Raw genomic sequence first — 143826 nt, forward strand, 5'->3', positions numbered from 1 at the left:
TACTTCCCCCATCCCACTGAGAGGACCTCTCTCCCCGCAGCTCCAGCAAACGTCAGGTCAAGTAAAGCAGCCCACATTGCCGGAGACCCAACACGCTTGTTAATAACTGAAGTTAGGGGCGGGGCTGCTGTTATGGACAGAATTGTGAGCACAGAACAAGGAGACCAGCCTATAAAATTGAATGCCCTTGACAAAAGTTTCCTCGGTCCTCAGTTTCTTTCACCTGTGAAAAGGAGGGTTTGGGGTTAGCATCAGGAATGAACAGTGAGTAAAACTGTCTGGAGCACTGTGTTTAGGATGGCAAGGTGGGAAAGGATCGGTGATCCATCAGCAATGTCTGCCTCGACACAGGATTAGAGTAGAGCTGCACGGGCTGTGTATGTCTAAGGTCTGGGGTCCATTGCCTAGTCTTCTCCACTCCAGTGCTCCATGCGTTGGGGGCCACACGACAAGAAGCAGTGTTTGAGACTCGTACTGGAGCTGGGGATGGCTTGAGACTGACATCAAGAAAGCCCCGGCCGATCATGACATGTGAAGGTCTGCCTCCGGGTATTTCTCGAGTTTCTTCCCCCAGGGAGCCTTCATCATGTTAAGCTCCCTGAAGGGTTTCCATCAGCAGAGCTGGTCTCCTGTAAAGGAACTTCGGTGTCCAATGGCTTGAGTTGTCACTTCCAGTATGGTGTGTTCCACTGGGGGTCTCCAGGTCAGTCGCGGGGTACATTCCAATGCACAAATATAGTAAGTGCTTCCTGGGAAACATTTCTACAATGGGGATCCCCTCACAGTGTACTGTGCTATCATCAAATGGTGGTCTCCAAAAAGACCACCACCCTTTATAAATAAGATGGTGTGTTCTAATGGAGAACATGCATGTTCACAGCATGGCGTATTCCAATGGTAGTGTCTTTGGACCACCCAGAAGCTGCTCCCGTTGAGGAGAGAAGTCCACCTAGGAGCATCCCAGAGGTTCTCAGCAGGGCTTGGGTAAGGGACAAAGACAGCGGCTGTCCACTGAGCGTGGGGTGGACCTAGGTTCTTGGCTCAGTAGCCCCCCAGTCTCTGGCCACATCCTACAGGTAGGTCTCCTTCTGCCCGGCTAGTAGATCCTCCTTGGTTGAGTTGGGCCTACAGTCCTGGCCCACAGCCCCATCCAGATACAGATGCTGCTTGGGCTGCGGCAGGCTAGGATCAGGGGCGATGAGTTGTCGCAGGCGCTGTAGGGGAAAAGAGACAGTGAGGGGGGTGCTGTGGGCAAGAGAGGCCAAGCTATCTCTTCCTATCGGTAGCGTCAGAGCCCAGCAGGAGACAGCTCCATCCAACATGAACGGATGGATACAATTTTAAGGCTGAGGCAGCCACGTAGTCATTAAGAGGGTTCCAGTCCTAGCTCTACTCCCAACACCTGTGTGATCCTAGGCCACTCATTTCACACCTGAGTTCTCTCACCTGCAAGACCAGGATAAGACCACCCACTCTCAAAGAGTTGTTCCATCCCGTTAGTTACGCTGAGAACAGTGCCTGCATGGGACAGTGAGTACTCAGTCACCGTGTCCGTCTTTTGTTACTGCTCTTACTTTGATTGCCATTAGTATCTATTCAGTAATGACCAGTCTGCTTCCTTTTTCTTAGCAGTGCTACAATGTTGCCATTGTTCAGGTGAGTCCGGAGTAGACGCAGCCGGCGAGTCCTTTCAACATTCACTCTCAACTCCCTCCTCCCACACGACCAGCGGTCACCACAGAGGCGGAGAAGACTACATTTTTGTCAGTGTGACAGAAGCAGAATTCTGCCAGGGGCTCTTGAGCAAGCTTTCAGGACAATGGGTCAATAAGGCTTCCCTCTGTCCAACACCTCTCAGTAAAGACCCTCTCCCTAGCCACCTACCTTCTTAAAAGAGCCCTGGGTCTTCAGGACGGTGACGATGACGAAGAGCGGGACACAGACCATGGATGAGAGAGCCAAGAACCAACCGATGGAGTATCCCCAGAGAGGGTACACGTAGATGTTGTTGTATTTCAGAGGCGTGTACTTGCTCAGGGAGAATAGGAAGGTGGCCTGGAGCGAGGAAGATGCAGAGGTGGGTGAGAGCAAGATCCACAACTCCTTCTCCTCAGCTACTGGCATGGTCAGTGGCAGAGACAAGCACTTCCATAAGGTGGAATGACAAAAGCTATTGAAAATCAGGGGTGAACACATCCTCACTTTGAGGGCTGGGACAGGAGGAAGCCAGGGGAGTGGGCAGACAGGAAGGATGGAAGAATTATGCAGAAGGGATCAGGTGCTGGGAGAAAAGAAGCAGGCAGAACTAGGTTAGATGGTCATGGCAGGCAGGCAGGCAGGCAGATGGGTGTGATGGCCCCAGAGGGCCAGGGCAGGAGGAGAAACCCAAAGAGGGAATGGGCCAGCTCCTAAAAGTTAGAGCCCCAGGAGGCAGCCTTCCTTTCCCAGCCTCCCGGTGGGCACCTACCAGGCAAAGCCCGGGAGTCAGGAAGAGCCAGGAGATCTTCACCAGGGGCCATGGCCGGTAGCCAATCATGTCCTCAATGTTGTCATAGAAACGGTCTGCGCCTGAGGAGGCATGGGAGTGGGGAGGCGTGTGGAAGCAGGAGGGTGAGGGAACTTCCTGGGTCTGGGGAAAGACTCAAGGGGCTCTGGATTCTTCCTCAATACCCTTACTTCAAAACTAGGACAGAGAAATGGGTCCTGGGTCTCCCGCCTCAGGGAAGGGAGTGGGTGGGAGAGGGGCCACGTGTCCCTCCAGGTGCATCCTCCTGTCTCCCTAAGGATAGGACATCCCAACTACAGAGATGATTGAAATAAAAAAATGGGGGTCCAGAACCACATAACTGCTCGCCTGTCTGCACGGCAGAGGTGGGTTCCATCTCTGATCAAGACCCAGAAGCAGCGGGCTCCCACGGCTCCCGCATGCCACACTGACCTCACACGGGGCTAGAAACAGGGACGGGGACAAAGATCCAGACTTTGCCAGAACCACCTCTGAGTTTCCATTAACATGTGGTGAAAAGATGGTGTGGTTTGTGCTCGTGAAAAGCATTGGCCAGTTTTCCCCCCTAACCCCCTACCATCATATCGTGACCCCAGTTCTACCTTACAAATCCAGCTAGACCAGAGCATATATATTGGTACAAATAAGAGCCCTTGGCATGAGGGGAAGGGGGAAGGTGGGGGGAGAAGGGGTCGAAAGGGATCGCAATGATTGATGTATAACCCCCACCCCCACCCTGAGGGAGACAAACAACAGAAACATGGGTGAAGAAAAAGACAGTGGACGGTGTAAGACATGAAAATAATAATATACCAGGAGGGTGGAGGGAAGGTGAGGAAGAAAGGGGGAGCTGATTACAAGAATCTACATCTACTCTTCTCCCTGGGGGATGGACAACAGAAAAGTGGGTGAAGTGAGACCTCAGACAGTGCAAGGCATGACAAAATAATATTAATTTGTAAATTCTCAAGGGTTTGTGAGGGAGGGGTGGGGAGGGAGGGGAAAAATGAGGAGCTGATACCAAGGGCTCAAGTAGAACGAAAATGTTTTGAGAATGATGATGGCAACCTATGTACAAATGTGCTGGACACAATGGATGTATGTGTGGATTGTGATAAGAGTTGCATGAGCCCCTAATAAAATGATTTTTTAAAAATAAAATAAAGCATAGTGATTAATCACAAAAAGAGAAAGAATATCATAATAATAATTATAATTTATAAAGGCGTCACAAGGAGGGGAGAGTGGAGGAGGGAGGGGAAAAAGAGGAGCTGATACCAAGGGCTCAAGTAGAAAGAAAATGTTTAGAAACTGATGATGGCAACATGTACAAATGAGCTTGATACAATTGATGTCTGGACTATGATAAGAGATGTAAGAGGCCCTGATATAATGATTTATACAAAAAGAAAGAAAGAAAACATTGGCTGGACTGGCTGTTTAATGTCCTTAGGCCACCAGGTGCTCTGGTTTCAAGCAGAGCCAGCCTTCTCAAAGGGAAGACCCACTGATTGGTCGCAGCACTGGAAGACCACTCGCAACCCCATCAAACACCTCCCCACGTCACACTGGTGCAGGAGATCCCAACACTAGAGACTCAACTCCTTTCTTCTCAATTCAACCTCAGTTAAAGTCTAGGGATTGCTGGATGGGTACGCCATCCTCTGGCTGAGCGGACACGGCCTCGTGAATGAGCTAAGACGCCCTGGGGTGCAGCGGGTGTCAAGCTGGGCTGTGACCTGATAGGTCAGCAGCTTAAAACCACTGGCCACTCGGAAGGAGAAGGATGAGGCTTTCCACTCCCATAAAGAGTTAACAGTCTCAGAAGCCCCCAGAGGCAGTTGTACCCCTTCCTGCAGGGTTGCTGTGAGCCAGGATCGCCTCTGACTCCGGAGCAGGTCCTCTCAGAACAGCTTTGGAAAGTCTCGGGATAGCAGAGAAGGCCTGAGGCGTGAAGGACGGAGTCCTCCCCAAGACAGGGAAAGGGTGGAGCCCTCCCCAAGGCAGGGACAGGGTGGAGCCCTCCCCAAGCAGAAGACTGGAGTAGCAAAAAATATCACCCTTCCTGCTCACTGCTTCCCCTGAGCCCGGAGATGTGGCTGATCCAGTCACAGGTACTGATCCGGTCACAGGTATGATGGCAGTATCAGCAGTGATCAGTCGTTCAGCACTGAAAGGGCTTCCCCACTGGCTATTGATCTGACGCTGGTGGAAGTGTTGATTTGCTCTCTCTGAGAAAGGGGTGCCTGGCATCCATGGAATGGACAAGTACCTCAAAATTGCAGGCATGAGCTTCCTGTCTATGGAGGTATTCAAGCAAAGTCTGAGTGATGACCTCATCTTTGGAAAGAGAATGTGCAGAGGATCACACTCAGAGGCCCCAAAGTTCCCTTCTGACTAAACGTTGTCCCACCAGGGAAGGGCCTCTTGCCTCTTATCACTGTGTCACGCAAGGAAATCAGGCTCGATTCCGGCTCACAGGAACCCATGAGGACAGAGTGGAACTGCCTCTGTGGGGTCCGAGACTATAACTCTGTATGGGAGTAAAAAGCCTCATCTTTCTCTTGTGGAGCAGCTGGTGGTTTTGAACTGCTGACCTTGAGGTTAGCAGTCCAACACAGACTCTGCTAAGCCACAAGGGCTCTTGCCCTCTGCCTGCTACGGAATGAGGAATGCCAGGATTCCCAAAACAGATAAAATTCCCGGTGACAAAAAAAACCCACAAACAAAACACCAATACAATGCCAGAGGGCCTGTGCTGGGCTCTGAGGAGGTTCCGCTGCCCCTCCCCCCACATCCTCTTCCTCCAACTCACCATACACCCAGCTGATGCAGATAACTTCAAACACAGACAGGAAGAGCAGGCAGATGCCGCTGCAAGCGTAATGATCAAACAGCTGGAAGATGTACATCCCGCCCTGTGGACACAGGAGGGTAGCTGAGGCCTTGGCCCATGGGGGACAGAGGGCACACGCTCCCAGCACTCCCAGCGGGGCGCTGTCCTGCCCAGTCATGGGTGAGTGAGAGAGTGTTGACGTCGGTCGACAGTCACTTTTAAACATGGAAGCCCGCAAGAGCTGCATCTCGACGGGGCCTCCTTGTCCTCCTGCGTCTCTCCAGGTTTCCACCTTCGACCGTGCACCACCTTACCACTTCTCCAAGGCTTATTTCAGTTTTATTTTCCTTCTCTGGCAGGTTTCTGCCTTACACAGGTGCTACTTTGATACAGGTATATATGGAGTTGCCAATGCCCTGCCTGCCCCCACCCTCAGATCCCTCCAACACCTGGGGGTGGAGGTGGGCACAGATTCTCCCCTCTACCAGCAGGCCCCTCCCTCTAAGCATGCTCCTTTGAGGTTGGGTGTCCCTGCCCTGGCTTGCAGCTTGTGTTCTCCAGAAAAGGCTCTCTCTTTCCTGTGGGCTTGGGGAGATTGGAGGCAGACACGATGTAATGTCAGCAGAAGGAAAGCCTGCCCGTGAACAAAGTTCCCGGAGGGAAGGGCATTCCTGACAACGCCGGGGCAACGGGCTCCAGTCCTGCCTAAAACCAGGATGTCTGTCGGCTTCCTGTCAGTTACCTGGCCCCCTACATTGCCCAACTGCCCTGTTTACTATGGCTGATGCTTTTCGAAGTAGATCCCGTCGGCTTGCACTGGGTTCCTGTCTCTTTCAGTCCAGAGACCTAAGGAACGCAGGTGTATTCACTGGGCGCTCCCTGCGGCCTTGCTGTCGAAGCAGCAGGCAGGTGTCAATGTTCCCACTGCACAGCTGAGTGAACTGTGGCTCTGAGAGGGTCAGGGTGGGGTCCCCCATGACTCCCCCGCCCTGGAGGCCGCCCAGCAGCTCACCTCGGTGACCAGGAGGAGCCCCACCAGGTAGCACACTGCAGCGATGGCGAGGAGGAGCAGTTCGCGCCGCCCACTCTTGCGGAGCTGCCTGGGGAACATGTCCGTGAGGGCTGTCACCAGGCACTCCACGCAGACGAACTGTGGGTGGGAAGGCCGTGGGGCCGTGGCGAGGGAGGTCAGACCCTCATCCTTGGCTGGGCCTTCCACCTCCCCCGCTGCCCCCCCCCTGCACCGGCTGAACCTCAGGAATGTGGGGAGAGGAGCAGAGAGCAGAGACCCCCAAGCTGGGAGGGGGAGAGGGCCGCTCACATTTGGCTGTACAGAGAGGGCAGAAGAGACCCTGGTCTGTCACCCCAATGGCACAGTGGCGCTGGAGCCGAGCAGCAGGAGGTGTGGAAGGAGGTTTGGGGTCGCCTTTAGGAGGTTGTGGGGTGGGGGCCCAGAGCAAAAGTTGCAGGAGCAAATTGGGTGGCTCCCTCGCAGAAGAATCCCAAGGCGTAGGCTCACCCAACCAGCCCCAGGGAACACCCTGGACATTGGTGGAAAGGGCCTTGGCATTGACCAGCCGAGGAAGGGTAACTGAAGAGGAGGTGTGGCAGGAAAGGCAGACGCTGGCAAACAGGTTACCAGACAAGGGCAGGTGGGGCAGAGGGACGTACCTGGCTGTCCAGCCCCAAGAATATGAGCATGATGAAGAAAAGACAGGACCAGAGCTGGGACAAGGGCATCATGGTCACAGCTTTGGGGAATGCGATGAAGGCCAGGCCAGGACCTGCCGGGCACACAACACAATCAGGTGCGTTCAGGGCACACCTGTCCTCAGGTAAGAAAGAGCCTGTTCCTCAAGCACCAAGTCAGCTGGTGAGTGAGAGCGAGACAGAGAGTGACTATGTGAGAGTCAGTGTGCATGAGAGAGTGCGTGAATGAGGGAGTGAGACCATCAGAGAGTGTATGAGAGAGAGAGAGAGAGAGAGCAGGTGTAAGAGGTTGCAATGATTTCACCCACTATCCTGCTCTTCCAGGCTCTAGGAAACACACCAATAGTTCATCTCTCCACTTCCCACCCCGCCCCCGACTCTGCTCTCCCTCCTTCTCACTCCCTCCCAAGTCCATGGAGCCCCTGCTAGAAGATCCCATCACCCAGTGGCTGGGATGCTGGCCTTTCTAGAGGGAAGGCTCTCTGGTCGCCCAGGTCTCCGGCACCTACCTGACTCGGCCACCTCTGAAATGGGCACCCCCTGTTCCTGCGACATGAAGCCCAGGATGGAGAAGACGGCAAACCCGGCCACGAAGCTGGTGGCACTGTTAAGGAAGCAGAGGGCGATGCAGTCCCTGGGGGGCGGGAACAGAGGGGGTACAAGCAGACAAATGGAGAGACAGCAAAGAAGAGAGAAATCAATCGTGGGGGTGGGTGAAGAGAGGCAAGAGAAGATGAAGGGTCAAAGGATATGGACAGACATGAACAGAGCGGGGAGGGATGGGAAGACAACGATGAGACAGGGTCCAGAATCAAGAGTGAAGGGAGTAGAGTGGGGAGAAAAGGAGGGAGAAGAACCCAGATGTCAGTTTGTCACAACTCGTGACCCCTCGTCATAAGAAACATCACCTGGGCCTAGGGACTGGGTGTTAGTTCCTTGTGGGGTACCCATCCCCTTAAAACATAGCATGGCCAGGATCCCCCCACCCCACCCCGCCATGCCAACCACCCGATTCTTACCTGTAGCAGTTGTTGTGGTACTTGTTGTAGCTGCCCAGGGCTGTCAGGCACCCCTGGCTGATGGCGAAGGAGAAGAAGATCTGAGTGCCAGCGTCCATCCACACCTGTGAGACACCCCGCCCCCCGAGAATGGTCAAGGGCAGGTAGGAGAGTGCCCAGTGGGGCCTGGTACCTCCCGGCCAGCTCCACCTTGACTCGCCCTCCTCTGGCTAGGTCATTCTCCTCACGGCCGCATGGATGTCTGCTCCTGTAGACAGTTCACTAGTCACCATGAGTTGAATGGGGTGGATGCCGGCTCACGGCGGCCCCACGTGTGCCCGAGTGGAGCTGCCCTCCACAGTGTTTACTATGGCTGATGCTTTTTGAAGTAGGTTCCCGAGCTTTCTTAAACAGAGCACTTCAGGGTGGACTCAAACCTTAACTTTTCCATTAGCAGTCAAGTGCTTTGACCACTGGGACCATCCAAGAGGCCTGGTAGACACGTTGTTGCTGCGTGTGAGTAAGTCATTAGAACTTGTAGCAACCCCATAGGATGAGAGTCCATCTGCCCCAGAGGGTTTCCCATGCTACACCCTCGACAGGAGTAGATGCTCAGGGCTTCCACACACACATGGCCCCTGGTGAGTGCAAACAACCAACCCTTTGGTTAGTACCTGAGCATTTAACCAGGACTTCTTATAAGCACCACCACTTGTCGGCGAGTTTGTCGTGCTGAGGTGCTGTCACGGTGCCTTGGGTGTTGCTGTGGTGCTAGAAGCTAGGTCACTAGCTAGGACCCTGCCAGCAGGGTCGCCCAAAGTAAACAGGTTTTAGCAGCGCTTACCAAGAAGGAACAGACTGTCCACTTTGGGATTAATTAGCCACTGAAAACCTTCTGGGCAGCATCAAATCATTGTTAGACATTGAAAACCTGGAAGCAGAATGTTGTCAGAGACAGCGCCAACAGATGAGCCCCTTTGGGTTGGAAGACGCTCAAAATCTGACTCAAGAGCTGCCTTCTTAAAGACGTGTTGATCATAATGGAGCAATGGAGTAAAACCTGTGGGGATAAAGTCTTCGAGGCCTTCACATGCTGATGGGGCATGACTCATAATGAGAAGAAGCAGCTGTAACTGTATTAATAAGCAGAACTTGGAATGTACAAACACAACTGTAAATATCTGCTCATAACTAGAATTTGGAATTTGCTGTGTCTGGAGTGACAGATGCAACAGGAATGACATTGCATTCATCCAAAATGACATGTCAAGGTCTACTCTGAAGTCCAGTGTTGTCTGTGATATAACATCTATCCACCCACAACAGCTGTTCTCAACTACTAGGTCGAAACCCCTTTGAGGGGGGGGTGTCCAAGAACCCTTTTAATGGGGGTCGGCCGATTCATAACAGTAGCAAGATTACAGTGATGAAGTAGCAACAAAAACAATTTTATGGCTGGGGGGGTCACCACAACATGAGGAACTGTATTAAAGGGTTGCGGCATGAGGAAAGTTGAGAACCACTGCCCTACAAGGAAATCCAGTCAATAAAACTAGTATTCAAATATGTACCAATCACCAAAGCTTGCGATGAAGAAATAAAGGCGATCTACCAACCACTTCAGTCCAATTCATCAAACCTGCAATCAGGATGCATTGATCATTATTGGAGATTAGAATGCAAATGTAGGAAACAAAGAGGAAGCATCAGTAGTTGGAAAAAGATGGTCTTGGTTATATAAGTGAAGATGGAGATCTCATGATAGAATTTTGCAAGACCAATGGCTTCTTCATAGCAAATACCCTTTCCAACAACGCATGGACTTCTACAGATGGAATACACAGAAATCAATTAGACTACATCTATGGGAAGAGACAATGGAGAAGCTCAATATCAGCAGCTAAAACCAGGCCAGGGGCTGACTGTGGACCAGACCATCAATTGCCCGTAAGTATAAGTTCAGGGGAAGCTGAAGAAAATTAGAACAAGTTCACAAGAATCAAAATACAACCTTGAATCTATCCTACCTGAGTTTTGAGACCATCTCAAGAGCAGATTGGCTGCATTGAACCCTACTGACAGAAGACTGAGACACTGTAGGATGACATCAAGAACATCATGCATGAAAAAAAGCAAAAGGTCACTGAAAAGACAAGAAGGAGAAGGTCAAAGGGATTATCAGAAGAGACTCTGAAACTGGATCTTAATTTTAGAGGAGCTAAAGCCAACGGAAGAAAGGATGAAGTCAAATAGCTGGAGCGGAATTTCATATGGACAGCTCGAGAAGAGAGAAGACCAAGTCCAGAATTGCTATGAAAATGGGCAAGGACCTAGAGGTCGAAAACCAGTTCGGAAGACCAGGCTCACCCTATCTGTGTGGTTTTATTCCACCACTCTGGGTTCTAATATCCATTTCAGTGGCTGCACAGAACTCTGACAAAATTCATGATTAAAGGGTTTATTCAAGAAGTTAACAGATTATAAAGTCAGTGAAAATGCTCAGGGTAGAGTTGTTTATCAGGACATGTTACACAGTTCTTTCAGGTCTGCTAATAAATGCACAAGGAGCATACACATCCTGCTGTAAGCCTCAACGCAAAGGCATTCAGCAGAAGCTCTGGGGGTCAGCAAACCCCCGAGTTAAGTAAGCCAGTCTCCTGCACAAAAACTCTTGGCTTTACTTGCTCCATGGTTTGGGCTCTCCAGCTCCTGGTTCTGTTGCTGCTCCTTTCATCCTATAGCTGGCTTCTGGATCCAGAAGGTTCACTGCACAGGGACCTTGGGTCTAGAGGACTTGCTCCCCTCCTGGCTCTTACTGGTAATGAGGTTCCTCCTCTTGCTCTGAGAGAACTCATTGTATCCACAGCAGAATGACATCCCAGGGAAGCCTGTTCACAAGTACTCGCAGGTGAAGCCTACCAGCATCTTCCTGCACCTTCTTACCGGACCCATGCAAGAAAAGGTCACTTGGGAGTTAGAGGTTTTGACTAGAAGAGCCCCATTAAATAATTCACTACGCTTGCACTATCTTAAACGGAAAGAACTCAAGAAAAAAATCAAGCCTTGGTTTTGAATATTGAAATAATCTGTGGGCAAACATTAAACAGTGCAGGGACCATCCAAAGAAGACTGAAGGAATGCACAGTCACTGTCCCCAAAAGGAGTGGTCGATGTCAACCATCAGGAGGAGCATGTGATCGAGAAGGAATGGCGCTGAAGGAAGAAATCCAAGCGGAACTGAAAGCATTAGCCAAAAGCAAGGCTTCAGGAACTGACAGAATACCAACTGAAATGTTTCTGCAAGCTGGTGAAGCACTGGAAGCCCTCACTCGTCTATGCCATGGATTTTGGAAGACAGCTCCTGTGCCAACTGACTGGAAGAGATCCACATTTGTACCGATTCCAGAGAAAGGTGACCCAAGAGAATGCGCAAACTAACAACAATGTCATTGATATCACATACAAGTAACATTTTGCTTGAGTATCACCCAACCACAGGTGCGTCAGTACATTGCCAGGGAGGGAGCTGCCTGAGACTCAGGCTGGATTCAGAAGAGGATGTGGAACCAGGGATACCATGGTAGATGTCAGCTGGATCTTGGCTGAAAGCAGAGAATACCAGAGAGATATTTACTGGAGATTTATTAACTATGCAAAGGCATTCGACTCTGTGGATCATAGCAAATTATGAATCGTCTTGAGAAGAATGGGAAATGCAGAACACTTCATTGTGGCCCTGTGCAACCTGTACACAGACAAAGGAGTACTGCGTGGTTTAAGATCAGAAAGGTAAAGCGCATCAGAGTCGCATCCTCTCGTCATACTTAACCAATCTGTAGGCTCAGCAATCATCAGAGAAGCTGGATTAGATGATGAATGTGGTATCAGGTTTGGAGGAAGGTTCATTAACAACCTTCGATATGCAGATGACCCCACCTTGCTTGCTGAAAATAACGAAGACTTGAAGCACTTAACCGATGAAGATCAAGAATGGTAGCCTTCAATATAGATTACAACTCAATGTGAGAAAGACCAAAATCCTCACAACTGGACCTTAGGTAACATGATAAACAGAGAAAAGATTGAAGTTGTCAAGGATTTGGTCTTGCTTAGATCCATCATCGGTGCTCATGGAAGCAGCAGTCAAGAGAGCAAAGGATACATTGTATTGGGTAAATCTGGTGCCCAAGGTCACTTTAAAGAGTTGAAAAGCAAGGATGTTACGTCAAGGACTAAGGAATGCCTGACCCAAGCCATGGGATCGTCAATTGCCTCATGCACATATGAAAGTTGGACACTGAAGAAGGAGGACCAAAGACTTGATGTATTTCGATGCTGGTGCTGGTAAAGAACATTGAACGTACCATGGACCACCAAGAAACAAACAAACAAGCAAACCAATCTGTCTTGGAAGAAGTATAGCCAGAATACGCCTTAGAGGCAAGGAGGTGACGCTTAGCCTCACATACTTTGGACATGTTATCAAGAGACACAGTCCCTGCAGAACAGTGGTTCTCAACCTTCCTAATGCTGCGCCCCCAACAGTTCCTCATGTTGTGGTGACCCCCCCAACCATAAAATTATTTTTGTTGCCACTTCATCACTGTAATTTTGCTACTGTTATGAATCGGACGACCCCTGTGAAAGGGTTGTTTGACCCCCTAAAGGGGTCTCGACCCACAGGTTGAGAACCGCTGCTGCAGAAGGACATCGTGCTGGATAAAGTGGAGGGGCAGTGAAAAGAAGAAGGCCCTGGACAAGGTGGATGGACACAGTGGCTGCAACAATGGACTCAAGTTTAAGAACAATTGTGAGGCTGGCCCAGGCCTGGGCAGCGTTTCCTTCTGTTGTCTGTCAGAACTGACTCGACCGACTCTATCAATAACAACAGCCTCCCGAGCACCCAGGGATGTCTGAAACCTGCCTGCAGGGCAAGCCAAGGCAGTCACCATTTATTGGATTAGCACAGTGTAGTTTAGGCAGCTAATACTGGGACCAAGAGGCAGCTTCATTAAAATAGAGGGGAAAAGCACTTTATACTTTATAAAAATATAAGAAAAAAAGAAGCATGTGATCATCCACATCCTACAAAGGGAATACAGTCAGTCAAAAATGTATGGGGAAATTCCAATCTCTAGGATTCAAATCCTTAAAATTAAAAATATTATTTTGGGCTACCAAACTATCAGAGATGGAAAGAAATATAGTTGAGCCTAGCAATGACCTTGTGGAAGGAAACTCGTCCTCAATCATCAATGACGAAAGCCTACATTTCTCCAAAGTCAGTACATAGCAAGAATTGGAAATTGTAGGCTCTTTGACTCGTTCATTCCAATTCTAACTCCCACCAGGAAATCATCGGAGGTGTGGTCAAAAGACTGACACACAAAGTGCTCATTGCAGCTATATTTACAATTGTGGATAGACACACATTACTTAAATGTCTAAGAACAAGGGCAAGTTCAATGGTGGCACGTCTGCTAAGGCGTGGGTGCTCAGAGGGCAGGGCCTGGGGTATGTTTTGTTCACTGCCCTATAAATGGCCCTAGGATGGTAGCAGGTTCCCAGCTGCTGATGGGTCAAGTCCAACTCAGGGTGCCCCAGGTGTGTCAGAGGGGACCTGTGACTCAGATTTTGTCCATGGCTGCCTTGCTGGAAGTCGACAACTTGGACCTTCTTCCAAGGCACCTCTGGGTGGACTTAACTCACCAACTTCTCGGTTAACAGTCAAGCAGCTCACACCATTCAATGACTCCCAGAACAGTAGCTAGCACCTAATGGGTCCTCAGTCCATTTTTGTGGAAGAATGAATCAATGAATGATAATGCATAAAACAAATATTATTTAAGTATAAAAAGAATTTAACATAGAAAATACTGAGGGTAATATTTAATATTTTCTTAATTTAAATGTCAAGAAAAACGATCAGACTCTGTCTCATTATATGTAATCATCTCAGCAATGTTAAAATATGCATACATTTTTTAAAAGTTGAAAGATAAAGACTTGTTAACAGATTATATGTGTATGGTGAGATTTTTTTGGTCCCTTTAGGAATTTTTCTTCTGTGCTATCTAATTTTTCTACAGTAGGCATCCATTACTTTTAAACCCAAAGAGAAGCAATAAGGGTCTTGCAAAAGGCCAGGTCTGATTTGAGGGGGGAAACAGCCCCCAGCGTAGAACTGACCTGGGGGTCCTTGAGGCGAAACAAATCAGGCTTCAGGTAATAGATGATGCCTTCATAGGCTCCTGGGAGGGTGATGCCCCGGATTAGCAGGATAATCAGCATCAGGTAGGGAAACGTGGCTGTGAAATAAACCACCTGGAAAGGAAGCTGGTCAAGGTCACTCCTGGGGGGAAGGGGGTGGGGTGGGGCACAGGGGTCCACCCGTCACCCTCCCCAGGCAGCACGAGTCATAGCCAGTGCACAACAGTGCAGAGACTCTGAGGGGGTGAGCGTGTGAACCTTTCCACACCTTCTTTTACAATACATTCCAGTGGGTCCCATACTCCCCAAGTGTGAGATAGGAATCAGAAGGGGAGGGGGGAGGAGGAAGGAGGATGAATTTCCAGTCCATAACATTTCAAAGACTATTTTTAAATCCAGAGGCTGATCTCCCTTAATCCTGGCTGGTTTCCCCACACCCACAGTGAGGGTGGGACTCCACCCCCTAGGGTTGACCAGATCTGTACAGTGATCTGGGGGAGGGGTGGTGGTAGTGGAATTTAGAGTGTACTTTTCCAGGCTTAAGCATGGGGCAGCATCAGGGGCCTGGACTCTGGCAAACGCGGGTGTCTTGGCATCCCGAACACTCACAGAGGGTGACCCATTGGGCCCTGATCAAGCTCAGCTCCGTGATTACTATTTTTATTCTAACTACAGGTTTGACCCAGGAGCCCGGGCAGTGTTGTCGTCAAGTAAGCGTTGGACTGCTAGCCACAAGGTTGATGGTTCAGGGTCCCCGGCCACTCTGTGCAGGACAGAGCTGCAGCTATCTGCTTCCACAAAGATTCACAGCCTCCACAACCTATGAGTGAGTCAGGAGCAAACTCAGTGGAAGGGGATCTGAGGGAATTTAACAAGATCCCCAAGGATTCTGGTGAATGTATGTAAGCATCGAAGAATCTGGGGATCTATAAAAACCCACCCGAGGATCTTGTTCAGATGTAGAGTCTGGAGTACAATGGTGAATTCGCAGCAGGGAGGTGGAACCAGAATGACCCAGTTTGAAGCTCTGGCATTGCCATTGTTAGCAATCCACAGACGGGGAAGATGGCTGCAGGAACTGCCTAGGTGCATGACTACTCAGAGAAGCCAGCACCCTACCCCTTTCCGGCTTTCAGAAGCGTAAAGCTATCTGGCTCAGCTTATCTGGGTTGGAAGCAATGCTCAAGTCTGAATTTCCTCTCCACAACAAGCTCCCTGTTGTCCGACCTTGGCCGTGGCAAGAATCCCTTCAATGACAGAGAACTCACCACCTCATTTGGCAAGTCATTTGGTAATTCTCACTAAAAACGGTCTTGATGATGGCTAAATACCAAAAAAATAAGTCTGTTATGAGTGCACAATGCTAGTTGCAGACAATATGCCCGTGATGTACATAGAGCCAGATAGAGAAACACACACAGCAGAGAAGGCAACGCAGCAGAGGTAACAGAAGAGCAGATTTGCTCTGCTACCAGGAAGGCTTGTACAGCAGTCATCTGAGAACTGAGCATGTGCGTGTCTTCTAGCTTCATCATTTGCTCTGTGTATCACTTGTATACGCAGCCAATTAAAACCCACGCCTCCTGCCATCGAGTTGATTCTGACTCCGAGCAGAACCCTAGGTTTCTAAAAGTCAGATAGAAAAGAAAGCACGTCCTTGTATTGAGCTCAACATCGCTCTACTCGCTGTTCTTGTTCCCTTGACTACACCCTCTTTCTGTTCTCCAGCAAGTGTCCCCACGGTCTCTGGGGACCACTGAGAGCTTATGAGGAGCTGGGACACCTCACCTTGCCTGTAGTCTTGACCCCCTTCCAGATACAGAAGTAGCAGATGATCCAGGCGAGCAGGAGACACAGGGCCAGCTCCCAGCGCAGGGCCCCCAGGTCGTGGATGCCCGAGGAGATGCCCAGGACTCGTCTCCTGAGGGGTGGTAAAATTGAATAACCAGTAAGAGGTGAAAGGGGACAACGTGCCTCTGTCGCCAAGGCTTCTGACTCTCATATCTCATACTCCAGGGCTTCCCCCACCCCCCTCCCTACCTCCCAAGAGCCTTAGTGGTGTAATGGATTACGTTAGGTCTGTAGTTCAAATCCACCAGCTGCTTCATGGGAGAAAGATGAGGCTTTCAGCTCCCCAAAAAGATTTACAGCCTTGGAAACCTACCGGGACAGTTCTACCTCGTCCTATAGGATCACTTGAGTCAGAATCCACTCGATGGCAGTGAGTTTTGAGAACTCCGTACCTCCCTGGCTGTGCCATGTTCCACCTATATTTGCCTGCCCCTGGTTGTTAGAAGAGCACCCTGTGGTAATCCACCAGTATTTTTGTCTTTCTAACACATTCAGATTTCAGTGGGCACCATGACGAAGAGACTGTGAAAGTGACTCTCTAAGTGTACATGGCCATTGCCATCCAGTGAACTCCAACTCACATAGATCCTACAGGAGTGGATCCTACAGAGTGGATCACGGCCCCTTAGTGTTTATTGCAAACCTGTGTGGGAATAGGCAGCCTTGTCTTCTCCCGCCAACAGCTGGTGTGTTTGAACTGCAGACCTTGCAGCTACGTAGTTCACCATGCAACCCACTGGGCCCCCAGACATCTCCAGTGAATGCCGAGAGTGTGGGGGTACATGTGGCAAATTGATGCGTAAATAAATGGGCATGAGGTGGAGAGGCTGAGGGTGTTCGTATCTACAGGTATATATGGGTGATGGAAATGTGTGTGTGTGAAGACTGAATGGAGATACGTGTGGGGTGAGGATTCCTGGAAGGGTGTGTACATGTGCGCATGTAAGAGGATGTATGGGAGTGGGTGGGTGGGGGTGGCTATGAGGGTATAGTTGCCTGGGCAATGGGTTCTAGTCAAGTGTAAGGGTCTAGGTAGACTTATATGAGAATACAGGTGAACTTGTGTAGCACAGGTGTGAATATGAAGGTGTAGTTGTGTGGAGGAAGAGAAAGGATAATGTTTGCCCATTTCTGTGGTGTAAATGCTCCCGCCTTGGCTGATTGCAAGCTACCAACCTGATATCACGGAGCAGAGTTGGGAAGAGATGTACACAATCAGCTCTCTTGAGTTGATACCAGCTGTTTCCAGCACAACACCGGGCCTTGGTAGGCAGAAACAGTGGGTGTGGGTGGACGAGTGTGTGTGGGTGGGGGAGATGTAAGGGAAAGAGAAAACATGAAAGAATAAACATAAGTGGATGTGGATGGAGAGACATGTGCGTCTGGGTGGACATGTGTGCATTTGGGGTACGTGTGCAGGTACAGGAAGTAATAGCGAGTATGCCAGCATTCACCCATCCCTCCATGATGTGTGGGGTGGGGGGTAGGGTGTGAGTGGTAGGCAAATGCAGAAAAGTATGCACAAAGAGTCTTCAACTTGCACCCTAACTCCGAGGGCTCAGAAATTCAGACTCCCTCTGCTTGGGGTACCAGGCCCACCACCTACTCCCAGAATTCCATGACAGGCGACGTGAAGTTCTCAGAAGGCGCAGTTCGGGCTCCTGAGTGGTTCAGGAAATTCATGCAGTGTTCTGTGGGAGATAAGGGGAAGCAAGATGTGCATCCACTAGGAACAAGCTCAGCTTACTGCTCCTCAGATCTGGCCTTGCAGTCTGGTGATTTCCACATCCCCTATACCCACATGACTACTTGCACCTTCATATCTCCCTCCCCCTCACCTGCCCACGCCCACCTCTAGCCTCACACTTACCCCCAGGAGCTTCTTTGGGGTCTCTACTTCCCAGAGTCCCCGGACTTGACTGCTAGAGTCGTCCATGAGGCCAGCCTCCCCTGCGGCTTGCACTGCTGTGGGTCACCCTGAATCCAACTGCTCTTCCGACCACCCCTCTACCCTCTGACACAACTCAGTCCTCAGAGGCAATCTGCCCCTAGGCCGCTAGGCCAATGGTCACACATTTGCCTAATTGACAGCTCACGTGGTTGAGGCTTTGTGTCTGCTCCTCCCCCTGCCTGAAATGCTGTTCACCAAGGGAGCGAGCGCCTTCTTTTCCTTCGGCCCCATAGCGCCCCGTCTCTGAGCAGTCCTCTCATTGCTTATCTCCGTCATGTCTCCCACCAACTGTTTTATGAAGGTTACTGCACTCTGGATTTATTTGACCTGTCCCAATGGGTGCCTGTTCTGTCTATTTCTACTATTAGATGATGAGACCAAGGGGTGCAGGGTCCATGTTGCTCTTGCTCGCCCTTGAGTCTTCCACGCCATGATTGGCCAAAGGAGGTGCTCAGTAAACATCTGCCGAATGAGTGAGTGAGTGAGTGAGTGAGTGAGTGAGTGAGTGATGACAATGCCTTGACAATGTGTATCACATCTATAGTCACACTGGGTTTACAACCACCTCCTAGTGGCTGGTCTAAGGCCCCACAGAAGGGTCAGCTAGCAGAGCTGGCCCCAGAGCCTGCACACCTTGTTCTGTGGCAAGTTCTGCCATGGTCAGCTTCTGTACTCTGCTGTTTAGTCATCAACAGCCAGCCCCAACCCCAAGGGGCTGAAAGGATGTGCACAGGCATACTTGGGAGCTATTACAGCTTTGGTTCCAGACCATGAAGCTTTGGGTCTCCCAGGGCATATATAAGTTGTGGCTATACTTATACTATATATAACTTGTAGTCTATTCATTGTGTGGCAGCCTGATGAAATAGTGTGAACTCTGAGAATTACCAATGTGGGACAGAGACACAAATGATCTCATGCGGTTGAAAAATGAAGCTGATAGATTTCCTCAAACCTACTTACAAAAACATGTGTTACCTATACAGAGCTATAAAGTGAGGTATTGTACCTGTATTCCAGGGATTGGTGCAGGTTGTCCAGGGCAGCTCCGAGGTGAAGGAGCTGAACAGGTAGAAAAGAGCCCAGGCAAGGATAATGATGTAGTAGACATTCAAATAGGATTCAATGACCACAGATGCCAGGCCAATGCCTTTGGGGGACAGGGAGGAAGACAAAAAAATCCAGGAGACCAATATGAGCGACTACAACAACAAAAGTCACACAGAAGCTGCCTAGGGGTGCTACCCAAAAAGACCACCAGCGTGGAAGCCATTCACAGCCTTTAATAAGTGAAGCAAAAAAAAAAAATAAGTGAAGCAAGTTATAGACCACTGTTCCATTTACTGTCCCATTGTTGTAATATACACTTGAAAATATAGCTGTGGTTGTTGTTTTTTATTATGATTTTATTGGGGACTTGTAAAACTCTTATCACAATCCATACATCCATCCATTGAGTCAAGCACATTTGTACATTTGTTGCCATCATAATTTTCAAAACATTTTCTTTCTACGTGAGCCCTTGGTATCAGCTTCTCATTTTTCCCCACCCTCCCTCTCTCATGAACCCTTGATAACGTATAAATTATTGATTTTTTCATGTCTTACACTGACCGATGTCTCCCTTCACCCACTTTTCTGTTGTTGTTGTTTTTAATGAGGAAAAACTCTGGAAGGATATATCTTGTATTCACCAGAGAGTTCACAGTGGTTGGAGAAAAAAATGGCACGGAGGTAGCAAAAGGGATAGAAAACCCAATTCCGTATTAGCATCACCCAAGGCAACTTGCTGTGAAACTGAGATCAGCCATCCCTCCCACAGCACTCTACTTTTCAGTCAGGTAAGATAATTCAGTGGAATGACCACATAGAACTTACAGACAACACTCACGCTTATGGGGTTTCTTAAGGATGTTACCAGGTTACAAATGATCAGAAAGCACGGCCTCTTCTTGTCCAGACCTACAGGCAGGCTGCTCTCTTATCTTTAGTCTCTCAGTCACAAAGTGCATTGGCCTCTGCCTGCTCATGCAATGTTACAAAGTTGTTTTAGGGTTGCCAATAAATGCCAGAAAGGCATGCCACTCCACTATTGGCCTCAGCTTGAAGATATTCAGCTCTGGGCATATAGTAGATGCTCAGTAAGCATTTGTAGAATGAATGAGTGAGTGATGGCAACTCCTTGAGGTTGTGTATCACACCCACAGCTCTCTAGTTCCATGGGTCAGCAAACCTAGCTCCCCTGATTACGTGCCTGGAGGTACCCCATTGCACAAGTCATCATCCTACCAAAAGCTTTAACTTGTTCCATGGGCTGGGAAGTCCACCATTAGGTCTCACGCTCTGGCTCTTGGTCCTGCTGCGGCTGTTCTTCTGCTGCCCCTGTGGTGTTCTAGCTGTCTCCACCATCAAGAAGTTTCCGTGTGCAGGTACCTCAGGGTACAAAGTTTATGCTCCACTCCTGGTTCTTCCCTCTTGCTTGTAGTGAGATTCCCACCCCCTGTCCTGCTTCTGAGATGGGTCATGCTATACCCAGCAGGATGGAAATCACAACGCACCTCGTCAATGATGACTAATAACTGAACCCTATCAGTATCTTCTCCCACCTTCTTTTCCCAGACCAATCTGGAAAAGGTTGCTGGGCAAAAGTAACAAAGGCTATCACTAGAAGAGTCGTAGTAAGCAATTCACTGCCCTGCAGGCCACCTTTGGCTCTTCTAACCATTACCTTTCCATATCTGAAGGCTTCGCTACCCCCTTTGACTGTGACCACACCTGTAAATCCTTATTAGTCAGCCACTTCACGCCTTCATCTATGCCAATTTTAGATGTCCAACTTTCAACTTGCCCATCCCGATCAACCCAGTACCCTTAGCAGATAATCATGTTCCAACCAGAACAGAAGACCCTTCAGCCCAAAGAACTTTGAGTATCTGCATCCGTAAGCAAGGTCTAGTTCAGAGCAAGACATCAAAATACAACCATTTATACCTGTACACATGTCAAACATCTTTCTCTCTTTGTTTTGCCAGGTTCCAGTCATCTCAGACCCAGTCATCTAAGCTAGGTCAAATGGATACCAGCTGCAAGCTTGGGGTCCACATGTACCTCCCTGTACTTCAGACCAGCTGGCTTCTTTTCTCTCTGCCCTAGCCCTACTAGACTAGGACAGTGCCCACAGCTCCAGAGTTCACACAACTTTAGACTAGCCAGCTCTCCCGCTCCCTCTCCTCTCTGAACTCCAGCATGTGTGGACATCAGCAGGGGACAATGGACTATGACCAAGCCCAGCCCATGTCTTCATTTCTGCCTCTCCCCTACTTCCACTCAACAAGTATGTTCTACAACAAGAACACCAAGCTTTCTGCTCACTAGCTCCCTTCAACTTTCAGGCCTAAAATGGACTTATCCCCCCCCCCCCTCCCGAATGGGCATAGACTTTTCCTGCATTGACGCATGCAATCGCAAGCACAACTGTCTTGGCTGAAGCTTCTGGGTGCAGTTCAGATTTTCTAGCTCAGGTCCCAACTCTGAACTCAACTGCTGGCTTATCATAAAGCCATTTTATTCAGAGTAAATTCTGACTCCTCTTATTAGCATATTCAGTAAGTATAGGCTGAGGTAGGCTTAAAAGCTCTCTAGAATCACGATGACCACGTTGTTTTCCATCACACCTGTAGACCTTATTTTAAAATACCAGGTAGAAGAAACATTCTATATCAGTTATACAGCCAGATAAACACGGCTCTTAACCGTTTGAAAAATACATTTAATCTCTTCTCCACCCTTGAGCGATCTCTCCATTCAGACGCAAATGGATCTGGGTCTCTGGCAGAGTGAACACAGTAGGCCCTGCCCCCGATCAATCATCCATTGCTTTGCCCGCCTGGCTTTTGCCGGGAGTTCCATAAGTAGCTTTTCCCACTGCAACTGCAGCAGGTCTTTTCTTACACGCCTTTCAGCCATCTCAGGTAACAATCACCAAAGCAACCATCTAAGCCAGTGGGCCACAACCTGTGGGTCGCAACCCCTTTTGGGGTCGAACGATCCTTTCACAGAGGTCGCCCGATTCATAACAGGAGAAAAATGACAGTGATGAAGTAGCAACAAAATAATGTTATGGTTGGAGGGTCACTACAGCATGAGGAGGTGTATGAAAGGGTTGAGGCATTAGGATGGTTGAGAACCGCTGATTCAAGATCTTAGAGTTTTTACTTCCCACATCCCTTTATTCTTCCTCTTTCAAAGTCCAGTGCTTCCAATTAGTCTGATTCTATTGCTGCTACCCCCGCTCCTCTGGTGACAAGCTGTCTCCTGAATCAAGGAGATCCAATGAGCAGGGATCTCAGAATCCAAAGGGCTCGCTCCACTCCTGGCTCGTCCCTCTTGCTCCTGGCTCTACCCTCTTACTGCTAGTGAGCTACTGAATTGCTGCTTGAGATGGCTCATCTTATACCCCAGCCGTATGGCAGTCACAATTAACCGTGATCAAAGGTCACTCACAACTGAAACTTATCGGTGTCTTCCCCCACCTTCTCTTATTCAGACCAATCATGAAAAGATTCTCTAAATGATGGGATTTTCATTTATTTAAAATTTATCAATATATAATGATAGGGATATAGGTCTAGGCACATATATTTATATGCTAAGTATCAAGGTAACCTACGGACATGGGCCTCTACTCAAGCTTTCCCTCAGTGCAAGAACTCTTTGTTCTAAAACCTGGCAATGCTCACCTTCCTGACACAATCGCCGAAAACAAAACGGGTGCATAAGCAAAAGTGATAAAGAAAGCTGATGGTACACAGCTATTAGATGATAGCATCTGGGGTCTTAAAAGCTTGAAGGTAAACAAGCGGCCATCTAGTAGGGAAGCAACAAAGCCCACATGGAAGAAGCACACTAGCCTGTGTGATCACAGGTGTGGACAGGATCAGATATCAGGCATTAGAAGACCCAAAACAAACAACCATTTCAATGCAAACGAGGGGGGTCAGAATGGAGACCCAAAGTCCATCTGTAGACAGTTGGACATCCCTCACAGAAGGGTAACAAGGAAGGGATGAACCAGCCAGGGTGCAGTATAGCACTGAAGAAACACACAGCATTCCTCCAGTTTTTTCATGCCTCCTCCTCCCACTATCATGACCCAGTTCTACCTTACAGATCAGGCTAGACCAAAGCATGCACACTGGTACAGTTAAGAGTCCTTGACGCATGGAATCCAGGACAGATAAACCCCTCAGGAAAACAGTAATGGAATCGTGATACCAGGAGGGTAGGGGGTAGGTAGAGGAAGAAGGTGGGGCAGAGAAACTGACAGCAATGATCAACATATGACTCCCCCCAGCCCCCAACCTCAGGGGGAAAAACAATGGAAACGTGAGTGAAGGGAGACAGCGGATGATGTGGGATATGAAAATAATAATAATTTACAATTTATCAAGGGATCTTGAGGGTGGAAGGGTGCGAGAGGGAGGGGGAAAAGAGGAGCTGATACCAAGGGTTCAAGTAGAAAGAAAATGCTTTGAAAATGACAATGACAACATATGCCCAAATGTGATTGATACAATTGATGTGTGGATTGTTAGAAGAAATGTAAGCGCCCCCAAAGGAATCATAATCATTTAAAAAAGAAGTTCTTGGACTTCTTTTTGCCTGCCTATATTTCTTAGCTTTTCTGGGTTTTTTTCCCCCCTGTTACTAGCATGGATTATTTGTATCATGAAAAGGGGGAGAAAAAAATAAAAGAGTAAGAAGGGATAAATTGGTAGAAATCACTAGCACAACAGCCAAGGAGAAGCCGAGGAGACATGTGCCAACTGATTCAGCATCAAATGCCCTCTCGCTGGCACAAGGAGCAAGAGCGCCCTCCAAGGTGCAAATACACACTTCTATTTTAACTCTTATCACCAAGTCTCGTGGTGAGCCGTGTGCAGGAGTGTAAGGCTCAATCCACCCCACCCCTGGCCCCGCCCCCAGTGTTCCACCAAAGTGGAATCTTCCCGCAGTTACTTTAACAGTGGCCTGGAGCCAGGCGGGTGGTTAGTTAGCCCTGTGGTGTGAAAGGCAGGCGGGCAAGGAGTTGGGGGACACGCTGCCCTTTCCTCTCCCTGTCCTGTTTATTCTCAGTCCCCAGCTCCAGGGAGGGGTGAGAGGTGGGGAGCAGAGTGATTTTCCCTCTCTGTGTCTGATGAAGTCGATACTCAATAACTATTTAACAGGACTGTTGGAAAACAACCCATCTGTCTGAGGCCTTGTCGGAAAATCAATGCTGACTGTAAACGGAACCACCCATTCGCGGGCCAGCCGCCCTCATTGCCTTTCCCGGGAGACTGGCAAAACCACCCTCCTCGCTGGGGGAAAGGCAGGGCTTGCCCTGGGTTTGCACTAGGGCGGGCGCGCTGCGGGGCAGCTCCGGCTGGGGTCTCTGGACCCCAGGGGAGGTGGGTGGGGCTGAATGTGAGATGGGTCTCCTGGGAGTTGGAACTGGTGGAGGGGCAGGATATTTCAAGCCTGCTCACAGACACACACAAACAAGTGCCCACTGTGCCCGCCCGGAATGCGGAATGCGCTGTGCTCACCAAAAAGGGGCGAGGTGGGAGGCCAGGAGCCTGGCAGGAGGGGTGAGAGGTGGGGACAGGGTGTCATCCCTGTAGAGACAGGGATCAGGGAAGAGGGGCAAGCATTTTCAGGGAATATGGCTGGGGAAAGTGGCCTGAAACCCACTTTCACCACCACCACTACCACCCCAGCCCCCTTGCTCATTCAGGTGAGGAGCAGGAAGCCTGTGACTCTGGGGAAGTCTGGGGAAGGAAGCTGTGTGTGCTCCCTGCGATGTGTTTTTCATGTGTGTGGGCTCGCTGGGGGGGGGGGGTCGAAGTGGGATGGGACCTTAGACAAGTGGAGAGCAGGCGGGGAGCAGTGACGGCCGGCCCACCAATGTGGGTGCACACACACTGAGATCTCCAGCTTTGGGGGGTGTTGCAACTTGGGAAGGCAGCATCCCTATTCCAATCTCCCACCCTCTCCCAAACCAGACTGAGTGGGTTCCTTCTATAGGGCTTTTGAGACTGTAAACCTTTACCGGTGCAAACAGCTTCATCTTCTGCCCAAGGAGTAGCTGGTGTGCTTGAATCACCAACCTGCTGGTGGGCAGTCCAGCGCTACTGGGCAGTGTCACCAGGGCTTCTTGCCCAGGGCCCCCAGGGCCCTATCCAACGCCCATTTGCTCATCAGGTCATGCAGCCCCACCAGATCACGCCTATAACCCAGAGACTATAATGCCTGCCCCCAGCAGGGGAGTTGGGCCCTGCTGGGTTCCCCTGCTGGGTGGGTGGTTACGAGTTTGGCTGGAATTCTCAGCAGTTCAAAACCACCACCTGCTCCAAAAGCAAAAGACAGAGCTTTCTACTCCTGTAAATAATTAGTCTTGGAAACTCACAGGAGCAGTCTACCCTGTCCTATAGGGTCACTATGAGGCGGCATCAACTGGCTGCCAGTGAACTTGATTTGGGTTTGAGTGGGACGTTACGCTGCTGCTGGAGTCCAAACAGCAGCAGGGACAGCATATAGTCCAACAGAAGCTTTGTGCTTCTAAGGCACCCAGAACTCTGAGAAGAAACACAAGCTTCACCACACCCAGTCCTTCACTGATGCCCTTACAGAGATCCCATGAGCCAAGAGGTCAGCAGAACCCTACGACTCCAGGCATCAGTAGCAGTCTAGCCTTGCCCTGTTCTTGCCTGCTGGGGAGTAAGCCAGCAGTGCCCCCACCATGCCCACCTCTGTCCAGCAGTTTGACCTCATGTCTGGGGGTACCGCAGAGGGCGTAGTCTCTGGGGCTTCCCAGGGACTGGCATGAGGAGGTGGCCCTCTCTTGACTTCAAGTCTGCAAGGAACCTCTCAGACTAAGGAGACCCCAGGGGTTTCCCACTGGCCCCCAGAAAACTGGCACGACCAGCCACAGGGGTATGTGGGGCAACAAGATTCTCACTGGTGACGGCTGATCGGTAAAGAGAAGCAGGCTCTGCCCCTCATATAGTCAGAGGTGAGCACAGGGACTCTCTGGCTCAGGCAGATCTGGGTTCAGGCCTCATTTTCCTCATCAGTGAAATGATGTTAATCAGATTCTTGGATGATTCTATTGCAGGGGCGGGTACCCAATAAGCACGGCAGGCACAAGCTTATTGGAGTCTGCTGACCAATCTGCAGGCCCTGGTGGCATAGTGGGTTACGCACTGGGCTTCTAGCCTCGAGCTCAGCAGTTTGAAACCACCAGCCAGCCTATGGGAGAAAGGTTGAGGTATGGGACTCTCAAAAAGATTTACAGTCTTAGAAACATGCAGGGACCATTCTACTCAGTTCTGCAGGGTCACTGAGAGTCAGAATCGACTCAGTGGTAATGGCGTTTGGCTGTTGTGTGGGGGTGGTAGTGAAAAAGCTTCATGTGACAGTGTATTGGGGAATCTGCCCTGCCTAGATGAGGACACACATGTAAAAGGCGTAGCGTAAGATGCAGCAGCAGAGTGGGGCTCCCTGGATGTCAATCAGCAGCAGCAGCAGTCGCACTGCAATTAGATTATGGGCTCAGAGGCGCCTCTGAGACCAACCAGCGACTCAAAGCTCAGCGGCAGGGCCCCTCACTTGCAGGACTAATTTGGTGTTTGTCAAAGTGTATTGTTTTTCTTAAGGAATGACCTCCTCTCTGAGATTTATAAACCTGGATCTGATCTGATGATAAGAGTTGATCACCCCGGCGCATGCACACATGTGCACGCCCACGGATGGATGGATGGATGGATGGATGGATGGATGGATGGATGGACGGATGGACGGGTGGATGGATGGGTGGATGGATGGACAGACGGACGGACAGACGGGTGGATGGGTGGATGGATGGATGGATGGATGGATGGGTGGATGGATGATGGATGGATGGATGGATGGATGGATGGATGGACGGATGGACGGACGGACGGGTGGATGGATGGATGGATGGATGGATGGATGGATGGGTGGATGGATGGATGGATGATGGATGGATGGATGGATGGATGGATGGATGTGGCGTGGCTGCAGCGGGAGAGTGAGAGGCAGTGAAAAGGTACAGATAAGGCGACTGCCTCCTGGAGGAGGGGGCAGGGGTGGGGAAGAAGGGGTAGGAGAATGCTCACCTTGGAAGAGGGGACAGATCTTCTGCCAGGCTGTGACGCTCCCCTGGCTGGTGTACTGGCCGAGCGCCACCTCCAAGAAGAATACTGGGATGCCGCAGGAGAAGAAGAAGATGAAGTAGGGAATGAAGAAGGCTCCTGTGGAAGAGGAGAGAGGCAGGGTGAGCTGTGTCCCCACTCTTCCTCAGCCTCTTTCCCTTTCCGCCCTGGGCCACTCTCCCAGAGACCTTTGCTCCAGCGCCCTCATCTGTAACCTCCTTCCTCACACCTCCCAAGGACCTGAGCCAACTTCCTTCCTATCTGTCAGTCAGGGGAGTCCATTTCCGGCACTGAACCCTACGGAGGCTGGGAAGGACCTTTGAAGGCAACTGAATGAAGACTTAGGTGCACATCTTCAGAGATGCCCTGTTCATTTTCTGAGTGTGCTTTACAAAATTATTTTGGGAACCAAAACATGTGTTGTGTATAACGTGATGCATTCATTAAATGCTGTTTGGTACATTTAGAGAGAGAAAAAATCACCTTAGAAAATCATTTTTCCCTCTCATAATTTTTCAGAGGGAGCCCCTGGGAGACTCCAACAGCTCAGCTGCTGACAGAAAAATTGGAGGTTCCAACCTTCCCAGAGGCACCTAGGAAGAAAGTGGGGGCCAGCCACTGAGAGCCCCATGAGCACAGTTCTCCTCTGAGGTAAAACTGACTCAGTGGCAACTGGATTGCCTGGTCCCACATGTCAGGGGTCTCCCCTCCTCTACCAGGCTCTGTTCAGAAGAGGGTCACCAGCAGAGAGGGGTAGTCCCTCTGAAGGGTCTCAGCAACTGGGGTTCTAGATGGCCATGCGATTCAGCAACCACAGACCACGCTCAACAGACATCCAGCAGACTATACACATGGCATTCGAAGACGCCCCTCGGCCTGAGCGCCCATGTCAGTAGGTGACCCTCCAACACGTGCCTTCTCTCAGAAGTTCCCCTGTGGAGCAAATGAATGGTGCTTGTCTATTACACCGTCAAAAGCATTCCCGCGTATCCGGCGTCTCCTGGGCACCAGGCGCTCCCCCAAATGCTTTCTGATGCCAGCAGCACTGGTGGGTGCTATTCTTCTCCCCATTTTACAGAAGAGAAAACTGAGGGCCAACGTACAGATATGAAAAGTGAGAGGCAGATCTGGAAAGTGAGGCACAAACCCAACACTCTGAGCCCAAGTTCGGTGCTCATGAGCACCGCGTTACAATATCCTTCAAGGAACCCACATTTTTAAAAAAAGGAACCCACATTTTTGTAAAAAAGGAATTCACATTATTTTGTAGAGAAAATAGGAGGCTCAAAGAAAAGGAAAGGAGGACATTGGCCTTCCAGGTTTGCTAGACGCACAAATCTATTTTTCTTTATTTTTTTAACTAAACAGAGAGCCTCCTATTATTTTAAAACAACCTTTATGTGTCAGTCTGTCACAGAACTCCTCGTAGCAATAAGTGTATACCTATGTATTTCCATGCTGCCTCGTGCTCCACTGTCTGTGTCTCTCCTCATTCATTTAATTGGTGCCTTATCATTGGCTTCTTGGTGATTTCATTTAAAACGTTGTCACAATGAATCTTGTGGTCTGCATCCTTGTGCATGTGTCTAATTTGGTTCTTAGTATAAATTTCCAGGAGAGACCTGTCTCCCCCAGGACTCTATATATTTTAGGTCTTGGACAGGCATTTCTACACAGCCCTCCCCAATGCTTGTGCCACTTTGCACTCCCCAAAGCAGTGTGAGTAAAAGAAATTTGTGTCTCGGGGGCTCAGCAAGCCAATAACTCACCACCACGTCCCTGAAGTCCTCTTAAACTCCACTTTGTGTCTACAGGCTGGGTCATACCGGAACGCCAGTACGCACAGCCTGAGGAGCCCCACGAACTGGGGTCTGTTTGGGTGACTTGACTGAGGGGTGCATGCAGGAAAAGGAGAGGTGGCGAGGCTCCCCTAGTGGACACTTTGCAGGAAGTCAATGGGGCCCCCTGGCCCCCAGCAGGGATGGGGGACCGTTTTTTCTGCCCAGGACCATTTAACTATAACATCGCTCACAGTTCATATCAGTCAGACATTTACCTAATTCACCCCTAATGTGACGGCTGCGACGGCTTCTCTTGGGTGAGGCATGTGATGTTTGCTGGTATCGAGGATTCTGTGGACCTACTCTAGCCCTCCGCTAGAAGTCCTTCCCACCATCTGGGTGGAGGCCCTTCTCTCTAATGAAGGATGTGCCTTCGGTTCTGTCCTTGCATTGTGGACAGAATATAGGGTGCCTTCAGGAGGCTGGTGGCTGGGCCTGAACAGGCGGGTACCCCCCGAAAGGGCAGTGACACAGCTCTGGCCGAGTTTAGGAGCATCCTCTGTCTAGTCTAGCGCCATCTGCCTGGTTTCTTAATGCAACAATGTCACAAATGTCCCCTGCTCAAAGCGACATATCAGAACCCTGGCTTGGGAGCTACTCTGTCCCACAATTCTTTTTGTGTCTGCCCAGGCTGTGGGTACAGGCAGCCTGGTGATCTCCCACAGAGAGCCTCAAAGAGAGGGTGACTTGGAGACTGTGGTTAGTAGGGGGTCTCCCTCCCTAGGCTATATGTTATTCCTTAATCCCTCTGCCAAGTATATTCCTAAAACCTCAGCTAATCCCGACAAGCAGTGTTGCTCCCGGTTTTATAGCTGCTCTTTGGGGATGCATCATTTCTTAAGGATGATCTAATTTAGTGGTTCTCTTTTTCACAACCAAGACCATGGTTTGGTTTTGTTGATTTTGCCTTTTTTGAAAGATATTTTCTTGTGTCTACAGAGCTGTGTTGAATGACTAGTAAATCCATTGATTTCAATGCATTTGCTAGGGGGAAACATGTTAAAGTGCCAATCGGCGTTGGTATGAGTTGGTATAATTCCATCTTAAGGTAAAACTAACATTTGCTTGGCCGGTAAAACCCAAGTGCCTTGTCATTTTATTATGAGGGTGTTTGAAATCATGAAACTGATGCCTGCACCTCCATATGACTCTCCTAGACACCAGCCACCCCCCACCCCAGAGAGGAACCTTGGGCTGTTAACCGCGAGGTAAGCAGTTCAAGACCACCATCTACTCCGCAGGAGAAAGATGAGGCTTTCTACTTCTGTAAAGAGTTGCAGTCCTGGAAACCCACAGGGGCAGTTCTACCTGCCCTATAGGGTTGCTATGAGTTGTAATTGACTCGATGACAGTGAATGAGAAATCCTTCGAGACCAGCTACCCGATTGGGATGCCCGGCCTGGTTTAGCCCACTCCTTCAATGCTTGTGTTAAAGATGAAGAAGCGAAGTCATTGAGTTGGGGCAGAATGAAGGCCAGGGCATGGAGACAGAGGCAGGTACAGACCCTATACCATCGGTGTGACATTGCCCGGGCTTCCACGGCCACTTCTCAGATGTCCAGGTCCAGCCTGGTGCTCCTCCCACTCTGTCACAGGGTGCTGTCTCCTCTCAGTAGAGACGGCACAGCCATCACCCAAACCATTGGGTAGCACAGATCCTCAGTACTCAGGCCCCTTTCCGGGTGGGACATGGAGAAGGCAGTTTCTGAGGAGCTCTGTGATCCCGGGAAGTCACCGACTCATTTGAGCCTCTGTGTCCTCCTCTGTGGAAGGATAGGTTGGACAAGCTCACCTGTAGCTTGAGCGCTAACAGTCTGCCCATCATGAAATTGTGAACCTGGCACAAGAGCCTTTCTAGTCTGTGCCTCTTCTTCCTGCACCACCCGCCCCAACTGCTGAGCCCACAGCATTGTGTCAGTCCCCCACTCCCAGTCTCCGCCCTACAGCCCTCCCTGCCCTGCCCCAGAAACTCTCCAGGGTCGTCAGGTCCAGCCATTTGAAATAAGAAGTGAGCTTCAGAGCCCATAGCACGATACACAGTAGGTGCTCAGGAAAGCTTGTCAGATGCGATCTAAAGAGAGCCTAGCAGGCTTTTCCTAGACAACAGTTCTCTCTAGACAGGAGCGCCTCTCCTTTGTCTTCTCCCTTTTCTAATGTTGGCAGTACAAATATATAATTGCCACAAGAGTAAAGATACTTTCAGAAGGCAAACACGGCCCTGGCCAGACAAAGGACCGCATACTGTCTGGTTCCAATGTTTTATGAGCTTTGTCATCGGAGGCAAAGCTACCGAGGTAGAAGGTAGCTCGTGGTTGCCAGGAGCTAAAGGAGTGAGTGGAATGGGGACAGGGATGGCTGGGGGGCAGGAAAATGTCCTCAAACAGGTGGTGGGGAAGGTTGTGCAACCCCGAGTGTATACAAAAGAAAACGGAAAATCCTCTTTAAAGCTGCGCCGGGCCCTCCCCGCCATGACCCTGCCAATGTTCACTATGGGTGCCTATAATAAAAGCAGGCCTCTTCAAATGAACTCCTGTGTAGACATGGTCAGCTCGTGGTAGCTAGCACCTCGTCTGGAGCAAAGGCCCAGAAAGCTCTGGCCCCAAGGCCTCTTAGATCTCACCCCCTCGGCCCTCCCTCTCCTGGCACACCCGCCTCCCCCTGCTGCTCAAACATGCCTTTTGCTCCTTCACCCCCCAGTCTTCACCTTGGCCTGTGCTCTTCTCGGCTGGAACACTGGTCTCCCTAAGTAGCCACTCACAAGACTTCCTTGTCCTCACTTCCCGCAGGTCTGTGCGCAGACCGGGCCTTCTTGGTGAGAGCTTTCCAAGCCCCCTGACCCTCAGCTCCGCTCCTTCCCAGCTTTACTTCCAAGCAGCTGTACTCTCCCCACACTGGATGCAAACACACAGACTAGGTGCTGTTTGGGACCCAAGACAGTTCTTGGCACCTAACAAGCCTGCAATGATATCAGTTGGGTGTAAGAAATGATTCTATCCACCACTGACATGGGTGTGGAGCGGTGGTTCTCAACCTATGGGTTGCAACCCCTTTGGGGGTCAAAGGATCCTTTCATAGGGGTCACCTAATACGTCCTGCATATCAGATGTTTACATTATGACTCATAACAGTAGCAAAATGACAGTGATGAAGTAGCAATGAAAATAATTTTCTGGTTGGGGGTCACCACAACATGAGGAACTGTATTAAAGGGCATTAGGAAGGTTGAGAACCACTGGTCTAGAGCAAAAACAATAACAAAAAAACCCCAAAAGCTCACTGCCATCCAGTTGATGCCGACTCATAGCAACCCTATACGACAGGGGGAATGCCCCCCACCCTGGGGAGTTTCTAAGGCTATCACCCTTGATGGGAGTGGAAAGCATGTAGGTGGTTTCGAACTGCTGACCTTGCAATTAGCAGCCCCATGCTAACTGGGCTTCTAGAGCAACAACGGCCCTTATTAAAAATGCAGGCTCCGGGGTTCTGCCCATGAGCTTGTTCGATCCTCAACCTAGCTGGGGGAGACCTCGCCGCCTGACAGAGAGGGGGAGACTGAGGCCGGGGTGGCGCTGGAATGCAAGCTCCACTTGATGCCATTTTGCTGCCCCGTGCAGGCCGGAGGGCCCGGGCACGGCTGTTTCCCCCACCACGCCTACCTCAAAGTGAACTCACCACCTCCGTTTTTGTAGCAGAGATAGGGGAACCTCCAGACATTGCCCAGCCCAATGATCTCCCCGGCCACTGAGAGCACAAACTCCATCTTGTTGGTCCATTGGCCCCGATCCTTCACCTGGTCCTCGCCTTCCCGGTCCAACTTCTCTCCCTCTTCGGGGACCCAGGAGACCACCGGAGGCCCATCCTCGCGGGTTGCCACTTCTCCGTCCATAGCCTTGTAGCGAGGCTGCGGAGCTGCGGGCGGGGCGGGATGGCGAGGGAGGCAAAATCTGGCGGAAGAAGACGAAGCTGTGAAGCTGAGACTTGGGCTCCAGCATCCCTGCTGGCTTCCTACCAATGGGAAGAAGTGCGCTCTCAAAATCGCTTGCATCTGCCGTTAACCTTTGGCCTCGTAGCCCCGGGAGCCAAACCTCCTGAGCAAACCTTAGTCTCCCACGCTGCACATGGGCCGTGGAGTGAGTGACTTACCCAAGGCCATTCAGGAGAGAAGGGGGATTTTAAACCCAGGCTGGGGGCCTTGTAGTTCAAGTCCTGTATTGTCTTTCAACCATTGGCCACTACCCCCACCATCAGCCCAGCTCCTCTGTGCCCTGGCCAGCGGCAACACCCCAGCTTCGGGCCTCTGGCTCAGAAGAGATCAAAGGCTTCTAAGGGTGACCTGGAGTCAAAGGGCAGGTGTGACTGAGGTGACTGCTCCGTTGTCCCCTGCATGGCCAGTGCCAGGGGCATTGATCTCTGGGGTAAACATGGAAGTCAGCTAGCCCTGGGCATCTGATTGGGAGGGAAAGAAGGGGGGCCTCTGAGCAGGGCCAGGTGAGGACTAGGCCTGGTGCCAGGCCAAGCATGGGCCTTGGAGGAAGGCTGGGTTCTCTGCCTCTGCCCTGAGCACAGGTGGCGTCACCAGATGGAGTCTCATCGGGGTGGCAGTCACCTCCCGATCAGAGGGAGGCCTGCCTCACAGGTCACTGCCCTCCCCAAGTCTCAGGCCTCCTAAAGAGGCCCAAACTCCCAGACTGCCAGAGAAAAAATGACATGGGCCAATTTCACTTTTACTCTCTGTCCCTCTCAAAAGCAGAGCCTCATTGTCTGTTTGTTGGTGGCCAAGGGATAAATTCCGGGCCCTGCCCATGTTTGCCTTCCCTCCCCTTGCACACAAACAACACACCCGGAGGCCACCTCTGCCTTTACGTCCAGTGAGCTGGCAGGAGGAGGGGCCCCAGCTGTCCGTAGAAGCCCCTCACCTCCTGGGCACTGTGGGTGCCAGAGTCTACCAAGGACTCCCTGCGCCTCCTCTGAGGTGCTAGAGAAACACAAGGGATTCCTTTTATTAGGGAAGAGTCGGTGTTTGTTTGTTGGGCCTTTTACCCCAGGCAACAGCCCAAGTCCAAGTCAGTTAGAAAAGCTGTGGGCAGGCGTCCTCTGAGGTTATGGAAAATTTTGAAGGTGACTTAGAGGGTACAGGTTATCCCAGGAGTGGCGAAGCTGTGTCCGGGTGAAATTCTAGTCTTGGGATCTGCTCACAGGCTCCTGTGTGAGCTCAGCCCAGAAGGAAGGTGGGGAGGCGGGCTCCCAGTGGGGAGCTAGACCTTGTGCCTCCGAGACAGAAGGACGGGGAAGGAGTGGGCAGGAAGAGAGGGCCAGGCTGGGAGGAAGCAACCATGTCGTATGGGGCTTGAAGACCCAGCGCCGAAGGCTGAAAGAACAGGGGAGCAGGGACTCGGTAGAAAAATGGTGATACCTGAACCCCAAAAGTTGTTGCTGCCATGGAATTGGGGCCAGGGCACCCTGAAAGAATGCCCCCCTCCCCGATCATCATCAAGTAAATAAATGAAGGAAAAAACATAGATGAAAAAACACCAGACAGGAGACCCAAGTTCTAGTACAGACCTAGTCAATAGTCATAAGAAAATTAAGAGTCATATGTGTTTAAAAGACCATACAGGTCTTTACATATATTAATAAATAGCATCCTTTTCTGCCCCGTGTGATAAAAATGAGGAAACGAAGCTCAGAGAGATTAGGGGTCAGCGGTAGTTGGCAGGAGCTCAGGCAAACCAGTTTTGAGTGGTTTGAATCCACTTACCAAGTCAGTGAGCAGTAGAGCGGGGGTCTCTATTGCTGGGTGACCTTAGGCAGAGCACACTTCCTCTCTGGGCTTGAAGTCTTCCTGGAAGAGACAATGACCGCGGCTCAACGCGGGCCTTGGTCATTGTGTGATGCTAAGTCGATGCCCACTCATAGTAACACCCTGTAGGACAGAGCAGAATACCCCGTAAGGTTCCTAAGGCAGTTCCTTATAGGAACACACGACCTGGCTCTCAACCTTCCCGGAGCCACCAACCTTTAACCACGGCACCACCAGGGCTCCTTGACAAGGCATGGGGGGTGAAGGGGTGATTAAAGTGGGGTTTGTGACATGAAAGACAGTTGATTGCCAGGCAGAGGGCAGCTCAGCTCAGGCCAAGCCCCAAACCCAAGGGTCCCCTGGAGAGTGGTTGGTACACTAGACCCTGTCCCCAGCCAAGGCAGCTAATTCAGGGCTAAGGCGTTCTCAGCAGGGGGAGGAGAAGAGAGTCTGTGGGGAAGTGGAGGCAGTGAAGGAGAGAGAGAGGGGGGCTGAGGGAGGGGAGTGGCGGCCCAGGGAAGTCCGTTGCCCCATTCAGAGCCAGGACTGAGGTGGCAGGGGGCTAAGGGAGCAGCGGGGGGGGAGCACAGGGGCTGATGGACTGCCGTAGAGGTGGTCTGTTGCAGAGGGGAAGAAATCTGGCAGGCAAGAGCATGAGTTCTCGGCAAGAGTGAAACACCAGAATGGCAGAATGACCGCCAAGAGCAAGCGCAAGGAGAAAGCTGGTCTGGAGCCATGGCAAGCCAAGGGGAACCAGCCTAGGTTGTAGCGAGAGAAATTAAAGCTAGACTTCAGGAAGAAATGTCCTGGAGGACATTAGACATAAAAGCAAACTGTGTGGAACTCTCCTTTTGAGGTTCTTGAAAAATTGAAACCACTGCCCCCCACCCTCCTAGTACACCCATTCTCCCCCCGTGCAGAGCCCCATGCCCCTAACCCACTTACTAGAAATGGGTGAATAAGTCTTGTCCACAGTCAAGAGATAGCCACTTCTGGAGATCTCTTCCTGCCCATGGGCCTTCTCTGCTCTGACACCTGTTGTGCTAGGCTGGAGCAGGGCCTTGGGGACACAGGGTGACCCTCCAGCACCCACACTGGGCTCTGTGCTGCCCACTGAGGGAACCCCCAGGTGACCAGCAGGTTCCGTTAACTGTTTGGCAGGGGCTGGCCAGGGTTAGCAGGGGAGCAGAAAAACAATTTTTTAAAAATGCTGTTCCTGCCACAGCTGGGGGGTTCTCCCTAGGTCCCCTTTAGCTGCTTAGTCCAGCACAGCCCGGGCCCAGCCCCTGAACCCAGCAGGGACAGGGCACCCAGGCCCCGCTCAGCCCACGCCTACATACCGATTCCCATTCCCGCACACGCGCCCTGGCCGATCCCAGTCACGTCCCCCTGCACACACATACCTGTGTGCACGGCTGCAAAACCGGACGCCAGCCCCAGTCCTTCACATCCCTTGGCTCGCCGGTGACTGCCTGGGCCTCCCTGCAGCTCTGGGCTCAACCCCTGGCAGGAGCTTGTCCAGGCCTCCCTGCCACCTCTAGCAGGACAGTCACCTCCCTCTGTAAGATGCTGCGCTCGGCCCCCTGCATGCACATGCCTGGCTGGGGTTGCGGGAGCCCCTCACCTGGGATCCCACAGGGCAAACTCAGGACCCTCAGGAATGCTCCGAGATTTCTCCTGCCCACTCCCCTCCCCACCCCCTACATCACTGGGCACTGGGTGCTTCCTCCTTCCTCTCAGCCCCTCTCTTACCCATTCCCTGTGGCCAACTCCCCCTCTAGGACTTTTCTGCCACCCAGACTTATCCTGGAGCAACTCCAAGGCTGTGGACGCTGTAGCTGGAGCTGGCCTGACACCCTGCTCCTCACAGTCCAGAATGTTCCTCTGGCCACAGTGCCTCTAGCTCTGCTTCCCACCGCAGCCAGCCACACACGTTTCAACCAAGTCTTTCCTCCTGGATGACAGCCTTCCAGCCTCCCCCTCTGGCTCACCACAGACCCCCACTCTGCTCCCAAGGTCGGCTCAGCTCCATGCATCAGGTCCCAGGAGAGCTCCCGGGGAAGCTGCTTGAAGAATGCCAAGAAGACACTGCCCTTCACCTTCACGTGCTGCCCAACTCCCAGACACAGCACAGCAGTGGTCCTGGGATGGCCAGAGGGAGCCTGGGACTTGTGTGTGCGTGCGTGCGTGCGTGTGTGCCCACGTCAGTCTGTTGGGAAGTGAGAGGGTAGAGAAATGCCACAAGCAACAGGAGGGACCAAAGCCAAAAGTTTGTGGACCAGGATTACAACATCCAACGCAGGAAGTCAAGTCCTCAGTCCCCAGTTGCCCCCACCCCCACCCCGCTCCTACTGTGGCCCCCACCTCCCTCCAGACCAGGGTTCCCCTTCAGTAGGGGTTGAGCTGCTCCCTAGGCAGGGGAGGGGGCTCACAGACTCACATGGCAACCTCTGTCCCCCTCTCCCTTACTCCTGTTTTTCCCCCCTCTCCCATCCTCAGCCTGCCTCCCTCCCAGGACCTTCTCCTTCCGAAACAAGCACAGACGGGGTGTACAAGACACACTACAGCCCCCTTAGCTCTTACCGGGGCAGCAGGAAGGGGCCACCAACTCCCAGGCTGGAATCTGAGGTCCTCAGGGAGGGGTTGCTGGCCTCCCTCCCTAGAGAAGGACGGGAGGAGGGTGAATCATCCTGGAGTTTTCCACCAAGTACCTGCCCTCTGTGGCTTCCAGGCAAGACTGTAAGCCTTCTCCATGGGATTTTCCTTTGGCGGGCACCCTGAACCTGTCTCAGGAGGTGCCATCTAGGAAGGGCACGTGGGTTGCAGTCAGACAGACTCATGTTTGAATTCCTCTTCTGTCGTTGATATGGTGAGATAAGGTAGGCAGGGGTGTTAGCTAAGGGTGCCTACTTGGCAGGGTTGCTGTGAGGGGAAAGACCATGTGGTGACTTGCTGGGGACAGTGCAGGGACAAAAGGAGGAGGGAGGTGAAGGGTTTGCGGTGGGTCCTTGGGGAGCAGGGATTGGGGGGGAGGCTCTGATCACCTCTCAGCAGTACAAAGGCACATGGCTCCTTACACATAGCTCACTGGGGCAGATGGAGGCGAAGGGATTTGTCTCAAGTTCGTCTAGCTAGTAAGTGATGGGGCTGGCATATGAACTTGGGCCTTCTGGCCCCACATTTCTCAGGAGACTGTTTCCCAGCTCTCCAATGCCCAGGGGGTAGGGGGGAGATCTCAGGTGCCCAGGGGGCAGGGGGAAGATCTCAGGCATTTCGTTTCCAGTGGTGAGCTGGTGGTAAGTAAGTGGATGTGCCCTGTGCGAGAAAGAATCTCCACAACAGGGCCCCTCACTCCCCTGGGCTTGCCCCACGGTGTCAGGCGCAGGCTCGTCCTCCGGCCAGTCCCGAAGACCATGAAGAGATGAAGATGCCTCTTCTGGTGGTGCGGAAGAAGGGAATGTGGCAAGAGGAAAGGAAAATTCCCCTTTACATGTGTTTCCCCTTTGGGGTTTCAGACTTCCCCTGCAGGGCTGGGGTGTGGAGTGACTCCCAGTCTGTAGTTTTCCACCTAGCAGCCCCACTCCACACATCTAGGGTCCCTCTCAGCATCTCCTGGGAGGTCCCCAGCAAGAGAAATCCAGAACGAGGCTCTCTGAACCTTTGTCTCTGCGACCCCCCTCCCAAGGCTGTCAGAGTAGGATATGGCCCTGGCCAGGATTCGCAGCTGCTACCCTGCCCTGTCTTTGCATGTGGGGTCCACCAGGTATAGACCCCAGAGGGGATGTCCAAGCCCAAACACCTGAGCTGTAGCTATTCCAGGACAACAGGCAGCCTCTCCAGGAAGGAGAGCCAAAAGCAAGGACCAGGAAGGCATTCTGAAGGCATTTACATAGTGCTGACAAAGTGTCTGGCTCAGTGCTAGGACCTAGGGGTGCAGCGGTGACCACCACGCAGGCCCCACCCTCAGGGCCAGCAGGAACTGTCTCCTCGGCTTCACTTTGTAGGAGAGTTCCAGTGGCCATTGAGTCTGTGGTAGTTACATCATCTGATGTCAACTTGAGACTATGAAGAGTGTGTTAGTCTGGGTACCTTAGAGAAACAAATCCACAGAAACTAAGATGTATAAGAGAATTTTATATAAAGGGTAAGCGTACCTTTATATAAAGGGTAAGAAAACATCCCAACCCAGCGCTGCCCAAGCCCACAAGTCCAACATTAACCTAAATGTTCGACACCAATCCACAAAGTCCTCTTCCATCTTACAAAACACACACAGTGATACCGACTGCAGGAGGAAAGCTGAGTCATTGAACATGTAAGCATCTCAGCGCTGACAGGGGTTTCCACATGGCTGCTCCAGCACCCAGGGCTGCATCGGGGTAGGTCCATGCGCGTCTCCTCAGAGATATCTTGCAGGAAGTGAGCCTTGCCAGCTGAAGCAGGGAACTGGCGAAGGCAGCTGCATTCTGGTCCGACCACCAGAAAGCAAGAGACCCGAGAACTTGAAAGGCTAGGCTCCCTGAGCCATGTAGCCCTCCGGCCTTCAATTAACCCCACCTGTGTTTGTGGGCCAGGTTGGCACCATAAACATTAACGATCTCAAAGAGTGAAGGGGTGGAGTCTAGACTGTCAATCAGGCTGCAGCTTGATGACCTCATCTGGAGGCTCTAAGGAGATAAATAGCTTACTGGATGTGAGTCTCTCTCTCTCCCCCTCCCCCTCTCCTCCTCCCCCTCCCCCTCCCCATCCTTCTCCTTCTCCTTCTCCTTCCCCTTCCCCTTCCCCTTCCTGCTGACAAACCACATGGAACTACACTGATGGAGCCCGAGGCCTGCAGCTGCGGGAGCCATGGGGAGACTTATGCTGGTGCTGAGAGGCTTCCACTGCCACTGCATCACGAGACTTTCCACCCACTGGTCTGTGATCTTTCTGCACTCGGCATCATTGCATGTGTTGCGTGAGTCTGAAGAGGAATTTATAGACTGGTATTGGACATATGGGCTGATATCAGACTTATGGACTTGATCTGGACAGGGCTGGGGTGTTTTCTTAATGTACAATTACTCTTTGATATAAAACTCTCTCTTAAACACATATGAGTGTCTCCCTGGATTTGTTTCTCTACTAACACAAGTTGATTCCCACTAACAGCGGTTCCATGCATGTCAGCTTAGACCTGTGCTCCATGGGGTGTCTAGTGGCTTCTTTTCCAGAGCTAGATCTCCAGGCCTTTCTTCGGAGGCACCTCTGAGTGAACTCAATCTCCAACCTTCCAGTTAGCAACCAAGTGCTTCTGGACCACCGTTCGTATCCCCCAGAGGCTCCTTTAGGAGAACAGCTGTCTTGTTTGACCTGGCCCAGGAAGTGACCCAGGTGGGATTGGATTGCCCCCAAAAGAGCTGCCCAAACCCTCCCTGTCCTTATCCAACTGTCTGTGGCCTCAATCTCACCAGAGATCCCTTCTTTACTAAAGCCTGGCGACCAGAGGCACACACCTGCTCCCCATCTTTGTGAGATAGATACATAGATGATAGATAGATAGATAGATAGATAGATAGATAGATAGATAGATAGATAGATAGATAGATAACCAAATAAATAAAGAACCCCTGTATTCTATGGAAAACCTAACTGGAGCTGGGCAGTTTCTGTAGGAACGGTCCAGAATCTGGAGGCCATGTGGCTCAGTGGATCCATTATCTTCTGCACAGGGAATCTCTGAGCCCCTGCCGCTGTTCTCTTTACTGCCCTGTTCCTTGGATCTCACCTATGCTAGAGGACCTGGAACAGAACCTACTTCGTATGCATCTGACTCAGGCAGGGGGCTTTATATCTTGCCTCATTCAGTCCTCACGAGACAACTTGAAACGAAGACATCATTAGCCCCATTCTACAAATGAGATAACTGGAGCAAATAGAAACGAAGTGATTTGTCCCAAGGCCATAAAACCTAAAAGTCCACTGCCATCACGTCAATTCCAATTCATAGAGACTCTATGGGGGACAGTAGAACTGTGCTCCGGAGGGTATTTCTGGCAGTAAATCTCTCACGGAGGCAGATGCTGCCTCATGTTTCTCCTGCAAACCAGCTGGTGCGTTCAAACCACTGACCTTTCGGTTAGCAGCTCAACACATGACCAGCGGCACCACTGGGGTTCTGCCCAAAGCCAAACAGCTAGTAAAAGACGGAGCTGAGATTGGAATCTGGCTCCAAAATTCTCTACTGGCCCCACTGCAGCAGAATGCTTTCCCAGAGCACGCATATCTCACAGGGCAGGGGTCACATCCCATAATTCTCTTTTTCTGTCTCTAGCATTTCATACAGTGCTGGCTCAGAGCAGGATCATGTTTGTTGGATGGATGGATGGACAGACAGGCAGATTAAGAGATAGTTGAATGAAACGACATGGGGAGAGCTCAGTCTTCCCCTTCATGGAAGAGCATTGAGACCCAGGAGGGCTTGGGGACATCAGGTCCTGCTGCTCTGGGACAGTATCCTGAGCAGGACTCCCAGGACACAGGACGCAGGATTATTTGGGGATTGCTTCTCACTTGCCTCCTAGGGGGGAAAAATGCTTCACTGGATAAACACACAGCCTCCTTGCTGGAGCCCACTGCAGCCTGACACCTGGGGAATCCAGAGGCTGGGAGGCCAGGGAACAGCAGCGACTATGCAAGCTGCACCAACAGCCCATGGCGGTGAGCCGGGCCTTGGATCCAGAATGGCTTTGCTGGGAGGCCTCCTGGGGCAGCCCTCTTGTGCCCCCTGTTGGACTCCAACAGCACTGCAGTGAGCAGCAGCAGCCCCACATTAAAGAGAACACCAAGGATCAGAGATGCTAATTTTCCCAGGACCCCACTCTGCAAAGGGGTGTGCTTGTCTGGTTTTGGGGTATCTGAGCACAAATGAGGGTTTGCGTGCGAGTGTGTGCACCAATGTGTGTGCACCAATGTGTGTGCACATGTGTGGACGTGCACATGCATCGATCTCAGGCCTGGAGGGGTGTCCATGTGTGCAAGATCTGAGGTCCCAAGGCAGGCTGGAGAGCTCCGTGGCTGCACATGGAAATCGGTGTGTCTGCTCTCTCTCTGTCCCCCCAGCCCTGCAGTCACGCTTCTCCCCAGCACCCTTTCTTCTCCAGCCAGTGTGGCTTCTAGACCAGAGAGGGCACCTCTTCCTTTTGTGTCTGTCCTGGAGAGCAAGAGTCCCTTTCAGGGAGGGAAAGGACATGGGTCAGGGATCCCCTACACCTGCCATACTCCCAACTTCCTTGACTGAAGCCAAGCCTAGCTATCGAAACGCCCTTCCCGGCTCTGACCCAGGCCAGCAGCATTTCTCTCAGGCTGAGTGTCAGCACCCCCACCCCCCCATCACCAACCCCACCAAGTGGCTTAAGGACCTCAGACTATGGCGTTGGAAAGAGCTCTCATACCTGTGACCTCAGTTGAGCCCCACAGCAACTCTGTGTGGCAGGCTGGGTGCGCAGCATCGTCTCCATCTGGAGCGACAAGAAGAACTTGACTCCACCTCCCTTCCATAGGACATGCAGCAATGTAGACATTAGCAGCAGCTCAGGGCGAGGGCCATGCCAGTGGTGGCATTGGATCAAACAAGAAGTAAAGTAAGCAGGGGCTTACTCACGGATCCGTGGTGAACAATTTCTTTTTCCACATCTAAGAGTCTGCTTCTAGACATGACTGGCATCTGTCTCTCTCCCAATGCCCCCAGCCCTCTTCCTACAGGATCAAAGCCTCCTTTCCAATGTGCAATCCCTGACAGGGCCAGAGAACCCAGGGAGCGATGTCACTTGTCCCTGCTTTTGTCTCACAATCTTCCACTGTGAAAGGAGGAATCCAATCTCGCTCTTGAACAGCCTACTTATTTTCCGGGGCTCAGCTGCTGGGTGGCTGTGATCGGAGGGGACGGCCAGAGAGGCAGCCTTTGCATCCTCCGAAAAGCCTCCAGACCATCGGGCCAAACCCATCAGGTTCCTCCTGGACACCTGTTTATTTCTTCTCACCACCCAGGGCCACGTCGTCCGCATCCGGGAAATGCTGGTGACAGTTAGACCTGCAACTGATTGCTCTCTCCTGTGAACGCTCTAGAGCTGGCCACTTGGGGGATGCCCAGTCCAGTCATTGTCCAGGAGGGGGTGGCCACAGTAGGGACGCTGTCATTGATTTTTACCAAGTTCTCAATAACGAAAATACGCCATGCGTAGCTCTTGTCCCCACCCTAAGAATCACAGGACACTCTCTCATCCGGACCAGCCCTGGGAGAACCATGGGAACAAATGCAGACCGAGACCTTAGCTGATGGGTAGCCAGCCATCCTTGAGTCAATTCTGATGCCCACCTGCCCCATGTGCTCCAGATGACTCCCTTCCTTCCTTCCCCCCTTTTTTTTCAAAACAAAACACTGTGCTTTGGGTAAAAGTTTACTGAGCAAATAAGTTTCCCACTCAACAACAGATGCACAACCCCACAGGACTTTCCATGGCTCGTTCTCTTAGAGTCACCAGGCCTTTCTTCCGAGGCACCCCTGGGTAGGCTCCCTCCTCCCTCCTTTTGGTGAACTGCTGAGTGCTTACCTGTTGGTACTACTCAGGCAGGGGACCTGCAGCCTTCCCAACAGCAGCCACAAACACGCAGAGAACTAGACCCACTGCCATCAGGTCAATTTCCACCCATGGTGATGGCCTGAGAGGCCTAGCTAGAATTGCCTCCTGTGGGTTTCTGAGATTGGAACCGTCTACGGGAGGAGACAGCTCCATTTTTCTCCTGCCAAGCAGCTGGTGGTTTCAAACTGCTGGCCCAACGGGGAACCCAGTATACCACGGGCTGAAATCCCTGGCCCTGGCACCCCACCCAGTTCCACTGTAAGGCTGTAGAGGTGTACTGGTGGGCTCCTCTGGGACCAAGGCTGTGCCCGTTGACCCCAAAGAACAGGCTCTACCTTCCACCTAGATGTTCATTCTTGCACTCCTTGCAGGAGCGCACAGTCTCATCTCAGGCCAGGGCAGTGCCACCCCTTTGGGGCCATGTCCAGGAGTGGCAGTGCCCAGCAACTCCTAGCAGGGGGAGAAGGGTCCCTCTGCTGGCCGAGCCTGGGGTAGTGCTTCACTCAGCCAAGGCATCCGAGCCGCTGGGGTACAAGAAAGAGACCTGCAGTCACTGTCGGTTCCTCTCTTGCGCCCCGAGTGTGTGTGTGTGTGGTGGGGGGGGGGGGGCGGGAGTGAGGGGGTGATGGGGACACCCACAGGCACAGTCTTCGCAAGTGGGGACAGGCAGGCAGTGAGACCGCAAGGGAACCCAACAGGAAGAAGTCACATCCAGTGTTTGTTCTACAGGGCTCGGGTCACCTCCTCATGGTCCTTCCGTATTCCACAGAGCAAAACCCCGGGAAAGGGGTCCTGTGTGATGCCTGCAGGGACTTGGGGCAGCCCCTTGGTCCCAGTGTGTGACAGGGGAGGCGCCCTCACCACATAGCCACCCTTTCTGCTACAAGGAGAAGCCTGAAGGGGGAACAGGAGACCCCCTCTGAAGCGGTGGTAGGAGTGGGGCAGGGGCACGAACAAGACAGAGCCCATAGCCAGTCAGTGAGAAGAATATGGATTTAATGGAATGAAGGGTAGACAGTGTTCTCACCCACCCACCAGCCCCCGCCCAGAGCACAAAGACCCATCTCAAAGAGAGGCCTTTTCAGATCTGTTCAAGCCAGCCCTGGAGCCGAGGAGGTGGGTGCGAGACTCCAGCTCAGAAGGCAGGTTGTGAAGTACCCCCTTTGTCTTCTCAGTCTCTCTCAGGTAGGGAGGCAGGGAGGGCAGGAAGCACAGCGGGGCTACTTCTGCCCTGTCCCTTCTTCAGCTGTCCCAGCACCGTGCTCACAGGCCTCGGGTGAGCGTCTGTCCTCCTAGCAGCTGGACTCGAGTTCTGTGAGTCTCAGAAGTGAGGTCCTGGGTGTGGCAGGCGCGCCAGGTCCGGCCTGGTTCTTTTGGGGCAGGTCCTCAGCCGGGCACACGAGTTGGCGCAGCCTCTGGATGGAGAGTGGAGGCAGCTGTTGTGAGGCGGAGCGGGGGCAGGGATGCCAGCCTCCCCCATCACCAACATCTGCCTGCCTCCTCCCCCATCCCTGTAATCGCCCAAACCCAAAGCCTCCTCCATCGCGTCAGTTCAGCTGATGGACAGCTAACCCTAATGGACAGCCACAGCGTAGGCCTGCCCTTCTTTGGGGAAGCAGACTGCCCTGTCTCTCTCTTGGGGCATGGCTGGTGGGTAGGAACAGGGGCCTGCTCTGTTAGCAGGCCGATGCTTCCCCTGAGTTCTTCCCACAATCACACAGCCCTGGAAAATTTCTGGAGCCGCCGGTGCTACAACCACCCAGCACTCAATGATGGCTGTGATTGGCTGTCGACCAGGCCGACGCCAGGCCCAACAGAAGGAAGCACTGCCTGGCCCCACGTCTGCTGTGTAACCAGGGGCTTCGCAGAGTTCATGCAGAAGTGGAATGGAAAGGTAACGAATTCTCCCCCATGGACTTTTGGAAGCCCCTTCCTCGTCTGAGCGCCTTCCAAGCTAAGAGGGGCCCTCTTCCAGTGCTGTACTGAGCAGTGTGCTCTTGGCATCTGGAAGATTTTCACTGGTTAATTTTCAGAAGTAGATTCGGGATCTTTCTTCCGGGTGTAGCTCCGTCTGAAACCTGTCCGGCGTGGGTGGCCCAGTGCGAGAGCTTCTAGCAGCACAACAATGCAGAATCCACTCCAGCAGGGGCGGGAGAGGGGGGCGCTGAGTGCTCCCTCCTCACTAACACCCACACCAGATGCGCTGTTGTCCCCCGCTCTTTGTACCAGCTCCTGCCCTTAGCAGACAGCCCACCTGTCACCCAGGGATCTGACTTTCTGCTAGGGGCTGCTTGCTCCTCGCTAGCTCCGTACCTCTCTGAAGGAGCCCTTGAGCATGCTGAGTTTGTAGACACCCCAGGCGGGGATGCAGACCATGGAGGACAGAGCCAGGAGCCAGCCCAGGGAATCGCCCCACCACGGGTACGTGTACTTCTTGTTGTAGGTCAGCGGCGTGTACTTGACCAGGGAGAAGAGGAAGGTGGCCTGGAGTGAGAGCAGGAGGTGGCGGAGTGACAAGAGGGAAGGGACCCTGTGTCCTCAGTGCCCCTTCGGCCACAGCTTGCCCAGCAGAGCCCACGCTCCTAGGTGAGATTTGTCCCTGAGCTCTTCTGAGCCAACCAGCCTCAAATCTCCAGCCTCTTGTGCTCCGTGGGCATGGCCCCTAGTAGGTGTTTTCAAGGCATATACACCGTCTCTCCTAGCCTTGAGTCCCCAGGCACCCCTCCCATCTTTGGCCCTGCCCCTGAATCCAGGTCTGACAATGGGCCTGATGGAACAGGGGGGCTGTGTCAAACTCAAAACTCAGTGCCATTGAATCAATTCTGACACACGGGGACCCTGCAGGTCAGGGTGCCGCTACTCCTTTAGGTTTCTAAGACAGTAACTCTCCAGAGTAGAAAGCCTCATCTTTCTCCCAAGGAACGGCCGGTGCATCCCCTTATGGAAGGGTCGTGGGGAGGAGACGAGGCAGTCAGGGTGCAGTGTAGCAATGATGAAACATACAACTTTCCTCTAGTTCCTAAATGCTTTCCCCCCACCCCCATAATCATGATCCCAATTCTACCTTACAAATCTGGCTAGACCAGAGATGTACACTGGTACAGATAGGAACTGGAAACACAGGGAGTCCAGGGCAGATGATCCCTTCAGGACCAGTGGTGAGAGTGGTGATACCGGGAGGGTGGAGGGAGGGTGGGTTGGAAAGGGGGAACCGATTACAGGGATCTACATATATCCTCCTCCCTGGAGGACGGACAACAGAAAAGTGGGTGAAAGGAGACGGGGTTCACGAGGGAGGGGGGAGTGGTGAGGGAGGGGAAAAGTGAGGAGCTGATGCCAGGGGCTTAAGTGGAGAGCAAATGTTTGGAGAATGATGAGGGCAAGGAATGTACAAATGTGCTTGACACAATTGATATGTGTATAGATTGTGATAAGAGGTGTATGAGCCCCAAATAATAAAATGATTTTTTAAAAGGGTTGTATGAGTCCCCAATAAAATGATTTAAAACATAAACAAGGAGCGTCCGGTGGTTTCAAACGTGCGGTTAGCAGACCAACGTGTCATCCACCACCCCACTGGGGCTCTTCGGGGGTGGTAGCAGGAGGCGCTTGAGTCTTGTGCGTCTTCTTCTGAGGTGCTGTGAGGGCCTCAAGGGCAGGAGCCCTGCCTCCCCCCCGCCCCGTACCTCATTTATAGCTGGCCACAGTGGGGCTCCGTGGGCTCAGCAGGTGCACACCGAGAAAGCAGCCCCAGTGCAGAGTCAGGAGCCCGAGCTCTCCACCCGCGGCGGCTGGAGTAAGTCACTCAGCCTCTTGGCTTTGGTTTCCCTGTGAAATGCCTATCATGGCAACACCATCTCAGGGAGGATTACATTTCCTTTCCAGGAGGGATTACGTTCGCTAACATGCAGAAAGTCTTTTGTGTCTGACAACACGTGTGCGAGCTCTCTGGAGACGCCACTGGTCCCCATTGGTGCTGTGCATCCTGAGGATTACAATGGGCTGCCTGCGTGCTTCTATTTGAGTCTGGCTGGGACATGAGACTCACGCTGTGGTGCTGGCTCAGACCCTCGGACAGTCCTGGGCCTCAGTTTAGCCTTCTGTGAAATGGACAGGGAGAATCTACCTGTCACTGTCTAAACCCAACAGGAGAATGAATGAAGAGTGAAGATGATTTTGAATCCCCAGGGGGGGAGCCCTTCCACCTCTAAAGGCCTCTCTGCCCTGCACCCACCACGTTCTCTCTCCCCCTCCATCTGGCTCTCCCCCCTTTGAGAATGATCTTACTGTGCACACAGCTGGTGTGAAGAAAATCCAACAATATTTGATAAGAGGCCATGGCCTGTACCCGATCATGTCTTCGATGTTGTCATAGAAGCGCCCAGCTCCTACCAGGGAGAAGAGGGGGGGAAGAGGGAGAAAGGGACATTCTTTAGCATCCAAAGCATCAGGATAAGGACCTTGCAGGCCAGGATGGGTGAGTACCAATCCATCGACCATAGCACGGTCGTCTTTTCAGATCCCTGCTGGAATTGAGGACTCATCCTTTATCAATAGGTATCAACAGCAGCAGGCAGAACTTAGCTTAGGCAAAAGGTCATAACTTCTTCTTGGGGAGCCTGTTAGAGGTTAAAGAAGGACCAGGTGCCGTCAGAACCAGGAGGGTGGTTCTGAACAAAGATCTTAGAGAAGAATCCTGATGAAAAGGGAGAAAAATGAAAACCAGACGAAATGCTCATGGCATCCGGACGTCCTGGATCCAAGGAGGCTGGCTGAGCTCCTGACACCCATTTCCCGAGAGAGCCAGCAACATCCCCAGCACTCATCTTTAGCGGCAAAGAGTGGCTCAGCGTGATGAGCACACAATGTCTGTGTTGAGTGGTGGCCTTTCTAAGATCCGTCTAGATGAGATCCCATGGACAACAGCAGCTTGAAAGATTAATTAGACCGGAACTTTCTGGAGCCGAGTCCATGTGGGTGTGGGAGGGATAACTCAGAACAAGGAGGTGAGGAGAAGGGCTTCCCACCGTGAGGAACATCCGTCATGTCACTTAATTGCGTGCGTGGAAACTGTTGAGTTTCCATATCAACAACAACAATAAAATAAATTTTACAATGGAGACACAGCAGGGAGGTGCTGGAGGAATCTACCACTGGAACAACTTTGGCTCCTCAAGGTTTTTGAGGTTGGGGGGCACGGTCCCCAGGAAACCATCAGTGTGGACAGTGGGTGTTCCCCTTTCGTGAAGAGCCCGGGAGGGCTGGGGGAGGGGCACTCACCGTACACCCAGGCCACGCAGAAGGATTCAAAGATAGCCACGAACAGCAGGCACATGCCACTGGCGGCGTAGTAGTCAAAGAGCTGGAACACGTACATGCCGCCCTGCCAGGAAGAGGCGTGGGAGAGAACATGACCCAGAGGACGCTGCTGGTCCCCGTGCCCTACAGCCTCGGTGAGGATCACCAACCTAGTTGGCAAACCGTGAGCCATTAGACGGGTGTAGGAGGCTTCGCTGTTACTGTTTTGGGGCAGAAGAGAGATGACGGTAAACTCGAACAGCTAATGGCAGCTGATGCCCGAGAAACTCGACGGGTTGGCCTCAGAAACCCAAGGCGCCGTGTGTAATTTCTGGTGAGGGATCGGGATAGGAGCCGTCCTGTCATCCCGTTGACAAGCTACATCTGCAGCCTTCCCCCTGGAGATGTCGCACAGAATGCCACCCATCCCCAGGGGTCCCTTTCTTCCTCACAGTTTGTCTGCGATCGTGTGTGTGCCGTCTGGGAAATGGGGGAGGCTCGGTGGAGAGGCAGTTTTGTCTAACCCAAGACCTCTCTGGCCATCTTTTCTCTGCCTCTTAGTGCAACGTGGGGCTAGCTTACCTTCCGCTCACCCCCAGAAGCAGGGGGCTGGTGCCCAGAGGTCAGGGGAGGGACGTGCCCCCTTGGTGCCTCTCTAGGTGGGAAACAAAGGATGTCCCTGTGCCCTGAACCCATGGCAGCCTGCTCCTCTTCCTCCGGGGTCCCAGCCCCTCACCTCTGTGAGCATGACCAGCCCCACCAGGAAGGAGACGGCGGACACCGCGAGGATGAGGGTCTCCCTCCGGTTCTTCTTGCGGAACACGCGGGGGTACATGTCCACCAGCGCCGTCACCAGGCTCTCTACGCACACAAACTGGGTGAGAGGGCAAAAGAATTGGAGGGAGAGAGAGCTCCCAGAATAAGCTCCACTGGTAAGCGGGCCTCTAGCAGCCCTCCTCGCCCAGCCTTGCAGGCCCACCCAAGAAGAGCACCCACGTGGGATCATCACCCAGTCCCCGGATGCTTCCCAGTGTTTCAGGGCAGGAAGCTCAGCCTCGTGCCCATCACCACCACCCCACCCCCCACCCTGACCCACTCTTCCTGGGCCGTGGGGGAGACATGCTGGTACCTGGCTGTCCAGTCCCAGGAGGACGACCATGAAGAAGAAGCAGCAGGCCCACAGCGGAGAGAAGGGCAGCATCACCACGGCCCGGGGGTAGGCGATGAAAGCCAGGCCCGGCCCTGCAGCAAGACAAAGGGACACAGCACCGTGCTGGGCCGTCCAAGGACGTTCAGAGTGGGGCAATGGGATGGCAGACACTAGAGGAATGCCCAGAAGCTCTGGTGGCACCGTGCTTAAGTGGTCAATCGAAAGGTGGGCAGTTTGAACGCCCCTGCCACTCCGTGGGAGAGAGGGGGCAGTCTGCTTCTGTAAAGACCTACGGCCTTGGCCACCCTGTGAAGTAGTTCTCCTCCGACTCTGACCGCCACAGAATCGGCATCAACTCGACTCAAAAGTAAGGGATCAGAACAAACTTCATCGCACAGTGACCATTGCTACCCCTGCAGACACCTGGGAAAGGCCACCCAAACCTCTGTCTTCTCTCAAACGTCCAAGTCACCACCACTGCATGCCCACCGCAGGACCAGAACCAGAGATCTGGGTGTCAACGGGCTTTGGGAAACAGAAAGGGGTCTTTCTGTCCTCGTTTCTGTACCCCTAAGTCCCCAGGCCTCCTTCTGCCCCACCCCAGAGACTTCAAACTTTTAGAGCCCAGGAGCCAGCCAACTTGAGACTCGCTGCCATCGAGTGGTTATGTCTCGTAGCCATCCGATAGGACAGGGTAGAACTTCCCCCAAGGGTTCCTGAGACATCCGAAGGTTACAGGGCATTTCTCTCTCAAGTACCAGTCCCCTCCCTGGTTGATGGGGGGGACAGGGGTGGGTGGCACCAATACCTGTGTCTCAGGCCTACGTGCTTTATGCAGGCAAGATGGTTGGCACCGTGCTGGGCTCACCCATGTTAGATACTATCATTCCCACTAAGGAACAGCCACTGCCGCCACCAGTTCTTATTATCTCTAGCACCGGGGCCGCTCCTCAGTGCTTTGCATGCAGAGGTGTGCTGGGGGAGGCTGTGATGGAAGCTGTCTTGTCATGCGGCATGAGCAGCGCACACAACAGAAGCTGAGCAAGGGAAACATTTCGTTGTGCCTGGAGATAAGGGGCCGGTCCTTCTGAGACTTTATTTCACAGACAAAGAAAGTAGCCGCGAGTGAAACCACAGCCCGGCGGGGAGAGCGTCGGTCCCTAAGGAGGAAGCGACGCAGGGAGGTGAACTGATCTCTCAAATACACCTCGAACTTCGGCGAAACAAGGTAAGGTTCAGAACCGGGTACAGAGGGTGCTATCATTTGTTAAACGGGGGGCGAGGGGGAGTAGAAAGAGAAACCTTGTACATGGAATGTATCTGAAAACCAGCTGGCCCGGGTCCAGTCTGAGGGTCAGAGGCGCACTGGGAGCCAGAGGGTGTTCAATGGCTGATTCTTCAGAAGCGGATCACCAGGCCTTTCTTGGCGTCGCCCACAGACTCCTCTGTGCATGTATAAGAAGTGCTTGTTTATGTCTGAACCACTGGCTCTCAACCTTCCCAAGGCCGTGACCCTTTAATGCAGTGCCTCACGTTGTGGTGACCCGGTATGCGGGCGTATCTGCATGTGGGCAGACCCGCCTGGAGATGAGAGAGGAGCGGTGTCTCGGTTCCTAAGACCATTGGAAATATGGTCTTAGGCGACCCCTATGAAAGGGTCATTGGATCCCTAGGTTGAGAACCGCTGGTCTAAAGGATTTCTGGAAGGCCAGGCAGGGTACTAACAGCTCGAGGTATCTCGGGGGTAAGGAGCTGGAGGCCTGGGGCGGAAGGAGCCCTTCCCCAACTGGAGTTGAACCCTGTGCTGAGCCGTCCCACACTCTCTATTGAAAGCTAGGCCCAGTGCTCCCTGAAACCACCGCCCTGTAAAACTTCAAACCAAAGTATCCCCTGATGTCATCTGAAAACCAAGCCGTCGTTTCGCTAAACTAGTAAGAAAAATGTTTTTTAATCTGCCTTGAGCATTAATGCACTTTCAAGAACGAAGTTGATACCGACTCAGAGCGACCCAGTAGGACAGGGTATAACTGCCGCTGTGGATTTCTGAGACTGTCGCTCTTCCTGGGAGCAGAGCCCCGTCTTGCCTTCTCAGTGGCTGGTGGTTTCAAACGGCTGACCTTGTGGGTCACAGCTATCATGCCAGACTGTCTCTCTGACCCTTCACGCACTATCTCGGTGGAATCCAAGTGACAACGGCAACTGAAAAGATTCGATGGGAACCTTTGGGGGTGACAGCGAGGGGCGATTCCAAGGAGGAGGGCCAGATGGTAGCCCAACTGGAAGAACGTTGTGAATGTCACTCAACCGTCCGCCCGTGCAGAAACTCTGTGTCTTCTCCAAAACAACAACAAAAGGCAGGCAGCCACAGGGAAAGCCGGCCCACAGCCTAGTTTCTGTGCACACCAGCCAGGCTCACAGCGCTCTGCCCTTGGGCCCTCGCCAGCAGCACCTACCTGACTCGGCCACCTCTGAAATGGGCACCCCCTGTTCCTGCGACATGAAGCCCAGGATGGAGAAGATGGCAAACCCGGCCACGAAGCTGGTGCCGCTGTTGAGGAAGCACAGGGCAATGCAGTCCCTGTGGGGGTGGGGGGGAGGGGTGGAAACCAGAGACGTCAGAATGGGGCTTTCTGTCTGGGAGCCATGGCAGCCTATACAGGGGCTACCTGGAAGAATGGTTACAGCCATTTCCTGGTGCTAGGGCTGGCCCGGCACTAGCCCGGGCTGGGAATAACCCGAGTGAGGCCTTGGGGAAGCCCCACGGTGATCTAAAAGTTACAGACTGCCACCCGGCCTCCCCTCTCTGTTCCACTCCTAGTGCACATCTCTTCTCCGTGTCATTCCATCTGTCATCCGAAGGTGGGGGGATTTGGGCGTGGATAATACTGAACAACAAAGAATCCTGACTCATTCGAATTTGATTTTGAAATGCATGCTGTGATTTGTTGAGGCTACATTTCAGCCAGCACTGCAGCGGCCAGGCCGGCAGGAGGGGTCAGTGGGGAGGACGAGAGAGGCTAGGAGCCAGCTATGCATGGAGGAGGCTTTGTGAAAATTGGAAAAGGATCCAATGTTTGCAGGGGCAGGTTTGCAGAGAGGGCTTGGCTGAGACTCAGCATCATAACTAACATTACTAATTTATTTCTCAGACTGGCTTACCGAGTACCCCAGAGCCAGCTAACCTCTCAATTCACCAGGCTGGCAAGGCCCCTGCTATGGTTTCTCAGCCAACCCCTTGGAAGAGGTCCCTCTGCCCACCCTGCAATTGGCTCCTTTCAGCTTCCAGTGCGCCAGAGGATTGGAGAGTGGCTGAAGGCAGGTGGACAAAGGCCATGAGCCAGGACACTCTCTAGCCCTTGGTGGCTGGGTCATGGGATTGCTGCAGGGGTGGGGGTGGGGGGTGGCTCAGACCCTGGCCCTCAGTCACCTGTAGCAGTTGTTGTGGTACTTGTTGTAGCTGCCCAGGGCTGTCAAGCACCCCAGACAGATGGCGAAGGAGAAGAAGATCTGGGTGCCAGCGTCCATCCACACCTACGGAGGGAAGGGGAGAGACCATTCAGCGCTGGGAAAAGCAAGGCAGCTGAGCCTCCACCGGGGGGAATGCAGGCCTGGGCTGGGCCAGGCACTGGCTGGGGATGGTGAGAAACCTATTCTCGGCCAGTGCCTTCCCCAGGGGGCTCTAGTTCCTGGCCCTGTGGTGCACTACAGTGGGGACAGGCATTGGACATTCCAAAGGAAACAATGAAAGGGCCCACTGGCTCTCTAGAACCATCTGTCTCTGCTTTGTAACCCCAAGGACTTGCATTCCACCCCAAGGCCCTTTCTCCTGCGCTCAGGTGCAATGGCAGCAGGATCAATCAGGACGGAGCTGTGGGAACAGGAGTGCTTCACACCAGCACTGCACCCATGGGCAGCTTTGCCCTCACAGCTGTGCTGTCCCAGGGGCACCGGGAGCGGATTCAACCCTCGCTCACTTGCGCACCCAAATGTCCAGAGGATGAACAGAAGGGCATGTGTGAAGGGCTTGTCCTCCTGGCGGGAGAAAACATCTCTCCATCTGGACCCAGGGTTCCATTGGGATTGGCATTATCCCAGCTGGCTGACCCAGGCGGGGAGGGTTAGGCTTTAGATTTAACAGCTACAATAACATCGCAGTGCGCAAGAACGTCCGAGCAACATTGCAAGCAGGGCTAAGCCATCCTGCAGATCTGAGAGGGCTGGCTCCTGGAGCTCCGGCCACCCCCCTACTCACCCCCACACTTCTGCTTTCACAGAGCGAGCACCCCCAGGGGGCACCCAGCTGTAGAAGCAGACATCACCAAGGCCAGCATCCCTGAACTCTGGTCCCTAATGGAAAGGACACTGAGAGATCCTCGCCTTGGCTCCTGCTTCCCGTAAACCCGCTGGTCTTTCATCCTTTCCAACCACTAGGATGAGGCCTCCCATGCGGTCTGGTTTTCTTCTGACCCTGCCTCATGCTCACCCTCAGCCTCCTCTCATCACACACACCCCAACAAAATGCCCATTCTCCACAGCTCCTGTAGGGGGTCTGGGGGCCCCCGGTAGCAAGCTGACCACCTCGGAATCCTGTTCATTCCTTAGCCCACACCCTGACTTGACACACCAGGAATGTCCATGATTTTCAGAGCTCCCTGGGGGAATCCTAAGGATGTGGATGTCACAGGGAGCCTGAGGAAGTCATGGGCTTGGGAACTGGCATGAGGTTATATGCCCAGGGTGCCCCCTCCTCTTGCCAGAGTTCCTTGATGTGGGAATGAAGACGGGCAGGAAGATACGACAGAGAAAGTGGGAGACGACATGTCTTGACCTCTGTCTCTTCTGCTCTCTGAGAATCCCACCCTCCAGGTATCCCCCAAGGGTGAGCCACTGGGGAAAAGGTCAGAGTCAGGAAGTCCAGAGGGGCATCGGGGAGGGGCCAAGGCAAGCAAGGGTGTCAGGGGGAAGCATTCGAGCATCTGGGAAGAGCCATTAAACTTAGCAATCGGCAGAGGGGGGAAGAAAGGCTGTTTGGGGTTCATTTTGGAAGATGGGAAAGGGACAGGTGGGGATGAGTGGACAGAACCTGAGGACAGGAAGGTGAGCGCATTCAAAACTCCAGGGGCTGCCGCAGAATGGGGGTGGGCCAAATCTCGGGAGACGGGTTGGGAAGTCTGTCTAAATTATTTTTTTCTAAAATGGTCCCATAGATACTGTGGGAATGGTCCGCTCAGGAGAACTGGCCTCCACTGTACAGCCCATTCTCCTGTGTCCTTCCAGGAGGCTGTGCACAGCTTCGAGAGCAGGGCCTGGCAGTGATGAAGCACAGAGCTCAGACAGGACTTTTCTAGGTAAGGGCCAGGGCTTCACTGGTACACCCTGCTGTGAGACTTGGTCCTCCAGGATATGGTCCCAAGGCCTACCCAGTTCTGGTAAATTGCCCTTCATCACGCTGGGAGCCTCACAGTTACCACGGAAACTCCTGAGGGCCCTGAGAAACATTCTGGGCCAAGCAGGCAGGGGGCACAAGTCCAGTGGTGATGCAGTTTTGTAACCTTGGGCATGGGAGGAAATCATGAAAGGAACTATAACTTGGCTGTTCCCCTCGCCCAGGTGGGGACAGACCAAGACTGAGTTGGGAGGAAAGGTTAATGAGAACAGAGACAAATGCAGCAGGGGGGCTGAGAGTTCGGAGTTCCAAGGTCAGATGGGGTGCCTTTGACCAAAGCCCCCTTCCTGTGAGCTTGGCAAGCCCCTGAGCTCGGCACAGCTGCCGCTGTCAAGCCTGCTGGGCTGGGGGACAAAGAACGGGGTCAGGAGGAGGGCTGAAGGAACTGCAGAGCAAGTTGTTCTGTTTCCCCGCCACAGGCGACCTACTCCCTGCCCATTCCCAGAGCCTGCGCTTCTGAAGCAAAGCTCCAAGACCAAGAACCAAGCATCAGAAACACTCAGGGGCTGTTCTAAAGATCTGTCTTGTGCATGAATATTTTCCTTTCTAAACAGCGTTGGAAATTCTGTAAGATCGGCTAAATTACTGATCACTATCAATAGAATTGGGAGTCTGGTGGCGTGGGGGTTATGCTCTGGACTGTGATTCAAGGTTGGCAGTTTAAAACCAGGAGAAAGATGGGCTCTCTACTCCCATTGACAGTCACCACCTTGGAAACTCACAGGGAAAGTTCTACCCTGTCTATAAGGTCGCTGTGAGTCAGCATTGACTCAACGGCGATGATTTGTTCTGTTTTGAGATCGATAGAATTACCATATGCCTCATGGCATGATTTAGAATGCTCCCCAATAAAAGGATAATGAATGATGTCTCTAAAATAGACCAGGGACATATATAAACCATAGGTATATGGATGGATTTTGAGCTCACACTTAATTATAGTCCTAATCTAAGAGCAATTAGTTCTTTTCACATGGCTGTACTTGATACTTGCCCGCGTGAAGAGATCGCTGAAGATATGGATGCTATAGTAAAGTGTGGTGAGGAAATAGGATGGCACCTGGCTATCAGAAAGACTTGCGTCGGGAGTGCTAAAGGCTTGTCTTAAAACAAGCAACCATCTAAGTGAGGCGTCAGTCCACATGGAAGAAGCACGCCAGCCTGTGTGATCCAAGGATTGCAAATAATAAAATCCAAGACTGGGTGAGAGACCGCTATCATAGCTTAAATTCTAAGCACCCAGTTTGCAGAAGGTTGTGAATGAAAGTTACGATGAAAACCTCAAACCCCTTTGCAGGGTGCCCACATAAATGAATCCTCTCTGGCTACTGGCCAGGGATGTGAACAGCCTTATTGTGAGACAGAGTGCCCTGGGAAGTGAACTAACTCAGACATAGTCAGGTTAAAATGTCACACCTTATCGTTGGCTCTCCCTTTTCAGCCTTTTTTTTTTTTCCCTTTTCAGCCATTTAAAGTGAGTTCCCGTTTTTATTATTTTCCACTTTCCTTGCAATTGAGGTTTTCCTCTGTTTGATTTTGGTTATTATTTTGCCTTGGGGTGTGTGTGTGTGTGTGTGTGTGTGTGTGTGTGTGTGTTTAGATGAAATCCAGGATAGGTAAATCTATAGAGACAGTACCTGAGTTAATATTTTCTTAGGGCTATGGGAGGGGAGGTTGGGGGCAAATGGGAAACTAATGAGGACAAGAAAGAAGAAAATGTTCTGAAATTGATTTTACTGATGGTTACACAGTTCTTTTTGAAAAAAATTTAAACTGTCGAATTGTATGATACGTGAATTATGTGTCAGTAAAACTGTTAAAATTAGTTTTTTAAACAGCAGGGGGACAGAGGGAGAAGAGAAATCAAAGTTGTGTGGGGGGGGGGATGGGTAGGGCAAGTTACTGGAGGAGGTAAATAAGTAGCCGAAATTGTAGAGCATGAAATTGATGGCTTGAAACCTGCCCCCCATGCCCCCCGGCTAATTCACAATTTAAAATTAGCTTTCAGGAAAGATAGAGCAGCCTAAGAACTATATATTATTCTAATCTAATAATTTTTAAATATGGAGATGAGACTCTGAACCGCAGTACTGAACAGAGGGGGTAGAGTGGACAAAGGACTCCTGGCACTCAGTTTAAATTTTTTAAACAAAACATGTTGACTAATTTAATATACATTTTCCCCATTATTAAAAAAATACTTGATGGAGTGTGAGTAAAATCACAGGTGTTCTGGAGGAACAGAGAGCCCTGGAGAAGTTGTTTCTGATCTGAGTCCATCCTCTTCCAGAAGGATTAACGGCTCCCAGTTTTAGGAAGGCCATTATGTGGGACGGACAAGCACAAACAGATCTGCGTTCAACTCCTAAAGCTACCACTTACTAGTGGTGTGGTCTCAGGGAGGTCATGTAGTCTCTCTGCACCCCACTTTTCACTGGTTGGAAATGTGTCAACTAGATAGTGTGCACTCACTCCTCACTAGCAGGATGGTTAGCTTCCAAAGACCACATTGGTAGGAGAAAATCCGCCTCTTTTGAAAATGAAGGGGAACCACATCAGGTCACAAAATGACAGATAGCCATCTTATCACATAACTGCCCAACTGCATGGTGACATAACTGCCAAACAGGAATACTCCTGGTCCAGACAAGTTGGTACATCACCTCAACCATCACAGCCAGCGTGCCTCTCACTTACACCTTAACCCTTGTCACTATCAGACATACATTACTGGTGCACGAAAGAATCGATTGCAGCTTTTCTCCTAGGGTCGTTCATGCGAAATGCTGGAGGTTGAGAACAACATCCGCTTCCTAGCCCGCTATCCAGAGCAAACAAAAGCAGACTTGCAAACTCTCAAATCATTCCCGGCCTCTAGAAAAGGCTGTGGCATCGTGATTACGAGAGCAGACTCCAAAAGATTCCTTGGGATGAACCCAAACTCCCCTCCACATATAGCTGTGTGGCTGGGGTCCGATTTTCCTGAGTCCCGGAAGCTTCCCCTCCTTCTTCTGTAGAAGTTGGGTAACACCTTCTTCGGTAGAACTGAACGGGAGGCTAAACAGCGTCAAACACTCAGTTAAGTGGTGAATAAAGAGCAGGTCATAAATGTTAGCTGTTAAAACGGTGTGCTGTCATTATTTGAAAAGGCAACTCCCCTGTCCATAGTAGTGAGGTGACATCGATGACGTCAGGGTACTACCCCGAAATCAAGGAGCCCCGCTGGCTCAGGGGTGAAGCACTGAGCCTCTAACTGAAAGGCTGGCGATAGATCGAAACCCACCGAGCAGAAGCCCGGGGCGGTCTGCTTCTATTAAAATGACAGCCCAGAAGCCCTGTGGGACAACTCAACTCTACCACATTGGATGGCCATAAGTTACAATCAGCTCGAGGACACCTAATGGCGGCAGCAAACACCAACGTGAAAAGACACCTTCTGAGCTTTGGGTCGGAACTTCCTCCCGTAACGAAGCCTTCGCTAGAATGGCTGCATGAGAGATGCCAGTCCTCGTAGACATACCAAGCACAGTCGGCAGAAGGCCACAGCCACTGGGCAAGTGAAAGAAACAAGCAGCTAGATGCAGGCATCCTCAAATTACTGCCCGCGGGCCACATGCGGCCCGCCGAGGACATTTATGCAGCCCGCCGGGTGTTTTTGCCCCGTTTGTTTTTTCACTTCAAATTAAGATATGTGCAGTGTGCCTAGGAATTTGTTTGTGTTTTTTTTTTTTAAACCTAGAGTCCAGCCCTCCAACGGGTCTTGGGGACAGTGAACTGGCCCCCTGGTTAACTAGTTTGAGGAGCCCTGAGTTAGACTATGCATACGGCACACCGATGTGCCCGGGCCCCCAGCACCTAAGACGCGTGTGAACCAATGAATCTTGGGGGATTTCAGGGAAGACAGCCACCTGCCCAACACACAGCTGCCCAGCCAAGAAGGAGGAAAGCCCAGCAAGAGGCAGCCTTGTGTCCTTGGCTCCCAGCTCCCAGCCAGCGTGCTTGGCAGTGTGTTTAGCAGAGCCATGTCTTTGTTGTCCGCTAGCAGGAGTTTTGCACCTTTCTCAAGTGCCAGGCAAATGCCAGTTGGAATTATCACACTTCCCAGGGAGTGCCAAGCAGAATCAATTAGGGCTCTGGCAGGGGCGTCCACCCTGCAGGTGCTGCTCATGACAACAAAGGGCTCACTTCAGCAGGGGACCAGGACCTGGCAGCTAACAAGGCTGCTCCAAAGCTCAGGACCAGGCTCTTGAAGCATGTCCTTCCCTGAGGCCTCAAAGCACTTGGATAGATGCTCCCTGCAAAGCTTACAGCTGGCCAGGGCTCAAAGAATGCTATCCCGGAGCGCAGATAAAAAGAGATGTCTTATCTTGATTCCCTGACTCACATTCGGTAAATATTTGTTAAGTGGTTGGAAAGGACTTGGGCATTCTCCCAACAAGTGCTGGGAGAGAGAATAAGAGTTACAACAGACCCAGAATGATGGGCTTGTCAACTGGTCAAGTGAAAGGAGGCTCTCTGGTCTACCTTCTCCATCTGAAGCGCTCTGCCCCAAGCAGGGCTGGCACACACTGGTGCTCAAGACATTTCTGCGGAATGGCTTCGTGGTGCGTGAAACAAAGGGGAAGCGACCCTGCCTCCAAGAGGCCATCACGAGGCCTCATGGGATTTAACACCATTCAGACCTGGGTTCTGGTTGCAGGTGTGAAGATGGGAAATGCTTACGTTCTCTAAGGCCTTGCTTTTCTAATCTGTCAAATGGGCTCTGCCGTGAGAATGGGCTGACAGCATGCATATCAACCTCGGAACTGTGCCAGGCGTGTGTAAACAATGCTTTTTACCTCTGACGAGCTTATCAAGACAAACAAGGCCTTGATCACAGGTCCCGTCGGGGGATTGTACACCTTTCTCCCTTCTATGGCTTCCAGCTTCCCTGACTGTCTCCCTTTCTGAACTCGTGTCCTCCCTCTCAGCCCTGTCACCAAATAAAGGGGACCTGTCTACACTGGTCACTGTCTATACCTCTGCTGCTCCAGAACCACTGCCTCTCAAACAGGCAGACCCGAGCAATCAGTAAACCCTGGTGCCCAAAGCCTTCTCTCAGCTGGACTGCGCTTGGTCCCAGGCTCACAAAATAAATTTAAAAACAACCACACTTTGTCTGACCCGCCATTGACTTGCTGTGTGGCCTTCGCTCTCTGTTCCCACAATGAGAGGGGGCTGCACTAGGTCAGTGGTTCTCAACCTGTGGGTCTCGACCCCTTTGAGGGTCGAAATGACCCTTTCACAGGGCTCACCTGATTCATTACAGTAAGCAAAATGATAGTGATGAAGTAGCATCGAAAATAACTTTCTAGTTGGGCCTCAGCACCACATGAGGAACTGTGTGAAAGGGCCACAGCATGAGGAAGGTGGAGAACCACTGCTCTAGACCGCTGGTCTCTGAGCTCCTTTCGGTGTCAACAGCTGGGGCTCTACCGTTTGGTTCCAAACCCGACCACAGCCCTGTTGCCCACTTGCAAACGGGTGCAGCAACCACCTGTACCTCCGCACGGTGGAAGAAGTGTGAGGAGAAAGGGGCGATTTCTCTCTCTCCAGAAGAGATTCCCGGGCCGAGGCAACCTGGGAGTGTCTGATTACAGGGAGTTTTCGGACTAGGTCTGCTGTTGGATTCTTCTGGGAAGCACCCGGATGGAAGAAATTAGAACCCCATTGGGGGGGGGGGGGTCAGGAGACTTCAGAATACTTCTGGGTCACTCCAGATCCCACACAGGAGGGAGCCCTGGTCTCCGTGTGAACTGAGTCCCAGGGAACAGAGCGACCGTGTGCCCTTCCCATTTCTCTTGCCCCCGCTCAGTCATTTCCGTGAGTGTGCTGCTACCTCATTATTCCCATGGGTTCTGAAAATCCACCCAAGTGGTGGTCCCCTGGGTGGCGGGAGTCTCCTGCCCTGACATCTTCCCAGCATCCCTTTCATTGGCATCGAGAGCTGCCTCCACCGGCACCCGGCACCCGGCGCTCAGGCCCCCTGGGTGGCACACATTCCCCCCAGGAGGCTGTGCACATTCCCCTCTGTTTCAGGGAGGCAGAGGCTGGGATATAAGTGGGCAACGAAACTATAGGGGCTCTAGGGTGGCGCTGCCTTCTGTGCCAGGCAGCAAGCAGCACCGCCCCTCCCGCCTGGGCTCTGGAGAAAGTTGGCTGCAGCAGAGGGAGGAGTTGGGAAAGAGAAGGGAGCCTCCTGACAACTGACAAAAAAAAATACCAGCCCAGCTGGTGCGTGTGGTGGGGGTGCTGGGGGGCCTGGGGCTAAGGAAAGGGTCACAGGGACAGAGGGACAGAGCAGAGAGAGAGAGGCAAGTTAAGGGCAGCAATGGAGAGTAGGTTCTGCAGGAAGTGAGATGGGAAGGCACAGAGACAGACAGAATGGGTGCTGGTGGGGTTGGGGTGCAGCGGAGGAGTCCCGCTCTCAGTGATGGAGCTGCAGGGCTATTGGAGAAATCGTGCCGGGCCGCAGCCCCTGGGGGTTCCCTGACAGCGGTGAGCCATGGAGAGACGGTCTCAGACACCCCAGAGTAGATCATCCGGGAAGAAAGGTAAGCACGGACTTGCTTGTGCCTGCTTGCTCACATGGAGTGAACCATTTCATGAGATCCACGTCTCTGGCGTGTGAAAAAACACATGACACTATTCACAAAGGATGACTAGACAAGCAGCAGTAAGACAGTGCTTGCCTTGCTCTCTGGCACACCGCCCCTGTCCGAGATGGTCCATTTGAAACGGGGCTTTGATTCTGCAGGAAGGTGCTAAGGGCTTGGGAGAGAGACACATGCCAGCCATCCTGAGAAGCCGGGTCTCAGATGCGGTGAAAAAAAGGTGAAATAGTTCACTGTAGATTCATCGGTAAGCACAAGTAAGCCTGTGCTTGCCTGGCTTATGGGATAACCTGACACGACACACACTTTGTGGGCAGAGCACTTGCTTACAGCTCTCTGGGGAAGGAAGGGTGCCCCGCCCTGTGTATGCCCAGGTATTGGGCCTGAAGGGGGACAGGCCTGCTGGAGCGTCTTACCTGGGGATCCCATAGCCGCGTGAGGTTGGGGTACAGGTAAAATTGAATCCCCTGGGCTGCCCCCGGCAGAGTCACCCCTCGGATTAGCAGCACCACCAGCATGAGGTAAGGGAACGTGGCTGTGAAGTACACCACCTGTGAAGCAAGGGGCCGGTGAGCGAGGAAAGAGGAGGCGGGCAATCTGGGGGAGAGGGAGCATCCAACGAAAAGGACTAAGGGGCTCTTCCTTCCCTCCCCCAGCTGATCTCTGCCATTTCCCCTGTGCCTGGAGCCCCAGCCCACCCTTTCTCTCCTTCCCGCTACCCCTGGCCCAGCTGCAGTAAGTCTGTGTGGAGTGACAGAAGGAGCTTAGGCAATTCTCCCAACAAGTGGACTTGGAGGCATGTCAAGGAATGCCAGGAACGACAAGCTCCTTAACACACGGTCCCTGTACCCACAGAGTTTTTGAGCTTAGCAGCCAGGAGGAAGGAAGCTTTGTTCCAGAGAGAGATCTAAGAGGAATCTGGGCCCTCCAACATTTTTTGCAGGCTGATGTTGGAGAGAGAGCCCTAGGTCACACTTCCGGTCCCTATGTGTGGCTCTGAAAGGCCATGATTCAGATAACGGTGATGTCATTTGCCTGTAAAAATGAATGTCTGGCTCTCGATTAACTTTGTTCAGTGGTTGTGAGGGACAGGATTGGCTCTTCCATCTCAAAAGTCTGCTGATCCCTGCTCTCAAGGAAAGAGCCCTCCAAGACCCTGCTCCCAAGAGCAGACTCGCCAGGAGGAACTATGGAGCCACGGACTCTGTGAATTCCAAAATTAAGTTCCTGTGGAGGAGTCCTTCCGGCCTTTCTCTCTTCCCTCCATTGCAGAGCATGTTGATGGAATCCAGGAAGAGGCACGGAATCAAAGAAGGAAGTCACGTATAATCTCTACTGGGCTATCCATGCCCTGCATCCAGCCCCAGCCATGGGACTAGGCTACCCCCTTAGGGAACTCTGAGGTGACCCGATCCTCAGTGAGGGAAGAAAGCCCTAGGATGGGCAGTGACAAGAACTCTCCCACACAGACCTTGCCTGTGGACTTGACCCCCTTCCAGATGCAGAAGTAGCAGATGACCCAGGCGAGCAGGAGGCACAGGGCCAGCTCCCAGCGCAGGGCCCCCAGGTGCTGGATGCCATCGGAGATCTTCAGGACTCGCCTCCTGGGATGAGAAGACTTGATTGAGTTAGGCTAACTTTTGCCGAGGCCCCAACTTGGCAGGGCTCTTATCTGGCTCAGCCACACCTCCAGCAGAGGAGCTGTGCCCCAGGCTTTGTCCAAATAAAGGACTTCTCAGGTCTTTTCACCCAGATCCATCAGGCTCTCCTTTGCCCAGATATGGGGGCAGATAGAAAGCGCAGCCAACAAAAGCTCTCCCCAGGTGAGTTTGCGCTGAGAGATTGCACACCAATTTAACCTGGGGAAGAAGGTGCACAAACATACATTCTCAGCCCTAGGTGGTGGGTGTGTAAGTAGCCTGCCCTGGGTGGGTGTGACTGTTTGGGAAGGAAGTGGCAGGGTTTATGCAGCTGAAGAGAAGAGTTGGGAGCGTGAGTCCCAACACTTGGAGGGGAAAGCAAAAATCTCAGCACACCACAGACACACCCGTCAGAAAAGAAGCCACGGACATGGCCAAAGAAGGAAATGAAAAATCTTTCCTTGCTGTCCACGGAGAGTGCCCACACCCTCCTCTCAACACAGGGCCCACATTGGGGTCGTAAAAGGACCTCACTTACTCCCAGAACTCGATGACAGGGGAGGTGGCATTCTCAGAGGTCACATTCAGGGAGCCATTGGTCCTCTGGAACTCCACACAGCGTTCTAGCCGCGGGTCCCGGGAAGGAAGGAAGAGAAAGGTCATTAGCCAGCGCTTGGCATGACTAGACTGATTGGGGTGAACCTGTAGGAGACTGAGAAGCAAGATGTCTAGAAGGAACCAACCGGAAGTTGTTTGTACAAAACATCCGCATGTACACAAGATCCCAACAATCTGACTTCATCCTCTCCTACACACATGCATGTACAGGTCTGTAAATGCGTCAGAGTCCCAGTAGCATTCTGGGTAACACATTGGGCTGCTAACCACACGGTCAGCAGTTTGAACCCACCAGCCACTCCACAGGAGAAAGATGAGGCTATCTGCTTCCATCAAGACTTGCGGTCGCAGATGGCCTCTGGGCTCCACTTTATTCTAGCCCCAATCCAAGAACAGTTATGTCTTGGAACACGACCATGCTCCACACTTGACTTCACTGAAGATAAGAGTGCTACTGCAAAGTGTGGTCAAAAAAGCAGATGGTGCCCAGCTATGAATTTGAAGAGTATCAGGGGTTTTAGGTGTATATTCAAAGAAGCAGCCATCTAAGTGAGGTGTCAGCTAAGTCCACACAAAAGAAGCTCATCAGCCTATGTGATCCAAAGATGATGATAACACAATCCAAATATGATCAAGGGAAAAGTATCAACTTAAATTGTGGCCACCCAATTTGTAGAAGGCAATGGACGATGGTGGAAAACCAAAATCTATCTGCAGAGGATCTAGTCAGAGTAAGCCTAGGGCAGGTCCCATCAGCCACAGGTGAGGGACTGTAACAGCTTTCCTATCAGACAGAGATGATTGTAAACTTGACTTAGGTGGCTCCAACCAGGGTTGACTATGATACTTGTTCAGTTGACCTCTCTTGACCCAACCTGAATTTGCTCTAGGCTCAAATATTTCTCGCTTGTTCCAAGACAGAAATTTCTTCTCTGACTTTTTAAATACTGTTGGTGGTCTTTTCTTTCTTACTTTTTATTTTTATGTTAATACTGTTTCTTCTTTCTGCTTCATTTTGTTTTGTTATTGTTTCTGTTAGGTTTTCTACTTTATGAAGCACAAAAGGAGTGGATGCATAGAGACCTAACTGATGCAAGGGTTTATGGTGAAGGGGTCAGTTGGCAGGAGGGGAGTGAATGCAGGAGTGGGGAGGGAGCATTAGAACTGACTGTTATGATGGATATACAACTTTTTTTTTGAAGTAGCAACGAAAATAATTTTATGGTTGGGGGTCAGCTCTTTTTAAAAGTGAGTATTATATCAAGAAAACTACCAATCAAAAGAAAAGAAGTCACACTTAACCTGTGGTGACCGTGAGAGAAGGAGGGAGCGCTGCTGCTCAGGGGCACTGGGTTTGTGTGAACGGTGGTGGAACAATTTGGAGAGGGACATCAACAATGGTTGTACAACACGAAGAGTATAATCAATGGCGCTGAATTATACATGTAGAAGTTGTCAAATTGGAGCATGCTTTGTTGTGTATATTTTTTGCTAAAATTGAAAAAAATTACACAAATAACAATGAGTACAAGGAAAAAAAGGTGCTTTAAAATTCACCTTGATGTGAGTGGATTATTGAATTGAATGATATGTGAATGAAGTGCCAATAAAACTGTTAAAGAAAGAAAAGGTTTGCAGTCTGGGAAACCCAAAGGGGTGGTTCTCCTCTCTCCTACAGGGTCACTGTGAGGCAGCAGCAACTTGGCAGTGGGTTTTGGAGTCCCTGGGCGGGGCTAATGGTTGACATGCTCAGCAGGAAATTGAAGGGATGGAGGTTCACTCAAGTTCACCAAAGGCACCTGAGATGAAAGGCCTAGTGATTTACTTAAAAAAGAAAAAATTGGTTGGTTTTTTTTTTAAATCAGCCATCGAATACCACATGGAACACAGTTCTACTCTATGAAAAGAGGCTCTACTTGTCACCTGCTTCCAACTCTATGGATACTCATATTTCTAGCTAATTAACTGGCCTGAAGGAAGTCACAACTTGTTTCCTGGGGGAGGGGATACAGCACAGGTACAATGGTAGGAGGGATACAGCACAGGTACCATGGTAGGGGGATACAGCACAGGTACAATGGTAGGAGGGGATACAGCACAGGTACCATGGTAGGAGGGATACAGCACAGGTACAATGGTAGGAGGGGATACAGCACAGGTACCATGGTAGGAGGGATACAGCACAGGTACAATGATAGGAGGGATACAGCACAGGTACAATGGTAGGAGGGGATACAGCACATGTACCATGGTAGGAGGGATACAGCACAGGTACAATGATAGGAGGGATACAGCACAGGTACCATGGTAGGAGGGGATATGGCACAGGTACAATGGTAGGAGGGGATACAGCACAGGTACAATGGTAGGAGGGGATACAGCACAGGTACCATGGTAGGAGGGATACAGCACAGGTACAATGGTAGGAGGGGATACAGCACATGTACCATGGTAGGAGGGATACAGCACAGGTACAATGATAGGAGGGATACAGCACAGGTACCATGGTAGGAGGGGATACAGCACAGGTACAATGGTAGGAGGGGATACAGCACATGTACCATGGTAGGAGGGATACAGCACAGGTACAATGATAGGAGGGATACAGCACAGGTACCATGGTAGGAGGGGATATGGCACAGGTACAATGGTAGGAGGGGATACAGCACAGGTACAATGGTAGGAAACGCTGGCTCCAATCCTCACTCTTCAGCTCTTAACTTTGTGGCCTGGCCTAAGTTACAGTCTCAGCTCTTTAAGCTGTACTGTAGATGAGACTACTATCCTTCCTGTAGGATTGTTAGAGAAGCCCTATGGCATAGTGGTTATGCACTGGGCTGTTAACTGCAGGTTCCGCAGTTCTAAACCATGCGCCTCTCTGGGGAGAAAGGCAGGGCTTTCTAGTCCCGTAAAGAGTTGCAGGCTTGGAAACTAGCAGGAAGAGCTCTGCCCTGTCCTGAGTCGGCACGGACTCAATGGCAGTGAGTTTGGTTGTTTGGAAGGATTGTTAGGAGGAGTAAATGGAAAAGTGAATGTAGGAGAGAGATTACAGATAATGTAGGAGATGATTATATAGAAGTGTTTATGGTGATGGTGTAATTTGGGAAAGGATAGTAGTAATAGTTGCACAAAGTGGTGGACATAATTCACCATCGCTGAATTGTACATGTAAAAGCTGTTGAGTTTGCACATGTCATATTTATATGTAGGACACAATAAATAAATAAAGACAACAAGTGTTGGTGAGGTCAAATACAAGGCTTTCCTTATGAGTTAGGAACCTGGAGTTAAAACATGTGAAATAAATGACTGCACAACTCTTTTAAATATGTTTGAACCATTGAATTATATGATATGTAAATTATGGCAATAAAGCTGTTAAAACATTTTTAAGTGTGAAATTGAAAAAAAAACTATCTTCAGATGAACAAAGCAAAACATCAAACTGCTGAATAAGTAGTGACTTATGCCAAATATACTGAAGTATCAGCCAACCTGAGTATCAGCCAAGGCACCTAATTTTACAAAAACTGCATAGAAAACGCGCTGAGAGACTCAGCTTGTACACGAGTATATCCAGTAATTATTTGCATGTCACTTTGAAAGTTCACAGAGTATTCACACTCTTTTTCACATTCCCTTTGTGGAGTTGCTAAGCATCAGATCAGCAGTTTGAAACCACCAGCCACTCTGGGAAAATACCAAAGTTTTCTAAGCCCACGAAGAGTTACAGTCTCGGAAGTCCCCGGGGGCACTTCTGTCCTGTCCTGTAGAGTGGCTACCAGTTGGAATCGACTCGGTAGCAGTGAGGTTGGTTTTTTGGTGTGGGTTTCGTACAAAAGTCCTGGGCAATCTTAAAGCAGAGGGTTTTCCCCACTGTACGCAGGAAGGAACGGAAGCTTTTTGAAAATGGCTGGCTAGAGCCTGTAAATGACAGTGAGGTCTAGAATCCAGATCAGCAAATCGTGTCGACTCTGTCTTCAAAATATCTGAATGGTGCCTTTCTCATGATTCCTCCTCCATCGTGGGGAAAGACCTGTCCAGCTGCCTCCATAAAGATTGCCGCGTAGAACACCCTATGGGGCAGGTCTGCTCCGCCACTAAGTTCTCTGAGTCAGAATTGGCTCCCTGGCGCACACCACCACCACAGAGGACACCATCATCGCAGGCCTCCTCACTAGCCTCCCATTTCTACCCTGGCCTTCCCATGATAAAATGTAAGTTCCTGTAGGCCACACCCAGCTCAAAACTCTCCAGTGGCTTTCCCATCCCACTCAGACAAAGAAAGCCAGAGCCACCGCAGCCGCTTCCAATACTGTACGCAGCCTACATTCCAGCACCTCCGCCTCTCCCCGCACTCACCCAGCTCCACACCTGCCCCCAGTGCGCTTGAGGCACAATTACACCCTGTGGTAGTTGCTTAATCTGTTGTCAAGTTGAGACCTAAGAGTGAAGGGGGCCTGTGTGATCATGAGGTATTGATGGGATCGGGAATCAAGCATTAAAGACCCAAAACAAACAAACCAACAAGCAAAAGGCATATCAATGGGAATGAGGGGGAGGGCAGAGTGGAGACCCAAGGCCCATCAGTAGTCAGTTAGACACCCCCTGTCAGAAGGGCCAAGAGAAGAGCCAGTCAGGGTGCAGTATAGCACCGATGAAACACACAACCTTCCTCTAGCTCTTTAATGCTCCCCCACCCCACCCTACTACCATGACCCCAATTCTATCTTACAAATCTGGCTAGACCAGAACATGTGTACTGGTACAGATAAGAGCTGGCAGTACAGGGAATCTAGAGCAGATAATCCCCTCAGGTTCAATAAGGGAAGCCGCAATACTAGGAGGGTAAGTGGGGCGGGGAGTAAGGAGGAACTGATCCCAATGGTCAGCATGGCCCCCCTCCTAGGGGGACAGACAGCAGAAAAGTGGATAAAATGAGACAGTGGTCGTTGTAAGACATGAAAAAAAAGAATTTATAAATTATCAAGGGGATATGGGGAGGGAGGGGACACAGGGAGGGGGCGGAATGAGGAGCTGATGCTAGGGGATCAAGTAGAAAGAAAATGTTTTGAAGAAATAATGACAACACATGTCAGATGTGTTTGACACAATGGATTGTGACAAGAGCTATAAGAGCTCCCAGGAAATTTTTTTTTAAGTCAAAAAAAGTTTAAAAGAGTGAAGGGGTGGAGGTTAGCCTGTCAGTCTGGTGGCAGGTGGATGACCTCATTTGGAGGCACTAAGGAGACAAACAGCTCGCTGGAGGTGGGGCACAGAAACACTCTCCGTGAGGCATTGCTGGTGCCTAGCTGGACAGCACTGCACTGATGCAGCCAGCGCTCTGGAGCCGGAGGAGCCACATGGAGACCCTGCCAGCGCTGAGATGCTTCCACCGCCACTGGATCCACAAGACTTCCCACCCACTGGCCTGTGATCTTCCTGCATTTGGCGCCATTGCATGTGTTTCGTGAGTCTGAAGAGGACTTTATAGATTGGTATCAGACATGTGGGCTAATACTGGACTTATGGACTTGATGCGGACTGGGCTGTGATGTTTTCTTAATGTACAATAACTCTTTATATAAAGCGCTTTCTTATGCACATGCGTGTCTATGAATTTATTTCTGTAGTCTAACACAAGCTTCTTGAACTACCAGAGAAAAATGTTCTGTTCTCTAAAGGCACTCACTTGTGGTATTTCCGCTATAATAGAAGAGACAGCAAAGGAGAAAATGAATTGCTATTATGAATAATATTGATGACATACAAAGTATCTTAGTTCCTGGTGAAACCCAGATGGATTGTGGTCTTTAAAACCCTAAAATAGTCAGAACACACACACACACACACACACACACACACACACACACACACCCTCATACATATGTATCAAACAAACCAGGTTGCAATGTGAAATAAATTGCTAACTTACATAAAAATCAGTCCATTCTATTGGCATAATACATGAGCTTTCTAAAAAAGACTGGCACCATGCCCGTGACGCCCTTACATTCTGAGCGATGTCCTTGCTGTAAAGAGCCCCCGGGGTACCGGGAAATGCCCCTGGCTCAAGCCTATCAGGCGCGCAGCCGGGAAAGAGGCGGTGGCCGGCTACTGCAACCTTGCAGTTCTTCCTTGTCTTACGGGGTCTCTGTGCGCGGCTCTGCTCGGTCTAAGTCTGCGGACTGACCTGTGTTCCACTCGTGGCGGCAGCTCCCCCAGGGAAGGTCCGTGGTGAAGCTGCTGAAGAGGTAGAAGAGGGCCCAGGCCAGGACAACGATGTAGTAGAAGTTGAGCAGAACCACGATCACCTGGGAGGCGTAGCCGATGCCTGGGGAGAAACCGGTGGAATTGGGCGGATTTCTCACGCGCTGCCCGTCCCTGGTCCCCTGGCAAGGTCCTCAGTCAGGAAGAGTGGGGCCTAGCCTCCCCGTTCTCTCCTCACCACCCACCACCCCCGGGCACCCAGGAGTGGGCTGCTCAAGCCGAGCCGCAGCCACCCTTCCGAGGGAGGTTTTTCCCTCTGTCTTCTGCTGCACATTCATGTTTACTGGTGAGCCCCCTACTGTTGAGAGCAACCCCCGCCCCTACCTGGTGTCCGAGTTAATTTAGAAATGTGAAAGACTAACTCCAAGATCGCACTAATTAATGTGTCCCGAGACTAGTCTGATACACTTCTGGACTATGTGAACACGTGTGAAGCCCAGGAGCAGACAATTTACAAAGAAAATGAAAAAAAATGCAAATCATGAAGAAGCATCCTCAAAAAAGATCGACAGCCCCCTACCCCTATAAACAAGTGGCTTGCAAAAATGAGATGAATCGTGAAACATCATCTGGGCTATAGCCCTACCAAAATTGCTTATAGGTGATGGATAACCCAGTGGTTCTCAAACCTGTCTGCACTTCAAGGAGCCCTGCTGGTGCAGTGGTTATGTGTTGGGCTGCTGTCTGTGTGGTTGGCAGTTCGAAACCACCAGCAGCTCTGAGGGAGAAAGACAGGGCTTTTCTATCCCCATGAAGGGTTGCAGGCTCAGAAACCCACAGGGGGTCACACTGAGTTGCTGGCAGTGAGTTTGGAATTTTAAGTAGTTGTGTTAAAACGGAAGAACAATTAAAGAATTTTTTTTCATTTAAAATTCTCTTTAGAAGTATTTTGCAATTGATTAAGTATGTTCTTAAAATACAAATTCATTGTTCTGAATCCAAAGGGACATCAAACCATTCACGGAAAAGTGAAATAAAAAGATATCGAACTATTTCTACACTTTTCTTGAAGACCCCTAGAATGCAGCTACAATATCTTGGGACAATACTCATTTAACCCGAAGCCTTTGCCGTGTCTCTGCTTCCATCCACCCTCCACCTCCTCATGGACCATTCGTGTGTTGCCTGCAAGAGGAGGACCCATCACAGAGATGGTCTTGTCTCAATCCCAGCACTGTTCCTAACAAACCAGTCATTCCAATAAGCGCCCCAACCTTGGAATCAGGTCCAGCGTTACTCACCCTCAAAGATGGGGCAGATCCTCCTCCAGGCGGTGACCCCTCCCTGGCTCGTGTACTGACCCAGCGCTGTCTCCAACAGGAAGACAGGAATGCCACAGGTAAAGAGGAAGATGAGGTAGGGGATGAAGAAGGCACCTGTGGGTGGGAAACAGGCTATGCGCCACCTGCCCCTTCTCCCATTACCATCCTATGCTGTCAATCAGCATCCCGGAGTGGGGCATCTGTCTGGATGTGGGGAACCCTGGCAAGGGTCAAAAGTTAGCAAGGTACCTGAGATCTGCTGAGCCCTGCTTCTTTCCCCTGTGAATTCCAGTCTGCCCCTACCAAGGTTTGTTTCCCATCAGACATCAGTACTGCCTGCCTTAGTTTCTCGGTGCTGATGAAACAGAGCTACTATAGATGGGCGGCTTGGATGATCATACATTTATTTTCTCACAGTGAAGAAAGACTAGACGTGGAGCCGTTGGAGGGGGAATCCTTGCCTCGGCGTCTCTAGCCCCAGCACTCCCGGTTTCCCAGGAAACCTTCACCGTGGCATCAATCTTTCACCTGTTTGTGCTCCCTTGTCTCCATGGCTACGCTGGTCTTGATTTCACTCAGAAGTAGTTAGGTTTAGGATGCACCCTGGACTGATAATAGCAACATTAACGCAACAAAGAAAAACTGTCCCCCCACAGGATTGCCCCCACAGGGATCAGATTAGGATTTCAACATATAGTTGGAGAGGACACAGTTCCACCCTCAATGCTGCCTCAATAACTCATAACTTGTGTCAATAGCTCAGAGCTCCTTGAATAACGGATGCCAGGAGCATTAAGCCAGCCCATAGGCTGTCGTCCTTTCCAAGGAAGCAATTGCTCACTACGTCATTCCAGCAGGCTGAAATCAAATTTCCCAGAAGAAGTTGTTTCTGCATCGGTTTTCATGATCCCTGGCTAAGATATGTCTACCAAAGCCAGAAGAGTTGGCATTTTCGCCATCTGCTGACTAAGAGCGGTTCTCTAGATAGAGTACCAGAGAGGACAGAACTGCACCAAGAAGAAATCCCTGCTCTGCAGAGGAGCCCCCCTATAACATTCGAGAGTACTAGTCAGTACATACATGAGAACAGGACCCCAAGCAAGGAAAGGAAATAGCCATCCCCAAAGACTAAGAGTCACTGCGACCGGGGCACACACAAGGTTGGGAAAAGTCCCCACTCCTACCAGACAGACTAACATCAAGATTCACAAGGCACTGAGCAGAGTACATCAAAGTGTGATGTCCCAGGAGTGGGAAACAACTAGCTACAGATTTGTTTAACAAATCATAAAAGAGAGACCCAATGAGAGTAAGTAACTCAAAAAGACCAAGCCCCAAAACAAAGGTCAAAATATTTATAGAAATACAAAATAACCCCCCAAAAATAAAAGAAATACAAAATAGCCACCAGCAAGGCAGAATCACAGTGTCTTTCTTCCCATTAAAACTGGAAAGACACATGGACATAATTACTTCGATGGACTAATAGATCATGCAAACATCTTTTTCCACACTCCTGAGCCAGAAGAACTAGGATGGTACCTGGCTATCCCTACCAAATGGTCTCCCAATGGCTCACATTCAAAGGTCCTTCGTCGAGTAGGAGGAAACACAGAGAGAATAATGAGAACTTGAGACCATGACCATGACCCTTACCTTTCAGGTCTGGAACCGAACCCACTTCTACATTAGAATAATCAACTACTTAAGGTCAAAGGGCAGTATTTACTCAAAGACAAACTCCAGAGGGTTAAGGGAGAAGGGGGAACAGAAACAGGAAACGCAGGAAGGAAGGAGAGGAAATGAGGGTACACCGAGGAATGAGTTGAATCAAAATCTGCATACCTCGTTGACTGTGGAATTGTAAGCCATCACTTAATTCACACTAAAAAGTTTAAAGAAAAAGAGGCAAGCAGAGAAGAAGGAAAATATAGCCCACAATGAGTAAATAAACCAATCGAAACTGACACAGGTTTTAGAATCAACATATCTATTGTCATGAGTGGATTCTGATTCATAGTGACCCTGTGTGTTAATTACATAGTAATAAATAAATAGATACTATAACCATATTCTATATTGTCATGGACTGAATTTTTTTCTCCAAAAAAATTATATGTCAACTTGCATAGGCTGTGATTCTCTGGTTTGGCAGTTCCGAAATGATGTAATGTGGTAGTTATGTCATGATCCCCATAAGCCAATCGGTGGTAAGTGATAAAGTGGTAAGATGATTAAGCGTGGGTAGGGTGCAACACCTTTAATCTCATTGCAGCCCTGATCCATAGTGAAAGTTCCTCTGGAGTATGGTCTACAAAACCTTATATCTTACACGGAATAAAAGGAGAGAAGAGCAACCGAGAGCAGGACCTACCACCACCAAGAAAGGAGAGCTAGGCGTGAAGTGACTCCTTTGGATATGGGATTCCTGCACAGAGAAACTCAGAGACCTCAGAGAAGATTGCTACCGAGAGACAGGGAGACACCCCCCCCCAGGGTGCTGGCCCCATGCTGCTCAACTGTGAGCTAACCCAGAGAGAACGTCTCCCTGGAGCTGATTCCCTGAAGGTGGATTTGTAGTCTCTCCAATTGCCAAAGAACAAATTTCTGTTTGTCAAAGCCATCCATTTGTGGTATGTCTGCTATAGCAGGATACCTTACAGATAACTAAGACACATATATTCCGAAAATTCAAAATAGGTATGGAAGATATATTTAAAAGACCCAAAATCAAACTTCCAGAGATAAAGACTACAATGTATGAGATAAAAAATAAACTGAATGGGATTAATCACAGGTGAGACACAGTAGCAACAAAGATGAATGAGGCTGAGGCATCAATGTAGAAACAAAAATAAAACACAGAAAAGATCATTTTGAAAACAAAAGACAGTGTCAGTGAACTGCAGGGCAACTTCCAGCAGCCTAATTAGAAATATAACTGAAATCCCACAAGGAAGGAAAAAAGGTAAAGAGAGGGGTCAGAGCAGAGCATCTTAAGAAAATAATAACTGAAAACGTTCCAAAGTTGATGAAAAATACACACACGCACACACATGCACACACACACACACACTGAAGGCATTAACCAAAACAAGGCTTTAGGAATTGATAGACTAGCGATTGAAATGTTTCAACAAGCTGATGAAGCACTTACTAGAAGATGTAAGTGACTTGGCCAACTGACTGGAAGAGATCCAGGGAGCTGCCAGAGGTTCAGGCCAGATTCAGAAGAGGACATGGAGCAAGGGATATAATTGTAGATGTCAGATGGATCATGGCTCAAAGAAGAGATATCAGAAAGATACTTACTTGTGTTTATTGACAACACCAAGGCATTTGACTGTGGCCATCACACGCTATGGTGACCATGAGAAGAATGGGAATTCAGAACACTTCACTGTGTTCATGCAAACATACGTGGATCAGGAGGCACTTGCTCTAACAGAATAGAGCTGTGTGGCGTAAAATCAGGAAAAATGTGCATCAGGGTTGTATCCTCTCAGCATACTTATTCAATCGGTCTGCTGAGCAAATCATCAAAGAAGCTGGATTCTTATGAAGAAGAAAGTGGCATCAGGATTGGAGGAAGGCTTATCAACAAACTCGGGTATGCAGGTGGCACAAGCTGGCTGAAAGTGAGGAGGACTTGAAGCACTTGGTGATGAAGATCAAGGACTGCAGCCTTCAGTGTGGATTACAAGTCAATGTCAGGAAGACCCCAGTCCTCACCACTGCACCAAAAGGGAACATCACGGTAAGTGGAGAAAAAGTTGAAGCTGTCGAGGATTTTCTCGAGGATCCACAGTCGTACTTATGGCAGCAGCAGGCAAACGATCAAAAGATGGGTTGCATCAGGTCACTCTGCTGCACAGGACGTCTTAAGACTATTGAAAAGCAACAATGGGACCTTAGGACTAAGGTGCAGCGGACCCAAGCCATAGTATTTTCAATTGCCTCCTATGCATGTGAACGTTGGACATTGAATAAGGAAGACCAGAGGAGAATCGGTGCAGTTGAATTGTGGTGCTGGAGGAGAATATTGAAAGTGCCATGGTCTGCTAAAAGGACAAATCTGGTCTTAGAAGCAGTACGACCAGAGTGCCCCTTAGAGGCAAGGATGGTGAGACCCTGTCTTACATATTTTGGACATGTTGTCAGGAGAGACCAGTCCCTGGAGAAGGGCATCATGATGGGCACAGAGGGAGGAAGGCCTCAAGGGGATGGGCTAGCACCATAGCTGCAACAACAAGCTCACACGTGGGAATAAGTGCGAGGACAGCCTGGTGCAGGACCGGGCCGTGATTGGTTCTGTTGCACACAAGGTCGATATGGGTCGGAAGAACAACGTAGACCCAGATAAGAAACAAGCCCCAAGATAAGAAACAAAGAAAACTAAACAAGGTCTATCACCATAGAGTGATTTTGCTGTAATCAATCATTTTAAGTAAAAAATATACAGGAAAACAAAAAGAAGATGAAATAAAATTTCTTACTGGAAACAAAATAAAAGTGAGAAGGTAATGAGAGCGGAGCATATTTGTCAAAATACAGGAAGAAAAGTAACCTGCCAACTTAGAATCCTAAATCTAACATTCTAGAATCCTTATAAAAATACTGTTCAAAGAAAAAAGTAAAATAAATAATAATCCACTACAAAAGATGTTAAAATAATTTTCCCTGGGGGGGGGCATTGTGGAGTGGAGACCCAAAGCCCATCTGTAGACAATTAGACATCCCCTCACAGAGGGTCACAAGGAAGGGACAAGCCAGTCAGAGTGCAGTATAGCACTGATGAAACACACAACTTTCTTCTAGTCCGGTGGGTCTCAACCTTCCTAATGCTGCAACCCTTTAATACAGTTCCTCATGTTGTGGTGTCCCCCAACCATAACATTATTTTCGTTGCTGCTTCATAACTGTAATTTTGTTACTGCTATGACTTGGGTGAAAGAGTCGTTTGACACCTCCCAAAGGGGTCACACCCACAGGTTGAGAACTGCTGTGTCTAGTTCATTAATGCTTCTTCCCCACCACTATCATGACCCCAATTTTACCTTACAAATCCAGCTAGACCAGAGCAAGTACACTGGTACAGATCTCGACACACAGAATCCAGGACAGACAAACCCTTCAGGAGCAATAGTGGAAGTATCGATACCATGAGGGTAGGGGGAAGGTGGGGAAGAAAGGGGAACCAATCACAATGATCAATGCAGAATCACCTCCCCACCCCAAGGGAGATGAACAACAAAAACGTGAGTGAAGGGAGATAATGGTTGGTGCAAGATATCAAATAATAGTAATTTATAAATTATCAAAGGTTCATGAGGAAAGGAGGGTAGGTGAGGGAGGGAGGGGGAAAATGAGCTGATACTAAGGGCTCAAGTAGAAAGAAAATGTTTTGAAAAGGATGATGGTAACATATGTACAAATGTGCTTGACCCAATGAATGTATGGATTGTTATAAGAGCTGTAAAAGCCCCCAATAAAGTAATTAAAAAAATAATAAAAGAAGTTCTTTGAGCAAAGGGAAATGATGCTGCATCAAAATGTACATAAATGAATAAAGAGCACTAGGAATTTTAAGCACATATGTAAATAGGTATTGTTTATTATTATTCAAACTTCTTTAAAAGACAATTTACAGGTTAAACAAAAATAATGTTATAATGTGAGGTTATAACATGAAAAGCAAAATATAAAAAGCAAAAAGGTTAAGAGAAATTTTTTTGTATTTCTTTTTTTTTATTAAATCATTTTATTGGGGGCTCATACAACTCTTATCACAATCCATCCATCCATCGAGTCAAGCACATTTGTACATTTGTTGTCCTCATCATTCTCAAAACATTTGCTTTCTGCTTGAGCCCTTGCTATCAGCTCCTCATTTTCCTCCTCCCTCCCCTCTGACTTCTCCCTCATGAATGCTGGAGAATTTATAAATTATTATTGTTTTATCACAGCTTACACTGTCTGACGTCTCCCTTCACCCACTTTTCTGTTGTCCATCCCCCCCACAGAGAAGGTTATCTGTAGATCCTTGTAATCGGTTCCCCCTTTCTACTCCAAGGAAATAAATTTAACTACTATATTATTTTAAGGCTCTCATAGGAGAAATATTATAATGATATCATTTGAAGATAAACTATAATAAGTTAGAGACATATAATATAAAACTTAAAACAACCATTAAAATAAACACATCAGAGCTGCAATAATAAGCAAAAATCCAATAATGCAACAATTTTATAAATCAAATCTATTCCAAAGAAAATAGAAACAAAAAGAAAGAAAGCAAAAACAAGAAAAGAAGAGTCAAAGAATTGATAGGACGAATAGAAAACAAATAAGAGAAAAGATTTAAACCTAACTGTGTAGAGTCTCTATAAGTGAGAATGAACGCAATGGCAATGGATGTTTTCTCAAGTAACAGGCAGGGATAGTCAGGTTTGCTTAAGGAAAAAAAAAAAAGCAAGATTCAATATATTCTGCCTACAAGAAATGCAGTCCAAATATTAATGCACAAATAGGTTCAAAGAAAAAGATGGAAAAAGACAGGCCATGCGAACACTAACCAAAAGAAAACTGGATTGACTGTTTTAATATCAGACAAGTAGACATCAGGGCAAAGAATATCACCAGAGATAAAGATCATTTCATAATGGTAAGGCGGTAAATTCATGAAGGTGTATTAACAGTCCTAAATGTTTATGAATATAGTAATAGAACTTCCAAACATGAAGCAGAAACTGCTGAATTGCAAAGCAGATAGATAAATTACTAATTAGAGTTAAAAGTATCAATATTTTACTGTCAACTATTGATAAAACAAATTGAAAGAAAAATTAGTATTAGTTCAAGCTTAAAATTTTTGAGGGACCATATCATCTAATTTGACCTGCTGGGCACTTAACCAACCATCTTCACAGCCAGCAAGTCGATGCCAACTCAAAGCCACCCTATAGGACAGGATAGACCTGCTCCTGTGAGTTTCTGAGACCATAACTCTTGCCACGAGTAGAAAGCCCTGTCTTTTTCCTGAGGGGTTTTATACTGCTGACCTTGTGGTTAGCAGTCCCACTCGTAACAATGATGCCACCAGGTCTCCCGTTGACATACTCAATAACAGCAGGAGACAAACTCTTTTCAGGGGCACATGAAATACTTAACATATTCTGAGCCCAAAAGCCATTCTCAATAAGTTCAAAAGAATTCATAAAAACGATGTCCGCTGACAAATGAAGCGATCAATAACAGAAAGATGTTTGGAAGACCTCTACAGATGTGAAAACTGGGTAACATGTTTCTAAATAACTATGGATGAAAGAAATCAAAAGGGAAACTTGAATGAGCAAAAATGAAAACACAACATATCAACATCTGTAGGATACTGTTAAAGCAACACTTTGGGACCCTGGTAGTGCTGTCGTTACACTTGGGGCAGATAACCTCTAGGTCCGCAGTTCAAGACCACCTTCTGCTCCTCAGGAGAAAGACAGGGTTCTCTACTCCTGCAAAGAGTTACAGTGTGGGAGCCCCGCAGGGGCAGTTAGTTCTACCTTGTCCTATAAGATTGCTGTCAGTCAGCACTCGATGGCAGTGGGCGTGGCGTTATGGAGAGTGAGATGTTGGCTCTAATGCTATTATTATATAAAAGAAGAAACGTCTTAACTTCCACCTTCGGGAGTGAGAAAGAGAACAAATGAAACCAACAGCCAGGTCAAAGAAAATAAAGAAGATCAGAAATCAATGGAGGATTAAAAATAAATAACAGAAAAATCAATGAAACCAACAGTCAGGTCAAAGAAAATAAAGAAGATCAGAAATCAATGGAGGATTAAAAATAAATAACAGAAAAATCAATGAAACCAACAGTCAGGTCAAAGAAAATAAAGAAGATCAGAAATCAATGGAGGATTAAAAATAAATAACAGAAAAATCAATGAAACCAACAGTCAGGTCAAAGAAAATAAAGAAGATCAGAAATCAATGGAGGATTAAAAATAAATAACAGAAAAATCAATGAAACCAACAGTCAGGTCAAAGAAAATAAAGAAGATCAGAAATCAATGGAGGATTAAAAATAAATAACAGAAAAATCAATGAAACCAACAGTCAGGTCAAAGAAAATAAAGAAGATCAGAAATCAATGGAGGATTAAAAATAAATAACAGAAAAATCAATGAAACCAACAGTCAGGTCAAAGAAAATAAAGAAGATCAGAAATCAATGGAGGATTAAAAATAAATAACAGAAAAATCAATGAAACCAACAGTCAGGTCAAAGAAAATAAAGAAGATCAGAAATCAATGGAGGATTAAAAATAAATAACAGAAAAATCAATGAAAGCTGGTTCTTTGAGATAATGAATAAAATTGATAAACTCACCAGACTGATGGGGGGGGGGGGGAGCAGATACAAATCATCAACATCACAATGAGAGAGTAATCACTGGTACAGGTTCTACACTTATAATAGGAACACAAGGAAATAATCTGAACAACTTTATGCCAATTTAGATGTAATGGACAAGCACCTGAAACCACACAAACTACTGAAGAAGAAATAAATAGCCTGAGTAGCATCTGATTTTCAAATGATTGGTTTTAGTTAAAATCCTTCCCACAAAGAAAACTTTCATTGCTAATGACTTTGCTGATGAATTCTACTGGACATTTAATGAGGAAGAAATCACAATAATTCTACACAAATTCTTCCAGAAAAGTGAAAATGCATGAATGTTTCTCAACTCAATCTGTGAGGCCAGCATTATCTGGACAACAAGCGTGGACAAATCCATTACAAGAAAAAAAATGCCACAGAGCAGAGCATCTCTAAACTCGATGCCAACATTTTAGCAAATCCAACCTAACAACGTAGGAAAAGGAGAAGAAATCATGCAAATGTGGTGTATCCCAGGTCGGTTTAATGTGCAAAGATCAACACAATTCACTATTTTGAAGAATGTTAAAAGAAAGACAATATGATCATTTCAATAGAAGCAGAAAAAATATTTAATCAAATTCAACAGCCATAAAACTGTCAGTCGATGAGTAAAGGGGAATGTTCTCTACCTGGCAAAGGCCGGCTACAGAAAGCCTACAGCTAGCACCATATTTAATGGCAAAACCCCAGTTTTGTCCCTGATATGAAGAACAAGTAAAAGGATGTCTGTCTTCATCACTTTTATTCAACATTGTACTGCAGAATCTAGTCAGAGAAATAATGTTACAAAAAGAAAGAAATTAAAAGTTGTCCAGAGTGGAAATGAAGAACTAACCTGTGTTAGTCATAGATAACCTGATAGTCTAGGTATAAAATCCTTTGAGATATCAAAAAAACTAGTTGAGAACTGGTGTGATTAGTAAGGCTGCGGGATACAAGATCAAACACAGAAATCAATTGTATTTCTAAATTCTAGCAGCAAACTACAAAGTAAAACCAAGTTCACTGCCATCAACTCAAGTCCGACTTCTAAGTAACCCTGTGAGCCAGCGTAAAACTACTCCTGTGGGTTTCTGACTGTAAATCAGAGGAGCAGAAAGCCTATATTTCTCCTGCAGAGCAGCTCGTGGGTTTAAATCACCAACCATGTGGTTCGCAGCCCAACATCCAGCCCACTACACCACCAGGGCAACAAACAATAGGAAACTGAAAATCCGTATCATTCACAATAATATCAAATACATAAAATATGTATGAATAAATCTGACCGAAAGTGCAAGAGCAATGTACAGTCACAATTGCAGAATATTGCTAAGGGAGATTAACCATAAACCCAAGCCAAATTCATTGCTATGGAGTTGATTCCTCTAGGTCAGAATAGAACTGCCCTTGGGTGTCAGTAACTCCTGACAGAAACAGGATGCCTCACTGTCCTCCTGCGAGCAGGTCAGTGACCTGATGCTTGATGCACTGTGCCATCAGGGCTCCCAAGAGAAATCCAAGATGGCCTAAGTAAATAAGTGGACATGAACATAGTAAAAACTCACTATGAAGGTGTCAGTTCTTCTCAAATTTATCTAAAGGTTCAATGCAACCTAAAAATAATAGTGCTCTAATGGGGAGGGAATCTCAAATTCAAATATATATTTATAGAGACCCCCCTTTATGAAGTCTTACGGCAAAGACAAACCACCCAGATGAGAGAGACCATCAGCATGAGGCCTGAACAATGTCCAAAAGAAACTCATTCCCACATCATGATTGGTGGCCCATTAATCCATCCCAGTCACAGGCACGGCTGGGAATCGGGAAAGGGACCGTGGTTAGGATACATAGACTACAGCAGAAGCTTAACGTTTTCAGGATTGGTTCCTGGGTTTCCACCATCTCGGTCGGCCATGAATCGTGATCAGGCAGCCCTACCCCAGTTTCCATTAGGGACACACCCAGGCAAGTCCCTGAAAGGAAAGCTTACCTCTTCCAGGGATGGTTAGGGGAGTCATGGTAATCCCCTTTAAATACATTCTGCCTGAGGGCAACATTGTACATTGTCCAGTTCATAGTCAGAAAGGTTAATGTGTGTTAAGTCAGTCTGTCAATAGAGGTTAATGTGTGTTAAGACTCAAAATGGACTCCCCTCTACCCTCATAAAATGAAGTGCTTAGAATTTAAGTTCTCATACTATAGGAAAAAACAAATCCAAACTCTGCCATCGAGTCAATGCTGACTCATAGCGACCCCTGGGGGTTTCCAAGACTGTAACTGTTTATTGGAGTAGAAAGTCCAGTCTTTCTCCAGAGGAGCTGCTGATGGTTTCAAACTACCAACCATGGGGATCGCAGCCCAACTGGTAACCACTGCACAACTGCAAATATGCAAAGCAACTTTGAAAAAGAACTAAGTTTGAGGTTAAGCACTAGCTGATTTCAAGACTAGGTGCTCGGTTGCCACAGTGGGTTATGCACCGGGCTGCTAACCACAAAGTCAGTGGTTCAAAACTACCAGCTGCTCCTTGGGGGAAAGATGAAGCTAACCTCAAAGAAGCTTCAACGAAGTTAACTGTAAAGAGTTACAGTCTAGGAAACCCACAAGGGCAGTTCTACTCTGCCTGTAGACTCAATAGAAATCAGAACCAACTCAATAGTCATGAATTTGATTTGCTTTGAGACTTCAAGGTGGAATTAAAGGCTATAGCAATCAAAACAATATGGTACTAATAGGTGTCAAAATACAGAAATACATAGATAGACCAAATAAGAGTCCTGCAATGGGTCCATACATATCTGCACAACTGGATTAAAAAAACTTGTATTATGAATTGGATGAAGGTTTATAGAGAAGATCATCAGTTTCACATTTCACAATTCATACATATTCTGCTTTATCTCATTCATTAACATCTCCTCAAGGCACCATCACCTATCTGGCCACCTACCTATGTTTTCTGTCTCCGTGGGTAGTTTGCCCTTGGGGAAGTGCTGCCCCCTTAATCCCAAGTAGCTGTTTATCCTGAGTGTTGCTCATCTTACTAATAGGACAACTGATTTCTGACACAGGTGTAAAGGCATAGTAGTCTTTTCGACAAATGGTGCTATGATGGGTGGATGTTCACATGCACAAAAAGCAAGAAGAAAAATGTTATACCCTGCACAACGAAGGAGCGCATAATGGATTGTATGCCTAGAGGTAACACCTAACACTACAACGCTTCCCGAAGTGAATGCTGGCGAAAACCTCCGTGTATTAGACGATTCCCTGTATCTGACAACAAGAGCACACTTTCAGAAAGAATAAATTAATCAACTGGACTTCATCAAAGGTTAAAATCCCTGCTCTTCCAGAGACCCTTTTAACTTAATGTACAGTTGATGTGTGGAGTGTTCGGAGAGCTGTAAGGGCCCCAATAAAATGATCTTTTTTAAAAAGACACTGTTAAGACAAGGAAAAGACAAGTGACAGACTGGAGAAAATATCCGTAAAATGTGCATCTGGGAGCCGACAGGGAGCGACCGAGCGGGCCGCCGCCGCCGCCATGAACCCCGAATATGACTACCTGTTTAAGCTGCTTTTGATCGGTGACTCGGGCGTGGGCAAGTCCTGCCTCCTGCTGCGCTTTGCTGATGACACATATACAGAAAGCTACATCAGCACCATCGGCGTGGACTTCAAGATCCGCACTATTGAACTAGACGGCAAGACCATCAAACTGCAGATTTGGGACACAGCTGGCCAGGAACGGTTCCGGACGATCACTTCCAGCTACTACCGGGGAGCCCACGGCATCATCGTGGTATATGACGTCACTGACCAGGAGTCATATGCCAACGTGAAGCAGTGGCTACAGGAAATCGACCGCTATGCCAGCGAGAACGTCAACAAGCTCCTGGTGGGCAACAAGAGTGACCTCACCACCAAGAAGGTGGTGGACAACACCACAGCCAAGGAGTTCTCAGACTCTCTGGGAATCCCCTTCCTGGAGACCAGCGCCAAGAACGCCACCAATGTGGAGCAGGCCTTCATGACCATGGCCGCGGAGATCAAAAAGCGGATGGGGCCTGGGGCTGCCTCGGGGGGTGAGCGGCCCAACCTCAAGATCGACAGCACCCCTGTGAAGCCTGCAGGTGGCGGCTGTTGTTAGGAAGGGCACGTGTGTGTGTGTGTGTGTGTGTGTGGGTGGGTGGGTGGTAGGGGCTCCTGGAGATGATGCCCTAGAGGGAGCAGGACACGCAGTCTCCACCCTCCCTCCCTCTGGGGCATTTGAGTCTGTGTCTTTGGGGTATCCTGAGCTCCTCATTCTCCTCTGGCCTGTCTGCCCACTGCCCTCGTTCTGTCAGGGCCCTCCCTTGCGGCGGGCTGGGGGCTTCTCTGCTGCTGCTGCCTCTTGATCACTTTAAAAGACCCCCCCCCACACCTTTCTTTGGGATGAAGGCTCCTCTCTGCTCCCTGCCCCACCCCTCTCTCTCACCCCCACCTGAGGACCTTCCCTGGCCTCTCCAGCTCCGGCTCCCGTTGGTGCCTGGGTAGGGCCAGGGGACCTGAGATGCACAACCTGGGGCCAGACCTTAGAACAGGCATGAGGCCAAGGGGCCAGCAGCTCACCCTGGCCCCTGCCTCCTCCCCCCACCTCCCCCACTCGCCTCTGCCGTCCAGCTGTGCACATAGCCTGGGCAAGTGGGCGGGCAGCAGCCTGGACCTGTGTCTCGCTCCCTGAGGGAGCCAGCTCAGGCCGCCCCTGCCCTGCCAGAGCCAGGCCCACGTGCTGCCTGCCCACCGTGCCCCTTTGTCCCTGAGGCAGGCGGAGGCAGAGGGCCCAGGAGGCTAGAGGCAGCACACCTGACTTACCCTCTCTCCCTTCCGGCTTCGGCTTCCTTGAGCTGGAGCTGAAAGGACAGGCCACTGCCCTGCCCTCCTCTAGGATGTGTGAGGGCAGAAGGGCCCAAAGGGACCCCTGACCCCTCTGCACCCCGGGTTCTGCCCCCACCCCTGCCCTCTGACTCAGCTGCTTGCTGCAGAAAAACCAACCTTGGTCTGGACCTAAGAAGCCATGTACCTGTGCTGTCTCTTGCCCTGCCACCCAGCTTGTATTTAAGTCCCTTGACTGCCCGTTGGGGGTGGGGCAGTGCTCAGGCAGTTCCCCTCTGGTGACATGCCAGGCATTTTGCAAGGAAAACCCACTTGGGGAACAATGGAACAGGACAAAATAAAATCCATTTCCACCGGCCCTCAGGTGACCGAGGGTTTTTGCAAGGAAAAAAAAAATGTGCATCTGATCAAACATTTATATTCAGAATATAAAAAACCTACTGCCGTGGAGTTAAGTCTGAAGCATCGCAATCCAACGGGACAGAGCAGAATCTATAAAGGGCTCTCAAAACTCCACAGTAAGAAGACAAAAAACCCAAGTTTTGAAAGGGGTAAAATATTTGAACTGACATCCTGCAAAAGAAGATGTACAGATTTCAAGCAAGTGCACGCAAAGTGCTCGACACCACTAGTTACCGGCAGGGTCAAGCTAACGCCACGAGGATACTGCAGACCTATCTGCACATAGAGTGGCCCCCTGGGATTTTTGTTCAATGTCTTTTCTGGTTTTTCTATATCGGAAACCCAGGATTGGTGAACCTATTGCGACAAGTAGAATAAGGGCCCCTGGGGGGAAAGTGGGAGGTGGGCTGAAGGGGGGCTGATATCAAGGAGCTGAAGAAGGAATGCTTTGAACCTGATGGTGGTAGTGATTATGCAATGCCGCTTCAAGGGATTGAACCATGGAATGATATGATATTGGTATTAGCGCCCAATAAAACGGTTTGGAAAAAAAATGGCAAAGACTGACCAAATTTGGCAAAGGTGACAAGGAGCTGAAAATCTCAGAGACTGCTGGCAGGAATGTAACCCGGTACAACTGCTTTGGAAATGTGTTTGGTATCTTCTTAACAACCTAAAACTACACCGGTTGTATAATTCAGTCAGTCTACATCTAGATATCACCCACGGGCAATGAAAGTATAGGTAGATAGACACATTTGTACCAAAATTATTCATAGCGGTTTTAGTTGCAATCGTCAAAATCTCATAACAACTAAAATGCCCATCAATAGATGAAAGGATGAACATACCGTAGTAGAAATAGGACAGGGCTCAGAAACAAAGGGAAATGAACTGGCCTACCCAAACCTGTGGATGAATCTCAAAATAATTCTGCTGAGCGAAAGCACCAGGATTAAAAAAGAGTACACAGAGCATAAACCCGACCTCTTTACACAGGATCCAAAGGAACGCACACTCCCTCCAGTGATCAAGAACAGAACGTGGTTGCCTTGGGATGGGGGTCAGAGGGGCAGGGGCAGGAAGAAGTTTTGGGGGGTGATGGATATGTTCATTATCCTGGCTGTGGCAATGGTTCATGGGGGCATATATTTGTCAAAACTTATCACATTGAACCCTGTAAATATATGGTTGTTTTTTTAAATCATTCTATTGGGGGCTCATACAACTCTTATCACTATCCATCCATCCATCCATTGTGTCAAGGACATTTTTACATTTGTTGCCATCATCATTCTCGAAACATTTGCTTTCTACTTGCCTCCTTGGTATCAGCTCCTCATTTTTATCCCCTCCCTCCCTCCCTCACAAACCCTTGATAATTTATAAGTTATTATTATTTTGGCATGTCTTATACTGTCCGACGTCTCCCTTCACCCACCTTTCTGTTGTCCATCCTCCGGGGAGGAGGTTATATGTAGATCCTTGTAATTGGTTCCCCCTTTCTACTCCACCTTCCCTCCACCCTCCCAGTATTGCCACTCTCTCACCACTGGTCCTGAGGGGTTCATCTGTCCAGGATTCCCTGTTTCCAGTTCCTATCTGTACCAGTGTACATCCTCTGGTCTAGCTGGATTTGTAAAGTAGAATTGGGATCATGATAATGGGGGGAGGAAACATTAAAAAACTAGAGGAAAGTTGTATGTTTCATTGTTGCTACACTGCACACTGACTGGCTTGTCTCCTCCCCATGACCCTTCCATAAGGGGATGTCCAGTTGCCTACAGATGGGCTTTGGGTCCCCACTCTGCACTCCCCCTCATTCACAATGATATGATTTTGTGTTCTTTGATGCCTGATAACTGATCCCTTCGGAACCACATTATCACACAGGCTGGTGTGCTTCTTCCATGTGGGCTTTGTTGCTTCTGAGCTAAATGGCTGCTTGTTTATCTTCAAGCCTTTAACACCTCAGACGCTATCTCTTTTGATAGTCGGGCACCATCAGCTTTCTTCATCACATTTGCGTATGCATCCGCTTTGTCTTCAGCAATTGTGTTGGTCAGGTGAGCATCGTGGAATGCCAGTTTAATAGAACAAAGTGTTCTTGCATTGAGGAAGTACTTGAGTGGAGGTTCAATGTCCATCTGCTACCTTAATACTAAACTTATAAATATATGCAAATAGGTGCTTATTTTAAGTTAAGAAAAAATTGCCTTCCAGTTTACTTGTGGCAATCCCAGGTGTATGTCAGAGTAGAATTAACTCCACCTAGGAATTCCATTTTAAGTTAAGTGTAACCAAATAAGGAGCCCCCTCAGTGGTCTACCCAGTTAACTCTCTCAGCTGCTGACCAGAAGACTGGAAGTTTCAGCTCATCCAGAGTCACCTTGAAATCAAGGCCTACCAACTGACTTCCAAAATATTCAAACAAAAAAACCCAAGCTCACTTGCCATGGAGTTGGTGGTGACTCACAGTGCCCCTCTAGGACAGGGTAGAACGCTCCCTGTGAGCTTCCCAGACTGTAACCCTTGGTGGGAGTGGAACTCCATGTCTTTCTCCCTGGGAGCGCCTCGCTGGGGGGTTGGAACTGCTGACACCGTGGTTCGCAGCCCATTGTGTAATCCACGACGCCACTTGGCCTCCTTTCCAAATACTAGCTGTTAAAAAATCCACTGGAGCCCAGTTCTGCTCTGACACGCCTAGGGTCGCCATATATCAAAGGTCTTACACCTGGATAAAGCTATTACAACTAAAGTTCATGAGGGACAGACTAGAATGTAGTCTCCATTCTTTATCTGCCACATCTCTAGCTTTTAGACTGCAAACCCATAACTCAGGCACGGAGGAGAACCCTGGATTGCCCCAAGGGCAAATCAATAAAGATCATAAGTATTTCTGCTCAAAAAGACATCTATAAAACAACCCATGATTTGGTGGGCAGAAAGAGAAAATTCGGGCAGGGAGAATCCAATAGCTGATGTCAACAGTCCCCAGCATTCCAGAAAGGAGCTCCACCCCATCCTGATGCTGCCGACTCTGTCTCAGGAAACCAAGCCAATGTTTAACTGCGGTGGACCCTGTGCTCCATCCTGCTTCTTTGTGCACCTGGGAAACCGGCCACCGGGGACAAGGTTCACACTGCCCTGTGGAGCTGCTGGCTCAAGAAGTAGGGAGGGGGTGAGGGTGGGGCGGAATGAGAGAGTGACATGGGTGTGGGCCTATGTCACCCAAGCCCCTGTCACCACCATCAAAAGATGTGACTAGTCCTGGGTTTGAAGAATGAGAATTGCACCATCTGGTATCGCCCATGTCCCACCTCCCAATGCTAGTCTCCTTCCCAAGACTATAAAATGGACAAGCATTCTACCCCTTGAGATGAGAGAGACCACCTCTGATCCTAAGAAGGAATCATTCTGCGGGCCTCTCCCAGGGGAGCACACTCAGTAGATCACTTGCAATGGTCTCACTCCTGACGTGGGCACTGATAACCATTCCACAGGCCCAACCTGGGCGAGCCTAGGGCAATCGCCACGTGTCGCGATCACCAGTGCCCGGCCAGGACTAGACAGGAAGGAATTCGCTAGAAGTGCCAATGAATTGTCACGCCCAGGAGGTCACCTGAGTTGAAATTGACTCAGTGGCAACTAGCAACGGCGTGACTACCAATGAAATAGCTATTACTTTTATACAAAGACAAGCGCCTGGCATTTCTCTGCGTTCTTCTGTATCCCCATAAGCCGGGAGGCCATCAGTTGTCCTGAACACCAGCTAACGTGAAATCCTCTTAGCCCTTTATAGTCGAGAGCTCAGATTTACTTTGTAGCTGCTTTTCCTCCACACGCCTTTCTCCTATTTCTTTCTTCTTCTTCTTTTTTAATTTTGTGCTTTCAACTTTTTTAGTTGTGTTTTGAGAATATACCCAGCAAAGTATGTACCATTTCAACTGTACACTTGATTACATTCTTTAAGTTCTGCAACCATTCTTACCCTCCATTTCTGAGCTCTCCGCCCCATTCACATAAATCCACTGGCCCCTGAGGCCCCTATCTAATCTTTGGAGTTGCTATTTTCCCTATCCCTGATAGATGACTCTTTTGTGACCTCTGGGATACATGGTGCCCGCCTACATTTCCCAACTCTGCGTTCCAGTGGGAAGCAGCTATCCCGTTTTTACTGCATGCCGCCATGCGGAGGAGGGTGCTGTACACCTGCGATCTAAAGAAGTGGGACTCCATCTCACCAGCCCCCACACCAGAGGTTCCTTGGGACAAATGGGCCTCACTAATTGTACTGAATCCCTTTTAATTTTTACCTTTCCTTGGAAATGCCTTCCATCACTGAAAGCACATGGTTTCAACAACAACAAAATTCAAATCAGAAGTTAATTCCATCTTGAAAGGGTTAAAAGAGATCATGCAGCTTTTTTTTTTTTATTTTTAAATACTAGTTGAGCTAAAAACTGTAGTTTGGCTTTAAGAAGATCCAGATTCCTGTTTTTCTCTGGCACATCCTGGTGTGGCCTCAGAGAAGAACTTCGCGTGCTGGTAGACAGGGAGCAGGGAGTTGATGAGATCCCAGCTACAGGGCCCAGATTCGTAGTGCTTCAGAATCTGAGTGCTGGGGGACAGAAGAACGGAAGAGAGGAGAGGTGGGGGAGCAGGGAAAGGGACATCTCTGTTCTCACCCGAAGAGCTCCCTACTTGTGTTCTGAGATTAGCAAAAGCTTTTGTCTGGGTGGGCTCGACCTGGTTTTCGGCAATCTGGACTTAGAAATTAAGTATAACATAGTTAAGTATAGTATACTTAAACTAGCTATTTTTTTCTGCTCTGAGACTGGAAGATAAGTTGGTTAGATTCCCTCTTAGCAGGGAATCATATAGAATCATATTTGCAAAGTCCTCTCTTACCATCGTCCCCTAATATCATCCTCGTATGTTATCTGGTATCTCCTAGAGCCAATGACCACAGCTTTATCTGCATAGGTCCTGGAAGAAGATCACATGTGCTTTTTGTCCTTCAGGGGACTTAGTGTGGAGGGCTAGGGATAGCTCCCCTGTGCAGTTTCTTCAGCAACTTCACCGGATCATGAGGCCCCTTCCCAGCGCGGCAGGCCACACAGGGTCTTCTGGACTGCTAATGATGCAGCACTCTCACCACGAACTCCCACCCAGGAGGGAGAAAACACAAAAGAGCAAGCTAACGCACACATTCCTGAGTTTTGCCCATATCATACCATATTTATTATTCCTCAATTCTTCTTCTTCCTCTCCCCATTGCTCCACTCAGTCTATGTCCCCAGAACTCCACTATGCTCCTCCTGCAAAGGTCGCCAGTGACTTCTGTGTTGCTGAATTCAACAACCAGTTCGCGTTCCTAACTCCTCAGAAGCATTTGCCGTCACAAAGTTCTCCCTTTCAGTAGCAAGGTGAGGCATTCTACTCCTGTAAAGGGTTTCGGCCTCGGAAACCCACAGGGCCAGTCCTACTCAGTCCTAGGGGTTGCTATGAGCCAGAACTGACCAATGGCAGTGAGTGAAGTGGTCCCTTCTCCCAGATGCAGTTTCTCTAGTTGGCTCCCGAAGCATCCCATTCTCTTGATTTCTGACCTGCACTACTAGTTTCTTCTTCCTTGTCTTTTTTGCTAGCTCCTTTTCTCCTAGACCCTTCAAAGGCCTTGGTCTATTTTCTTAGACCCAAAATACTAACGCTCCTCGCATTTACATCTCCAGCCCAGAGGTCTCTCACAAACTCCACATTTACATAATCTAAACCTAGTTGATCTCTCCACTTGGATCTCTAATAGAGTTCTCAAACTCGGCGTCCCTAAAACTCAACTCCTGGCCTTCCTCTGCAAGCCCATTCCTCCTGCAGCCTTTCCTCTCTCCGTACACTGCAAGTCCTTCCTTCCAGCTGCTCAGGCGGGCACTCTTGGGGTCATCTGTCTCTCACTTTCTTCCCTCACGACTATTGGCTCTACCTGCAAAGTAAGTGTAGCACCTGACCATTCCTCCACCTCCACTGCTACCATCTTGGTCTAGGCAACCATCATCTCTCAGAGCCTGAATGTCTATGAGTGTTGCAATCCCTAACTGGTGTGCTTCTGCCCAACCTCGCTCATAACCTACTCTCAGCACACTAGCCAGGAGTCTGCCGCTCCTCTGCTCAGTCTTGCCTTGACTGACCCTGTCTCTAGTATAATAAAAGCTCCTACCTGATCAGCTACCTCCAATCCCATTCCCTTCTATGAACTCAGCCAGCTCCGGACTCACGGGCCTTCCTGAAGTTAGGACCATGAACCCATTTCTCTCCTGTGCATGGAATCCTCTTTGCCCCAGTATCCTCAAGGCCAACTCTCACACTCCCATTGAGTTTGGGACAAAACATCCTCAAGGAGGCCCCCCCCCCTAGACCGCTCTTCTAAAACTGCAACCACTCCCCGAACCCAAATTCTGGATCCCCTTTACTCAGCTCCGTTTGTTCTTCTCCTACAGCGCTCATTAACCTCTGCTACACTGTGTCATTGAACCGTGTGCTGGGTTGATGTTGCACTGGCTGCCTCCTCCTCTAGAATGCACACACACCCTGGCCCTGGTATGTCCTGTCTAGAGATGTCTCCTGAGCATCCAGAGCAATGCGTATGGCAGACACTCTGTGAGGATTTGCTGTTGGGGGGCGCCATCAGGGCCAGGGGCAGGGGTGGGGGTGATGGTGCACTCACTGGAACCAACTGAGTGACATGGGAAGCCATTAGGATGAGGCAGGTAGAAGACAGTGGAGGCAGGAGCCCCTCCAAGATCTCTCCCTGAAAAAGCCCACCTGTTGCTCTGACTTTAAAAGAACTTCTTTATTTCATTTCTCTGCTGCTGGAATTCTTAATTACAGTTTCCAACTGTCTACCAGATCTCCTATCATATTGTAGCCTTCCCTTCTCTGAGGCTCGCTTCAAATTGGAGCCACTGACTTGGAAAGCTGGAAGGAACCCACGAAGACATCACTGCATTTTTGCAGTTTGGAACTAAACTTATGCCTTAAGGGGAAAAATTAATAAAAATAAAATTATGCCTTAGGGATTCTGCATCCTTGACTTCACCAATGAACAGCCATAAAGGTCCTAGCGCGTCTCTGCCCTCAGCACAATCGTGGCACCGCATGAAGCTGTAAAGTTTGACCAAGTGCCCAGAAGCAGAGTGACAGCATAGCATCACATCATTTTAGTTCGGTACACCCTGGAGACCCCAGTGACCTTCTCCCAGACTTACTGGGAACATTCCTATCACCCTCTGGGAGCGTAAGCCCCCATGTGAGAACCACACACATCTGGGCTAGGTCAAAAAGCCATCCGTTTCCACTTGAACAAGGAGACAGAGAGGATAAGACGGAGCGAGTGTTAAAGCCATTCTCTGTAAGAGCTTGTTTTGCTTGGAAGGCAAGGTGAGTTAACTGATGCAGCTTACACTTCTGGGGAAAACGAAAAGACAAAAGAACAGGCAGGTTGAGATTGCCCTAAAGACCCTACATATATCCTTGGTCAGTCCATCTGACCTCAGCAAATGTGCCTTCCCATGACCTCATTGGTGGCCTGAGTGACGTGTGCCCTTCAGAGCAAACTGGGGCCCCTCAGAACACAGCCCTCCGCTGCTGTCATCCATCAGGTAACAGAGGGCAGGACACCTAAGGCCTGTGCTTGACCAAGGGAAGAGGCTGTGGAGGGTGGTGTACAGTTAACTAATAATAATAATAAACCGAATCTCACAACTCCTAAACTGAACACAGATCCCGCGGCACAGCCCGGGCAGAACTCTTGCTGGACAAATAAATAATAGAGGATGGAGCCCATGCAGCTGCGTCCCCTTCTCCAGCCCAGTGGTTTCCAGAAGACCCTCTAGTCCTTGAAGACCCTGTCTCCCGCCTCTTCATACCATTCCTGCTCATTCCCAGGCCAAGCTTTACCCAATTCCAGAGAGGCTTGGGGAAAGCGGCTCACCTCCTAATCTTCCGGCCATGTGAGGGGCTAAGCTGGTCAGTACGTTCCACAGACACAGTCCCAATGCCCGGCTTAGTACCCCCATCTCCCCTGCTTGTGCCTGGGCCAGTCCCTTCCCTGCACCCCCTTCTCTGAAAGGAGGGAGCTGAGGCCCCAATTTCTAAACAAGCCTGTGGAGTCTCCAGAGCTCAGCAAGAAGTGGGAAGACCCCCTCCTTCCCTCACAATGCAGACTGAGCAAAGTCCTGTGATTTCGGGCCACTGTCCAGAAATTCCTGTGGCAGAAGGACACACCGGCCCGTTCTACAACTCTGGAAAAATACAAGTGAACTGCCAACCCCAGAGCCAGGCCCCGCAATCTGACAATGAAGATCTATGGCCCCAAAGCCACCCTTACAGTTTCCTCTCAGCCTGTCCACCTCCACTAAGCGTTGCATGCCTCCTCTCTCCGGACCTTCGGCTAAAGGACAGTGAGAGTTGAGGCTAGTGGGTGCTTGCAGCAGGACTGGGGCTGTGTTAAAGCACTCTCCACCCCCCCAGTCCACGACATGACCCTCTTCTCACCATCTTCGCCAGCAGCCTGCCTCTGCAAGCCCTCCCCTGGTGCAGGCTGCATCCTGACAACAAAGCCAGGCCCGGGAGCTCCAACTGCACTACATTTCACCCAGCGACAAGGTCTTCCCACTGCACTAGCTAGCCAGGCCCTTCTCAGGACCCAGAAAGCTCCTCGGGGCTTCCCACCATTCAGGATTCTCTGAAAATGGAGAAATGATAGCAAGATCGTTCTCTCTGAAGCGGGGGGGAGTAGCAGAGTAACTCAAGGGGCTGGAACGGAGGGCATGAGAAGCCAGTAAAGACAGAGTAAAGGAATCCAGGGCATATCAACCCCTAAGGACCAATCATGAGAGTAGCGACACTAGGAGAGTAAAGGAAAGGAGGGGTGGAAAGGGGGAACCAATCACAATGATTGGCATAGAACCCTCTCCCAGGATGATGGACAACAGAAAAGTGGGTGAAGGGAGACATGAAAAAAATAATAATTTGTAAATTATGAAGGGTTCATGAGGGAGGGAGAGTGGGGGAGGGAGGGGAAAAAAGGGAGGAGCTGATACCAAGGGCTCAAGGTGGAAGAACATGTTTTGAGAATGATGATGGCAACAAATGTACACATGTGCTTGACACAGTGGATGCATGGATGGATTGTGATAAGAGCTGTATGAGGCCACAATAAAATGATTTTTTTTAAAAACCAGAGTAAGGAAGTAAAATGAGTGTTCACACACACACACGTACACACTTGCAGAGAGGACTTTTAAAGGGGGAGCCACTCTGTCAAAGGTTCTGACGCTGGTGGGTGGGGAATGGAGCGCTTGGGGGACAGCAGAAGAGCGGGAGGAAGAAGCTACAAGGCCAAGGTTAGCCAGTCTCACGACCACAACCAAGCTCATCATCCACATAGCTGCCATTTTTCCAGCGCTTTGCACACTCTGCTCTTTACAAAAACCTTGTAAAGCAGGCACCACTGTCTCCACTCCCAGGAACAGCAGCTGAGACTCGAACCCAGTGGTTCTCCACCTTCCTGATGCTGCGACCCTTCAATACAGTTCCTCTTGTTGGGGTGACCCCCCCCCCCGAACCATAAAGTTATTTTCGCTCTACTTCATCACTGTCATTTTGCTACTGCTAGGAATCGGGTGACCCCTGTGAAAGGGTCACTCAACCTCCACAGGGGTCTCGACCCACAGGTTGAGAACCGCTGCTCTAAGGGCTGAGGTAACTTGCCCAAATTGGCACAGAGCCTGAAGTTGCAGAGCCTGAATCCAAAGCCAGATTCACCTGGTTCCAAAGGCTAGCCTCCCATTTCTATCATGCTCTGCTGGACTAGAAAGAGCCCAGTACGTCTCTGAATCCCTGGAGGCCTCAGTTCCCTGCAGAGCGTCGCCCTGAATGATGGAAAGGATGGATTTCTTCCCGCTCCAGCATGGTATGCGCCTTGGGTCGCCCCCGCAGGCGCAGGGAAGGCAGAGGTGGAGAGGCAGCGCTCTGTCCTGGGGGGTGGGGGTGGGGAGAGTACAGGAGCACTCACCTCCCCCGTTTTTGTAGCAGAGATAGGGAAACCTCCAGACGTTGCCCAGGCCAACGATCTCCCCGGCCACCGAGAGCACAAACTCCATCTTGTTGTTCCAATGCCCTCGCTCCAGGGTGCCATCATCCTCCGCCTTTTCCATGATTGGGTACACTGGCTTTGTCTCTCCATTATTGGCTGTGCCTGAGACCCTGCTATCCATCCCACCTGGAAAACAAGTGAGACGCTCCGTTACCGTTCGCGGCCCAGGACGGAAAGCCCTCCCACCCTTGGAGTTTTCCAGCAGATTTCCAAGAGCATGCGTGTGTGCCAGAAGAGAGGCGTATAGGTCCGTGGTCTCCATAGCGTCCCTTACCCACCGGGGCTAGCGCAAGAGCCGCAGACAATATGTATCCCTTTCCTGTTTCAAAGGGCAAGCATTGACATTGAAGCACAGCCATTGCTTCAGCTCCACAAAGTCTCTTAGCTTGGCACGTATGACCTTGAAGAATTGATACATCCCTTGGGGTTATCTCTCGCTTCTTTCTGCCCGCAATCCCGTCATCAGCCATGTCTACATTAACACATGGTTTAGTTTCTCTGCTCTGTACACTGAGGAGAGTTGAGAGGATGGAATCTCCACAGATCCTCAACACCTGTCATTTCTCTGGCAGGAATTTACCCTTCAGGAAATAGTTGTGACTCTGGGTAAAGACTTTGCTTTAAGGATGTTCATCCAACACTGGTTATAAGAGCAAATGGTTGGATAGTACAGAGGTGGTAGATCAACTAAGACATTATGGTCTCTTCACAGACTGGATTCATGCACGATCATTGAAGACTGTGCTGCAGAAGAGATTTTCATGAAAAGGCATTCACAACACCTGAAGTGAACACAATTATGAAAACCTTTCATGTAATGTCATCGTGCTTATAAAATATTGTATCAAGTATGTGATCGAAAGGATAGGCTGCCTACGAAGATGTGTCTCTCTCAGTCATCGGGTTATGAGACTGGTTTCCGTCCCCGTCTTTCCTACATGGTCTTCAGCAAACGTGTCTTCTTTTTGTAAGATGACAGCAAACGCTCGTTTGAAAACTGAAGGGGCAAAGTTGAGTGAGAGCATGATCTTTCCAGGCGTTGCCTTCTCTCTGAAATCCGTACGAGAGACGCAACTCTGGACACTTGCTTGGTGGTGACGACTACAGGCATCCATTCCACTACACGAAAATGACATCGAACGACTAGAGAGCCACAGTTCCGAACCTTTGGCTACCAGAAATGCCCTCTTCTGGACTCAAGTGGAGCCCTCGTGTGGTTTACACATTAGGCTGCTATCCCCATGGTCGGCAGTTCAAAACCACCGGCAGCTCCTTGGGAGAAAGACTGGGCTTTCTACTCCCATAAACAGTTGCCATCTTGGAAACTCACAGGGGTCGTTCTGAGTCAGCATGGACTCAGAGGCAGTGAGTGTGGCGTTGGTGAGGGAGACAGCGTGGAGTTGAGAGTAAGACCAGATGAGGCTTCCATTTAGTGAGCAAGTCCTGCATACCAGACACTTACATGCATTGCACAACTTAACCCTCACAAGGCTGAAGGGTAAACAGGATTAGTTCCCCTTTACAAATAGGGAAGCTGCTCCTCCAAGCAGTGGAAGATTGTGACCAGGCCACAGAGCAGGGGCTTGCTGTTTTACTGACATCACTTCAGCTACCTGGGCTGCCTACGTTTACCAGCACACCGGAGAGAGCACCTGCAAACAGCTCTCCTCTGAAGGTCGACGGTGGCCCTTCGCCTGGGGAAGTAGGCAGATGGACTTTTGTCTTTACCTCCGGAAGAGTTCATGCTAGCAGAACTTTTTCAAGGGAGTCTCATCTGGTCACAGAGTCTAGTGTGGCAGAGCTCTCTGGGTCCCAGGTGGACCACCTGAAGGAGTCACAATGTCAGAGAGCCACTCAGGGAATAATCGCCTGATGGATAAATCAGGGAACGGACTCCAAAAATGGTTCGAGGCTAAGGAGACACCCGAGCCCCTCATCCTAAGGGCTTCCTTGGTCCTTTGGAGAAGATTGTCTAAGGTCTTGTGCTGGCTCTGGGGCTCTCTTTACAGTCTGAAGGACGTCATCCAGTGATGGTGACTCGTCCCCCTTCACTTCTTCTTCATCTCAAACCCCAGGAGAAAGAGTTAACCCTTTGCTAGATCCCTTCAGCTCATTCTAGTTGCCTCTCCAACGTAGCATGGCCCAGGTGAAAGGGCAGGACTTGCAGAGTCCAGGAGCCTGGGTCTAAATCTTAGCGTTGACTCATATGACTGCTTGGAAAGTTAATGAATGACTGGAAGCCTTCGTATTCGCATCTGTCAGAGTGATAAGCAAAGATTCAACTCAAAAGGCTTGAATAACTAAAAGCGTTTAGGAGAATTACAGGCACATGCAAACTTTGTTTTCTTTCTGTCTTGTCCAGGGCTGTTGATCTTCTCATTTCACAGAGAAGGAAGCTCTCATTTTCTTGGAATCAAACCCAAATGTCTTTCCTCTCCATCTAGAGTTCCCTTTTTCCAAAGCACATCACCCCATCAATCAACAGTCTCCAAAGGTTCAGAAAGTTCAGGAACACAGAATGTAAGGAAACTGCCTTTTCGTTTGCACATATAATATCAGAAACATATTTCCTACAACCAGATCAAGCAATCCTTAGATGGAAAGACCCATAGACCCACCAACCTGCAGTCTGAGACTAAGAAACACGAGAGAGAGAGAGAGAGAGAGAGAGAGAGAGAGAGAGAGAGAGAGAGAAATTTTACAAACCTTCCTGAAGCTGTTGCCAGATGTCCAGTTAGGGGGAGAAGAATTATCTAGGGGAAAAGGGGAAGGTGCTGGCTATTTACAGCGTAGTTCCAGAAGGCCTCTGCTGCACTTGTAATTCTAAACTTGGCCCAACCCACATTCCGTCCTCCTGCCTCTCTCCTCCTCTGGGCACGAGACAGCCCACATAGGAGTGATTTCACAACCTGGGGAGGGTGTAACACCCTGGCAGGTCCCGCCAGTTGCTTGAGAGCTATCGACAAACGTGCTCCCTCTTCTGAAGGTCTTGTGCTCAGAAACTCCGAGAGGCCTGAGGTCTCTCTAGAGCAGCGGTTCCCAACCTGCCTCAGGTCACGACCCTTTAATGCAGTTCCTCATGTGGTGGTGACCCCCCACCATAAAATTACTTTCATTGCTGCTTCATCACTGTCATTGTGCTACTGTTATGAACCATCATGTAAATATCTGATGTGCAAGACGTATTTTCATTGTTACAAATTGAACATAATTAAATCATAGTGATTCATCACAAAAACAATATGTAATTCTATATTGTGAAATATTTATTTCTAATTATAAATAAATGAAATTTTGTCTTGAAGCACGGTGTAGCATGAGTACTCGTAGGTGGGCGTAACTGCATGTGCGTGCACCTGCCTGGAGACGGATAGAGAAGTGGTGTCTCGGTTCCTAAGACCATTGGGAATATGGTCTTAGGCGACCCCTGTGAAAGGGTCGTTCAACCCCCAAAGGGGTCGCGACCCACAGGTTGAGAACCTCTGCTCTAGAGGCATTCTTCCCCCTTTCCCAATTCAAAGACTCCTATACGTTCATTGAAATGGGGGTTTCTTTGGGCAGGTGCTGCGCACATTCATTTAAAAAGATATTTATCTTCCCCTCTGCATGCCGATGATCTGAAACGGACAACGATTTAGAATAAACATACAAAGATTACAAAACTCTGAGAAGCCAGGAAAAACTTCCTGAACATCCACATGCATATCCTCACGCAGTGAGTCTGGAAATGGTTCGTAATCCTTAACATTGAGAGAGTAGGAGGGGGTGAGCAGATGGCAGCAAAGTGGAAGCTTTACCTTGGCTTTTAAGCTTCAGCGCTGTTTGGCTTTTAAAACAACATCGTAAAATTTCTCTTATGAGCGTTTTTAAAGAGCAAAGCGGAGATCCTATTGGCAACTTTGATTTCAGGCAGGGACAGCAGCCGGGAGAGTGAGCCTCATGGGGCGAGCCAGGAGCCTGGCCGAGCGCATGCACGGGCGGGGCAGTGCAGTGGGGAGAGCTGCTTGTCTGGTGCTAGAGCCAGGGAGCCAGAGAGTCCAGAGTTCCAGGGCTGCTCTCTCTCTCTCTCTCTCTCTCTCTCTCTCTCTCTCTCTCTCTCTCTCTCTCTCTCTCTCTCTCTCTCTCTCTCTCTCTCTCTCTCTCTCTCTCTCTCTCTCTCTCTCTCTCTCTCTCTCTCTCTCTCTCTCTCTCTCTGTCTAGCGTGTCTTCTTCCGCGAGGTCTGCAACCTTGAAAGGCTTTGTTTTCTCAGCTAATCGATGGGGAGGCTATTGCTCACCTTACACAACTGTGGGAGGTTTCAGGAGATAATTAACCTATACAAAGGGCAGACCCCTTCAGCAGCAAACCCTCAAATCGTAGCTAGTCATGTTTCTTAAGGAATTATCCACGATGAGCAGGGAAGTCTTTTTGAGGGGGGACAGGGTTGAGAGTGCCCTGGAAGGCAGGATGGACCGGGGTTGGGCAGGTAACTGAACGAGGCAATGGAAACATGGCTGAAAGGCCCGAGAGAGGATCGACGCCGGGTCTCTGTTTCTGCCACCCCTCCGTGGACTCTAGGGCATGGAAGGGTGGCAAGGCAGGCCATCGAACACCCTGGGAGCCACTTGGGAATCATTCTCCTGTCTCGTCCCACCTTTTCCTCCTCGCTTCTAAATACCCATCTGTCTGATTACTGAACAGTAGACCCAAAGGGTCCTGGGGAAGTGTGGAACTCATGCGAAATAAGACAAAACAAGCCTATCATCTGCAATAACGCTACTGACTTCCTGTTTTACTTCCCATCACCTGGAGCCTACTCGCTGAGCTATTGAGCACTGTGAAGGTCAGTGTTGTCACCTAAAATCATCAGTCACCGGTGTTACCTGAGCACTCCGATTGCATGTTATTCTAAAAGGTTGGACGTCGCACCACCTCGGGCAATGCTGCACAACCCCTCCTGCGACTTCTGCGTGCAAGCTCTTGGAGCGATCCGTTTGCAGAAAAGACACAGTTCCCAGCATGCCGCCAGAAATATGCTCAGTTGGTTTTTGTTGTTTTCTGTTTTTACAGTTCACTGCTTTAAGGCTATGGTTTTCATTCATTCATTCATTCTTTTTTTGAAACTGTGCTAAAAGACATTTAACAAGGCATTAGCCGCTTTGACCTTTTTTTAAAAATCACTTTATTGGGGGCTTGTACAATTCTTATCACAATCCATACATCCATCCTTAGTGTCAAGCACATGTGTACATTTGTTGCCATCATCATTCTCAAAACACTGGCCTTCTACTTGAGCCCTTAATATCGGCTGCTCATTTTCCTCCTCCCTCCCCAATTCCCACCTACCTCATGAATCCTTCATAAGTCATAAATTATTATTATTTTGTCATATGTTACACTGTCCGACGCCTCCTCCAGCCCTCTTCTCTGATGTCCATCCCCCAGGGAGGAGGCTATACGTAGATTCTTGTAATCAGTTCCCCCTTTCTATCCTACATTCTCTCCACCCTCTAGGCATCGCCACTCTCACCACTGGTGCTGGAGGAGTCATCTGTCCTGGATTCTCTGTGTGTCCAGTTGCTATCTGTATCAATGTACATCCTCTGGTCTAGCCAGATTTGTAAGGTAGAATTGGGATCATGATAGTGGGGGTGGGGGGGTAGGGGAGAGGAAGCATTTAAGAACTAGAGGAAAGTTATATGTTTCATCATTGCTACCCCGCACCCTACCTGGCTCATCTCCTCCCCACAACCTTTCAGTAAGGGGGTGTCTGGTTGGCTACCGATGGGTTTTGAGTCTCCACTCTCCACTCACCCACATTTACAATGATATGATTTCTTGTTCTTTGATGCTTGATACCTGATCCCTTCGACAGCTCGTGGCAGACAGGCTGGTGTGCTTTTTCCATGTGGGCTTTGTTGCTTCTGAACTAGATGGCCACTTGTTTACCTTCAAGTCTTTAACACTCCAGACACTATATCTTTTGATAGGTGGGCACCATCAGCTTTCTTCACCACATTTGCTTATGCACACGTTTGTCTTCAACGATTGTATCAGGAAGGTGGGCACTCACTGATATGATTTTTAGTTCTTTGATGTCTGATAACGTTTTGACCGTTTTTACACGTACAATTGAAGACTTTAAATAGATTCGTCAAGTTTTGTCACCACCACCACTATTTATTTCTAAATGTTTCCCTCTCTCATAACAGAAACTCAGTGCCCCTGAAGCAACAACTTCCCCTTCCCTCTCCCATTGGCCCCGAGTGATCACTACTCAACTTTGGTATAAGTGGAATCACACAATTTTTATCCTTTGTGTCTGACTTACTTCACTCGTGTGTTTCCAGGGAGGGCTCATCCATGTCATAGCATGTATCAGAACTTTACATCTCTATGGCTGCATAATCGTCCACTGTATGGCTACACCATATTTTAGACATTTGGGTTGTTTCTAGCCTTTGGCTATAGATAATAATGCTAAAATATGCATTGGGGAACATGTATCTGTTTGAATCCATGCCTTCTTTTCTTGTCTTTCCCTAATTTTTATTGAAGGATAGGTGGAGGCTTACATACTAAACAACCCCTCAAACTAATTTTCCCTGCACCTGCCCCATGACACGTCTTTTCAATCTTGTGGGTTACCATCATGCTTTAACTCAGATTAACACCTATCCACAGTGTAGCCCGTGACTCTCTCCCATCCCTTACCTGCCCCCCACCCCCGCTCTTGGCAGTCTCCAAAGTCTGTTCTCTTGATTTTTCCCCCCTTTACAACAGTAGTCTCCTATAATATTTGTCCTTTTGTGATCGACAAATTTCACTCAGGGTAATTTTCTCCAGGTCCATCCATGTCATGAGGTGTTTCATGGTTTTATCGTTGTTTTTTCAATGATGCATAGTATTCCATTGGGTGTGTGTACCAGGGTTTCTGTTTTATGGGTTTTTTTTAGTGTAATTATTTTATTTAACTGTGGTAAAAATATACACAACAAAAATTCTCCAATTCCACAACTTCTACTTGTATAATCTGGTGCCAAATTATTCTACCACCATTAATATAAACTCATGGCCCCTAAGCAAAAGCTCTTCCTCATTCACCCATGGTAACCATTGGTCAACCTTGGCTTCATTTTTTAGCCATTTTCTTGATCTGAAATGCACATTTCATATACTTCCACAATTAAGTCACTTTCAAAAAGAGTTGTACAGGGTCTCTGAGGAATTCTGAAAATAGACTGGACTGTGTGGGGGGTGAGAAGGGGTCAGGACTTGGCACTACATCAGATCTGATCAGAAAATATTCATAAGGGTCAGCAGACAGACCTGGAACTATTCATAGGCTATTTTGTTCCATGTCTATCTATATAAAGATAAACAATCCCAGGGAGAAAACAACAAGGCCGATGGTTCTGGTGGGGACAGGGGAGAGGAGAAGGTGGGGAAAAAGGAGTGGGAGCCAACAAACCCAGGGACAAGGGAACAACAAGAGATCTATAATCGATGGCAAGGAGGGCATAGAATTCCTAGAGGGGTTCGATCAAGTGCAATGTAGCCAAGAGGAAATACAGAGAGCCCAGTGAAGGTTCAACATGATGGTGGGACAGGAGGAAAGGAAAAGGAAGTAGAGGAAAGAACTAGAAGGCAAAGGACATTTATAGAGGTCTAAACATAGGCAAGTACATATGTAAATATATTAATATATAACGATGGGGATATAGGTCTAGTGTACGTATATTTATAGGTTAAGTATTGTGATAGGTAGGTTTCTTGTGCCAACCTGGCCGATAAACACATGTGGGATTAATTGAAGGGCGGAAAGATAAATGACTCGGCGAGCCTCCCCTTTCTTGTCTCTTGCTCTTTGATGATTGGACCAGTGTGCAGCTGCCTTAGCTTGTTCTCTGCCTCAATTTGCAAGCTGCACTACCTGTGGGACACCTAACCCATGGACTGTGTCGCTGTAGTTTGAGGTTCCCTCAAGACCTGCTTCGCCACGCTACTAGAGTATACATCGCTTGAGCTGGGGACTGTCAAACCCTGTCATCTGGCTGACAGTTGGTGACCTGCCTTGCTGTTTGCTATCTGTGACTGGACTGCCTGAGTTGCTCTACAGAAGACTCAGCTGTTTGCTTCCTTGACTTGCACCCAGTGGCCCTCAAGACTTGAAGGACTACCAGTGTATTCGCTGTCTCACAGAAGTGAGTTGCACTGAGCTATTTGTATTGCTCTGTAGATTAATTAGCTGTTTATTTCTTATGTTATATATACATATACATAAAATCATAAATGTCCTGGTTTTGTTTCTCTAGAGAACCCTGTCTAACATAAGTATTAAAGTAGCCGACGGACATTGGGCCTCTACTCAAGTCCTCCCTCAATGCAAGAACACATTGTTCTAATAACCTGGCACTCTGTGATGCCCTCCTTCCCAACTCAATCGCTGAAGACAAAATAGCAGCATAAGCAAATATGGTTAAGAAAGCTGATGGTGCCTGGCTATTAGAGATGATATAGCATCTGGGGTCTTAAAGACTTAGAGTTAAACAAGTGGCCATCTAGCAGGGCAGCAACAAAGCCCACATGGAAGAAGCACACTGTAGTAGTTACATAATGTTGTCGATTTGAAAGGATTAAGAGAGAAGAGGTGGAATTTAGCCTGTCAATCAAGTGGCAGCTAGTTTACCTCATTTGGAGGTGCTAAGGAGATAAATAGCTTGCTTGAGTTAGGACACACACTCCCTCTCTGTGAGACATTTCTGACGAGAAGCCACATGAAGCTTACTGATGCAGCCAGAGCCCTGGGAGCTGGGGGAGCCATGGAGAGACCCCTGCCAGCGCTGAGATGCTTACAATGCCACTGGATCCACAAGACTTCCCACCCACTGGCCTGTGCTTTTCCTGCATTCGTTGTCACTGCATGTGTTTCATGAGTCTGAAGAGGACTTTATAGATTGGAATCAGACATATGGGCTAATATCTGACTTACGGACTTGACCTTGAGTGGACTGGGATGCTTTCATAATGTACAATTACTCTTTATATAAAGCTCTTTCTTATAAGCATATTGAGTGCCCCTGGATTTGTTTCTTTAATCAACCCAGACTAGCACACACACACCAGTCTGTATGTATAGATTGTTATAAGAGCTGTAAGAGCCCCCAATTAAATGACTTATTTAAAACAAATTTTAAAGAGTTGTATGTGTATTATCACAATCAGTTCTAATGCCCCCACCCACACCCCACATTCATTGTTTGCTCCCCAATTCCCCTTACTCTCCTCCCTGCCATGTCCATGGGTGCTTCACAAACTGGTAAACCTAGCAGAAACAATTAAAAAATAGAAAGAAGAAACAATAGTAATATAAAAATAAAGATTAAGAAAGAAAAGACCACCAACAATGTTTAAAAGGCCAGAAAAGAAATTTCTGTCATGGAACAAGTGAAAAATACTGAAGCCCAGAACAAATTATCATCTGATGCCATGGTTTAATCTCCATACTCAAGCTTACAATAAACTCGGTCTGATAGTAAAGCTGGCCTTGCCTGTGGCCAGAGGGGCTCTGCCAGAGGCTCAATCTGACTCGACACTCTGCAGATAGAGTTGAGGCTCCCACTGTCCACAGCCTTCCACAAATTGGGGGTTCACAATTTAAGCTCTGATAGTTTTCCCCTTGCATATTTGGATTTCATTATAGTCATCTTTGGGTCACACAGGCTGCTGTCCTTCTTCAGTGTGGATTTAGTTGATGCCTCACTTAATGGCTGCTTATTTGATACAAGCCTTTAAGACTTCAAACACTATTCCAATTAATAGCCGGACACCATCTGCTTTCTTCACCAAACTGTATTATAGCCCCGTCATCTTCGGTGATCTCTTCATGAAGTATTGAATGGGGCCATGTTGTAAGAACTGACTCTTCTTGGATTGGGACTAGATAAAGTGGGAGCCCAGACTTGTCCATGTGTTCCATCTGCTTGTCCATGTATTATGAACGACTCTGTACAAGGTTCCTTTATCCATTATTCTAATGATGGGTATTTAGATGGGTTTCTGTCTTATTCGTCTTCTTACTATTGTGAACTGTGCTGCAATGAGCATAGGTCTGTTCCTGTGATGTGAATCCATGCTTTCAAGTCTGTGGGATATATATCTATCTACCTTGTCCTACAGGGTCACTATGAGTTAGTATTGACTAGATGGCATGAGTATGTATGATGGAAATTCTATGTTTAATTGTTTGAGGAACTATAGCGCAGCATTTCACAATACCTCCATCATTTCACATTCCCATCAGCAATGGATGAGGACTCCTATTTTCCACATCTTCACCAACACTGCTAATAGCCATCCCAGTGGAGGGAAAGTGGAATTTCACTGTAGTTTTGATTTGCATTCCCTTAGTAATTAATAACACTTGGCATCTTTTCATGGTTTTATTATCCATTTGAATATCCATTTTGGTGAAATGTCGTTCAGTCTTTTGATGGAACTGATTGTCTTTTTGTGATGGAGTTGGACACGTTCTCTATATACTATGTACATTAAACCCTTATCATAAATATGATTTCCCAACTTTCCTCTAGTTTTTTTGTGCTTCCTTCCCCCCGCTACCCATAATCTCAATTCTACCTTACAAAACAGATTAGACCAGAGCATGCACACTGCTACAGATAAGAGCCCACAACACAAGGAATCCAGGCTAGATCAACTCCTCAAGGCCAACAATGATAGTAGAGACACCAGGAGGATTAGGGAGGATGGGGGGGAGAAAGGGGGAATCAATCACAAGGATCAATCTATAACCCCTGAGATAGTTAAAGTTTATTGTGCCAACCTGACCCATAAACACATGTAGGATTAATTGAAGGGCGGAGAGATAAATGGCTCAGTGGGCCTTGCCTTTCTAGTTCTTGGGTCTCTTGCTTTCTGATGGTCGCACCAGGGTGCAGCTGCCTTAGCCAGTTCCCTCTTTCAGCTTGCAAGGCTCACTCCTTGCAAGACATCCCTGAGGAGAAGCCACATGGACCTACCCCGATAAAGCGCTAGGTGCTGAAGCAGCTGGGTGGAGACCCTGCCAGCACTGAGATGCTTACATGTTCACGGATTCAGCTTTCCTCCTGCAGTCGGCATCATAGTGTGTGTTTTGTGAGATGGAGGAGGACTTTGTGGATTGGTGTTGGACATATGGGTTAATGTTGGGCTTGGGCAGCACTGGGTTAGGATGTTTTCTTGATGTGCACTTACCCCTTATATAAAACTCTCTCTTATACATATGAGTGTCTATGGATTTGTTTCTCTAATGTACCCAGACTAACACAACCCCCTCCCAGGAAGACAAACAACTGAAAAGTGGGTGAGGGGTGACAGAGGGTGATCTAAGATAGGAAAATAATAATCTATAACTTATCCAGGGCTCATGAGTGAGGGGGGAAGGAGAAAGAAATGGGGAGCTCTGATATCAAGGGCTCAAATGGGAAGAGAATGCTTTGAAAATGATGATGGTGGTCTATGTGCCAATGTGCTCGACACAATGGATGAATGTATGGATTGTGATAAGAGATGTAAGAGCCCCCAATAAATGTATTTAATTAAATAAATATATATAAAGATGCTTCCCAAATATTTTCTCCCATTCTTTTTTTTTTTCTCACTCTTTTATTTTTTTTTATTTTTTTTTTTTTAACAATTTATTGGGGCTGATACAATTCTTTTCACAGTTCATACATATAACTTTATTGATAATAGTTTTTTAACTATTATGAAGTTCAATTGATTTATTTTGACTTTTGTTGCTCATGCTTTTAGTGTCCTACCTAAAAAATCCTTGTCGAAAATTAGATTCTGAATCATTACACCCTGTTTTATTCTAAGAGTTCCATGGTTTTATTTCTTACATCCATTTTGAGTAAAAAACAATGTTTTTAATGACACGAAGTAGGGCCCACTTTCATTCTTTTCCATGTGGTGATTGAAAAACAATTCTTCCCTCACTGAATGGGCTTAGTACTCTCGTTGAAAACTGACCATAGAGGTATGGGTTTATTTCTGGACTTAACTCTAATCTGTTGGTCCACTGTCTATCAGAGAGTCTTGGTGTGTGGTGGTTTAGCGCCGAGCTACTAACTGTAAGGTTGGTGAGATTCGAACCCACCAGTGACTCTGCAGGAGAAAGACGAGGCACTCTGTTTCCCTAAAGACTTCCAGCTTTGGACACGTTATGGGGTGGTTCCACTATGTCCTACAGGGTCATTATGAGACCGAACCAACTTGATGTCAATGGACGTCTAACCAGCACCAGATTGGACTGATTATTATAGCTTTTATAGTAACTTTATGGTAAGGCCACCACTTGTCTGTCAGTTTGTCATACTGCGTTGCTGCGATGCTGGAAGCTATGTCTGCGGTATTTCAAATGTCAGCGGAGTCACCCAAAGTGAACTCATCTCAGCGGAGCTTCCAGACTCAGAACAGACAACAAAGAAGGACTCGTCTCCCCACTTCCGAGGAAGAAGTTGCTGAAAAGCTTATGCATCGCTTTGAAGCATTTTCAAATACTGAAAACCTAAACAACGGAAGCAGAACATTGTCAGAGATACTGCTGGCTGGCAGATGGGCCCCTCAGGTCGGAGGGCACTGGAAATGTGACTGAAGAGGAGCAGACTTCTTGCAGGGGAGTAGACCATGGTGACATGAGCCAGGGCAAGCCTGTCAGAGTGCAGCCTTGAAGATCTTCATTTGCTCCCGGGGCACCACTCAAGGTCAAGAGAAACAGCTCCAAAAGTGTTCTAATAATTGGAACTTGGGATGTGTGAAGTATGAATTTAGGAAAATCGGAAGCGGTCAAAAATGAAAGGGAATACACAAACATCAATATTGTAGGCATCAGTGAATCAGAAAAATCACATGATTAATTCTGCGGAGAATAACACAGCCAAGAGGAATGAGGAGGCATTCATTTTCAGAAAGGAGCTTGCTAAATCTATCATGGAGTACAATGCTATCTGTGATCAGAGTATATTTATCTGCTTTAAGGAAACCCAATCAATCCAACTATTATTCATCTTTATGCACCAACCACAAAAGCTCGTGATGAAGCAATTGAAGAATTATACCAACAACTTCATTTGGAAATTGATCAAACATTCACTCAAGATGCATTGAGAGCTATTGGTGATTGGAATGCAAATGTTGGAAACAAAGAGGAAGAAGCAGTTGCTGGAAAATACGGGCTTAGTGATAGAAATTAAGCCGGAGATCGCATGGTTTTTGAAAAACCAACGACTTGTTCATAGTAAATACCTTTCTTTTAACAGCACAAAAGCCTTCCCCACATGGACTTCTCCAGATGGAATACACAAAAATCAAATTGACTACATCTGTGGGAAGACATGATGGAGAAGTTCAATATCAGCAGCTAAAACCAGACCGGGAGCTAACTGAGGAACAGACCATCAATTGCTCACATGTAAGTTCAGGAGGAAGTTGAAGAAAATTAAAACAATCTCACAGGGGCCAAAATATGAACTTGTGTTTAGCTCACCTGAATTTTAGGAGAACATCTCAAGACAGATTTGATGTACTGAACCATAATGACAGAAGACCTGATGCACTGTGGGAGGACAAGACAAAGACCATCATTCAGGAAGAAAGCAAAAGGTCATTAAGAAGACAGGAAAGAAAGAAAAGATCAAAGTGGATGTCAGAAGAGACTCTGAAACATGGCATTAATTGTAGAGTAGCTGAAGAAAATGGAAGAAAGGGTGATGTCAACGTGCTGAATGGAAAATTTCATAGGACAACTCAAGAAGACAAAGCCAAATATCATAACAAAATGTGTAAATACCTAGAATTAGACAACCAAAAAGGGAAGGACATACTCAACATATCTGAAACGGAAAGAACTCAAGAAAAATGTCAAGTCTCACATTGCAATTCTGAAAGATGCTCTGGGGAAAATGTTGAATGATGCAGGAAGCATCAAGAGAAGATGGAAAGAATATACAAAGTCACTGGACCAAAAAGAACTAGTGGACAGTCCACTGTTTCGGGAGGTAGCATTTGAGCAAGAACCAATGGAGCTGAAGGAAGGAGTTCAAACTGTACTGATTGCATTAGCCAAAAACAAGGTTGCAGGAATTGACTGAGTACCCACTGAAATGTTTCAGGAAAATGAAGAAGCACTGGAAGCGCTCACTCCTCTATGCCAGGAAATTTGGAAGAAAGCTACTTGGCCAACTGACTGGCAAAGATCCAGATTTGTGCCCAGGACAAAGAAAGGTGACCCAACAGAATGCTCAAACTATAGAACAATGTGATTGTTATTACATGCAAGTAAAATTTTGCTGAAGATTCTCTAACAGTTGTTGCAGCAGCACATTTACAGGAAACTGTCAGAAATTCAGGCTGGATTCAGAAAAGGATATGCATGGAACAAGGTATATCATTGCTTACGTCAGATGGATCTTGGTTCAAAGCAGAGACTACCAGAAAGATATTTACTTGTGTTTCGTTGACTATGAAATGGCATTTGAATGCATGGACCATAATAAATTGTGGATAATCTTGAGAAGAATGAGAATTCTGGAACAGTTCGTTGTGCTCTTTGAACTTGTACATGGATCAAGAGGCACTTGTGAAAACCAAACAAGAGAATAGTGCATGGTTGAAAATCAGGAAAGGTGTGCATCAGGGTTGTATCCTCTTAGCACACTTGTTCAATCTGTATACTGAGCACATCATCAGAGAAGATGGGTTATATGAAGAAGAGTTCGGTATCAGGATTGGAGGAAGACTTATTAACAGCCTACAGTGTGCAGATGACACGACCTTGCTTGTTGAAATTGAGGAGGCCTTGAAGCACTTTCTGACAAAGATCAAGAATTGTACGCTTCAGTGTGCGTTCCTTACTCGGTGTAAGGAAGACCAAAATCCTCAAAACTGGACCAATAGACGGAGAAAAGGTTGAAGTTGTCAAGGACTTTGTCTTACTTGGATCCATAATCAAGGCTCATGGAAACAGCAGTCAGGAGATCGAAAGTCAAATTGCATTGGGTGAATCTGTTGCACATGACTTCTTTAGAGTATTGAAAAGGAAAGCTGTTACTTTAGGACTCAGGTGCACCTGACCCAGTTTGGAGTGGTTATTTGTCAAGGGTAGGACTCCCCAATTGGGCGTAGAAGACTTGGCACCCAATGCAGGACAACACTGCGCCAGTTCCTCCCCAGTTGTTTCACTCCCCCCGCTTTAGGGAGGACGCTACTTCCTCTTCGCAGCGCACCAAACATAGAGAAGGATTCGAGATAATTGGATGGGGGAGGAAAAGGAAAGGGAAAAAAAGAGGAAGATAACTATTGACTGGGTTAAGTGTACAAATCCAGACCAGATGCATAATTCCCCCGGTAACAAGCAGTTGGTGCCAGAGTAGCTCTAACAAAGGCCCAGCTGATTGGGGCTGAGGGCTGCATCTGATGCAGAAGATCTGTGATACCAAAGCTGGAACTGGACATGGGAACGGGATAGGGGGGTTCTCCTTAGGCACATCAAGGGGTATTAACCTACGAAGTTCCTTGAATGTTCACCCTTCTCTCTCTCTCTCTCTTAAATCACTAGCTGCTTGCTCCATTGGGGGAAGGGGGGGGGATAAGGTTTTTTAATTCTTACAAAGAGATACTGTCTCAAAAAACCACAGGGGCAGTTCTCCCTGTCTTATATGGGCCCTATGAGTCAGAATCAACTCAATGGCAGAGAGTTTTTGCTTGTTTGTTTGTTTGTAAGGCTTTTATCTGTCACTCTCCCAAAAAAAGAGGGAGGCAAAACTTTCTGTGTGCAGGTTTCTAAGTGGTCCGTGGGATTTGCAAGCAACCCAGGGCTGGCGAAGTTTCCGTGGGAAGTTGGTTAGGAAGGGCAGAGGGGCCCAGGCAGGTCTGGGAAAGCGGCCCCTGTTGGGTGAAAGTGTGACTGACAAGGCTACCGAGGGTGGGCTTCTTTTAAGAAAGTAGCCTTCCTATATAGAGGACTGGAAAAAAGAAAAGTTTAAGGTGTTACGTCACCAGGTCTGGGGGCAGGGTAGATTGATAGGTAGAAATGGTGGCCAGAGAATAAGTTGGGTAAAATCTAACATTATTTTATCATCGGATTTGTTTACCATCAAGAGGAATATGCAAGGGGGGAGCACAGAGTGGAGACCCAAAGCCCATTTGTAAGCCACTGGACATCTCCTTACAGAAGGGTCGTGGGGAGGAGATGAGCCAGTCAGGATGTGATATAGCAACAATGAAGCATACAACTTTCCTCTAGTTCCTAAATGCTTTCCCCCTCCCCCCACTATCATGATCCCAATTCTACCTTACAAATCTGGCTAGACCAGAGGATGTACACTGGTACAGATAGGAACTGGAAACACAGGGAATCCAGGGCAGATGATCCCTTCAGGACTAGTGGTGTGAGTGGCGATGCAGGGAGGGTGGAGTAGAGAGGGGGACCTATTACAAGGATCCACATGTGACCTCCTCCCTGGGGGACGGACAACAGAAAAGCGGGTGAAGAGAGACGTCGGACAGGGAAAGATATGACAAAATAATAATTTATAAATTATCAAGGGTTCATGAAGGAGGGAGGATGGGTAAGAGAGGAGAAAAAATGAGAAGCTGATACCAAGGACTTAGGTGGAGAGCAAATGTTTTGAGAATGATGAGGGCAATGAATGTACAAATGTGTTTACACAATTGATGTATGTGTGGATTATGATAAGAGTTGTATGAGCCCCCAATAAAATGATTTTTAAAAAGAGTAATGCACAAAATAAGAAACTGAATGGGGAGTATGCTTTGTGACATTGCAGCTTGATAAAGCAGGGTGTCAGCAAGGCCGTGGAGCCCTCTCTAAGGAGCACTGTAAAAAGGAAGAAGGGGAAATATGAGAATGGGACACGATGGCCCTTCCACAGCCCAGGTGCGGGAATCCCGATGGAGATGCAGGTGTCGCTTCAGATGGAGAGCCTGGGAGAGGCAGGGGCGACAGTTGAGGTGAACATAGCGCCCCTGACAAAATTGGAATCGTGTCTTTCTCCTCGAGGCTATTGCCAGCCACCTTTAAATTATAGTGAATGTAGAAAAGTTACACAAGAGCCAGTGAAGTGCTACATGGACCTTCCTGAAAAGTCTTGTGATATGTGGGTTTATTGCGCCAACCTGGCCATTAGGAGCATGTGGGAATAATAAGGTCACAGTTTGATTGGAGGACAAAGAAATAAATGGCTCGGCAAGGCCTGCCACCCTCTCTCTTGCTCTCTGGTGATCAGACCAGAGTGCAGCTGCTTCAGCAAGTTCTCTGCCTCGACTTGTGAGCTACACTACCTGTGGGTCAGTCAACCTGTGGATCTTGATGACAGAGCTTGAGGCTCCTTTGAGACCTGCTTCACCATGCTGGTTTGTACATCAATTGAGCTTGAGGCTGGTGGATCCTGTTGTCTCAATTGCTTGAGTTTAATATCCCCGCTTTGCTAAGCTCCTGAGCTACTGACTGTTGGTGAGCCACCCTACTGTTTGCTGCCTGTGCATTGCCCAAAGGAGGACTCAGCTGTCTGCTTCCTTGACCTTGAACCCAGCAACCCTTGTGAGTCGAAGGACTTCCAGTATTTAACTGTTTCAAGGAAATGAGTTGAACTGAGCCCTATTTACTGATGTGTAAACTAATTAGCTGTTATATTCCTTCATGCTGTATAAATCTATTCTGTATAACCATAAGTGTCCTGGTTTTGTTTCTCTAGAGAACCCTGCCTAACACAAGTCTATTACAGCCTGTAGGCATAGACAGAAAGACAAGCTACCCTGGACATCAGAAGGAAACTACAGAAGATGACATAAACTTAAACCCTTATAAAATGTACATTAATAGAAGACAAACTAGCAGGAGAAAGAAAGCGAGAGGATGAGGGCCACGCCCTAGTGGGACTGAGGAAAAGGGATGTGTTTTGGAAGTCAGTGGACTAAAATGGGGAAGAGTCTGGCTAAGGGAAATCAAGAACCATGAGGTTCCGGTGCGCACTGCCAACCTCTAGAGAATGGAAGTAAATGTGGACTTTACCAATGCAGGCTGACCTAACTGAGCATGACGGTACCTCTGAGAGAAATAGCGGATGAGCAGGCAGAGCAGCAGCGGCCAACCAACCCAGTTTCAAGAAAGCTCTGTCCCCATGGTCCCCAGACATCGGGAAAGCGCCGGCCCCTCAGCCAAGCTGCCCAAAAGGAAGGTCGGCCCAAGAGGAGATTGGCCAGGTTTTGCAGCAAAACCTGCACCTGCAAAAGTGGAGAGAAAGCCCAAAAAGGCAGCAGGAAAGGATAAATCTTGAGGCCAAAATGTGCAAGCAAAGGGGAAACAGGCTGAATTAGCTGATCAAGAGCCTAGAGAAGTTTGCCTACTGAAAGTGGAGAAACGAGCGAGGAGAGCGCAGCCTTCGTTGAAGCAGGAGACAAAGACATCAAGTCTGATTAATGTTTATTCACCACGTCTGATCAGTGGCCCCTGAGAGCTCTCTTCTTATACAATCCAGAGGAATATTTTCATCAACTACTCAGTAAATGCAAGTTTTTTAGTAGCTCTAGAAACATTTTTTAATGTTTCATAAACTGTTTTAAATCAGCACTATCCATACATCAATTCATTGTGTCCAGCACATTTGTACATATGTTGCCATCATCTTTTTAAAAACATTTTCTGTCTACTTGAGCTCTTGGTATCAGGTCTTCATTTTTCCCCTCCCTCCCTCACCCTCCCTTCCTTATGAACCCTTGATAATTTTTTTTCATGTCTTGCACTAACCGATGTTTCCCTTCACCTACTTTTACGTTGTCCATTCTCCTGGGAGGGGATTATATGTAGATCATTGTGATCAGTCCCACCTTACCCTCCTGGTATGGCTACTCTCATTATTGGTCTTGAGGGTTTATCTGTCCTGGATTCTCTGTGTTTCCAGCTCTTATCTGTACCTGTGTACATGCTCTGGTCTAGCCGGATTTGTAAGGTAGAATTGGGTCATGATAGTTGGCGGGGCGGGGAGGCATTAAAGAACTAGAGGAATGTTGTATGTTTCATTGGTGCTATACTGCACCATGACTGTCTCGTCTTGTGACCCTTCTATAAGGGAATGTCTAATTGTCTACAAATGGGTTTTGGGTCCCCACTCTGCACTCCCCCTCACTCACAATGATATGATTTTGTGTTCTTTGATGCCTGATAACTGATCCCTTTGGCACCTCGTAATCACACAGGCTGGTGTGCTTCTTCCATGTGGGCTTTGTTGCATAAGAGCTAGATGGCCGCTTGTTTATCTTCAAACCTTTAAGACCCCAGATGCTCTATCTATTTTTTGATAGCCGGGCACCATCAGCTTTCTTTACCATATTTGCTTATGCACACGCTTTGTCTTCAGCGATTGTGTCTGGAAGGTGAGCATAATGGAATGCTAGTTTAATAAAACAGTGTTCTTGCATTGAGGGAATACTTGAGTGGAGCCCCAATGTCCATCTGCTACCTTAATACTTAACACAAATATATGTACATAGATCTATTTCCATATCATTATATAAAAATATATTTACATAGTGCATGACTGTATTTAGACCTCTATAAATGCCCTTTGCCTCCTAGTTCTTTCCTCTATTTCCTTTTACTTTCCTCTTGTCCCACTAATATGTTTGGCCTTCATTCGGATTTCAGTAATTCCTCTCAGTTACAATTCCCTTGATCAAGCCCTACCAGGCCTCCTATGCCCTCCTCAGCACTGATTTTAGATAACTCGTTGTTCCCTTGTCCCTGGGTGTGTTAACACTCATTTCCTTTCCCCCCCTCCCCCTCCCCCATGTCTCTCCTGGAACCATAGGTCCCATTGTTTTCTCTTCCAGATTGCTCTAGAAACAGTTTTAAGAAAGAGGGAATCCTCTTCATCCCATTTTTTTAAAAGTGTAAATGCTTTCTTTTTTAAGGCATGAAATTATTTACTGGTTGTTTATTTTTTGGTACAGCCAGAAAGTAGTGGGATGTTGAATCCTGGAAGAGTTGACTGCCTTGGGTGTCAACATCACATTCCATGAGATGGAGGGAAGTTTTTGTATCCCTAATACAAAGCATCCTTAATGGCCATTTGGCGTCACTATCATGCATTTGTGTGACTTGAACAGTTTGAATTTTGTTTCCATGTTGTCTTTTTAATAGTATTGTGTCTGAAAACCATTCTGTCACCAGCACTTTCTTGTCAGAGCTGTGTGCATTTGGTCATGGTAGTCCAGTTTCCTGATAACTTTGTTATGTGCTATGAAGGGCTGAACATTTGAGTGTGTAGTATCTGTTGACATAAAATTGTGAATTACTGGGGCTTAAGATGTACCATCCTATCAACATTTGAAGATAATGGCACTTAATAATTTCTTTTTAAAAATTGCCTCCAAATTTAAAGCTGGAAAGTCACTGGAATTTAGAAAAGAATTGTATCTGAATGCCATTTGAGGATCTTGGTACATGCATTAATAATTGTGTGCAACTGGAGCTACAGCTTGGGGAGAGGGGCATGTCAGATTAGAGCACACAGGAGAAACAAAAAGGGATGGAGAGGGAAGAGTGGACATCCTGACCCACCAAGCCCTGAGGATGATGTTCCTGCTCAGAGCAGACAATGCACAGAGAGCCGGCCCCACCATGGGACACAGCATCCCTCACTGAACAATGGTGCTGTGGGGGACAGCAATGGAGACACAGTACAGGAATAGTGCACAGTCTGGCCCCATCACCCTGGGGTGAGGCACTGAAGACATTGGGCCTTGACTCAAGTACTCCCTTAACATAAGAACACTTTGTTCTAACAATCTGGCATTCTGTGATGCTCATCCTTCCGACATGATCGCTGAAGACAAAATGGGTGTATAAGCAAATGTGGTGAAGAAAGCTGATGGTGTCCGGCTTTCAAAAGATAGAGCATCTAGGGTCTTAAAGGCTTGAAGATAAGCAAGCGGCCATCTAGCTCAGAAGCAACAAAGTCCACATGGAAGAACACGCCAGCCTGTGTGATCATGAGATGTCAATGGATCAGGTATCAGGCATCTAAGAACCAGAACAAAATCATATCCAATGTGAATGGGGGTGGGGAGGGGGGGCATGAAGTGGAGACCCAGTACCCATCTGTAGACAATTGGACATCCCTTCATAGAGGAGTCACAGGGAACAGATGAGCCAGTCAGGGTGCAGTATAGCACTGATGAAACACACAACTTTCCTCTACCTTTTTGGTGCTTCCTTCCCCCCACTAGTATGACCTCAATTCTACCTTACAAATTGGATTAGACCAGAGCATGCACACTGCTACAGATAAGAGCCCGCAATACAAGGAATCCAGGATAGATAAACTCCTCAGGGCCAAGAATGATAGTAGAGATACCAGGAGGATTAGGGAACGGTGGGGGGAGAAAGGGGTATTTGATCACAAGGATCAATCTAGAACCCTCTTCCAGGGGGACAAATAACGGAAAAGTGGGTGAAAAGCAACGAAGGACGATGTAAGATATGGAAATAATAATCTATAATTTATCAAGAGTTCATGAGGGAGAGTGGGCGGGGGAGGGAGGGGGAAATGGGGAGCTGATATTAGGGGCTCAAGTAGGAAGAGAATGCTTTCAAATGATGATGGCGGCATATGTGCAAATGTGCTTGACACACTGGATGAATGTATGGATTGTGATAAGAGATGTAAGAGCCCCCAGTAAAAGTAATTTTTAAAAAAAGAATTGTTTGCAAATTATTCATAATGTCTCTATACTGAGCTCAAAACAACCAATAAAATGCCAGTTACAAAAGGAAAAGGAATAGCTGTTAGAAATCTTAGATTGTAGCACCAAATCTATAAAGTGTTCAGTCTCATTGTTAGAAAAGAACTTTGAGTAAAATATACACTAAAATTCCTCTCCAGATGAATGGCCAGCTGTCATGGCAACGTGGTCTCTGTCCCCCGTGTGTATAGGGAGCAGTGGCTCTGTGGGTGCCAATCAGGAGGCTCCAGTAGAGCTGAGCCCATGGACCTGTTGACTGAGAAAAGATGGGTTCAAGAACTTAGGGCTGTGTATTGAGTGACTGTTCTATAAGCGCAATTCACCTACTGTGGAAAAACCTTCCACCAGGGATAGAGAGGCTGGTAAATGAGGCTGACTAGGGAAATCAACCTGCATTTACACTGGAATGGAGAGAAGGGAAGTAGCATAGCAACTAGCCTGACAGTGTTTTTCAGGACACCGTCACAGTTCAAGTATGTCTGGTGGGGGGACTGGTGGGTAATGCATTGAGCTGTCAACAGAAAGTCAGCAGTTCAAAACCACCAATTGCTCCGCAGGTGAAAGATGGGGCTTTCTACTCCCCTAAAGACTTACAGTCTCAGAACCAAATACCACATGAAGTATTTATTTATTTTAGTAGATGCGGTTTCAGGATGAGTGGCAGCTTGCCCTTGTTGAACCAAAAGTGTAAAGAAAGACACCAGGAAAGTATTTAATTCCCAGATCTAAGCTCCCCCCCGAACATGAAAAAATAATCATGAATCTCACTTTTATCCTCCAGGTCAAGAAGTTTCTTCAACCTCCAAAACAAGGCAGAAGTTGCTTCTTGCAAGTCAAAAGGAATGAGGCTGCGGGGGCAAAAGTAGAGACCAGAGGAAAGAACAGCTCCCTTTTATATTTGAATGCCCTGGGAGCTCAGAGAAGTTCCCATCAGGCCCATTCTCTTAATGAAGCCTTTAAGCGATTTAAAAAAGAACTGGCACTCTCTTGTGGGCTACACCAACTACATTCCCCGACCTCTAGCTACCCAACCTTATCTAGTGGGAACACAAAATCTTAGACTGAGGTTCCGGGAATCTAGGCTGTGGAATGCCTGCTTGGGATAAGACAGCCAGGATCTCTTCAGAATAATAATAAACGGCACTGCCTCTATGTTGAACCAGAGCAAATCTTTCTCTTGGTAAAGACAAGAATCTAATTCTGGTAATGGGAACAAGCCAGAGGACAAGGGACACTGAAGTAAGTTGAGTCAGAATCAACTTGATGGCAGAGAGTTTGTTGTCTGTTGCTGTTGTGTCAAAAGTAAAATTGCCCAAAGTGTTAACATGACAGTCACTAGGACATAATATCCCCGAGGAGGAGTGAACAAAATGAAGAAGACTACTGTGAGTTACTTTACAGAGGGCTATATCATACTCAACTTTCTTCCCTATAATCTAGTATTTATAAATGCTCCTAAAGTGTTATGAAAAAAAAAAAACGTTTCCCCCTAGAGATCATGGCTTATCCCTTCAAGACCAGGGCCAAAATGGGAAGCTGATACCAAGGCCTGAAGTTGAAAAAAAATGTTTTGAAAATGATGATGGTAACAAATGTACAAATGTGCTTGACACAATGGATGAATGGATGGATTGTGATAAGAGCTGTACAAGCCCCCAATAAAATGATTTTTTTTAAAGACCAGGGACCAGGTTCTACGTTGGAATGGAAGGACTCCCCAATGCAGCCCAAAAGGGATCTTCTTTCTTGAATTTATGGGTTGCTTTGGATAGTATTAGCATGTTAATAATATTGTCTTCCAATCTATGAATACTTAATATTTTTCCATTTACCTAGATCTTCCTTGATTTTTTTAGTAATGTTTTATAGTTTTTAGTGTACAACTTTTCACCTCCCTATGTAAATATATCTCTAGGCATTTTGTTCTTTCAAATGCTGTTGTAAATGGAATTGCTTCTTAAACTCCCTTTTCAGACTCCTCGTTGCTGGTATGAAGAAGCCCAGCTGATTTTTTAATTTGTTTATTAGTTTTAGTAGATTTCTTTTTACTTCTTTGGGATTTTCTATACATTTGAGCTGATTTTTCAGAGTTGGCGCTCTTGTACTAATGAATGTTTGATGCTACTTGTTAATCTTTTTTATTTTTCATAACTACTGGAACATTACAATATTGTTTGCTATTTTCTTCCCCTCCAAACATTTTTTTAGTCTTAATTTCTTTTTTTCTCCAAAGGTAGGATTGATATGGTTGGCCTTTTGCCTTACCTAGGTTGACTAAAGTTAAGAAAAACACCGAAAAGTTTGAAGAACAATAGTAGATGAGTATATACTTAAATGCATATCCATGGATTAACATAAATACATATGTAGAGTTAACCCATCAAACCTATATGTGTCTGTGTATATCATCCCATTCTCCTTCCCACACCTTGTTCAGCTTGTGTGTCTATCTTTGTATCCACTCATCAATTATTGTTATTGCACGGTGGTGTGGATATTAGTATGTCCCCATGTGGCTTTAACTTTTACACTCTTCCCAGTGTCTTCTTGTGCCTTCACTGACTTTTCTCTTATTTTATTACTTTTCTCTTCATCAAGTTAGCAAGTGTCTACCCTCTTTTTGGTGAAATGCCCTCTCTTCCCCCTCACCACGAGTAACCATCAAAGAATGTTTTGTGTGGAAACATTTTCTTGCATTCTTATCATAATAGTTGCGTACAATGTTTAACCTTTTGTAATATACTTACTTACTCAGTATAATGTCCTCCAGGTTCGTCCATGGGATGAGGTGCTTTTGAAGATGCATCATCATTCTTTAACATTGAATAGTATTCCATTGTGTGACTGTACTATAGTTGTTTTGTTTTGAATCTGTTCTTCTGTTTCCATCTTCTTTTCTATTGCAAATAGGGCTGCAAGGAACATGTATCGATTTGTGTCATGGCTCTTACTTCTCTAGGGGTTAAATAGTCCACCTAGTAGTGGGATTGCTGAATCATATGATACTTCTATTTTTAACTTTTGAAGAAAACACTATAGTTTTTTCCACACTGCTTGTACCATTTTAGAGTTTCACCAGAAGTCTATGTGGGTTCTAATCTCTCCACACCTTCACCAGCATTTGTTATTTGGGTTTTTGTGGGGGTTTTTTGGTTGTTGTTGCTGCTGTTTTAACTTTGCTATTAATGGGGAAGAGGCCTGGTGGCATAGAAGTTACATGTTGGGCTGCTTACCAAAAGGTCAGCAGTTTGAAACTGCCAGTCACCCCCTAAGAGAAAGACGAGGCTCTTCCATAAAGAGTTACAGTCTCAGGAACCCACAGGGGCAGTTCTACCCTGTTGGAATCCACTAGATGGCAATGAGTTTGAGGTTTTTTTAACTGATGTTGGGATGAGATTTTATTGATTATTATTTTGACTTTCATCTCTGTAATGGCTAATAATCACAAGCATTTCTTCATGTTTGTTGGGCACTCAAATATCTTCTTTAGTAAAAGAAGACATTTCCTCTGTCTATTTTTAATTATATAATTTGTCTTTGGCTGAGGTATTGAAGCTCTCTATAGGTTTCAGAGACTAGTCCTTTGTTTAATATATGGCTGCCAATCCCCCACCCCCACCAGCTGTGCGTTCTCTTTATATACTTTTGGTGAAATCTTTTGAGGAGCACAAATGCCTAATTTTAGGAGGCCCCAGATATCTGGTTTGTCATTAGCTGTTTGCTTTAAATTATGTTTCATTGTGTGTTTATGCCATATATTCATGCCTCTAAATTTTCCCTAATTTTTCATTGATCTTTCTAAGTTTAAGCTTTATCTTTAGGTTCTTGATCTATTATTTTTGTGCAAGGAGGCTTCCTATGGAGAAGTGAGAGTGAAGGAAGGGACAAATGAAGGGGCCATGATAATTGGATCGGGATTAACCAGAACAAGAGCAGGAGGATGTATTAGAACTTAAATTCTGAGCACCAGGTTTGCAGAAGGATACGGAGATCAATGAAAGCTCAAAAATCCCTAAATGATTGGGGCAGGGAATGTATGGATGTGCTTTATACAATTGATGTATGTATATGTATGGATTGTGGTAAGAGTTGTATGAGTCCCTAATAAAATGTAAAAGAGGAAAAAAAAAAAAGAAAAAAAAAAAAAGAAAGCTCAAAAATCCCTTTGAAGAGTCCACACATGAATTAAGGCTTCCTTGAATTCCTTGTGTCCATTAACTAGGACTATTAACACGCCAGTTCTCAGGGAGAGTACATTAGAAAGTGTATTGCCACTATACACTCCTTAACTGCCCACAAGAGGGCAGTCTTCCTTCTAGGCTCGCCTGGTGTGTCTTTAATGGATATTGACATTATAGGGTCACAGTCATGAGTCAGGCTCTGACCACCTTGGTCAGAAGGCCCTGAGCCAATCTGGTAAACTCTGTCAAGCATGATGTGTGTGTCCCAATTATAGCCCCATTCCCACATCTAAAATCCCACCTGCAACTGTGATGTATTGATCTGCCACCAGTGATGCTTCTGTGACCTCCTTTTGTCCTCCCATGTCTTATTTAAGTCTCTGATTCTCTGTAAACCAATGGTCACTATTATGAACTTGCTAATGGTCTGCCTCATCTGGAAAATGTGGCTTTGACTTAATCTTAGTCTTTTCCTGTTTAACACTTAAACAATGTTCTCCTTAAATTATACTTGAAACTTGGGGTATTATTTTTAACCTAAAACAAATGGTGGAGTCAACAGAATTCCAAAACTCATTCCTGGTAGTATCTCTGGGGCTGTTGAGGAAACTAGTGTCAGAGAAAAGGATGTTTAATCTCCTATTTCCATGAACCCTCAGCAAGTCCACAAAGGTAAGCACTTTTGAAATTACAAACCCGTTTCAAGACTTTCAGAAACTTTGTTAAGTCTTGTTAAGTCTTGCTGTGTGCTTTCTCAGTTGTGACTTGTTTAAATTTTGTCTTACTCTGTTTGCCTTTAACTGCTGTACCCTTGACTGCCTTCTAGGCAGTTCATTCCAGGGCTACGGCTTTGTATGCCTGTTTTGTGTGGCTCAGAGTCATCTTCTGAAAATTAGTATTCTGCTTCAGCGTTTAACAGAAGTAATTTCTATTATCAGGGAAAGCTCTGAATTCATGTTTGTCACACATGAATGGGTGTGATGGGGGTGCTATGTATACTATAAATAAATAAGTCATAGTCACCCTATTTTGAAGATCTCTTCTTACCTTAGGTGCCTTGTATGCAGATTTTGTTCCTTTCCCTCCATTAACAAACCTCGTTTGTGATTTCAATTGTTTCAATAGTGAAAGAAATAAAATGATTGATTATGACAGATATAGAATCAAGATCTTTTCAAGTAACTCAAATTAAATATTACAGACTGTATTCTCATTTAAGATTGTTAATAATAAATTTATTTGCTACAGTCAAACATTTTACTAGTCTGACCAAAGTCTACTAGTTTAAGGTTTTTGAGAGAAGAGTTTTAATATTAAATAGCATAGACCAAGAATTGGATTCCTTGTCATTGAAATAACTAACTTTTCAGTGCTTGCTAGTTTAAAGGTTTAGCTTGTTTTCCTAAACTGGCTCCCAGGACAAGGGTGAGGTTAGGCTCAACAAGTCACATGGTCTTGAAAAGTTCCATTGTTACTTAGTGAGTTATAACGTTAATTACTTTAATTCCTAACTTGATGCTTTTAAACCAAGCTGTAAAGGATGTATTGTTGTTTTTAACTTTAATGTCTTTTCAAATTGATATGCCCCCAAGGTATTCTTCTTTGATTTAAAATGTGTATCATACTCAATTACTAAAGTCTAGCATTTTAGGATGGTGACCCTGCATACAATAATAAACGTGTTTTCTAGACTACTGTATGAAGACCACCTGAAGAATTGACTTGAATGTTTCAGTATGCTCTGAAAAGCTAAAAGGATTACAAAATGACTGGTAAATAATTTTGGTATTAAAAAAAAAGAAGGAAAAATGGTTATGTGATAGATGGGTTTAGTGTGCCAACCTGGCCAATAGGAACATGTGGGATTAATAAGGTCACAGTCTGATTGGAGGGCAAAGAGATAAATGGCTCGGCAAGCCCTGCCTCTCTTGCTCTTGCTCACTGGTGATTGGACCAGCGAGTGGCTGCCTCAATTTATGAGCTATACTACCTGTGGGACTGCCAACCCGTGGATCGTGTCACTAGAGGTTGAGTTTCCTTCACGACCTGCTTCACCATGTTGCTGGTGTGTGCATCGCTTGAGATTGGGGCGGTCAGATCATGTCATCTTGCTGACTGTTGGTGACCTGCCCAGCTGTTTGCTGCCTGTGGCCGGACTGCCTGCTTTGGTCTATGGAAGACTCAGCTGTCTGCTTCCTTGACCTTAGACCCAGTGACCCTTGTGAGTTGAAGGACTTCCAATATATTAACTGTTCCATGGAAGTGAGTTGAACTGAGCCCTCTGTACTACTGTGTGGACTAATTAACTGCTATATTCCTTTGTCCTGTATATATCTATCCATACACACACACACACACATATATATATATATATATATATATATATATATATATATATATATATATATATATATATATATATATATATATATATACACACAATCGTAAGTGTCCTGGTTTTGCTTCTCTAGAGAATCCTGTCTAATACAGTATATAAGTAGTTTTCTCATAAATCAGAATGTATTCTTGTACCAAAATATGAAAGCTAGTAAGGCAAAACTTGATGAGTGGTAAGTCATAGGTTTGAGGGGAAATGAACATTATTTGCTTTGATTTAGAAAACAATGAAATGCTTATAACTTTCATGATACTAGATCAATTTCTGTGGGTTTATTCATAAGCTGGAAAAAAGGCTGGTGAATCTTTCACCATAAACTGCTACATGGTGATAATACTTTCTACTAAAATAGCAGTGAAATCACAGTCTTTAAAAGGGTGAAATGAGATAGACCTATGCCATGGAAAGTTTATAAGGATGATCAGGTCCAGTCATTGTGGATTGATTTGTTAAGTATATTTGTCCAAGGGAAATGAAGCTTGCAAATGATTTGTAACTAGGTCACCCAAGTAATTTCTCAACTATACAACGGAGGGAAAGAATGAAAGGGTTCGTAATTTGAAGGTCTGACATTATATCAAACATTTTAAGAATAAGATTAATCCTTGCATTTTAAAATATTTCTGTCTAATGTTCCTTCTGACTTTCAATTAACTTTGTTTGACTTTGCATTGGTTCTGAAATCTCCCAATCAAGTCTTTCATAATATCTATATAGATATCTATATTTATGTGCATGTGTATATATATATACCTGTGCATGTGTGTATATGTATATATACCTACACACATATATACACACACATATATATATTACTATTAATTAACCATAGTCATATCAAGTTTTTTGTTGTTGATCTTCTTATTGGGGGCTCTTACAGATCTTATAACAATCCACAAATCAATTGTATCAAGCACACTTGTACATATGTTGCCATCATCATTTTCAAAACATTTTCTTTCTACTTGAGCCCTTAGTATCAGCTCCTCTTTTTCCCCTCCCACATCCTCCGACCCTCATGAATCCTTTTTCAATTATATATTATTATTATTGTTGTTGATTTCATATCTTATACCATCCACTGTCCCCCTTCACCCACATTTATGTTATTTGTCCCCCTTTCTCCCTGTAACCTCCCCCTACCCCTACTACTCATTGTATCACTACTCCCACTGCTGTTCCTGAGGGGTTTATCTGTCCTAGATGCCATGTTTTAAGAGCTCTTATCTGTACCAATGTGGGTCTCCAGTCTAACAGGATTTGTAAGGCAGAACTGAGGTCACGGTAGTTGGAGTAGGAAATACTCAAGAATTAGAGGAATGTTGTGACTTTTGTCGATGCTATATGGTACCCTGGCTGAATCGTCTCTTCTGTATGACCCTTCTGTGAGTGGATGTCCAATTGTCTACAGATGGGCTTTAGGTCTCCACTCCAACCCCTCTGGTTTGCATCGATATAACTGTTTGTTTGGGATATTTTGATACCTGTGACCTTATACCTTTGACACCTTGTGATCACACAGGCTGATGTGCTTCTTCAATATGGATTTCCCTGTTAGATGGCCACTAGTTTAACTTCAAGCCTTTAAAACCTCAGATGCTATATTGTCTAATAGCCGACACCATCTGCTTTCTTCACCATATTTGCTTATGCACCCATTTTGACTTCAGTGATGGGAAGGTGAGTATCATAGAGTGCCAGGTTATTAAGAACAAAGTCTTCTTGTGTTGAGGGAAGACTTGAGTACAAGCCCAAAGTCTGCCTGCTATCTTAATACTTAACATAAATATATGTTCATAGACCTATATCCCTATCATTATAAATCAATATATTTACACATATACATTCCTATATTTATACCTCTATAAGTAGCTTTTGCCTTCTAGTTCTTTGCTCTATTTCCTTTTACCTTTCTCCTGTCCCACTATCATGTTTGCCCTTCATTCTGCTCTCAGTAATTCCTCTTGAATACATTACACTTGATCAAACCCCACCAGGTGTTCCACACCCTCCTTGCCATCGATTTTAGATCCCTAAGACTGAGTTGTTGGCTCCCCACTACGTTCCCCACCACCCTCCCCAACACCTCCTCTTCTCCCATGACCCTGCCAGAACCATTGGTCAGTTGTTTTCACTTCAGGATTGTTTATACTATCTTATATAGATAGACATTGAGGGGGGGAGGGAGAAAAAGCCTATAAACAGTTCCAGGTCTGTTTGCTGATCTTTATGAATAGTTTCCAATCAGATCTGATGAAGAGCCAAACCCTGGCCCCAAGTCAGAAGCCTATTTTCGGGATTCCTCAGGAACTTTGTTACTTTGTTCCCCTTGCTGCTCTGTTGCATTCCCTTCCTGTTTTGCCCGCTTGGGAGGGAGGGAGGGTCATACCAGGCACACTTTCCGCACTGTCTCCACTGTTGTTCCCTGTAGTGCTGTGGGTCAGTGAGCCGATGTCGTGTCTCATGGTGGGGCTGGCCCTACAGTCCTCTCTGTGCATTGGCTGCTCCGAGAAGGAATGTCGTTCTTGGGATTTGGTGGACCATGTTGAGGTCCTCTCTCTCTCACTCTCTCTCTCACTCTTTCTCTCTCACTCTCTCTCTCTTTCTCTCTCTCTTTCCCTCTTAACTTGCTCCCATGTGGTCTGGACAGATCCACCACTCTCCCAGGGCTCTATCTACAGTGATTTCCTGTGTAGAACATTCTTTTGGGGAGAGGTCAACGTAGCTCAGTTTGGGGCCGGCCCTGCAGTCCTCTCTGATAATTTGTTGCTCCTCGCTAGTGTGTGGCCCACAAGGCTTGGCGACCGGGATGTGGTCTGGTCTCTCTCTCCCTTTCTCATGGAGACATAAACAATACCCTATCCATGGGTGGGTTAGTACTCTGTTCCCCACCACTGTCTTCCCCACCCCCTCCTTTTCAGTTGGATGCCATATGCATCCCTTGGTTGGGTCTGATCCCTGCCAGAGTGCTGGGACCTTGATCTGGGAATTATGCATTAAGTAGCTTATTTTCTATACTCATTGTGATTTTGAGCTTACTTCAATGGACGCATGTTGTACTTGTCCCTTTGTGCTTGGCTAACTTTGCTTAGCATAATTTCCTCCAAATCTTCCCATGAGAAGATGTGCTTCATGTGTTCATCACTGCTTTTTAGGGCTGCATAGTACTCCATTGTGTGTATATACCAGAGGTTTTAATCTATTTATCATTTGATGGAAATTTAGGTTGTTTCCAAATATTTGCGATTGTGAACTGTGCCACGATGAACATTGGAGTGCAGATGTCTTATCTTGGTCTGTTTCTTACTTCTTCTGGGTATATGCCCAGTAGGGGATTACTGGATCATATGGTAGCTGGATTTCCATCTGTTTTCGGTATCACCAGATCAATTTCCATAGTGGTTGCACTTACCTACAGGACCACCAGCAGTGGATTGGTGTTCCCATCTCACCACAGCCCCTCCAGCATATGTTGCTTTCTGATTTTTTGAATTGGACTATCTTTGAGGGTGTTAGGTGGTATCTCATAGTTGTTTTCATTTGCATTTCCCTTATGACTAATAATTGGGAAATTTTCTCATATAATTTTTTTTCCATCATGGAATGCCAGTTTAATAGAACAGTGTTCTTGCATTAAGGAAGTACTTGAGTAGCGGTCCAATGTCCATCTAGTACCTTAGTACTAAACCTATAAATACATGCACATAGATTTGTTTCCTCATCCTGATAAATAAATATATTTACATATGTACATGCCTATATTTAGACCTCTATAACTGCCCTTTATCTCCTAGTTCTTTCCTCTATTTCCTTTTACTTTCCTCTTGTCCCACTATCAGGCTCAACCTTCATGCTCAGCCTTCATTTGGGTGTCAGCATTTCCTCTCGGTTACATTACCCTTGATCAAGCCCTACCAGGTCTCCTACACCCTCCTCGCTGCCGATTTTGGACCACTTGTTACTCCCTTGTCCCTGAGTTTGTTAACACCACTTCCTTCCCCCAACCCAACTCCCCCTCTCCCTTGTCCCCCCAAACAGTCAGCCAGGTTGTTTTCTCCTCCAGGTTATTTATCCCTTCTTGAATGGCTTCATTTGGGGGTGGGGGGGGGCCTCAAACCACGCTGCTTCCCCACCATGTGACCCCAGAAATGTCCTCTGTCGCAGTCTGCTCCAGTAAGGGGACAGCTTGATATGTGCTGTTGTCATTTTCCCAGTCCCCCCTGTGTCCCATTAGCTCCCAGCAGGGACGTCAGTCATCCTCGTCATCCTCTGAGTATCCTGTGCCAGCATGGGGCCCAGTCAACTCTCTTTCTCTTCCTCCCTCCCTGCCTGCCTCCATTCTATTATATTTGTTGGCCATTTGAATTTCTGCTGTTCAGGTCTTTTGCCCACCTCATCAATGGGTATTTGTGGTTTTTTTCTTATTGAAGACTAACAGAGTATTGTAGATTTTAGTAATAAACCCTTTGTCTGATGTGTCATTGCTAAAGATGTTTTCCTAGTCCATGGGCTCTCTACTCTTTTGGTGAAGTCTTTCAATGTACACAGGTGTTTTATTGTCAATATATCCCACTTGTCAATTTGTGCTTTCTCTATGTTTGTGTTTTGTGTCCTCTATTTCCAGTAGCCTGTATATTTCCTGTGCCAAAGTTCTTAGGTTTGTCCCAATTCCCTCACTGATGGCCCTAATAGTTTGGGGGTTTATCTGGAGGTCTGTGGTCCACTTTGACTTTATTTTTGTGCATGGAGTGAGATGAGGGTTTTGCTTCATGTTTTTAGAGGAAGATATCCATTTTTTTCCAGCAACACTTGTCGAAGAAGGCATCCACTTCACATTTGAAATTTTGGGGGCCCTATTAAAGATCGGTTGTCTATATGCTGCTGTTTATATTTCTGGATTTTCTGTTCTTTTCTATTGGTGTGAGTATCTGTCGTTATACCAGTACCATGCTGTTTTCACCACTGTGGCTATATAGTAGGTGTTAAAGTCAGTTCAAGCAAGCCCTCCTATTTTGTCCTTCTTGAGGAGTTCTCTGCTAATTCTGGGCTTTTTCTCTCTCCATATGAAGTTGGTAGTCAGTCTTTCCAATTTCTTGAAGACAGATGTTGATATTTGTATCAGGATAGCATTAAACTTATATAGTGCCTTAGGTAGAATTGATATCTTTACTATATTGAGTCTTCTGATTCACGATCATGGGATAATCCTCCATTTGTGGAGGCCACTTTTGGTTTATTGTAATAGTTTTCAGCAGTTTTCCTCGTACACATCTTTTGGGGTTTTTTTGGTTAGGTATGTCCATAGATATTTCTATTTGTGCTTGGCTATTGTGAAGGGTACTACCTTTTTGATACCCTCTTCCAGGATCTCACCCAATGTATATAGCAACCCGATAGACTTCTGTTTGTTGTTTTTGTATCCTGCCACTCTGCCATATTCCTCCATAACTTCCAGCACTCCTTTTGTGGAGCTTTTGGGGTTTTCAATATATAAAATAATATCATCTGTGAATAGCAATAATTTCACCTCTTCCTTCCCCAGGTGAATACCTTGGATGTCTTTTTCTTTGCCTTATGTTGTTAGCTAGGACCTCCAGTATGGTATTCAGTAAAAGTGGGGACAAGGGGCATACCTGTCTGGTCAGGGAATGTTTTCTCCATTGATTACTATGTTAGCTGTTGGTTTTTCAAATACAGCTTGTATTATATTGAAGAATTTTCCTTCCATTCCTATCTTCATGAGTGTCTTAAACAGGAATGGGTGTTGAATGTTATTGAATGTTTTTTATGCATCTATCAATGTTATCATGTGGTTCTTACCCTTTTTATCAATAGGGTGAATAATGTTGATGTACTTTCAGGTGTCAAACTATCCCTGCATCCCTGGAATGAATCCCACTTAGTCATGGTAATTATTCATTTTACATACTTTTGTGTTCTGTTAGCTAATATTTTGTTAAGGATTTTGCATTGAAGTTCATTAGAGATATCGGTCTGTAATTCTCAATTCTGTGGGATCCTTGCCCACTTTAAGTATCAGTGTTAAGCTAGTTTCATAGAAAGACTTTGAGAGTTTGTCGTCCTTTTCCATGCTCTGGAAGAGTTTGTGTAGGATTGGTGTCACTTCTTCCCTGAATGCTTAGTAGAATTCTCCTGTGAAGCCATCTGGCCAAGAGGATTTTTTTAGTTGGTAGTCCCTTGATAACTTTATCTATTTCCTTGATTGTTATGAGTCTGTTGAGGTTCTTGATGTCCATCTGGGATAATCTAGGGAGGGAGTGTTTTTCAAGTTTTTATCATATCTTCCAAGTTGTTGAGTTCACAGGAGTACAGGCCTTTGTAATACTGTGTAATTAACAGTATTTCATTAGGGTCCATTGTAATTTCCTCTGTTTCATCCCTCATCCTGGCTATTGATATTTTTTCCTTCTTTTCTTTGTTTAGGTTTGTAACAGCCTATCAATTCTGTTAATCCTTTCAAAGAATCAGCTTTTCTTTGCTGCCTTGGTTTTTTTTTTTTTGCATTGTTTTCTTGTTTTCCCACTCATTTATTTCAGACCTGATTTTTATTATATCTTTTCTTTGCTGTTAGTAGGATTATTCTGTTGACTCTGTTCTAATTGCTGGAGGCTTTGTGTGGCAGTTACATAATCTCCTGTCAATTTGAGTGAAGGGATGGAGTCTAGCCTGACAATCAGGTTATAGCCTGCCAATGAAACCTCTGTATGGGCATGGCCTTCTCCTGAGGATTCTGGGAGTTTTCCTCTCTTCTTCCCTGGAGGTAGGACACACACTCTTTCTGCTTCACATTCCTGTTGACAAGACATCTAGAGCTATGTTGGTGTCAGCCAGAGCCATGAGCTTGAGGAGCCACATGGAGACCCACACCAGTGCTGAGATTCTTCCACCACCACTGAATCCACAAGACTTTTCACACGCTGGCCTGTGATCTTCCTGCATTTGGCGTCATTGCATGTGCTGCATGAGTCTGGAGAGGAATTTATAGACTGGTATCAGACATATGGGCTAATATTGGACTTAAACACTTGATCTGGACTGGGCTGGGATGTTTTCTTAATGTACAATTATTCTTTGATATGAAGTTCTCTCTTACAAATGTTCCTTGATTTGCTTCTCTAGGCAACCCAACGAACACACTTTGTGACAGCATGTTAATGATAAGTCTCTCTTCCTGTGCATTTATCGCTGTCAAACTTCCTCTGACAACTGCTTTTGCTGTGTCCCAAAGATTTTGGTATATTGTATTCTCATTCTCAGTGGTTTCTAAAAACTTCCTAATTTCGTCTCTGATCTGGACCAGTACCCACTAATTTTTCAGTAGAGATTTAGCCATCTTCCAATTGTTTCTTAACCATCCTTTTGTTGATTTCCAGCCTTATGGTGTAATAGTCTGCGAATGAGTGATTGCTATGTGCTTGAATTTATTCAGAATCAGCCTGTGTCCCAGCATATGGCCTATCTTCAATTATGTGCTTAAAAAGAATGTGAACTTTTTTGCATCTGGGTGGAGAACTCTAAAAATTCCTATAAGGTCTAGTCGCCTAATCATAGAATTTGGTTCTATAGCCTCCTTGTTAAGCTTCTTTCCTTGTGATCTATCTTTCTTAGAGAGTGGTGTAATAGTCACCTACTGTTATTGTTGAGCCTGTGATTTCCTTTTCATTTTTTGGAGCATTTGATTGACAAATTTCATGGGTCTCTTTTTGGGTGCATATATATTTATTATGCTCACTGGTTCTTGATCTACTTATCCCTTGAGTCTTATATAATGCCCCTCCTTATCTCTTGTTATGACTTTCACCTTGAGATCAATTTTGTCAGAGATTAGGATTGCAACCGCTGCTTTTTTTGAATTGCCATTTGCTTGGTATATTTTCACCAGCCTTTAATTCTCAGCCTATTTTTGTCTGTGAGCTTGAGATGTGTCTCTTATAGACAACAGATCAATGGGTTATGTTTTCTAATTCAGTCTGCTAATCTCTGTCTTTTAATGGGTGAGTTCAAACCACTGACATTCAGAGCTATTACATCTATTTGTGGACTCTGTGATGTCATCTCATACCTTGTGTGCTGGGTGTTTCCTACCTCCCTTCTTGTCTGTGTGTTGTGTGTAAGGGTGGGATGAGGTGTGTGTGTGTGTGTGTGTGTGTGTGTGTGTGTGTGTGTGTGTAATTCTTGCCTTCTTTTCACCAATTAGCTAATGTTACCGTGGGGGACGTTTTCGATGTGTTGACCTCTGGGTGGAATTGTTCTATGTGCCTCCTATTTGTGCTTCTTGAATGTTGTTCTCACCACAATGGGTCAGGTGGGAAATTGTAGAGCTGGGTTTCTTTTAATGTATTCTTTGAGTTTTTCCTTTTCTGAGAAGACTATTACTTCTCAATCTCTCTTGATAGATAGTTTGGTAGGGTAAAGGATTCTTGGGTTGGCTTTGTTCTCTTTCAACTTAAAGAATATATTACTCCACTCTCCTGTTCTTCCTGATAGATTTGAGCATATTCTTATCTAATTGCCTTTATAGGTGACTATCTTTTTATCCGTAGTTGCTCTTATGATTTTCTCCTTTTCCTCAAAATTGAATTGTTTAACTATTATGTGCCTTGGAGAATTCTTCCTGGGATTCAGTCTAGCTCGTGTCCTATCTGCTGCTGAATGGTTGCCTAATTCTCATTCATTCAGCAGGGGAAGTTTTCTTCCCTCAGTATTTTTGCAGTTGACTTCTTTGTTGTGTCTTGTTCTGGTAATCCAGCTATTCAAATGTTGCTCCTCTTCATAGCATCAGACATTGTTCTCGGGTTTTCTTCAGCTATTTTGATTACCTTGTTTGACTGTCTTTCCTGTTTGTTGAAGCCTGCCTGCCTATCCTTGAAGTCACAGGTATGGTTCTCCACTCCTTCTAGTCTGTTATTGTGTTACTTGCTTTTGTTACTTTGTCCCTTAACTCTTGTATTTTCCTTGGGTGTGTGGCCTTTATCATTTCATCCTTTTTCTTAGTGTTGTCCTCATATCCTGTATGACTCCAAGCATTCTTAAGATTTCTTTATGTGATAGATAAACGTCTGCTTCTTTTACACACATCATTGGGTTCAGGACTTCCTCCAACATTACATTTTGTTTCTTCTGTTTCTTCCTTGAGATTGTTGGGGCTAGTTGCTCTCTGTGTGTCATTTTGGAGGAACTCTATGCCGTTTTCTGGAGAGTCAAAGGGCATTGGGCTCTCTCTTTGGGAGGCTCATTTGCTTCTGGGGACTGCCTATTGTCAACTGCGTTGGGGGGTCAGGCTACTGCTATATCCCACTGGGATTTCACTCTCTCTACCCAGCTGGGATTCTGCTATTTGGAGAGCAAGTTGGATGGTCCTCTCAGGGGACACTGGTTGAACATTGCAGGCTGCAAGAGTGACACTGTTCAGGTCAATCAAACAGGAAGCTATGGCGGCATGGCCCATGGCATTGTAGAGCACCTTGGAAAGCAGGGAGGTTGTCCTTGATGGTGAGGAGCACTCCAGGGGATGGGCAGAGGTGCCCGCAGCAGCATGGTGTGCTGTGGTGGGCAGGCAAGTTTTGTCACCAACAGATACGTGTTTGACTTGAAGTCCTGTCAAGACATTTGACAAAAAGAAAAATAATCCAACAAAAAATGGACCATATTGAACTTATTGGGCTTTTCCTGTTTAAACTTAAAGAAGGTTTTCATTTGTACCCTAAAATGAGTATCATCTGTAAATTTAGACTGGCACAGTCACTTTTCTATTGCATCACCATGCTTAACACTGTATCTTGCAGGGAAGCAAAACTAAATTGTCTTTTAGAGATTTCTTGGTGCCAATCAAGAAAAATTTCCAATTCCTTTCCCCAGTTCTAGAACCTTTAAATTCCAATTGGCTGCATGGGAAAAAAAATTTTTTTTCATTTCAAAAGTACTGCATTAAGTCACTGGTTTTCCAGATGCCCTTGTGTCAAATAAAACAAACTACTGATGTTGTAGTATTTTATCATGAGAGTGGGATCATAAAACATCATTGTTTAATGTTTAAACAGCTATCTTAGAAATCCAATGTAATTATGCAGTACCTCATTACCTAGAAAGAGCTTGTTAAGTCAAAGATCCCTTTAAGCTGTCTAGAAAACTTTAGATAAGGCTAGCTCCAGGACACTTCCAAAGCGATTCTCTTCATGTTTTTCCAGATACAGCTGTGACAAGATTCTCTTCCTGAAGTGTATTTCCCTTACACCCTAGCTTGATCACCAAGACAAATCACTCTCTTTTCTAGCAATTAGCAAGGCCAAATGAGAGGAGACTGCAAAAGGTCTGAGCTTATTCTGTTGAATGCAGTTAAGTAATTGTGGAGCCCCCAGACAGACAAGTAAAATGTCTACTTTAATTTCATCAGAACTGAAAATCATTTAATTTTCAGTTCAAAAAGCTTCGTAACTTCTCCTCTACACTATATAGCTCTCATATTGCCTAGTTGGACAAAACAAGAAGAAGACACAGAAGGACTATTTAAACTGTGTTGTGTCGATATCCCTCCCTGACCCATAGCCTTACAGGGGACAACACTAGAGACACAATGTGGGAATTGTGCCCGATCTGACCCCACCACACCAAGGAACAGCAAAGGGAACAGAGCAAGGAAGTCCTGAGGGAGTTCCAAAAGTAGACTTTGGGGCCAGGGCGTGGCACCTCATCAGACTCAATTGGAAAACACTCCTAAAGGTCAGGAAACGGACCCTAAACTATTTACAGGCTTTTCTCTCTTTTTTGTCATTGTTGCTTTGTTTCATTGCTTTGTTTTTGCTCTCTTGGTTTTTTGGTTGTTGTTGTTTTTTGGTTTTTTTTGCATATTATCTCTGTAGGTCTATCTAGATAAGATAGGCTGGATAAACAATTCAGAGGATAAAACAAAGGGACTGACAGTTCCGGGGGTAGGGAAAGGGAGAGGTAGGGGAAAGGAAGTAGTGTTAACAAACCCAGGGACAAGAGAACAAGAGATCCAAAAATCATTGGCAAGGAGGGTTTAAGAGACCTAGCAGGGCTTAATCAAGGGTAATGTAACCAAGAGGAATTACTGAAACCCAAATGAAGGCTGAACATGATAGTGGGACAAAAGGAAAGGAAAAGGAAATAGAGGCAAGAACTAGGAGGCAAAGGGCATTTATAGAAGTCTAAATACAGGTATGTACATATGTAAATATATTTATATATTATGAGGAGGAAATAGATCGATGCACATATATTTATAGGTTTAGTATTAAGGTAGCAGATGCTCATTGGGCCTCCATTCAAGTGCTCCCTGAGTGCAAGAACACTTTGTTATATTAAACTGGCATTCCATGATGCATACCTTCCTGACACAATCGCTGAAGACAAATGTGTGCATAAACAAATGTGGTGAAGAAAGCTGATGGTGCCCGGCTATCAAAAGATATAGTGTCTGGGATCTTAAAGGCTTGAAGGTAAACAAGCAACATCTAGCTCAGAAGCAACAAAGCCCACATGGAGGGAGTACACCAGCCTGTGTGATCTTGAGGTGCCAAAGGGATCAGATATCAGGCATCAATAAAAATAATATAAAATCATTGTGAATGAGGGGGTGTGAAGATTGGGGACCAAAGCCCAACTCTAAGCAACTGGACATCCCCTTACAGAAGGGTTGTGGGGAGGAGATGAGCCAGTCAGAGTGCAGTGTAACAACTATGAAACATATAACTTTCCTCTAGTTCTTAAATGCTTCATCCTCCCCCCACTATCACGATCCCAAGTCTACCTTAAAAATCTGGCTATACCAGAGGATGTACACTGGTACAGATAGGAGCAGGAAACACAGGGAATCCAGGACAGATGTTCCCTTCAGGACCAGTGGTGAGAGTGGCGATACTGGGAGGGTGGAGGGAAAGTGGGGTAGAAAGGGGGGACCGATTACAAGAATCTACATATAACTCCCTCTCGGGGGGTTGGACAACAGAAAAGTGGGTTCATGAGGAAGAGGGGAGCGGGGAGGGAGGGGAAAAATGAAGAGTTGATACCAAGGGCTCATGTAGAAAGAAAATGTTTTGAGAATGATGATGGCAACAGATGTACAAATGTGCTTGACACAATGGATGTATTTATGGATTGTGATAAGAGTTGTATGAGACCAACCCCAATAAAATTATTTTTAAAGTAAATTTTAAAAAATAAACTGTGTTGTGTCAATGCCCTCTGATCAAAGACTACCAGGAACAGTCTGGAGTTAGCCAAGTTGACTTATTGTCGCATTGCAACAAGGGAGAATGCATATCCTGCAGAAATATGGAGTATCTTCGTGAAATGGTGCCATTTTTCAATTGATTGCCATTGAGTTGATTCGGATTTCTGGACGTCCAGATATTTATGGGCACAGGTGATCAGGTCCCTCTCTGATAGAGGTATGTGGTGGGTTTGACCTGCCCACCTTTGGGTTAGCAGCTGTGTGCTTAATAGCGTGTGTTATCACTGCTCCTTTAAAGGGTGTTAGAAAGAATGTATGGTCAGGTAAATGTATGTTCAAGATTTTGTAGTGCATCTTAAAACTCAGAGCTTTAGTGCCAATTGGATGCTGTCAGAAAGTGGTATGATTTTATGACAGGGTGTTTTAATGAACAGAAAACAAGAAGGAGATGTGATTCATAAAGCAGCAGTAATTGTGATTCGTAAGGCAGCAGTAATCACTCGGCATGGTGAGGCTAGGGAGATGTTTTGACATATTTTTTTCTGGTTTTATACATTGTTCATGTTTCTTGTCTCTGTTCAAACAGAATCACAGAGTGGTTTTATTTTTGTCTTGATTCCTCACATCAAAACGTGGTCTTGTGTGAAACTTTTAGGCTTTACCAGAACCCCAAGACCTAACTGTGGGTGCGAGGCCAGCTCAACAATGCCAAGGCCTAATTGGTGGTGTCTTGGACTTTCTAGCTGCCAGGGCCTTCTTTTCTCCCTCTCAACCTCATAGCCACACGCCAAAATGCAGATAATGGAAGGTGACTGTGGGAGGGAGGAAACCTTTACTTATTCTCTGGGCTGCAGGTTGTTTCAAAACCCCTTTACTGCCTTTCAAACTAAACCCAACTTTTCTCACTTTTGTGGTAGCTTACCCTAACTCTCCATTAGTGGACCAAGTGCTTTATTAAGAAGTTTTAAATTATGGCCGACAGTCACATACATGATCCTCTGGCTCCATCTACCCCTTCCAACTTCCATCAAGTGACTTCTGACACATAGCAAGCCCAAGCACATGCAGCGAAATGCTGCCTCGTCCTGCTCCGTTCCATGATTGATTACGAGTCAGATCATTGCAAACCGTAGATTCTCATTGGCCGATTTTAGGAAATAATCCGCCATGCCTTTCTTTCTGTTTTAGTCTGGAAGTTCCGATAAAACCTAAAACCGAATTGGCATCATCATAGCACCCAAGCCTTTAGTCACAGATGGGTGCTGAGTGTGCCTGAGATGCATTGACTGGAAATCAAACCTATGCCTCCCACATGGAAGGTAAGGAATCCAGCCCGAAGCTCCTCAAAAGGTGTCCTATTTTTTCCTGCTTCATCTGGCATGTCTTCCTTCTCTCATTCTACTTCCAAGTCCTACTTACTCTCCAAGACCCAATTTAAATCCATCTTCTTCCATGATGGTACTTTAGTTCTTACTGACTCTCACAACTGAACTTGTGTGGCCATCTGTACCATCTCATTAACTGAAGGTAACAGAACCGGGAAGAGAGTGTATTTGGACAAACTCAACATTCATACGTTAAGGAGTCTGGGAGGCCAGGGCTCCCGTGGAGGGAACCTTCATAATCGTGGGTTGGAGATGCAGCCCACTCACATTCTTCTAAGTCAACGTTATTCCCCATGATGCCCCTACCCCCCCCCCCATGATAATGATAAATCTAAGGTGTTGCTTGCAAACACATGGTCACTGACTACACGCTTGGAGGTCAAGTGCTTAAAGGTTATCTGCCTAAAGGCTATCTGGCATCAAAGGCAGTCAGACCCTACTGTCTGTCCCACCCTAAGTAGGACCCATTCCCTTCTGATAAGGATCACAGAGCTCCCTGGAGGAGAGCTCAAAGGCACCTAAGGTCAAGCCAACTCAGACAACCAAGGTTAGACTTCTATCTTGATTCTAAAGTCTGCCCATCTTGTTATGTATGTGCTTTCCTGTCATATGTGTGCCCCTAGGGCCACCCCTTCTGATTGTGTGCATACCCCTGGCTTGTCCCCCTCCTGTTACATGTATGCCTATTGTACAACCCCTTCCTGTTATGCATGTACTTACTGTGGCCTGCATGTCCCAAATTATATAAACTCATGAGATTATATTACTCTCTCTCTCTGAAAGGACCTGGCTCCTGAAGTCATGACTGAGAGGTGAGCACTTGTATGCTTTATCTTATCTGATGTCTCTTTAATTTACCCTCAATGACGCAACCGCTCCTTGGAACCATGGGGTTGTAGGAGGCTTGTCCCCAACAACTAACACCCTCTTCTGTTGGTTCCAATGTAGGTATTTGTGAATTCCTTAACTTCATGACCAGAGAGGTAGGTATGGCCAGGCTGCATCTGCAATGTTTGCCTCTCTTGTGTCTTGGGATGCCAGCATTCCACTGATAGTTTGTGCTGGTGTTGGCAGGAACGTGCATAACTGTTGATAAACTGGAGAGACATTTGGCAGCGCCAAATCACAGTGTTTAGAGGGTTTTGAACCAGGGTGCAACTCAGTGATGTGAATGTGTGAAAGTTTCATCTTTTTTGGCAACTCGGTGATGTGAATGTGTGAAAGTTTCCTCTCTTTTGGCTTTTGTACAGTGAGATCAGCCCTGTAATTATGTGTAATTCCCTGTGTTGTTTTGAAGTTATGGTTTTGGTGATGTCACCATTTCAAGTGGATAACTCATTATAGGTGCAATACCACATCAGTATGCAAACACATGCACCTTCTAAGTCCCTTTGCCATCTGTCGCCCCTGCTCCTCAAGTGTTTTCTCGCATGCCGTGCTCCTTTTTGTTGACAGCACCAAGTGACAGTGCAAAGAGAGAATGGGGCACATGTGACCAGCTTTGCTTCAGGCTCATTCTCTTTAGGCAACTCACTGTGGACCGGAAATCAAAAGGATAGGAAGACCCTCCTTTCTTATGAAGAACAAGCCAAGGAACACGAGGGGTGCCATCTAACTGGTAGGAAAGCATTTACGGTGGGGAGCCCTAGCAGGGATGCTGAGAACCCAGCAGTAAGCAGGAGACTTGAACTACAATTATGTGCAGTCATTGTGGGGTCTCTTTATATGTGTTACCCCATGTTTCCAGAGGCATCACGCAATAAAATAAAATTGCAAAGAACAAAGCAATTTTCTTATGCTTTCTCCCACCTCCAGCGTCCACAGGAAGATATGCTTCCTACATACTAATTATCAGAATTCATCTAACTTAGCAAGATGTTAACATGACTCAATTATCTAGCACAAATTCAGTTACTGAAAAGCCTTATATCAACCAAATCTAACATACGCTATTTTGGTCAGCAAAGGGTTCAGAAAAAGAAAATTGTTTTCTCTCTTCCTAAGGAATACAATAGGACTGAGCACATAGTAGGTGCTTAGTACATATTTGCTGATTGATCTGTGTCAGGCGTCCACCTCAGGTCAGCATATCAAAGTACAAGGGGCTTCAAAAATTCATGGAAAACTTAAAATATAATGATATTTTCCCATGAGCTCTGGAATATACCATATATACTCGAGTATAAGCCAACCAGACTATCAGCCAAGGCACCTAATGTTACCACAAAAACCGCATTTAAAATGTGTTGGAAAACTCAGCTTATATATGAGTATATATGACATAGATGTATATAGATAAATGTTTGTCCACTTCAATTTTCCTTTATGTATATGTGTGTGTGCATATGTGTGTACTCCCAGGTATATGGCTCATTGTCCTTTATTAGACAAAATTAATGGTGAACAAGGACATTAGAAAGCATATGATCCTTCTCTAGAAAGTGATTCTCAACACTGTGTATCAGAATCATCTATAAAATATTCATAACTGTATAGAAGTCTGAGCTCTGGCTAAGAGATTCTGGTTCATCTATTTGAGGGATGGTCCAGGCATGTGAAACGTTAAAGCTCTAGGTGTGGTTTGGATGAACTGCTTCAGCTGAGAACCACTGTGTCTGAAAAAGACTGCCACATCAATCTTGTCTCCAGAAGAAATTCTATTCCAAGTAACCAAGTCTATCCTAGATGTAAACCACCTTCAAAGTAGGAAGAGATCTCTCACCGTTCTCAATATTGCCACACAATGCTCAGCAATTAAGAAGCATTTGTCTTCGCCCTTAGTCCAGTGGGTCTCAACCTTGGTGGCCCACTGGATTTCGCTGGGAGGCCTAAACAAATATATACTGTTTGTCTCCAATCCATAAAGATGCTTATTTAATTGCTCTGAGGGATGGTTTGGACAGTGAGACTTTTTTTAAACACTCCCAGATGACTGTAATGGACAGCGAATGGACGTCTGTGACCTAATTCCTCTTGCTGTTGCTAGCTATGTCTCCTTCCATCCTCAGGGAAGATGTACTGTGGCTGCTTTTACATTTGAAGCTCTTGTCAGAGTCATCCTCACTCAGCCTTCTCTTCTCCAAGATACATACATAATCACAAATCCTTTTATCATTCCTAAGAGTGCATATTTTCCATCCCACCCGTTGTGTTCATTGCTCTCCTCTGGATACTCTCCAGGTTCTCAACACCACTGCCACTTGGGGTGTCCAAAACGTCCTCATGGGAAGGAAGTACTTCCTTCATCCTGTACTCCTGTTCACTGGTAATGTTCTGTTTGTTTCCACCATTGTCTGCCTTGCTGACTGAATTCTTGATGTCTGTAAGTCAGAAAATTCAGTAATTGCCAACAACAAAAAAAAAAACCCACACAAAAACACCCCCGGATTAAGGAGCAGAAGTCTTAACAAAGAAGTTAAAATAGATTAGAAATTGGAATGAGTAGTGGTCTTCCAGAGACTTCTGCAAGGTGACCAAAGGAAAAAGAAAAAAGAAAAGAGAGAGGTATAAAAAGAGAATGAAGCAAGAGCAAATTTTAGCATGATATAAAAATAGGTAACCAGCGACAAGGAAACAAGTGATCTAACATTGTTGGTTAGGAGGGTGTATGTAGGTGGCCTGACACGGCTTGATCAAAGGCAATGTAATCAAGAGGAATTACAGAAACCCAAATGAAGGCTGAGCATGAGTGGGACAAGAGGGAAGTAAAAGGAAATAGAGGAAAGAACTAGGAGACAAATGGGCATTTATAGATGTCTAACTACAGGCATATACATATGTAAATATATTTACATACATGTTTATGTAAATATACATAAATATAGCATTCCAACACTATTGCTGAAGACAAAGTGGGTGCATAAGCAAATGTGGTGAAGAAAGCTGATGGTGCCCAGCTATCAAAAGATATAGCATCTAGGGTTTTAAAGCTTGACAATAAACAAGCAGCCATTTAGTTCAGATGCAGCAAAGCCCACAGGGAAGAATTACACCAACCTGTGTGATCATGAGGTGTCAATAGTATCAGGTATCAGGCATCAAAGACCCAGAACAAAAAAAATGTATCATTGTAAATGAGGGGGAGTTCAGAGTGGAGACCCAAAGCTCATCTGCAGGCAATTGGACACCCACTTACAGAAGGGTAATGGGGAGGAGACATTCTTAAATGCTTCCACCCCTCCACTATCATGACACCAATTCTACCTCACAAATCTGGCTAGACCAGAGCATAGAGCATGTACATGGGTACAGATAAGAGCTGGAAACACAGGGAATCCAGGACATATAAGCCCCTCAGGATCAATATTGAGAGTAGTGATAGCAGGAGGGGAAGTGGAAGGTGGGGCGAGGAAGGGGGAACTAATCACAATGATCTACATACAATCCCCTTCCCAGGTGGATGAACAACAAAAAGTAGGTGAAAGGAGACATTGGTTAGTGGAAGACATGAAAAAATAATGATAATTTATAAATTATCAAGGGTCCAGGAGGGAGGGAGGGTAGGGAAGAGAGGAGAAAAAATGAGAAGCTGATACCAAGGGCTCAAGTAGAATGAAAATGTTTTGAAAATGATGATGGCAATAAATGCACAAATGTGCTTGACACAATGGATGGATGGATGGAATGTGATAAGCGTTGTCTGAGCCCCTGATAAATTAGTTTTTTCCTTTTTGTGAATTTATTCTGCAATGATCAAATACTATTTGTAATTAGAAAAATATGTAACTCATACAAATGCAATTTAAGATAAAATGAATTCATCTCTTTTTTAAATCACTTTATCGGGGACACATACAACTCTTATCACAATCCATACATATACCAATTGTGTAAAGCACATTTGTACATTCGTTGCCCTCATCATTCTCAAAACATTTGCTCTCCACTTAAGCCCTTGGCATCAGCTCCTCATTTTCCCCCTTCCCTCCCCACTCTCCCCTCCCGATAAAATGATTTTAAAAAGAAAAAAAAAAAGAGGAACCTGAGATGCAGAACTCCAATATCATTGTTGTTGTTGTCAGGCGCCATCAAGTGAGCTCTGACTCATAGTGATCCGATGCACAATAGAACAAACACTGGTCCCAAGCCATCCTCGTGATTGCTGCTGCATTTGAGCCCACTGTTGCAGCCACTGTGTCAATCCACTTCCTCTCTTTTGCTGCCAGGGACTGGTCTCTCCTGACAACACATCCAAAGTACATGAAATGAAGTCATGTCATCCTTGCCTCTAAGAAGTTCTCTGGACATACTTTTTCCAAGACAGATTGGTGGTTGTTGTTTTTTAAAGTTATATATGGTACTTTCAATATTTTTCTCCAACACCACAATTCAAATACATCGATTCTTCTTCAGTCTTCTTTACCCAGTATCCAATTTTCACATGCAGATGAGGCAACTGAAAATACCATGAGTTGGGTTAGGCATCCCTTAGTCCTCAAACTAACATCCTTGCTTTTCAACATAAGGAGATCTTGTGCAGCAGATTTACCCAATTCAAAACCACGGTCCTGGGTATAACCCTACTCACACAAAAGCCATGGGTACTCCATTTCACCTTTCTAGGCTGCAGTGTTTTTTTTGTGTGTGTAAAGTAAGAGGTTAACACTGGGTATCCTCTAAACTTCACTCTAGGTTTGAGTCTCCCACCATTGGTTTCAAGCTCTGACAGAGAAAGGAGACAGTCAATCTGGCCAGTTCCCTTTTTTTTTTTTTTTAACAATTTATTGGGGCTCATACAATTCTTATCACAGTTCATACATATACATACATCAATTGTATAAAGCACATCTGTACAGTCTTTGCCCTAATCATTTTTTTCTCCTCTTTTCTTTTTTTTACATTTTATTAGGGACTCATACAACTCTTATCACCATCCATACATATACATACAACAATTGTATAAAGCACATCCATACATTCCCTGCCCCAATCATTCTCAAGGCATTTGCTCTCCACTTAAGCCCCTTGCATCAGGTCCGCTTTTTTTTCCCTCCCTCCCTTTTCCCCCCTCCCTCATGTGCCCTTGGTAATTTATACATCGTTATTTTGTCATATCTTACCCCATCCGGAGTCTCCCTTCCCCCCTTCTCTGCTGTCCCTCT

The 143826-nt window shown here is 47.4% G+C and overlaps 3 protein-coding genes across 4 annotated transcripts; 1 reads left to right on the plus strand and 2 right to left on the minus strand.

The window, feature by feature from the left end:
• Positions 1-1070: 1070 nt before the first annotated feature.
• Positions 1071-33004, minus strand: SLC6A12 (solute carrier family 6 member 12). Its single transcript, XM_075553148.1, has 14 exons — positions 32791-33004; positions 27242-27376; positions 19072-19212; positions 17718-17802; positions 16049-16181; positions 14240-14374; positions 8072-8175; positions 7562-7686; positions 7014-7126; positions 6355-6492; positions 5322-5424; positions 2468-2568; positions 1885-2055; positions 1071-1214 (listed from the first exon to the last, which is right to left on the minus strand). Exons 1-14 carry the CDS (start codon positions 33002-33004, stop codon positions 1071-1073), a joined length of 1842 nt encoding a protein of 613 aa, XP_075409263.1.
• Positions 33005-44691: 11687 nt separating this feature from the next.
• SLC6A13 (solute carrier family 6 member 13) lies at positions 44692-95863 on the minus strand. 2 transcript variants are annotated; one of them, XM_075553149.1, is made up of 14 exons: positions 95662-95863; positions 71856-71990; positions 70538-70678; positions 64265-64349; positions 63558-63690; positions 62503-62637; positions 53415-53518; positions 52441-52565; positions 49967-50079; positions 49574-49711; positions 48820-48922; positions 47827-47927; positions 45853-46023; positions 44692-44954 (listed from the first exon to the last, which is right to left on the minus strand). In XM_075553149.1, the coding sequence occupies exons 1-14, from the start codon at positions 95861-95863 to the stop codon at positions 44832-44834; spliced, it is 1809 nt and encodes a 602-aa protein (XP_075409264.1). In that variant the 3' UTR covers positions 44692-44831. The 2 variants fall into 2 exon arrangements, with proteins under 2 accessions (XP_075409264.1, XP_075409265.1); XM_075553150.1 differs by lacking the exons at positions 70538-70678; positions 71856-71990.
• Positions 83823-84650, plus strand: LOC142450381 (ras-related protein Rab-1B). The gene has a single exon (XM_075552222.1). It carries the CDS (start codon positions 83857-83859, stop codon positions 84460-84462), a length of 606 nt encoding a protein of 201 aa, XP_075408337.1. The 5' UTR covers positions 83823-83856; the 3' UTR covers positions 84463-84650.
• Positions 95864-143826: the final 47963 nt, after the last annotated feature.

Source organism: Tenrec ecaudatus, chromosome 6 (genome assembly GCF_050624435.1).
Source record: "Tenrec ecaudatus isolate mTenEca1 chromosome 6, mTenEca1.hap1, whole genome shotgun sequence".
NCBI classification, from domain to species: Eukaryota; Metazoa; Chordata; class Mammalia; order Afrosoricida; family Tenrecidae; genus Tenrec; species Tenrec ecaudatus.

Excerpts from the sequence above, each read along its gene's own strand:
- SLC6A12 (XM_075553148.1), bottom strand. The coding sequence starts at position 33,004 with ATGGACGGAGAAGTGGCAACCCGCGAGGATGGGCCTCCGGTGGTCTCC. Across the intron at positions 27,377-32,790 it reads CTGCTACAAAAACGGAGGTG|GAGCCTTCTTCATTCCCTAC; the intron begins GTGAGTTCACTT and ends CCTCTTCCACAG. Across the intron at positions 6,493-7,013 it reads TCTTGGGGCTGGACAGCCAG|TTCGTCTGCGTGGAGTGCCT; the intron begins GTACGTCCCTCT and ends TCCCACCCACAG.
- LOC142450381 (XM_075552222.1), top strand. The coding sequence starts at position 83,857 with ATGAACCCCGAATATGACTACCTGTTTAAGCTGCTTTTGATCGGTGAC.
- SLC6A13 (XM_075553149.1), bottom strand. The coding sequence starts at position 95,863 with ATGGATAGCAGGGTCTCAGGCACAGCCAATAATGGAGAGACAAAGCCA. Across the intron at positions 50,080-52,440 it reads TTCAGAGGTGGCCGAGTCAG|GGCCGGGCCTGGCTTTCATC; the intron begins GTAGGTGCTGCT and ends GTCTTGCTGCAG. Across the intron at positions 46,024-47,826 it reads TCACACCAGCTGTGTGCACA|GCCACCTTCCTCTTCTCCCT; the intron begins GTAAGATCATTC and ends CTCTCACTCCAG.